Genomic DNA, 124123 nt, shown 5'->3' on the forward strand with positions numbered 1-124123 from the left:
GGACATAAAAGGCAATAAGAAGTTCTATAAATACATTAGAAGTAAGAGAAAAGCAAAGGACAGTGTAGGCCCATTACTTAATGGGGAAAGAGAGCAAATAATGGATGACACAGAGACAGCAGAATTATTTAATGCCTTTTCTGCTTTCCACATTTACTAAAAAGATTTATTACCAGATGCTTACCACAATTACTATTGACAATAAGGGGGAAGTAATGCAGATCAGAATAGGGAAATAACAGGTTAAAACTGTGGTTCTCAAACTTTTGTACTGGTGACCCCTTTCACATAGCAAGCCTCTGAGTGCAACCCCCCCTTATAAATTAAAAACATTTTTTATATATTTAACACCATTATAAATGCTGGAGCAAAGCGGGGTTTAAGGTGGAGGCTGACAGCTCGCAACCCCCCATGTAATAACCTCACAACCCCCTGAGGGGTCCCGCCCACCAGTTTGAGAACCCCTGGGTTAAAGAATATTTAGATAAGTTAGATGTATTCAAGTTGGCAGAGCCTGATGAAATTCACCCTACATAAGGAACTAGCTCAAGCAAACTCTGAACCATTAGTAATTCTCTTTAAGAACCACACAGAGCATGGTGAGGTCTCAGGGGACTGGAGGAAGTCAAACACACTACCTATATTTAACAAGAAAAGGGAGACCCAGAGATTAAAGAGCAGTCAGCCTAACTTCAGCAACTAAAAAGATACTGGAACAAATTATTAACCAATCAGTTTGTAGGCACCTACAGGATAATAAGGTGTGAAGCAATAGCCAACATGAATTTGTCAAGAACAAATCGTGCCAAAACATTGTAATTTCCTTCTTTGACAAGGTAACTGGCCTAGTGGATGGTGGGGAGGGACGGCTGATTTGATATATCTGGACTTTCATATGGCTTTTGACACAGTCCCATATGACGTTTTCATAAACAAACTAAGGAAATATGGTCTGGATAAAATTACTGTAAAGTGGGTGCACAACTGGTTGAAAAGCCATACTCCAAGAGTACTTATCCATGATTCCCATGAAAGCGAGAAGACATATCAAGTGGGGTCTTGCAGGGGTCAAGTGGGGTCTCAACCTGGGAGACGTTGCAAGTACTTTGGAGAACAGGGTTAGAATTCAAAATGACCTGAACAAATTGGAGAATTGGTCTGAGGGTTTCTATAAAGAGGATGGTGATCAATTGTTCTTCATGTCCACCAAGAGTAGGACAAGAAGTAATTGCTTAGTTTGCAGCAAGGGAGATTTAGGTTAGATATTAGAGAAAACTTTCTAACTCTGAGGATTGTTAAGCACTGGAACAGGTTACCAAGGGAGGTTGTGGAATCCCCATCATTGGAGGTTTTTGAGAGCAGGTGAGACAACACCTGTCCAGGATGGGCTAGTTATACTTAATCCTGCCTCAGTGTCGGAGGAGAGACTAGATGACCTCTTGAGATCCTTTCCAGCCCTACATTTCTGTAAAAGTAAGGAATAATAAAATAATAATTAATAATAATTCGGGTATTTTCTAATTTTTGAGGTCTTGACTTTGCAACCTTAATAACGTTTTTAATGTACTTTGTGTGTGTGTAATTTAACATATATATTGCAGTGGCTCCTAAAGGCCACAACCAGGTTGGTCCCCACTGCCGTTGGCACTGTGCAAACTCATAAGTGACAGTTCCAGCCTCAAAGAGCTTTCAGGCCAAAAGACAACGTAGATCTTCTCAATAAAAAGGCTGGTGTGCAGAGGACCATCAAGGGAAGGTTCTATAACACAAATGAAGCTAAAAGGTCTAAGCAGTTTAAAAATTTTACCTTGAGTGTAAGTGCATGTGAAAGTCTCTTTTGTGTGATCTATGTATCCAAGGAAAGGAAACAAAACCAAGACACACACACACACACGAGCATTGTAGATATAGATACAAGCCTATTTGTTCTATCAAGCAGAACTATATATCTACCAGAGCAAATGAACACCCCCATTATATCACCATTACATAAATACACACTTGTATACACAGGCACTGCACTCACATGGACCTTGTTGCATCAAGCACTACACTCTTTCAGTACAGCCACACACACAGCTTTGTGCCCGCGTGAGACACAGACAGGCACATTTGTATATACACACACACAGATCTGCACTGCTGGCCAGGTTAGAATTCTCTCTGTCAAGGTTCCTCCCCCACTCTGAACTCTAGGGTACAGATGTGGGGACCTGCATGAAAAACCTCCTAAGCTTATCTTTACCAGCTTAGGTCAAAACTTCCCCAAGGTACAAAATATTCCACCCTTTTTGTCCTTGGATTGGCCGCTACCACCACCAAACAAATACTGGTTACTGGGGAAGAGCTGTTTGGACGCGTCTTCGCCCCAAAATACTTCCCAAAACCTTGCACCCCACTTCCTGGACAAGGTTTGGTAAAAAGCCTCACCAATTTGCCTAGGTGACTACAGACCCAGACCCTTGGATCTTAAGAACGATGAACAATCCTCCCAACACTTGCACCCCCCCTTTCCAGGGAAATGTTGGATAAAAAGCCTCACCAATTTGCATAGGTGACCACAGACCCAAACCCTTGGATCTGAGAACAATGAAAAAGCATTCAGTTTTCTTACAAAAAGACTTTTAGTAGAAATAGAAGTAAATAGAAATAAAAAAAAAAATCCCCCCTGTAAAATCAGGATGGTAAATACCTTACAGGGTAATTAGATTCAAAACATAGAGAACCCCTCTAGGCAAAAACCTTAAGTTACAAAAAAGATACACAGACAGAAATAGTTATTCTATTCAGCACAATTCTTTTCTCAGCCATTTAAAGAAATCATAATCTAACACGTACCTAGCTAGATTACTTACTAAAAGTTCTAAGGCTTCATTCCTGGTCTATCCCCGGCAAAGACACAATATAGACAGACCCACAGACCCTTTGTTTCTCTCCCTCCTCCCAGCTTTTGAAAGTATCTTGTCTCCTCATTGGTCATTTTGGTCAGGTGCCAGCGAGGTTACCTTTAGCTTCTTAACCCTTTACAGGTGAGAGGAGATTTCCTCTGGCCAGGAGGGATTTTAAAGGGGTTTACCCTTCCCTTTATATTTATGACACTCTCTCTGAAGCCAGGCTGCCTTTGCAAGCTGCTGATGTCACAAAGGTGTCAACTGGCAACCAACGTGACTCGTAGATGTTCCCATTTGCAAGCAGCTCTTCTTTACTTTCAAGCACAAAGAGGGTGAGCTCTCTCTCTAAGCAGCCAAGTAGGCAATCTGCCAGGGAGCTGCATCAGTGAGGGATACAGAGAGCTTCCAAACAGCCTCACAGCTCAACTCCTCTTCGGTCTTACTGGAATGAGAAAACTGCTTGCACAGGGCCGATTCTTTGTAGCTCTGCAGGGCCTCTGCCCCAGCATTCTCTGAAGGGCTGAAGCAGTGTGGAGGAGCTATAGTAGATAAGGTGCCTTGTCATGTCCCCTCCTAACGGCCCCAAATCCCTGTGGCTGGTGCTTCTTTTTGGAATGGGAGTGAAGGCAAAGAGCCTGAACTGTCCAGCAAAGTGTACCTGTGAATACCTGGAAGTGAACTGCACAGGGCAGCAGCTGCAAGATTTCCCCATGACCATTCCACTGGACACAAGGCAGCTGATTCTGGCTACCAACAACATCTCCTACCTGCCATCGGTGGAGCTGAACTTCCTAAGTGACTTGGTCTATCTGGACTGCAGGGAGAATGCCATTAGTGAAGATCTGGATTTTGCCTTTATCAGTCTCAACAAGCTCATCTACCTAGACCTCAGCTTCAACAACCTCACCCGGGTCACCTTCACCACTTTCTCACAGCTCAGTAGCCTGGTGGTGTTGAAGATCTCGAACAACCCAAATCTGGTGGAGATTGAGAAGGATTCCTTTGCCAACAACACCTGGCTGAGGCACCTGGATGTGAGCCGGACTGGCTTGACATTCCTGGATACTAGCATTGTCAAGGATCTGCCCAATCTGAAGTCCCTGGGTCTAAGTGAAAACCTCTGGAACTGTAACTGCTCCTTCTTGGACTTCACCCTCTGGATGAAAGAGAGTGGCGTTCGCTTCCCAGGTGAGGACTTTGTGTGCCAGCCCAGGCACCCCAAGATTTGGCTGGAACTAAGCAGATGGTTCTGCTTTCTGTATCAGAATGTCACTGTTACTCTTTCACATTATGGGCCAGATTCGCAGTTGGTGTAAAGTAGCACAGGTCCATTGAAGTCAACTGAACTGTGCCAATTTACCTTAGCCATGGATTGGGCCCTCTGACCATAACAATACACACACCATCAAATCCATACAAGGGCACCCATTAATGCCTAGCTCATAGACTCATAGACTTTAAGGCCAGAAGGGACCATCATGATCATCTAGTCAGATGTCCTACACATCGCAGGCCACAGAACTTCACCCACCCATTCCTGTAATAGACCCCTAACTTCTGGCTGAGTTACTGAAGTCCTCAATTCATGATTGAAAGACTTCAAGTTACAGAGAATCCACTATTTACCCTAGTTTAAACCAACAAGTGACCCGTGCCCCATGCTGCAGAGGAAGGCAAAAAAAACCCCAGGGTCTCTCCAATCTGACTCGGGGGGAAATTCCTTCCTGACCCCAAATATGGCAATCAGTTAGACCCTGAGCACATGGTCAAGAGCCACTAACCAGACAGCTGGGAAAGAATTCTTTGTAGTAGCTCAGAGCCATCCCCATCTAGTGTCCCGTCTCTGGCCGGTGGGGATATTTGCTACTAGCAGTCACAGATGGGCCATGCCATTGTAGGCAGTTTCATCATACCATGTGCTCCATAAACTTATCAAGCTCAGTCTTTAAGCCAGGTAGGTTTTTTGCCCCCGCTGCTCCCCTTAGAAGACTGTTCCAGAACTTCACTCCTCTGATGGTTAGAACCTTCATTTAATTTAAAGCCTAAACTTGTTGATGGTCAGTTTATATCCTTTTGTTATTCTGTCCACATTAACCCTTAATTTAAATAACTCCTCTCCCCTCTGGTATTTATCCATCTATGTATTTATAGAGAGCGATTATATCTCCCCTCAGCTGCATACAAACAATGCGCGTGCACACGCACACACACACAAGCAACCACAAAATACTAAACTAACAATCAAGAACCATCTTTAAGTGATAAGAAACAAGGAGATTGCTAGACCTTTAAAATTCCTGCTCTCGCCTCAGCTGGTGCCACTGTAGTCTGTGATCAGTTCAAAGTGCCATGTGTCTGTCCTGCTGTATTACCCACAGGCAGCTCTGAGGCAAGCTCTGGATGGGGAAAGCCGCTCCTCTGAACTTCCGGATGTTTCTGGAGTTCCATTCTGTAGTGTAGTTTTTTGCTAGTGGTGTTAAATTTCTGCGTTTCTAATGGTAGATTCAAAAAACCCCTCTTAAGTGAAAATGCAAGAGGTACCATTATTCCAGTCCTGGGGCCTCACACACCATTCCCAGCCCACCTCGATTCTGACCTCTAGTACGCTGCTTTTCCTACCCAGGGCTCCCCATAGTTCTGCCAATGCATCCCCACCCTAACCTGTAAATCATCCTGATGTTCCATTTCTGGGTGTCTCTCCTTGAACATAAAAAGAAAAGGAGTACTTGTGGCACCTTAGAGACTAACCAATTTATTTGAGCATAAGCTTTCGTGAGCTACAGCTCACTTCATCGGATGCATACTGTGGAAAGTTTAGAAGATCTTTTTATATACACACAAAGCATGAAAAAATACCTCCTCCCACCCCACTCTCCTGCTGGTAATAGCGTATCTAAAGTGATCACTCTCCTTACAATGTGTATGATAATCAAGTTGGGCCATTTCCAGCACAAATCCAGGTTTTCTCAACCCCCCCCCACACACACACAAACTCACTCTCCTGCTTATCTATAACCAGCAGGACAGTGAGTTTGGGGGGGGGGGTGAGAAAACCTGGATTTGTGTTGGAAATGGCCCACCTTGATTATCATACACATTGTAAGAAGAGTGATCACTTTAGATACGCTATTACCAGCAGGAGAGTGGGGTGGGAGGAGGTATTTTTTCATGCTTTGTGTGTATATAATAAGATCTTCTAAACTTTCCACAGTATGCATCCGATGAAGTGAGCTGTAGCTCACGAAAGCTTATGCTCAAATAAATTGGTTAGTCTCTAAGGTGCCACAAGTACTCCTTTTCTTTTTGCGAATACAGACTAACACAGCTGTTACTCTGAAACCTCTCCTTGAACATAGACAGTCATTTGGGCCAACTATATGGCAATTTTGTTCTGTGCACCACAGGTGAAAATTTCATTGAGGCCAGGACTTCACTCTACTTTCATAGCCTGCCTATATTTTTGTTACATAAGCAGTACAGGCAATTACCTTTTTCCTAAGAGTAAGAGCTGTTCTGCTGGAGCAGTGGTAAACCACTTCTCTAATCACACTGACTATCACAGCACTTTTATCTCAGTCGTTTTTGCCCTGAATGCTGATACATTTTGTACAGCACTCAGTATTAAGGGCGTGATACAGAGCCCATACTGAACTCAGTGGGAGTCCTTTTATTAACTGCAGCAGGCTTTGGATCAGGCCCTACATTGAGGGGGATTGACCGAGTGTAAAATAGGACAAGTGTGATCATACTCAGGAAAAAGAAAAGGAGGACTTGTGGCACCTTAGAGACTAACAAATTTATTTGAGCATCAGTTTTCGTGAGCTACAGCTCACTTCATCGGATGCTATAGCTCACGAAAGCTTATGCTCAAATAAATTTGTTAGTCTCTAAGGTGCCACAAGTCCTCCTTTTCTTTTTGCAGATACAAACTAACATGGCTGCTACTCTGAAACGTACTCAGGAAAGTATCTCTTGTGCATTAGCTATTGTGGGGCTCCCATACGTTCTCTCTCATTCTCAAGGATGCCAGAGCAAATTGACTCAATTTACAACATGAAGTCCTGGATCAGGAAAGCACATGAGCATCTGCTCAAATCCCTTTGACTCCAGTGATACTTAAGCACACTCTTAAGTGCTGTTCTGAATAGTGATGCTTTCCTAAATTGGGACCTGAAAAATGATTTTTTTCTTAAGTCACCTGAAATGCCTAAATCCAGCTGTTTTTTTTTTTCTACCTCAGATTATGTAACTGGATTGTAGCTGTTGCTTATGCACAGGGTAGAAGAGTCTCCATTTCACTTTCCCAGAGTCGTTTTGGTCCCAAGAGTAAAACATGTTTGAAATGTATGCTGGCTTTTCCCAACTCCAAATGTACACAAGTCCCAGTCTTTAAAGAATTACACACAGCACAATGCTGAGAGGGGATTCTGACAATGGTAATTGTTTAAGGATCGGCTGAGCAAGACCCTCTGTAAAAACAAAGAAAGGAAGATTGGAGGCTGGTGTTATTCAGTGCAGAGTTAAGGTTATTTGAGTACCTGCTTTGGGGCAGGAAGCTCTTTTGTTTGCCTGTAAGTGCTACACATGCCTATGGAGCTGTGTAAAGAACTAATCATAGTAATAACACTGTAGATAGGAGAAAGTGCGCCGGAAACTTATACAGGAATGTAAGAAACCATGTGTATTATTACAGGCACCAAAACAAAAGAGGGTTACAGCAGATGACTGGGTGCACCAGTCTTGAAGCCCCATGCAACAGCTGTGGGAAACTGGGGGCTTTGGTTATTTGTGTTTAATAATAAGTGTGTTTTTCTTGCACGAGGTCAATCTCCATATTCACATCACAGATTTCATGTGCATGTTGGAGACATTCACATGGTGGGGCAGAGGGAGAAGGAGCAGCTTCTGTTAGGACTGAGGGGGAGAAGAGGGATTTTCCCTATCAGCATCACAGCTGCTAATCATGGGTACCAGAGAGGGATGAATAAACAGTTGACAGAAAGGGCAGAAGGCCTATGTGTCAGCTCTCATTCTCTTCCCTGTCAGGCTTTGCTACCTTCCAGCAACACTTTGTGTGTGAAACAGGCAGGAGGTTTTATGTTTCCCTGGGACTAGGGTGAGAACTGCAGTTAAACTTTAATGCTGCAGGTAAACATATCCAGGCAGAGTGCCTTTGACCAAGAGCACCTCTCTTTCCAGCTGGGAGGGAAATAAGAAGCTCCCTACTCATGTGAGCCACTGCCATAGATACAGATGAGATGGGACAGATAAGATGCATGTTCTATGCATCTAAACCCATCCCACCAGCGAAGGGGGACTCGAGGGAAGCTGCCGCTGATGGGCAATTCAGGCAGCCCAACTGTACTGCAAAACAATGCCCTAGCCAGGCCTGTTAAAAGCTTCTGATGCCTCATAAGGAAACAGAGCACCAACGTTTTATGCAGAGCTGTGTTTGGATCCACATGCAGAACTGAAGTTGCCCCAAGTTTGGGGGTGTTCAGGCTCATCCTGAATGTTATTCAGATACAGAGATAAAACCACACTGATTTTACCCTCCCCAGCATCCTTTATTACTAGGGACATTTGCGTGAAGATAAGTTATTTTTCTACGTTGCCTCCAGACTCCTATTTACTGTTGCTAAAGGCACACACAAGAGAGGATTTCTTCTGTGTTTCCCCTACAGATCCTGAGAACATCACCTGCTACAGCCCAGCAGCTCTACATGGCTGGTCAATGCCTGAGGTGGAGTCGAAGCTCCACTACACCTGTCTTCTCCATTTATACGATACGGACTATGCCTTCCTGGGTCTGATTGGCTTCTGTATATTCTCTGCAGGCACTGTGGCAGCCTGGTTGGCTGGGATGTGTGTAGTGCTATACGAATTCCACACAACAAAGGGGGGGAATGATGACGACGAAGATGAAGACGAAGAAGCAACTATCTAGAACTAGCCTCTGAAGTCCTGGTGAATAACTATGCTGGGATGCCACAGAGACTGATACTAGATGTCCCTTTCTCTTGGTCCCCCTGGGCTTTCCCTCTGTCTCCCTTTCCAGATGAGATTCTTGTGACCCAAAATATAACTGCAGGAATCCTTTTGCTGTAGTTTAACCCTCTTTTGGGGAATTTCTTCCTTCCTCCTTCTTTTCTCCAAAATTTCTTTCTCCGCCTGGGCTTGGGCCATTGACAAACTAATTGATGCCTGCCAAAAGTATGGTAAGTGCTCATCTATCAACCAGCCAGATAATTAGTACTTGTTATTTACGGAGTGCTCCAAAATAGCTAAGAACCTTACTGAATATGTAGGAAGCCATGAGCAAAGACATTCAAAAATAGGGGCCTAAAGTCAGGCTCCAAAATTCATATTTAGGCTTTTGAACTATGTGTCCTGGTTTTCAAAAATGTTGAGCATTCAGTTGCACCAATGGAGATCACTGGAAGTTGCTGGGAGCTAAATGCTTTTGAAAATCAGGTTATTTATTTAGGAGCCTAAATAGGGATTGAGGAACCCAACTTTAGGCTCCTATTATTGAAAATTTTGGCCATGGCTCCTGTCCCAGAAAGCTTGCAATCTAAGTATGATTTGTAAAAGATATACAAGTTAGTCCCCAAAAGATGCTGGAGATGAAGCAGCCAAGTGTTAACAGAAAGATCATCAGAGAGTGACCTCTAGCTGATATATATGTTTAACATCTCCTTAATATTGCACGCAGAAAGAGACAATTACCTGCTGAGAGCAGCTCAGCTTAGCTCTTAGTGGCTGAAACTAATAGCATGTCTCCTAGAATCTTACTTGAAAGATTAATGTAGATTGGTTTGGACATGAGCTGCTGAATAACAAACTGCCTGAAGGACAATAAATATATGATAATGATAAACGGCACTGTACTGAGTTGGGGAAGTCCAGTAGGGTGCTGCAGTGATCTGTTTGGTCTGCACTTCCTTAACAGCTTCATGAAAGAGACTAATTTAGGAGGAGCTGAAAATAACTATAAAGACAGAACTAACTCAAAGAGACCACGAGTGATTAAAAATGCAGATAGAAAATAATAATAGTTATAATAAAAAGATTAGTCTTGTGAAAATGAAACTAACACATATGGGGAGTATTATTCTTTGGATTGCAGCAGCACTTAAGGTGTCCAATCAGGGCCCCATTGGGTTAGGTGTTGTGCACGTATATAATTACACAGTCCCCATCTCAAAGAATTTACAGTGAAAGGGCTAGATTATAAATCCCTCATCCCTAGTGTGCAGTTACTCAAATAAGTATTGCCATTGACTTCAGGGGGACTACTTGTGTGAGTAATTGGTCACCAATATGAGTAGTAGGTTTACAGTCTGGCCTATACTGATCTGAAATCTAGATATTCAACAGGGGGGAGAAATCTAGAAAACAGAAATGTTGCTAGGATACTACAAATTAGACCTGAGTTTGCATTGAGAGTGGCTTATTTGAGTTTAGTTTAAACTGATTCCTAATTGACTTAAGCGAAACTGAAATAAGCCTTGTTTAAACCAAAATCAGAGTGTCCACGAAGGCTTTTGCACTGGTTTAACTAAACTAGTTTAAAATGATGCCTTACATTAAACCAATTCAGTTTTCTCATGTAAACAAGACCAAAGAGCCATATTGGTGTGATATTCCTCCCATTCAGACAAATGTTGCTTAGAAATCAAAGGTGCCCTACTTAATTGTGAAGAATTCCTGTAGACTTCACAAGGCCTGATAAATACAGTTTGGAAAATCAACCTTTTGCAGGCATCTCTTTAGCTACTGGGGACAAAGGCCCTGATCCCGCAAGCACTTCAACCATTCCAGCAAAGTTAAGCCTGTGCTTAACTTTAAGCATTTGAGTAGTCCTAAGTCATTGTTAAAGTTAAGCACAGGCAGAAGTATTTTGCTGGATCAGTGCTTTAAAGAAGAAGGCTTGAATCCCCACTCCACCTCAGCTTTCCCACCAGCATATTTCCCTTCATATTCAAGGATGAGGTGAGGAGCTGCTGGTGCAAGAGGCAGAAGAGTTATCTCTGCCAGGTTTCCCCCTGCAGAGAGTTCCTCTGGTTTCCACTGCTTGTGGCCTTAGAGGATGGGAGAATCCAGCCCCAAAACTCTAAATATTGTACCAGATGCTGGAATTTTTTCATATTGTATGGGAATGTTCAAAACTATTAGTTACATGTGACAGTATAGTCAGAAATTATAGGCATTGTGATACAAATCACCTCAGAGTTATGTATACAGAACATGACAGATGTAAAATGTATAGAAATAAGATCCTTAGTATCACAAGCACTGTTGATTGCCAAAAGAATCATCATCTTACAGTGAACAAGGAAAGCAACTCCACATGTGAAACTCTGGCCTCTTGATCTGATTCAAGCTGCATCTGTTGAGGAAAAAGGACAAAAATGAGAAAATTTTAGCAAGCATGGTCAAAATTCACACATTGTCTCACAGCAATTACGCTATGACCTGCACATAGATTGTAAAACCGACTCATGAGCCTATGGCTGGAATTAACACTCAACGATCTTAAATATAATTTCATAGAGGATACACCACAGTGTACTAAGAAAGCACTATACAGTATATATATATACTGTAACAGAATGAGCTGCTTCAAAGGGGCCATAAGATGATCCTCTTCCTCATGCTGAATAGTTACAGCGCGGGTACTCACACTAAATTCAGTGGAACTACTTGCAGAAGAAGATACAACTCAACATGAGTAAAGGTATCACAATCTGGCCCATGAGGTTAAACAGAAAATAGTCAGATAGTCTTAGATACTGTTAAAATTTTACTGTTCAGTTGATGTCTCCTATCTTAAAAATGAAAAGAGAAATTTAAACATATATCACAGACAAAGACAACTTATTAGGACTCACATACTCATTAGGCACCATATGTCAGTGTCATTCTACACTGCAAAAGAAACTCAGCTTAAACTGGTTTAAAGGATACACGACACCTAAAAAATGACAAATAAAATGATACTTTCTATAAATGTTCATGAAAATATAACAGGTCTGGGTTTCAATTTTCAAAAATGACTAGTGATTTTAGATACTGCAATTTTTGGGTGCCCAATCTGAGACACCTTTAAAGGGCCTGATTTTCAGACAAGGATAAGTACCTGCCTTTTGAACATCAGGCCTGTTCAGGGTATCTCAAGCTGGGGCTGGAAACCCAAAAATGGAGAAATTAGAAACCACTAGTCACTGGTTTCTTTAGCCACTTGTGATGGTTTTGTACAGTCATACTAGATTTCTGGTTGAAGGTCAAAGACATTTCAAATGGCATCAGAGGACTCCACATTCCATTTTACCCAGCCATTTCCCCCCCGTAGGATTCTATCCAAATACTCCTCTGATGAACTTTTATCAAAATCTTGGCAACCATCTTATTATGATAGCTAAAAATGTAATCGGTCACACGCAGAAGAGGAAAAACACCTGCTATTGATTAAGGAACGTATATTCTTACCATGGTCAAATTAACTCTTAGCTCGACAGACAGCTATATGGACTCTATAAGTGCATGACCTCCTCTGAGTATGTAGGAAAGAAGTCTCCCAATGCAGGAAGATCTAAAGGCTATGAACAAAAATTTCAAAAGTTTGCAAAGTAAAATTTGGTAGTTTGCAGGTTTCATACACACAGCATCTTCATGCATTGAATAGAAATATTTCCTGTTCCTAAAGGCTGCAATGTTTCAGTTGGGAGCACTCAAGGAACTATGGGTTCTATGCATGGTTCCCAGCACCAACAGAAAGTGGGCTCTCCAGTAGAACTTCCCCATGATTGCTCTCCTGGGGAAGGTGATGTAATCGGATGCCCTGCTGACTGTGACATTCAGGAAGTCCTCAAGGCAAACAGAGAAAGCAAATTGTGATATGTTGGACGTGTCCACTATGGTCATTTGTATGAGGGGGAGCTTGCGCAGCTCCTCCTTTTTAAAAAAAATGCACGGTCAGAGGAATAGCAGAGAGCCCGGAATGGAACAGTAGAGGCTGCTGTAGGTCTGCCATGTGAAACTAGGCAGAGCTGTTTGTGACCCTCAACCCAGAAATGCATAATGGCTCAAAGCAAGAAATCCCAACCCACTAAAATCCTTTAAATGGCATCCATAGTTCTTCATGGCTGTCCCTTCACTGCATACCTGCTTTTCATCACCTAAACCCTGATTTCCCAGCTAGGGTTACAGCTCCATAGTTCAGCTCAGCACCTAGAAAATTCTCCAGCAGGAGTACAGCACCTCTTAGATTGGCTACCAAGTGACAATAAACCCATTCCTTAGGTCCAGCCAGCAGAATTGCACAAAATTGTGTGAATGCCATCAACTCCACTCCTTCCTCAAGGGAGTCAGCCTCTGGTTTTATTTGGCCTCTGGCTGCTGGGATCTCACGGCCAACATGCTGCTGCTTTAAGCCAATATTATGAGACAAACCTTTCTGCTCTGAACCACCTCTAGTAGCCCACCTCAGTGAGTCCCAGCCAACCAGGAATGGCTTCTTTAAGTAGTCCATAATCATCAGTTAAGATGAATCCATTGCCCTGCAGGCTCCCTCATCAACTTAACGACCCACTGGTCTAAGATTCAGATGCCTCCGTCAGGGGATGACTCAGGGTCATCTTTTGGTTCTGTTTTAGTCAGCACCTCTTTCCCCAGGAGAAAGAATCATCTATCCTATCCATAAGAGGTCAAGTACATATGAGATGTCTTGAGGACTGGTACTGTGTGAGATTGCCTCAATGGTCGTGGAGGTCTGAATGAGTTATTTTGGGAGTCCCTGTGTTGGAGATTAAGAGGGGACTTTGTGAGTGGTGTTTGAGGGGATATTGTGGATGGGTGTCTCAGAGATTATAAAAGGTTCTTTGGGGGTGTCCTCGTGATTATATGGGGTTGCGTGGGGATTTCCCAGTGATGAAATGGGAGCAGGTGGGTGGGCGTATTGGTGATTAAAAAGGACACTGCAGGGGATAAAAAGAACAGGAGTGCTTGTGGCACCTTAGAGACTAACAAATTTATTTGAGCATAAGCTTTTGTGGGCTACAGCCCACTATAGCCCACGAAAGCTTATGCTCAAATAAATTTGTTAGTCTCTAAGGTGCCACAAGTACTCCTCGTTCTTTTTGCGGATACAGACTAACAGGGCTGCTACTCTGAAAACTGCAGGGGATAGTGTCATTGACTGAGGGGGTCTTTTGGAGGGAGCCAATGATTATAAAGGACTCTACGGAGTGAGGTTGTCACAGTTAGTACAGGGGAGTGTTCATATGGGGGGCTTTAGAGAGGTGGGTGTCACAATGGATATGAAGCTGGATATGAGTCAGCAGTGTGCCCTTGTTGCCAAGAAGGCTAATGGCATATTGGGTTGCATTAGTAGGAGCATTGTCAGCAGATCAAGGGAAGTGATTATTCCCCTCTATTGGGCACTGGTGAGGCCACATCTGGAGTATTGCGTCCAGTTTTGCGCCCCCCGCTACGGAAAGGATGTGGACAAACTGGAGAGTGTCCAGTGGAGGGCAACAAAAGTGATCAGGGGGCCGGGGCACAGGATTTACGAGGAGAGGCTGTGGGAACTGGGCTTGTTTAGTCTACAGAAGAGTGGCGGGGGGATTTGATAGCAGCCTTCAACTACCTGAAGGGGGGTTCCAAAGAGGCTGGAGCTCAGCTGTTCTCAGTGATAGCAGATGACAAAACAAGGAGCAATGATCTCACATTGCAGTGGGGGAGGTCTAGGTTGGATATTAGCAAAAAATATTTCACTAGGAGGGTGGTGGAGGTGGTGGAATCCCCATCCTTAGAGATTTTTAAGGCCCGGCTTGACAAAGCCCTGGCTGGGATGATTTAGTTGGGGTTGGTCCTGCTTTGAGCAGGGGGTTGGACTAGATGACCTCCTGAGGTCTCTTCCAACCCTAATCTTCTGATTCTAATGATTACATAGGGTGTTGTGTATGTGTGGTGTCACAGTGATTATGGGGGTGCTGTGTGTTGTCCCCCACCACCCCGGTCAGAGAGGGTGTTGTGGAGTGTCACAGTGATTATGGGGGCAGCGTGTGGACCCCCCAGTCAGAGGGGGTGTTGTAGGGTGTCCTGGTGATTATGGGGGTGCAGTGAGTCCCACTAGGCAGAGGGGGTGTTGTGGGTACCACAGTGATTATGGGGGCGGTGTGTGTCCCCCCGGTCAGAAGGGGTGTTACGGTGATTATGGGGGCGCTGTGAGGGTTCTGGGTAACGCGGGGTTGGGAGGCCGCAGCGCCTCGAGTCTCCCGACGGCGGGGCGGCCTGAGAGCCAGGGGGCGGGTGTGCGCGGCGCTGCGGGCCCGCCCTGGGGGCGGTGGCTCGGCGGGGCCCGGGGCGGGTCCGGACGCGGCTCTGCCTTAGACAGTCCCTGGCCAGCCCCGGGCTGCCCCTACTTCCCAGGATCGTGTCCGCGCGGCAAAGGCAGCGGGTGAGTTCGGGTGGCTCCTTCGCCAGCTGGGAGCCAACCTGGGGCCAGGCGCCTCGGCCTGCTGCGGGCAGCGCGGCCCGTGTGCCCGCCTCTGCGCCCCTGGGGGCTCGCAGGCATTGGACGGCAGCCCCCATCCCCCCCGGGGCAGCCCCTCTTCCCCCCGCCCCGGCTCTGCGCCCCCGGGCAGCCCTTCTTCCCCCCCCCTCCCCCCGCGGCTCTGCGCCCCGGGCAGCCCTTCTTCCCCCCCCCCCCCCCGCGGCTCTGCGCCCCGGGCAGCCCTTCTTCCCCCCCCCCCCCCGCGGCTCTGCGCCCCGGGCAGCCCTTCTTCCCCCCCCCCCCCCCGCGGCTCTGCGCCCCGGGCAGCCCTTCTTTCCCCCCCCCCCCGCGGCTCTGCGCCCCGGGCAGCCCTTCTCCCCCCCCCCCCCCGCGGCTCTGCCCCCGGGCAGCCCCTCTCTCCCCGGGTGGGAGGAGAGGCCTTGGGGCCCTTGCCCCTAACCTCTTTTTTTAGGCCAAGAGGCGGGGGGAGAGGGGACATGGATAATCTCCCAGCCCCTAGGAGCTCTAGACCTAGTAGCTGGGGTGTTGCGTAAAGTCAGAGTCATTCTCTTTTGGAGGTTAAAGTTGTCTTTGGCCCTTCGGTGCGCGTGGTGAGGCTGGGGCCTCTCCCAGGGGATGTTGCCGGTCCTCTTCCTCCTGGTTTAGCTGTGTCAGTGTCCCTCTGCCCCAGCTGCTGTTCCACTTAATGACACTCCCCAAGAGGTCTGTGTGTCGGCTCAGGCCCTGCACGCTGCTGCTTCCGGCTGGGCTTCCCCAGGCTGGCAGTTTCCCCTGCACTTCACCAGTGGGCAGCTTCGTTCATCCCTGGCTCCCTGTGAAGCCTGTGGGCTCTTCCTGCAGGCTGTACTGGTCCCTGCCTACCCGACAGCCACTTTTTGGTGACTTCCCTGTCTGCTCTGGGTCCTCCTGCCACAGCTCTGCTGGGCTCACTTGCCCCTGCGGCTTCCGAGGTGCTTGTCTCCCTGTTGCCTCTGTAGGGCCACTTCCTCCCATTTGACCTGCAAGCCAACCCCAAGCCCAGTGCTCACACAAACCAGTGCCTGGTCAGTTTCCTGTTCCACATCCCCAGAGCAATCTAGGGGTCACTTTTCTTTGGCACAGTGGATCACACAATACTCTACTAATTAGACTCTGGCCTGAGTTTCTGGGCCAGTCCTCTCCCATCAGGTAACTGGGGAAGGACACCCAATAGGGAGTCAGAAGATGTATTTAAAATCCCATCACTGAGTGGGGTTTCCATTATATTTCCTTTCACAGTACCAATATGGCACAGAAACAGTAGGAGGGGTTGCTCAAGGGTGGGGGAGAGAGATGTCACTTTCCTGTGCAAATGCTGCATCCTCTTGTCTGTCTCCTTTTGTCCCACTTGCTGCAATCAGAACCTTTTTCATTTCAGACCTGCCTGTGCTTTAATCTGAGGCATTGGTTATTGCAGAGATCTTGCAAGTGAAGGAGATGCTGCCAAAATTGATTAGCTCAAATTTGAACCTACCCTGAAATGTATACAACATAAGAAGAAAGGCCTGAAAGATTGTTAATCCCAGTATCTCTGTTGGATGAGCTACTTGCAAGAAACCCCCGAGAACTGGATTTGTTGTGGGTATTGCACATACTCTGAGTTCATCCAACTTCTTGTTCCTATGAACTAGAACATTGCTCACAAGGGAGTGGGGTATTCAGAGATATAAAAATGTCCATCGTGAGAATCAAAACAAAGCTAACTTTTCAGGTTTCCCAGCTAGGATGGTGTCAAGCATCAGAGGGGTAGCCGTGTTAGTCTGTATCCACAGAAACAGTGAGAGGTCCGGTGACACCTTAAAGGCTAATAGATTTAGCCTTTTTTACCCATAAGCTTTTGTGGGTAAAAAAACCACTTCTTCAGATGCATGGAGTGAAAATTACAGATCAGGCATAAATATATTGACACATGAAGAGAAGGGAGTTACCTTACAATTGGAGAACCAGTGCTGACGGGGGCCAATTCAATCAGGGTGGATGTGGTCCACTCCCAGTAACTGATGAGGAGGTGTCAATTTCAAGAGAGGGAAAATTGCTTTTGTAGTGAGCCTCCCAGTCCCAGTCCCTATTCAAGCCCAAATTTAATGATGTTGAATTTGCAAGTGAATTGTAGCTCTGCAGTTTCTCTTTGAAGTCTGGTTTTGAAGTTTTTTTGTTGAAGCTAAGATGGTGCGTATCCTTGTCTACACTGGCAATTTACAGCGCTGCAACTTTCTCGCTCAGGGGTGTGAAAAAACACCCTCCTGAGCCCAGCAAGTTTCAGCGCTGTAAAGTGCCAGCATAGACAGTGCCCCAGCGCTGGGAGCTGCGCCTCTTGTGGGGGGTGGGGTTTTTTTAGAGCGCTGCGCCGCGACCACACAAGGCACGGTAAAGCGCTGCCGCCTCAGCGCTTTAACATTGCAAGTGTAGACTAGCCCTAATTCCTGTATCTATTGCTCGACTTACAAGGCCATGCTGTGTCAAGATCTGCATGGTTCTAGGAGTACCTTGTCTGTATTGGCTTCAATTTGAGGGTCTGTCTACATAGCAAAAAACCAGGGCAGCAAGTCTTGGAGCCTTGGTCAGCTGACTTGGGCTCATGCTGTGGGGCTAAAAATAGCAGTGTAGACATTCCCATTTGGACTGAAGTCTGGAAGCCTGAGCTCTGAGAGCCTCCCCATCCTCATCACCAGGTTTCAGAGGCCAGCACCCAGCCCAAGTGGGAACATGTACACTGCTATTTTTAGTTCTGTAATGCGAGTCCCAGTCAGTTGACCCAGACTTGCTGCTGTGTTTGGTTTTGTTTGGTTTTTTTATAGTATAGACATACCCTAAATGAGGACCAAAACTGCATAAATGGAGCTTTCTTAAAGGTGACCTGCAAAGGACACTTACGAAACTGGACTTGTGCTTCCTTCCCCCCGCCCCTCCCCCACCTTTCTTTTTTGCGCCTTATGATATATGAAGAAGGCTTGAAAAATGTGTTAGGTTTTGTTTCTAAAATGTCCTGCTTTTTTTACCATAGAAATATCATTAATGTTGAGTGTGATCTACCATGGCTTTAGAGCAGAGGTGGGCAAACTATGGCCCACGGGCCACAGCAGGCCCTTGAGCTCCTGGAGGGGGAGGCTAGCCCGCAGCCACTCCCCGCTGTCCCCCCTCCCTTGCAGCCACAGCTCGCCGTGCTGCCAGCGCTCTGGGCGTCGGGGCTGCAAGCTCCTGCCGGGCAGCACGGCGGTGTGGCTGGCTCCGGCCGGGTGGCGCAGCTGCCAGACATGCTGCTCTGAGCGGCATGGTAAGGGGGCAGCGGTTAGATAAGGGGCAGGGGGTCCTGGGGAGCAGTCAGAGGGAAGGGAGCAGGAGGCAGTTGGATGGGGCAGAGGTTCTGGGGGTGGGAGGGGGCGCGGTCAGGGCATGGGGAACAGGGGAGTTGGATAGACATGGGAGTCCCAGGGGGCTTGTCAGGGGGCAGGGCTGTGAATAGGGGACGGAGCAGGGGGGGTTGGATGGGTCGGAGGTTCTGAGGGGGGCAGAAAGTGGGAGGGAGCGGACAGGGGGTGGGGGCCAGGCTCCCCTACCTGGCCCTCCATACAGTTTTGGAACCCCAATGTGACCCTCAGGCCAAAAAGTTTGCCCACCCCTGTTTTAGAGCATAGCTCCAGGACAGTTATTGAGCCCTAACACCTTAAAAGAATCTGTAGAGGTTCTGGCTATTACAAGCCTTCCTTCATTAAAAAGTGTTAGTCATTCAAGTTAAATAGGACTTAACAAAAACCAACCAACCAATGGCTTCTTAACCGTCTTGATTTCTTATTGCAATTACTCAGCTTTCACTCTCAACGATTGTGATTTCACCATTTCATTAGTTCTCCAGGCATCAAGTCTTCCAGCCTGGACAACTGACCCCTGAGCCTGTTTCTCTAATGTCCCTCAATCCAGACATTTTTAATGTGTTATTACCTGGAAGGAAAATGCCACAGTCAAATGCATGAGTCCTTCCCACCTGGAATGAAGGCTGTGCATGTAAGTGTTAATCGGGCATGGTAGGTGGCCATGTGTTGGAAGCTAGAGACTGTTGTGAGGCTGACAGCCTATGAGGGTTACATGAAGTGTAGATGGTAATACATGTGCACTGAGTTTGCTCTGGATACTTGTGGCCTTAACTAGTGATCTCTTTGGTTTGTAGTGATGGTGTTGAAAGGAAATGCTCTTGACTAACCTTATCTCCAGGCTAATGAAATGTTTAATGTGAATTCATTAACATTTGTAAAGTGCTGTGAGATTTTTACTGGGTTGGTCCTAGAGAAAGACAAAATATTTAACTGGTTGTAAAGCACCAATAGTAGCGCGCTGTGCGCTTTGCTGAGAAACGTGCAAACTTCAGGCTCTGTCTCAAAGAGTTTACAGTCTAGATAACTATTATGTGTTATCACTAATTACAATGTAGATTGAAAAAATGAGGAGTCCTTGTGGCACCTTAGAGACTAACAAATTTATTTGGGCATTAAGCTTTCGTGGGCTGGAACCCACTTGATCAGATGCATGGAGTGGAAAATACAGTAGCAGGTATATATGCACATAGTAGATGAAAAGGTGAGAGTTGCCTTACCAAGTGGGGGGCGGGGGGGGGGATCAGTCTAATGAGACAATTCAACTAACAATAGAATACCAAGGGAGAAAAAATCACTTTTGTAGTGGTAGTGAGGGTGAGCCATTTCAAACAGTTAACAAGAAGGTGTGAGTAACAGTATGGGGAAATTAGTTTTTGTAATGACTCATCCACTCCCAGTCTTTATTCAGGCCTAATTTGCTGGTGTCCAGTTTGCAAATTAATTCCAGTTCTGCAGTTTAACATTGGAGTCTGTTTTTTTGTTGAAGAATTGCCACTTTTAAGTCTGTTATTGAGTGACCAGGGAGAGTGAAGTGTTCTCCTACTGGTTTTTGAATGTTATAATTCCTGATGTCAGATTTGTGTCCGTTTATTCTTTTGCCTAGAGACTGTCTGGTTTGGCCAATGTACATGGCAGAGGGGCATTGCTGAGTGTGTTTCTTTATTCATTACTATTAGTTGCCTATTGAGCTGCTACAAGCTTTTGAGTCTTGGAATATGTAGTGGTCTGCATCCTCTTCAATCCTTTGAGCTCAAGTTGTCTCAAGTCTCTTAAGGTCTTGTCTGCTTGGGGAAATTGACTGGCCGTGGCTATTCTAGAATAACTATTCCGCTATAGTTCTTCTGGGATAACTCCCCGTGTAAACACTCTTATTCCAGAATAATTGCTGCATTTTAAATTCAAACTTTACCTTATTCTGGAAGAACATCTTTGTGTAGATAAGCCCTAAGTACCTGCAATTCAGGGGGAATGAATTCAGCCTTATGACCCACGTCATTCAGTTTATCACAGTCTTTGTGGTTGCGGTCAAAGGTTGCTGAAATACACTGTGTGTCTGCAGGTCATAAAAAATAAGACTCAAGTTGAGTCCTGTTGAATTCCTTTGCCTGGTTTTACTGTACTTGGGTGTGACTTCCTTGTAGTCTTGTACAAGCATATAATGTTTGTTCTAATACCAACTTTGATATAACCTGTGATTGTGTTGGCCTTTGCTACAACTGAACATGACAGTTTCTTCCAGCTAACCCAATCCTTAGTAGTTCTATGTCATGTGGTTGTAAAAGTTGTCAGTTGGCTCACTGCACTGTAACTGTGATTCTACTACTGCTAGGCTGATGATTGACTGTGCACAGAGGTAACTTATCAAAGTTTCCTTCAGTCCTGGCTCATTTAGCAGAATTGCTCCAGCAATGCTGAGTCAGGATGAAAAGCCAGTCTTGCAACATCTGTGGCAGTGTTACAGTGCCAAGGTCATTAAGACTCTCTTGTGACCTATGGACTTACGCCATTGTGAAGCAAAGGTAAGACTCCATGCATCAGGTGAAAGTGTCTCTATGTTGCTATCAGTATTCCCACACTTGTCTTCAGATGTTGTCTGCAGACTCTTCCTTGTAACACTTTCTTACTCCTTCTTCTTCCTTAGTCATTTCTTTCGACTATTTATCTGGTTAACATGCATTTAGTGAGCAATGGGCCTGTAACATATTCAGTGACACACTTGCAAGTAACTCTTGTTTATTTTTTTTCCTACTATCTTTGAAGTTTGGAAGCCTGTTTCCGTTTCCCTACCGTTTTTCATTTGATGATACTCTTAAATTACCATCTGCAGTTTTTAAAGTTAGTTACTTCTGATCTCATCTTCTTCATACTTGTTTTGATTTTGTTATGAAATAAAACTGACTTCCAGTGTCTTTTTGATATTGCAAAATTATAGATAAACAGATCCAGGCCCAAAGGCACTACAATTATCATCTAGCCTGGCCTTCTGCATAACACAGGTCCTAAAATTTCACCTAGTCATTCCTGAATTATTCTTTCCTACCACATAAGAGAACGGTATTGAGACCAGTAACTCGTGGATTTATCTAGATGTTCTTGGACATCTGGTCTTGACCTAAAGATTCAAAGTGAAGAGGAATTTACCCTTTCTCTTGGTAAGATGTTCCACTGATTAATTACCTTCTTCTGTAAAGGAATTGCTCAGTGCAAAAGAAACACATTTTACTTACAGTATTTCAGGCTGGGAAAGTGCTGCTATATTCAACTATATGCAAACAGGAGGGGGCACACTAAATAGGAAGTAAGGGAGGGGTGGAGCATAGCTCCAACCCATAATATTTTGAGTAACCCAGTTAATCCCTTGATGACCACTTTACTTACACCCTCACTGTTTGAAATGTTGCATCTCATTTCCAATTTGAATGTACATCTAACTTCAACTTCCAGTCATTGGAACTCGCTGGGCCTCTGCCTGCTAGAGTAAAGAGCTCTCTAGTATCTGATTTCTTCCTGTGCAGGGGTTTACAGCCCAGGATCAAGTTACTTTTTAACCTTCTCTTTGATAAGCTAAATCGATCTCTCAGTGTTCTCCAGAGCTAGAATCATAAATTTTTGTAGCTCTTCCCTGCACCGTCTCCAAGTTTCCAACATTTTTTTTTAAAGTGTGGACACCAGAACTGGACACAGTATTCCAGTAATGTTCTCACCAGTGTCCTATACAGACATAATATCACCCCCCCTGCTCCTATTCAGCATATCCCCTTGTTTATACATCCAGGTATCAGTTTAGCCCTTCTTAGCCACCCTATTGCTCTGAGAGCTCATACTCAGTTTGGTAGCTACAATGATCTCCATGTCCTTTTCAGAGTCAGTGCTTTCTTGTAAGTGTTACCTACATGCTTTGTTTTTAAATGTCTGCTTTTGCACTTGGCTATAAAAATGCATGTTGTTTGATTGCACCCAGTTTACAGATGTTCCAGACTGCTCTGTATTGGTGAACTGTTCTCATCAGTGTCTTACTACTAATCCTAATGTGGAGATGTTATGCCTTTATTCCTAGCAATTTCTGTTCTCCGTTTCCAATCTGTGTTTGGAGATAATCAGTGCAGAATGCTGTTGTATGTGTTTTTTAATAAAACCTGATTACCTGGACCATACCATTCAAACTTAAAAAAAAAATCTTTGTGCATTCCTGCTATGATTTTAAAGTATATTATTGACTTATAATGTTGTTAGCCTCTGGTCTGAATACTTGCAAGTGGGAACATACAAATGACCAGCTATGGGGCCCCAACCAACTTCCACCAAAGTCAATGGAAAGATTCAGAAACATTGTCTAGGGGGAGCCTTACAAAATATATATCCCACCAGGTCAGCTGAAGAGGTGTTAATGTAAACATGAGGCCCCTGCAGCCAGACCCATTTTTACCCATTCAGCAGGTTTTACACTGGTAAAAACAGCACAAACTTTTCTACACTAGGGCTTATGGTGGTGCTTAACATCAGTTCAGCTGAACCAGTGTTGGAACAAGCAGGAATTCTTCTGTAAAATTTACGAGCGTAGACATGGTCCCACTGGTTTCAGTGGGAGTCATTTGGCTTCACAAGGTCCTATGACCTAGTTAGCCATTTGGAAAGCTGAGCGGGCTTTAATCTTCCAATATAAGTTTTAACAGTTCCTTAGTTGGGGTGCTGCATTTGATTGTTGGACTCTGACCCTTTTCTAGTGAAGGGCCCTGTATGAATGAGTCTTAGTACAGAGCTGAAATTGAGATGGTAATTTTGACTTTACAGAAACGTGAAGGGATGCTGCCCCAAGATGGTGGGTCATGGTTTCATAGAAGGGGCCATTAAATCATTTAGTCTGACCTGAATATCACAGGCCTTAAACTACATCCAAATACCCCTGTGTTGAGCACAACAACAATAGTGAAACCAAAGCACTTCAGTCCATCAGGAGACTAAACTGTTGTGTGAAATGGGCAGAGAATAGGAGAAACTGAGGCATCACCTGTGCCCAATGCCCTTGCGATAGCAGGGAACTGATAAGGTGAAAGATCCAGATTATCCTAGCAGGTTTGAGAGGTGACACCCCTTTAAACAATATTCTTAATCAGTAACTTATCTGGGTGTTTCACTGAGCCAAAGCTGGTACAAAAATGGGGGCAGGGCTCCTCCAACACAGCCAATAAAGCACCCCTCAATTAACACAAGCCTCTGGAGTCTCTTCTAAGGGCTTGTCTACACTACCCACCGGATCGGCAGACAGCAGTCGATCCGGGGGGTGGATTTAGCGCATCTAGTATAGAAGCAATAAATCGAGTGCTCTCCTGTTGACTCCAGTACTCCTCCAGAACGAGGAGCGCAAGCGGAGTTGACGGGAGAGCGTCAGCTGTCGACTTACTGCAGTAAAGACACCACAGCAAATAGATCTAAGTACATCGATTTCAGCTACGCTATTCACGTAGCTGAAGTTGCGTATCTTAGATTGACCCCACGTGGTAGTGTAGACGAGCCCTAAGAGTGCTACATGCAGTATGGCCCTAGTGCCTGTGGAAGGAGAGGGCATTTCAGAAGTGCTCTGCCTATCTTCCACAGCTCCAGCCTTGCAGCCTCTGGGACAGGTAGTCATTCAGGCAGGCTGGTCTTACGCAGGGCAAGTCTTTTCAATACTAATCATAAGGCCTCGAATTTCACTTGCGGACTAAGCAGCCTCGGTGGAGCGTGGGTGTCCGCTTCCGTGGGTGAAAGCCTTTATGCAGTGGCGCTGTTGTGTTCCGCAGTAGTAGCGGCCTGTGAGACATTCTCAGGGTAGCCCCTGCCAGTGACCCAGGTGACAGGCAGAGATGAAATCTGTGGGTGGAGGGCAGTATCCCTCCTGAGTATCTGAGCAGAAAAATGCTGCTCCTGATCATCACTGGCAGTTGGTGTTATGAATTCAGCTTATAATAAAAAATGACCCTCAGTTTGCTGACCTGTTTGTGTTTGTGAAATGCTGATCATTTACGATAATCTAAATGAAGTGTAGTAACCGTTATAACAAGGGGTACTGCTCGTGCTCACAGCCTTAAATTTGCTTTAATTTTCAGTGTTCTCATGAATGCTTAAAATAATTACAAAAAGAAAAGGAGTACTTGTGGCACCTTTAGAGACTAACACATTTATTTGAGCATAAGCTTTCGTGAGCTACAGCTCATTTCATCGGATGCATTCAGACTGGCTATCAGACTGAATGCATCCGATGAAGTGAGCTGTAGCTCACGAAAGCTTATGCTCAAATAAATGTGTTAGTCTAAGGTGCCACAAGTACTCCTTTTCTTTTTGCGAATACAGACTAACACGGCTGCTACTCTGAAACCTAAAATAACTAAGTACCTGCAAGTTTTCATGTGCAAAGTCTACGCCATTGTCCTTGATAACCTCATTCCTTTCCATGCTGTTTATAATTATCCTTGTAAGTGTGAAACTAAACCTGCTCCCTTATGAATTTCTGTTCCATTGCTCATGAGTGCTGGCAGCATTGCCATGGTAGGCTGCAGGTGCCAGTTTCCTAAGGTAACATGTTCTTCCAGGACTGCTCTGGTTCTGTGTCAGTGAAGGATAGGAGGCCTCGCTGCCCAGTGGAGTCACCAGATGGAAAGGATCAGTTAGGTTTGACTTGACCCTGTAAAATGGAGAGAACCTTGTTCAAGTGGTGGAGAGAGGCAACTTGACTGGGAAAGCTCATTTGCAGGGCTAGGGGTTTGGTATCAGGAGACATGGTTTATGTATAACAGCTCTGCAAGGCCATCTCCTGATAGCCAGTGGACCTGCACGTGCAACTATTGGTAAATACCAGAGACTAGATGCTTCTGGAGACTTGCTGTCTGCTTGTGAATCTGAGCCCACTCCCTGGCACTGTTCTCTAGCTGCTGGGAGGAAGAACATTACTCAGCTTACCAGTGGCTAGCTGGGCTGAAGTATGGTTTCCACTTTTCACTCACATTGGTACATTTGTCAACTTTGCTCTGCCTCCCACTACCCCCACACTGTGTGCAGTGTCAGTGATCATTTGGCCACAGCTAGGGTTCGGATGAAAGGGCTTCTGGAAGGCAGTCTGCAGTGCTTTATGTCTAGGGTTAAACCTCCTGTAACATCTCCCCACTCAGGTCACCAGTATCTGTTGTCCTCTGGTGTGACACCGTCCCATTTAAGTCAATAGTCCTGACATTGACTTCAATGGAAGGAGGACAAGGGCCCTAATCTAGAATTTGGGACAGTTGCAACAGTAGAATTTACATATTTGCTATTAAGACTTATTCTAAACAATTAAGTGAATTTAGTGCTATTGAAAATGTGTCAGATAGACCCCTCAAGAGAGAGCTGTCCTATCACTGGTCTTGTCTACCCTAAAAGTTGTACTGCTCTAACTATACCAGTACAGTTAAAGCAGAACAACCACGCTCCATGTGGGTGCAGTTATAACGGTATAGCTATTCCTGTATGGGAAGGGAGGTGATGATACCAATACGTCACCTTTATACCAGTATAACTGAATCCACACTAGAGCTTTTACAAGTATAACTTTTTCAGTTAAAAGGTTCTGCTGATATAACTGAAGTGTATACCAGACCACAGTCACAGACCAGGCACAGGTACTGAGGCAAGCTTCTACCCATTGTCTCCTTGCATGCACCACCCAAGGTTGCCTCATCTTGATCTAAAGAACCACTTACGGGGCACTCTGACTCCAGGGCCCAATCCATCTGTGGCCCTTCTACTGAAAGTGCCAGTGAGGGGAGACAGTTATGATGGTGAAGGTTATGCTGTACATACTTGCCTAATATGAACTGGACGTAGAGACCCTGACTCATTTCACATAGTACTGTACTTAACTGCTTGGGCTGAATTTCAGCAAGCAGCCTAGAGGTGAAAGCTCCATAATTTGTCACTTCCCTCAGGCACCCAGGTCCCCATGCCGGAAGGACGTTGGTCAGTGTTCAGTAAACTTTTTATACCAATAGGGGTTAATAGTCTCTTGTGGATTCTCAGTCCTGTCCTGAGATTGTAACCGAATGCTCCTCTCTCAACAGTGTCAAGATGGTCGTTTTCTCCAAGGAATACGGCTACGTGGTCCTGACCGGTGTTGCCGGCTTTATCATGATAACGCACCTCGCTGTGAATGTGGCGAAGGCACGCAAGAAGTACAAGGTGGAGGTGAGTGGGTAGCGCAGGTGGTCCTGCCCTTGAGGCACCAAGAATGCCTCTACTGGCTATCTTGAAGGAGAGAGGCCCAGGCATCTCATTAGCTGGCTTAGTATGACAGAAGCACTGGTAATTAGGGGAAACACAAGACTTCGTGGACTATTTCCCATTCTGTGTGAGTTGTTTGGTGAACGGGAATCTGGTTTTGTCTAGATCCTAGTACATAAGGAACATTGCAGTAGGGGATATCATGAGAATACTGCACTTCTCCAGTGTTTGGCTCTTAGCCTTGTGCCTCACCATATCCTAGGAGCTCTCTGCAGAGGAGCATATCCATGGTGGTGGTGGTCCACTCAGCAAATGTTGTAACCCACTAGTCACTGTGTGTGTATTACATATACATCCCTGTCTGATGGGTCTGTTACAGTTCTTAGTTGGAGAGCCTGGTTCTTCACCTCAAGCTGTAGAGTCTCATGCTTATAGCTGTGGAGTCCCTGGTTCAGTCTCCAGTGTGTTGGCCAAGATAGCAGTAGTCACATTATCACTGACTTTGTGGGTTGTCTACACTTCAAACACTGTAGCGGTGCAGCTGCAGCACTTCACTGTAGCCACTGCCTATGCCAATGAGAGGGGTTCTCCCATCAGCATAGATAATCCACCTCCCCGAGAGGTGGCAGCTAGGTCAACAGAAGAATTCTTCCATTGACCTAGCGCTGTCTACACAGGGACATAAGTCATCCTAACTACGTCGCTCAGGAGTGTGGATTTTTCAAACACTTGAGTAACATAGTTGGGTCAATATAATTTTCTAGTATAGCCCAGTCCTAAATGGGAGAAGATAGTGAGGTGAAGTAGTTCAGAACTGTGCAGTGATTCCCCATTATTCCCTGGACCAGAGCCCTAGCTATGATGCCCCACCAGTGCTAGTTATTCTCTTATCCTTTGTACGATCCTCCTAGAGGGGTGCTTCCAATAACCCTCACAGTGGGTATTCTTACCCTTAAGATTTGAAATCAGTGGAAGTTATTGACTCAGCTCCAGTCTCTGCTTCTGTCTCCCAGTTGCAGCAGTCTCCTTCCAGCACCCACACAGATGCATTTGAAGGCTTTCCCCCCTCTTGGTCACTGTGCCAGATCTCCTGCTGCTGTTAGGCACCGTTGTTTCTTTCCCAGGAGAGGTGAGGTGTAGGACCTGGCAGCAATGGGCTGAGAGTTCAGGCTGGGGGAGATATGATGGGACTGGCTCTGCTGAGGTGTTCTAACCTCTGTCCTTAGGCACGGGCTGCTGTCTTCCTGCTACAACACCTTCTAGGTCTATTCACCCCCACCTCCAACCTAGGCAGCTGCGAAACCTAAGACTTTCCAGGACTCTAAAACTTAGAACATCGCACATAAACACAGGTTTTCCCCACCCTTATAGCCTGGCAATATGCCTCCATGAGTGTGTGTGGGTGGGGAGCTGGTGTTTCTGTGCTCTGATCTCCAGAGCTAGATCTGTGGAGCTAGCAGTGTGGCAGATCAGCTGCGTAGGACTGAATGGGGCTGTTGAAGGGTGTCTGAAACAGAGAAACTTAAGAGACCTGTGACAAGCAAATAACCATATCGTCCCTGCCCTATCTACTTATGCTTTTCCCTGCTACTAGGTGGGTAGATCTTGCCTTTGGGAAAAACCCAGTTTGGATTTGGGGCAGGAGAAAGTGAGATGATCTTAGAGGAGCATTTAAAAATAGAGGGAGAAGGGCTTATAAAATTCAAAGGAGATATTTAAGAGGAACAATAGCAAAGAGGACCCTTTGTAAACTAAACATCATCTCGGAATCCACCCTGGGAACTACTAACAGCTGCCACTGTGAGTCAGGACGTTGGCATGTGGAGCCTACTGTGCTTGGAAGCAGCTTTGGCACTTTGGGCATTTCCTCCAGGGTGTGATTCTAGAAACTTGAGAAAGGGTGGAGGAGCTGTATGGTATAGCCCTCAAACATCCCCAAGAGAGGGCCAGTCAGTGGGTGTGTACGAGGCTGCAGCAGCATCTGGCTGCTGGGTTTTATGTGCACCACTGCTGCTCTTTCCCCACACGTGAGTGCACAGAATGGGGTGTTCAGGGGGACTTGGATCAGAACATAAAAGGCCGGCTGTGATGTACTGTGTATGGGGAGCCCATCGTTCAGTGTGTTACACGCCTCTCAAGGCTGGTCCACAGAGGGAGAGTTCAGTGCAGTTCCCAGCTAGTGGAATTACCCCTCTTGTTCAAATGGGAAAGGCTCAACACTGCAGATTCTGGGTTCCACCCCTGCTGACAACGCATGATGGTGGTTTCTTCACGCAACTTGAGAGTCTCTGTTTAAGGTTATGGGCTAGCTTTGTGATGTGGCGTGACCATCCTCAGGGCTCCATGTGAGAATCTCCATTCATGCCCATTTGTTGTAGACTGAGTAGAAACAATGAGCAATAAATGCAGTGCTGGGAGATGGCAAGAGAGAGCTTGGCAGGATTAGAACCAATGTAGACACTCCCGGATTAAATTCCCACCCAGACAGCAAATGCGTGCACAGAGATCTAACCCCAGCTTGCTTCAGGAAGGTATCTGCAGCTGAGGGACCGCTCCTGCTTGAGGCTCAGATGTGCAGAGGAGATGGAGGAGGCAGTGAGCCTCCAGTCCTTATTCCCACCTGCGACGTTCTGCCCAGCTCTCCAGATGAGACGGTGTCCAGGATTTTTTCGGGCGGGAGGGAGGAGTGTTTGCTCTAGCCTCCATTCCAGCCTTCAGACTGGCTCCACAGAGCAGATGGGATTGCACAGAGAGGGTCTATCCAACTCCTGGCTGCTGCTGCCCGTTGCCTTTTGGAGGGGGTATAGAGAGAAGCAGCCAAGTATCCTCTCCCAGAAGTTCTATTTGACCAGAGCCAAAGGATGGTTTTAAAGTAGCCGCTGGGGGGACGGATCCTCCATTTTGTGTCACATCTAGTGGCATTTGCAAGATCACGGAGACATGAGGCCAGGGTTCACTTCGTGCCACTGTTCAGCCAATGCGCCCAGGAGTTTGAAGTGCAGCCTACAGCTCATTCTTGAAGGAGGGCAACATGACACAACTTGGACTCCAAACCCCCCAAGGCAGTCAGGTGGTCTTGCCAAACAAGCAGAGTTGAGATTCAGATCGCCCTGGGTGAGTGCTCTGGGAAATAATAGCCCCCGCAGGAAGCGGCGAGTGACGTTGTTGTGAGAGGCCACAGAGCTCCATGTGTTTGCTAACACTGTGTTGTCTTTAACAGTATCCAACCATGTATAGCACGGACCCTGAACATGGGCATCTCTTCAACTGCATCCAGCGCGCACACCAGAACACGTGAGTATCGTGGACAGTCCTGAGTGCTGACTTGAAGATTTAAGTTATTAAGCACTGACACCTGGAGTGTAGCATTTGCTTCTGCTAAACGCTTTGTCTGTGTCTGGATTGGGCTCTGAGAAAATGTAAGGCTCTGCTGCAGCGTAATGCTTAGTAGGTGAGACAAGCCCTCATCCAGGGGTTCGATTCCAGTCACGGTCTGGCCCCACCTAGGCAGGGACTACCATGTTATATCACAGCCCTGGCAGTTTGCCCATGTGGACAGATCCTAAGGCCCAGGAAGCTGTGTTACCAGTGGGGTATGTCGTGCCTTGCCTTTTGATGGTCTCATTTGTTCAGCTGCCTGATGAGTGCCCGACTCTCCCAGAGAATGAATTCACCAGCCCAGAGAGACCTGGCTCTCAAACGGAGCATGGCTGGTGTGTTCCCATTCCCCAGCTAGTAAACAGTGGCTTAGCATTTGGCAATGACTTTAAAAGGGAACTTCAGGCCTTGTAAGCAAATACGCTGCTGATCCTGGGCAGTGGCTCTGGGATCTTCAGGATTCCCAAGGGTTTGTGCATCCATTACTGCACACTGTGTGTGTAGACACCACTATGGTTGTCACAGCATTCTTGCAGAGGCAGCTAAAAGCTGGACTTGGAGGCCTCTTCTGAGTAGTCCAGTCCCTTGCTCTAGGTCTCTATGCAGGCTGAGGGTGTTCCCTAAAATATGGTGCCCAATTCTAAGAAGTGTGGGGGAAGGTGGGATGGGCAGGGATTGATCGTCTAGATATCCACAAAGATCTTTTTAAAAACAACCAAAACAAAAAACCTCTTAGAGCTTAGTCATAAGTGCAAATCTCTGTCTTCTATTTTCAGATTGGAAGTTTATCCCTCCTTCCTGTTCTTTCTAGCCGTGGGCGGAGTCTACCACCCGGTGAGTCATGTCCCTAGCCAGGTTTGAAATGATTGGATTAGAGACTGTTCCTACTCTCCCCTGCCTTCCTGTTGGCTGCAGGAGAATGTGCTAAGATCTCCCGAGGGGGCAAAGTCTGCCTGATCAATCTTTAGCATGCTCCACTCTAGCCCCATTGTGCATTGTACTTGCTCAGGAGGTGCTGGTGGGAGCCATCAATCACCTTGCACAGCTGAGAGACCGTGTTCTGTAAGACAGGTTCCTGATCTGTGTAGTGCATCCTACAGTAGGCTGCTGCCTCCCAACTTGAACCATGTACCTGTGCTGGGCCAACTGGGGCTGCTGCTGCCTCCTGCTTGCTTGGGTGCATTGTAACCCCTAGTGAGGCTCAGGCCCCTCCAGTCTTCATGGCACACTGCAGCATGCGCAGGATCGCTGGTCAAAACTGTTCTGTCAAAAAATATTTTTTTTTAAAGCCTTTATCTAAATGAAAATCTCCATGGAAAAATTTCCATTGAGAAACCAAAAATGTGGGGTTTTTTTTTTTTTTTCTCTCTGCTGCTAGCAAAAAGGGCTGGGGACAAGAAATAAAAAATCTTCAGGTTTGGGTTTTGCTTCCAAAATCCAGACGACTTTCATGAAAAACTTACCAAGATTTGAAACTTTTTGCAAAAACCAATTGCCGTCCTTTGCCAAGCGCTGGTGCGGAGGGACTGGAGGCAGCAGCACAGGCAGGTTCAACTGAGGTCCTAGTCCGGCAAACTGGAACCACAGAAACAGGAACTAAGCTGTTACGTGGAAATTTGCAGTGTCTGCAAATGGGGAAGTGCCACTCTTGTGTGTTTGTACTTGCTGAGATTTCTTGCAACGTAAGAGCGAGGGATAACTTCTACTCGGTTCCTATCTCTGGTCCACTCCAGAAAGTGGCAAAAAGCAAGCTTACAAAAACTGGTTGGTTTTGTTCAACATACCTGGTGGCTCAAGCCTGGAGCAGACGACAACTTGTGGCTGTAGGGACTAGGCATTTCTAATTACCATAGTCCCTTTAATGCTGTCAAGTTTGCACCAGGTAGTGCTCTCTCCACTGTGCTTAGGACACTGAATGAGGGGAAAGATCTGGAGTGAAGAAAACAGTTGGTGGATGGAAGAGTTTGGTTAACCAGCATCTGGTAAATTAGGGCTACACTATACTAGTGGCCATAGGTCTGGCTGGTCACTGGGGATGCTGGGAGGTGGACAGGAAGGAGGGCACATGCTTCAGACTGATGACACCAGGATCAATTCTAAGACATAATGTGACATCTGTGTCGGGGGGGGGGGGGGGGGGGAACGATGGGGGTGTATGTGACACTGATACATACCACATGCAGTATTCCATGGCATTGCCACACTGTGCTTCTCTGGGACACTGATTTCTGGTGCTGCTGACTGGGTGAGGACTCCACAGCTTAACGAGAGGGAATTATTAGAGATGCAGATTCCTTTTCTACACTGACTCCTTACCATGTTGATAGCCAGTGTTTATAAAGCAGAGTGCCTATTTGCGTGGCCAAAGGAGCATGGTAAGTTTTCCTCAGCTCCGAAATCCTTAACCTTTCCCGCTTTTCTCTAGCGTGTCGCTGTTGGGCTTGGCATCACCTGGATCATTGGGAGAGTCCTCTATGCCTATGGCTATTACACAGGAGGTGAGTCTTTTATACTGACAAAGGATGAGCCCCAGTTGAGAACCTGGGGTCTCCAGTGTTGACCATCTGGCCTCTTTAGTGGAAGGCTGCCCTGTGAGGCACGGGGGTGGGGGTATGAATAAGGCTTCCTGTACCACTGAAAGGAGGCTAGTGCCTTTGTCCCACATGTTGGGGTGACAAAGACTTGGCATTGTAGAGTCTGCATGCGCTTGTCCTTCTGTATAAGGAGCTCTATTCTGGGGATAGGATGAGCTAAATATGGCTACCCCCAGTGCCATGGTATCTATTGCTCCACCCTGAGACTGAACTATAGTTCCCAGTCCCTTGTTCACTTCTCCGAGTTTGCGAAGGCAGATTAGTCTCAAAGGTACAGTATCCTAATTAGAACTGCAACACATGTTCCCCCTTCCTAAGAAAAGAAACTCTGTCCACAGTGAGAAAGGACAGACTGATTTGTGTGTGTTGATACCTTCTCCCACCACACACAAGTGGCATTCTTTGACTTAAAGAGCAAGTCCTTTTAGTCCTGACCAACTATCTCTTCTTCCCTCAATCCATGATAGGCATGCTCTTCTGGACCAAATATGTACTATTTGTCTATAGCACCTAGCTAATATGGTGCTGGTGCTTCTATAAATACTTGGATGATGATAGGGAAAACAGATGATTCTTTCCTGTTCCCCAAAAAGCAGTGCAAGTACTGAACAGCAGAAGGACAACAGTCCTTTAAACCTCCATCTGTAGGACAACATTCAGGAAGCAGAAGAGCTAAAATTCCCTGTTGCTCATTTGCTGCTCACTTTCTCCAAAGTAGTTATTCACTCTGGGGTATTCTGTGTGGAGTGCTACAGCCTGGCAATCTAGCCCTGGAACCCAATCGGTCTTTGGGCAACTGGCTTGAGTGGCATGTCATAAAGTGATGGGGTTAAAGAATGGCAAAACATTTGTGTAAAACTAAATACAAAAGTTACAAGCCTCCACAGCAGTGACAGACTGCAGATTCAGATGGGAAATACAGCCTAAATCTGTATGTGAACGTCATTCCCTCATCCATTTACCTGCCAAGTTCTGTTACACCTGTGTGTAACTGATGATGCAGCTCCACAGGGTGTCAGTTACACCAGTTGGAGCAGGGGAAGCTTGCAATCCTGAATTCAGGATTTAGACCTTAGGGGATCCGTAGGGCTGAGCATGGCGGTTTCAGCCTGCAACAGTCTTACCTACTTGCTTTTAAATGTCCATGTTCCATAAAAGCTTTTTGGCTTCCCTTTCAAAAATGAACTAACTGGGCAGCTGAGAATGCAGTTTCTCTGCAGCAAGGTGAGCCCTGACCTGCACCCCCACTTCCAAGTGCTACCTTGTTAAATGTGTATTAAACCTCCTTGTAGCATGGGCTAGTGCTGAGAAGCATGGCACAGGATGGTGCTGCTGAGCTAGCTAAGTCTCTGCGCTCTCTCGTCTCTTTCTACAGATCCCAGAAAGCGAAACAGAGGGGCCATTGGTTCAGCTGCACTCCTCGGACTGGTGGGGAACACTTTGTACTCAGCCTTCCAGCACCTTGAGTGGGTCTCCAGTGAGTAGCCAGCCTCCATACCCCTTCGCAGCTTTCTGGAGAATCTCCACAGTGAAGAGTGTTGGGTTTTTTTTTTTTTTTTTTGGGGGGGGGGGGGGGAAGGGTGTTTTGGATAATAAAACTTAATTTCCAACTTAAACTAGTTTTTTTTCCCTAACTAAAATTCAAAGGAATTAATTGTTTTCATCTTGAAATCTTGGGTAAAAGTGCTTTTTATAGTAGTCCTGGGCAATAATACAGAGGGGGGGATTGGAAAAAAGCCTGTGCTATACATCCTGGGACATACAGAAGTCCTGTAAACTGGAACTTATGTATAATATTGGCCTAGCCTGGTGACCTGTCACATGAGAGATCAAACTGGGCCTCCTAGTCCATCTCCCTCCCTGTGCTAGGACTGTACAGACAGAATGCTCACTCCAAGCATCTGATCTCCAACAGCAAGTGACTCCTCTGGGTGGCTGAGTAGAAAAGGTTGGAGTTGTGTCCAGGTCCCAGCCAGGAAGATGTTTCTTCCTTTCCCTATCGTGAGCTGCAGGCACAGGAATCATCACTTGGTGCCCACAACGGTGTTGGCCTAGCATCACTACCCAGTTCTTGTTCCTGGTTGGGTTTTGGCCTCTGCTGCAGGCAGTGCTAACGGAACCAGATAAAAAGCAGGATCACTGACACTTATCACCATGATCTCATCTTGCTGACTACAGTTAAAGCAGCATTATAGCATTTAAGAGCACTGGAAAGGAACAAAGTAGCTCAAGTGGGAAATTCTAGCCCCTCTGCTCCAAGGGTGGCTTTTCCTGCCCTTCACCCAGCCCCTTGAATCCTGTGATCCTTTTTCTCAGAGAAGGAGCTGTTCCCTTGGTACCACTGCTGCAGTCTTTGCAAATGAGGCCTTGTCTGTGTTTTACCCTGCAGTCTGTATTTCAGGCAGATGAGGGTAACTTCTAAGTTACATCTTTTGAATAAGGTATGCAGATGAAGGAGGTGGTGAGGGCCAAGGCAGCTGTGCCCTGGGAAAAAGCACTAGCTCCATCCTTGTATCTAGGCTTCTCCTGTTTGGTATAATATTGCTAGCCTTCAGCTGCTCCTTGAAGTTTCTCTGCTGGAAAGGCCCTCTGTGCTTTGATTTCAGAGATGGAGGATGTACTGGATTATCTAGGGCAGGCAGTGCTGGGTGTTTCCCTCTGTCTTAAGCAGGAGGTGGAAACTACCACAGCTCAGTATTCTGTACTTAACTTTTGAACAACAGGCAAAACTTCAGTTATCCTTAATTTCACCCCTTTGTTCCTTATGCTGAATGCCTCCTTGGTGGTGGTCGTCCCTTTACCTACTCCTGTTTAGCTAAGCTAGCCATACACAGCTCTTTAATTCTTCCTCACTCAGTCCCTCTAAGGGTGGGTGCAGTCTGCTCTGAAGTGCTGCCAATGTTATACTAGCTTGCTGGTGTCCTAGAATTGAACACTATGCTAAGAGCATTGTATATCGCCACCTTTCTGGAGTAGCAGAAACCTACCTCTTGAAAGAGCCACAGGAGGCAGTTTTGCACTTGGCAGTGCCTTTCTGTACCCATCGTATCAGTTCCACTTCTGAGACTCCCTTTGATACTACACTTGATTTAAAAATCCTGCTGCCCTCTAAGTCCTTTATGTAGTGAGTGATCTAGGCAGTAGCTCTGCTGTAGGTGGGACTCAAGAGTTAGCTTTGCTAAACTCCAGGCTGGATGGCTTGAGCCTGCTAGATGCTTTAGTCCCTGCTCACACACTAGTCCTCTACCCCACACTTGAGAGTTGCAGCTCCCCTCTAAAAAACAGTCTTCTCCCACTGGCAGGTAGCACTTGGAGCTACAGCTCCAATTCTTCCATAAACAGAACTTTCAGATAAGGCCGTATACCAGAACTTTTATTTGACTGCTAAAATAAAGTAGCATAAAACAGTTTCTCCAAGTGCGTGTGTACACACAAAATAGCTTGCCTAATTGTTGGTGTCTTGGGGGATAACAATTTTCACTACACCAGCAACTACCCCTAGGTGATTCTAGAGTGGAGCACTAGCACTATTCCATAGCTGCAGGTGGATGCCATTATATACTGCTATCCCTCACTGCACAATGAGCTATATTTGGAAAAAGACCCATCCACATATAGAGATGGCCAAACGGTGTTCCAACACCCCACTCTATGCTGAAATAGCTTAGGATAAGGGCATTGCTGTTTAGGAGAAGTCAGTCAGGCTTCTACCAAAGCTCTCCTACAGCATAGTGTGCATGAAGGAAACCTAGGCCTACACAGACTATGGCATCACTGTAGGTTTTCTCCGTGCACAATGAGCTGTCAGAGCATGACCCAGTAGTTAACCAGAAACTGTTACACTAAACAGCTGCTATGTCTACTGGCACTTACTTCAGTAGCAACAGTTGCTGGTGATGAATCAAGGTCACTTAATCCAATTTTAGTCCTAGGCAGATTGTGGAGAATGGGACACTCAAACCCGAACCCCAACTCACATCCCATCCCCCCTCACAAATGCAAAGGATTGCAGCACACTGCCCCACCCCAGCTTCCCCCATTGGCACAGGACATTCAGAGCACTTATTACTGCCATCTAGAAGTTCTAGTAGAAATCTCTGGCTGAGTGGGACAGCCTGTTGCTCTCCTGTGAGGCCCATGCCATTAGAACACAGATTCCACATCACCCATCTCCACACAGACGGTTTTCAGCTGCGAGTAATACTCAATTCCTGCCTGGCCATTCTCTCTGCCGAACCCTGGAAGGAACAGACACCATATTCAGGAGTGAGATGGCAGTGCCAGTCATTGCCACCCACCTTCTTATGTTATTGCTCTGTCGGTAGTCATGTGGTCAGACTCAGCCATGCACACCTCTGGGGAAGGACGACCCTGCCTGCAGGCAGCAGTCCAGCATCACTAGCTTCTTGATATGGCATTTCAAGTTATCCCTAGACTGAGTAGCTGAGTCAACTCTGAGCTAGGAGCCATAGCAGGCGATGTAAATTCCCTTCCCTTGCTTTCTTGGTGTGTAAATATTGCAGCCACCTCACCAACCTCCCACCTTTAGTTTCTAACTGCAGCCCCAAGTGCTCAGAATAGCAACCAAGCTGCTGAGCAGCTTTTGGCTTCCTACAGATGTGACAGCCTCAGTTTTTGGGGTCTCAGCCTAGGATGACACCACTTGATTCTGCTATCACAGGAGTAGGGACATTGATTCCTATATGCTGGAGAGGTTTAAAAGGGAAGCTCTAGTAGGTTTTTCAGAGCTGGTGCCTTGCTCACCTGACATCTTGTATCCTCCAAAGGGCAACTCCACAGGGCTGACATTATAGTTGTTAATGAAGCATGTTCCAGCTTGGAGAGCAGCAACCACCCTGTGAGCCCGCTGGATATCCCTGTGGGAGAAGGACAAGGTTTAGTGCAAGCGTTCCCTTCCATACCAGTCCCCCAACCCTCTGCAGACAGCTCAAGTGGTAGGTATTAAGTCCCACTAGCTGCCTTTGCTCCCCCATGCCCAATAGCAGAGCTGTGCAGAAGTGCATGAGAATCTAGTTCACAGGCACTGGTTTTGACCATGAGGAGAGAGGCACCCAATCTGTGCCTGCCCAATGGATGTAGCAGCTAATTGCCAGGAAACCTAGGGTGGCACTTAATTTAGAGCTGTTAGCCACTAGTGGCTATCTTGTCCCCCACCACTACAAGGTAAAGCAGGCAAGAGCTGCCTTTGGACACTTGGTGTGTGCATGTCCCAAAATGAGGCAGAGTGTCTTCCTGTGGCAGGGAAGACAGGCAGGGCTGTGAAGGAGTTTGAGTGGCAGCTGGAGACAAGTTGTTATGAAAAGGGGAAACGGGGGGAGGGAAAACCACCAACAACTATCATTTACAAGTTCTGTACTCCCAGCATGGTGCATTGTTAGTCTTTTACACTACAAACTCCTAGGGAAGGAGCCATTTCCTAATCTATGTCTGCACAGGGAGACCCCTGTCCTACCTGGAATACAAATAGCAGCAGAGACTACATGTCCAGCACACAGAGGCAGGGACTTTTTGTTCCGGGTTTTGTACAGCACCAGAACAATAGGGTCCCGATCCATGACTGGGAGTCCTAGGTGCTATGATTATATATAAAAAAAATAAATAGTGCTCTGTCTTGATCTGAGCCATCTTGCTGCTCTCTGTGGCTGTTAGAAGAGAGCATCCCTGAAGCACAATTGCCACCAGGACTTGGTGTTCTAGTTTGGTAACATTCTTCCTCTATCCCTAGTCCATTTCAAAGGACTGAACACTGCCCCCCACCTGTACCTGGTAAAGACACCACCTGCCAGCCCAAAGGTGGTGTTATTGGCTCTCTCCAGGACCTCCTCCTCGGTGTCAAATGGTAGGATGGACATGACAGGCCCAAAGATCTCCTCTTTCACACATGTCATGTCATCTCTGCAGTCCCCTGAAAGTATTGCAGCACATGTGTATTTGCAGTGCTGAAATATGTATAACCCCAGCCCGACCACAACAATCCTTGACATAGCATCTTAATTGGCACGCCATTGGCCAAGTTGGGAAAGGTTTAGGGTAGAATGTGGGTGGGAGGGTGGCATGTCCTACCTCTCACATGCAGAGCAAGCAATAACTTTTACACTCATCCCCCTGACTAGTCATTCCACTGGGCTCCAATCCACAACTTGTGTGTTACTTCTCTGTCAAGGCTCCCATGCTCCATCCATTGGGTCCCTGTGTCTTATCAAAGCTCCTGAACCTATGAATCCATTGCCTTGCATTGCAACCTGAATCCATTATCTACATTACTTGTGGGAAATGTTGCAGTTCAGGATTGAAGGGCTAGGCAGAGCTATGTATGAGGCCAAACGAGGGTACTGCAAGTCAGGACTGAATGTACTGGCAGATTGGGGGGGGGGGGAGAGGGAGGGAAATGGTGGCATGCGCAAGCTTGCACATCATCTGCCTGTACCATGCCTCCAAGATCCTCCAACAACTAAGACAAGTAAAGATCATGTCCAGCCATGGCATTGACACATGACTTCTATCCTGGCTCTGCATTATGCAGGAAGTTGGCAGGCTACCTGCCCACAATTCAGAGCCCTCAGCTGCTGCTTCACATCCCAAATTCCCTCACATTCCCCTTTAAGGCTACCCACCGTTCATTCTTGTACCAGTATGTCCAGCTCTACCAGCCCTGGGGCTGAACAACTAAAGAGGGTTGCAGGAGCTTCAGGAGGGTATAACAAAGGTGGGCAAACTGGGCAGTGTGATAGATTAAATTTGATGTGGGTCAAGGGTATACACCGGACCCTCGCTAGAACGTGGGGTTCAGGATCCATGTGTGGTACCACATTAACACAGGGACCGCGTTATAACAGAGGCTGCGTTACCCTGGATCCCAAATATTTAAATTTGGGATCCACCGCCGCAACCGCGCTATAGCAATGCGTGCTCTAGCGAGGGTCCGCTGTATCTGCACTGCAATCGGAGGGGTGATTGCAGCACACAGACATACCTAAACTAGTTGTTTCAAGCTAGTTAGATCAAAACAATAGACGTGAAGCCATTGCAGCAGCGTGTATAAACTTCCCTACCCTGAATACATACTTGAACTGCTAGCACTTGCCGCTGCAGTGCTACTGTTATTCAAATGAGCTCAGTAAATGCTAGCTGTGGTTTGTCTACAAGTGCTGCAATCACAGCTCTGATTGCAGTGTTGAAACGCCCTAAGTTGCAAGGTAATGCACAGTATGGGACACATTTTCAACTTCTCATAATCCTTCCTGGGCTCTAAATGAACTCCAAAAAGGGACCTAGGCATTGTTGTGGACAGCTCAAAGACCTCTGCTGGATGCACTGCAGCACTTGAGTGTTAGGAAGCATAAGAAAATGCAGACAATATTGCTACACTGTATAAAAAGTCTGCCCTTGAACACCATGTAGTCGGCTATGTTGCAAAGGGTGACCAGAACTAAGTTAGGAAGGGTCTAAAAATATTAAGACGACTACAGAAGCTGGGAAGATTGCCTTTCAACTGAATAGTCTCAATGAAGAAGATGGGATGTGCTAAGAAGTACATCAAACAGTTCAGAGAAGGTAGATCAGGCGCTGCTTTCTCACATAACAAGGAAACTCCTTAATTTAAAAGTGATCAAAGAAAGTGCGTTTTTTAAACTAAAGCCCTGATAAGCCTGAGGAACCCACTGCTAGTAGATGAGATCAAGAGCCCCATAAGATTCAAGGAGAATTAGGGGGTTTTTTTGTGGGGTTTGTTTTAAGATCATCATCATCTACAGTTAGGGTTACCATATGCCTGTATTTTCCCAGACATGTCCAGCTTTTCGGTTCTTAAATCCCCGTCCGGGAGGAATTTTTAAATATCTAAAAACGTCCGGGATTTTGCCATTATTATTTTTCCCCAAGGAAGAGTCGATCATTCAAGAAAGAGCAAATGTTGATCACTCGAGAGAGTGCTCGCTTCCCTCCCCCCCCCCCCCCCCCCCCCCAAGCTCCCAGTGCTTGGCTTGCACCATGAAACAGCTGTTTCGCATGGCTGGGAGGGAGGGGGAGGAGGGGGAACGCGGCGTGCTCAGGGGAGGAAGTGGAGACTTTGGGGAAGGGGTTGGAATGGGGGTGGGGAACGGGTGGAGTTGGGGCAGCGCTGGGGGGGCACAGGCAAATGCCACCCCCCCCCATGGAGTGTCCCCTTTTTTGAATGTTCAAATATGGTAATCCTATCTACAGTCAAATTATCTGGAAAAAGCTTCTTAAAGGGATATCAACTTTCAGGACACAGAGCAAGCACCATCTACCCAGGATTAGGGAGAAATTTCCAACCCCTTTGGGCCAGTTCTCTTGCAGTTGTCCTTCCTGGGAGCATTAATACATCTTCCTCTGAAGCATCAGATTCTGGTCACTGTCAAAGATATTATACACCACTGATCTTACCCAGTATGTTCCTATGCCTCTAGAGTACCATGTGTTGGGTTCAGTTGTCTGAGCTATACAAACTATCTGAAAAGGGTTACACATTTCACAGGTTTCACTTTAGGCAGAGGGACCGACAGAGCTCGGGAACTTGTTAGCATTAAACCTATGCATATAAAATAGCTCCACTGAGCTGAAGAGGAATCATACCTAGCACGCAGGGTCGCATATAGTAGCCATTCTTCAGCTTGGGGTCATCAGGAACATACGGCTCCCCACCACACAGCACCTTTGCCCCCTGAAAATGAGCCAAACTAGAAGGTACACAGGTGTCAGAGAGCCAGCACACCGCCCTGATGTGCCTGCTGGCCAGCAGCAGCCTTAGAAGAGGCCTACGGTGGATGGAATTGGCCACAATCACAGGAATAATGAAGTCCAGGAGTCTGGGGGTTTAGGGGGAGGCAACAGTCAAATCAGCTTCAAAGAGAGCTGCCCAGTGAAGGCCCTGGACTGCTTGGGAGGCTAAAAGAGCAGGAGCTGTCACCCTGTGGCTATGTAGGGACCAGAGCAGGCAGTTCTCAGTGACAGGATTAGCCAATTCCCCAAGAGCAGGAAGCCTCCCTCCCTCTATACCCACAAAGTACAGGAGAACAGCAGCAGTTGTTTGGGAAAGCCAGGCTGGATTCCCAAGGTTATTTTGGTTCCTTCACCTCCAGAGCTCCTCCAAGAGCTTTAACACAAACTGAGATGCCTAAAGGCTCGAGTAGCATGCGACTGGCCGGACACATTATGGGGATGTTCATCCCACCCAGAAGGGAAAGGGGTCTGCTCTACTCTAGTAGCACCACTGCAGGCAGCAGAATGGAAGTTAGCAATCCGGCACCCCACCACCACCCTTGGCTTGCCCTTGCTCTAATTTTTTAAAGCACGTGATATCACCCAGCAATACATGCTTTTCGTGGGTGGACTGGAAAGGAAGGGGTTAAAGCAGATGTCTGCAGAAGGCACCCTGCTCTAGTTCTTTGTCCATCAAGTGGAAACTGCAGTTCACCGTGACCCAGCTGTCACTGGGGACAGCATTGACTCGAGTAATCAAGCTGGGACCTATTCCCCCCCCCCCCCCCCCAGTGTGGACAATTTATTGTGCGCTTTACTACACAAACCCATACCAAATAATTTTAGATACAGATTGAATTGCCTTTGAAAAAAATATATATATGTCCTTTATGGTTTATCTTTGCTACTGAACAGGAGCACCTGTATTCTAGCTCCAAAAATGATGAGCAAACAAAACACTTCTTGCTTCATCCTAGTTTGGGATTGTGCCATTTTCACTAGCAATCTTGTTTTCTTTTTGGAGATGAATTCAGGAATAATTCAATACATCTGTGTGCACGTGTGACCTTGGCCATAAGAAGATGCAGTTGCTGATGGGTCTCAAAATGTACATCTGCTTCTCCTGTAGCTTTCCCACTGGAATTATATTCCACGGTGATTTTTGAGAGTTTCAGTGGAGCAAAAAAAATGTACAATGTCTTGGGCGCTTGCTTGACAGGCTTTCATGTTTTCCCTGGCCAGTGTTTGCTATCAGCTAAGAACTGAAAACCCTTGAGTTTAGAGCCACTCAGAGCCTGAGCAGACAGCATCTGCTGCTGCCCATGCCACAAAGAGAAAGCCTGCCCAAGCAAGCAGATAAAGGAGAAAACTGTTTTCAGCTGTTTGTATTCGGAGCTGGCCAGGGTCCAAAGTTCAAGGCTCTGCCATTCTCCTGTTACAGATGATGATATTGCTAACATGGCTGGTGAAGCCAGGAGCTGCAGTCTCTTGTTAGTATGTCAGAAAGGGTAATGCAGAGCCCTAGACTTGGCCTGTGGCTAGAAGAATGCATTTCCCACTGCTTTGTTTGAAGAGCCCAGTAAACTGTAATTTGAATCTGCCCCGGTGATCTGTTACTGGCCTGGCATGTTAAACAAAGAGCTCTGCAGTTAAACTTTAAACCAGGACTGTCAGACTCATTCTGGGGAGAGAGACAAATTCAGCTTTTCATAGGGGCACCTAGTACAAGTTCAGGACAACAGTCTCCTCTCGACCCATAGCAGAGCTCCAACTGGGATCAATAGGAAGTTTGCACAAAGATCAAGGGTGAAATCTGGCCTGTATGTAATAACTTTGGACCAGCCCCTCAGCTGGTGCAAATTAGCATTCCTCCAGTGGAACTATGCCAGTTTACACCAGTTAATGATCTGGCCCTTAGTTGTTCATTTCATGGTCATGTTCAGCAGGAAAATATTCTTCACTTCAGAATGACCCTTACTTCCATTATTTGTCTCTCTTCCCTCCCTGTCTGTCCCCTACTTTCATCCCCCTGCATTTGGTTCTCTGCACCCTCGCAATTCTGCCCTCTTCAGGGTACACCCCACACCCCTTCCCAATTCCTGATGCTAAAATGATCAGCAGTTAAATAGTTAGTGCTGACATATGAACCTCATTAGACTTTAGCATGGCTAGACCAAAGGCATTAACAGGCATTGGGAAGTTCACCAGTCTCAAAGCTATTATATCCAGGCTGCTTGCAGACCAGGCACGCATCACTTCACTGGTTACGCTTGGGTCAAGTCTAGAAGGTTCTCATTACAAACACAAGACCTACCATTTTGTTTTTAAATGAAAGCTGAGATTCTACAGTATTCAAATATGCCCCATAAACAGATCAAGCAAGCCAGGTGTTTGCCACCTCTGCTTTACATGATACAATGTGCGCTATCCATCCTCATGACCCCATAGCCCTGCTGAGACACTAATATCTGAATGGTATGATATCTTACCACTCTGATTCAAGATTAAGCCATTGTGTAAGTTTGAATCCGGGGTCCCTTCTATATGTACCCTCTTGGCATGTGTAATTCAACCTCAGCAGGTAAAGGGCTTCACCCCAGAAAGGGTAGGGAGAACATGCTGCCTGGCTATTAAAACTAGCAGCAGAGGGAGATGGAAAGTCCCTTCCCCAACATGTGAGACTCTTTCCAGCAAGCCTCCTCAAATCCAAGAAAGCCAGATGCTCTTACCTGCTCCTTCGCCTGAGTAATGAACCCCAGGACTCGCTCCAGGTGGGGGCGGCTGATGAGGGCCCCCATCCTTGTGTCTTCCAGAAGTGGATCTCCAATTTTAATCTTCTGGGTGCGTTTCACCACTTCCTTTGTGAAGGCCTCCAGGATCTCCCTCTGCACAAACACTCGAGTGCCATTGCAGCAAACCTGGGACATCAGAATCAGCAGTATCTTATACAAGGCTCTTTAGGGGGAATATGTAACGTACTATAGTCCCCCACAGAACTCCCCACTGGCACGTTATCCTACCCACTGAAGCCGCACATGCACCAACCACTTGTTTCACTTGCAGCTGAATCCCATTTCTTGGAGGAAGTATAAGTGGCTATTAAGGGACCAATGTAGCTACCAAGTTTAACCCCCTCACGATCTTCCCTCAAACATACTGGGAGTGAGCTGAAGGACTTGAACTCCTTTCCCTATCACCAGCTCCATATGGGCCACTAGCATGATTGCTGTTTGCATGGCAGCCTGATTGATTAGAGAGGAGCTCAGAACAGCCTAGGGGACTTCCTTCCCAACTCTGGGGCTGTTTGGATACAGAAGTGAACTGCATTATGCAGCTCAGTCCATCCCCAGGGGCAATAAAGGCAAAGGGATTGATTGCTGTTCCCTCTCTCACAAAACACATCACATGCAAGTATTTTAGTGGTCTCGGTGCCACCAAGTGGTGAAAATATATACGGCCAGCAGCAGGGATAATCAGTTAGCTGTTCAAACCCCAAAGATGCTCCAAAGAGACACATAAGCATTTAGCTATTATGGCAATAGATGTTACAGGAAGCCCCAAAGTGCCCCAGGGGCTGGGCCCACAGGGGGTAAACATCTTGCAGGCTGGCATGGGGATGGGAGCATCATCAGCAAGCCAGAGAGAAAAGCCCCACACTGCTGATCTAGTCAGTAACGGAATCCAAAGAGACCACAGTAGGGAGGCAGAGCCATACATTCTGATCTCTGTGCTGCGGGCTTGATTCCAAGGGCCAAGATGCAGGAATAGCTGATCTTAGGGGCTGGTATCTTACACAGAAGAAGCTCCTGGAGCCACCACCTCCACTCCAGAGAATGATACTACCTGCTGGGGCAAGTGAGGAAGGAGCTAGAGGTAGCACACTAGGAGGCATTCAAACCCCAGTTTTGCCCTCTATTGTGATTCTCACTGGAGGCAGAATCCAGGAGACATCCCCTCAGACAGCAGGGTGTGTGCTAGAGCCCTGCTTAATCCTGCTCCCGCAGACCCCTGTCCCGCTGCAGGGTTCTACACTAGTCGGGTGCAGAGCTCCATTGTGTGCCCTTCCCCAAGCCTGTGCAAGAAACCTCATAAACAGGTTCCATCATGGGCACTGCTCCCCAGGGCACTTTCTCCTATCATGTACAAGGAGGGTGAATATAACTTGAGTGTTTTAGGACGTCAATCGCTGTAGTATCTGTGGGACTGGAGATGTGGAAGGGAGGGAGACATGAGAGTAGAGAGTAAGCAGGTAGCATTCACATCCCCTTGGAGCTACACACCTCGCCCTGTGTGAGGAAGTTGGCCATCAGGGCTCCATTCACGGCATTTTCCAGGATGCTGTCAGAGAATATGATGAGGGGGGACTTGCCCCCCAGCTCCAGGGTGACTGGTTTTATGCCTTTGGCCGACATCTCCATGATCTAATACAAACAAAGATAGAAGGGACAGGCTGCTGGGGGATTAACACGAACAGGACTGTGAGGGCCCAACCAGGTCCAGAAGGGCCACAGAAGACGGCAAATACATGCCCCCCATTCTAGAGATGGGGGGGGGGAGAAGGAGAGGAGAAATTCACCCCTGGCCCACACACATGCCCTTTGCAACAACAGAAGTCAGTCAAAGGTGGGGACTGCATTTTTTTTTATTTTAGTGGGGGTCACTCAGGACTGTTCCCATACTGCTGCCCCGTGATGGCATAAGAGACTTTTTATTGATTAAAACGTAGTTGAAACCTAAAGAGCTGTGCACGCTGAAAATTTACAGTTTTAAGGGTGTATAAATTTTAACATGTAATAGACTAATTGAGTACAAGGATCCAGATACACAGCACCAGTCAAGGGTGTACATAGGGCACATCATCTAGACTAGCAGGGCATGTGTGTGTGTGTGTCTGTGAAAATATCTACAATACCAGAAGCAGAGTGACCCGGTCTGTGCTGTGCTACTCTGCTCTTCAGGTAGTTTTGGGGCCTCACCTGCCTCAGGGAATGGACAAGGGCTCTGGTTTCTCAGCAAAGAGACTTTGTCAGGGACTGCAAGAGGTTGCGGGGGGGGGAGGGCGGGCAGCGGTATTTTTGTTTGCTTCTGAAAAGGCAGCAATTACAAGCTGAGGGGAATGAGCTAGATCTCCATCCCCACCACGGGAGATTGCCAGGATCAGTTAGCATCCCACACAAATGGAGGATCCCTGCTTGATGGTCCAGGGGGAAATGCTTGAGTTCTAGGCTCACATGGCCCCAGGATAAATCTTCCCCAGCTCCAAAGAACTAATTGTCTCACTGCGTGCACATGAGCAGAATTTGCTGTAGGTCAGGGTTTATTCCCCAAGATACCATTGCTAGGTAAGCAGCTGTCCAATAATGTGGAGTAGAAAATTACTAACAATGATTGCTACCCTCCTTCCCCTAGGGAAAAAGGGGTCTCTGCATATTAATTTATCTTGAGTTTGGGTTGATTGGAGGGAAACATATTAGTTTCCAGGAGTTCCCATGTGTTGTCTTTCTGCTAGTTCAAAACACATCCTGACCCAAGTTTACCCATTTAGGTACCTGGATTTATTCCCTGCTAGAGAACCCTCTCTTCACTAGACCATAACAGGCTGAAGATTTTAAGACTATCACAGCAGAGACTCTCCATAGATTTAATAGCTCCTCTCTAGAGACGAGAGGACCTTCAAGCCTCCCACCCCGCAAAAAAACCCCACAACTAGTACTCCAGGCAGGCCCTTATAGCATAAGTACAGCCTGACATTTCTGTGCCATATTTGAATAGCTGTAAGGCATGCCCCATGTGCCCAGCCATTCTCCAGGGCAGGCTGCTTGTGCACAGGCTTGTGGGAGGGTCTGCCTCTGCTGCATGTCCTCTGGTATTCATGCCATAATTAGAAGTCCCTTGCCCTCCCACCTAGCAGAGTGGTCTTTACCTTGATACCAGTTGGTACGCTCCCGGTGAAAGAGACTTTGGACACATCCTGGTGCTGGCACAGAAACTGGCCAGTGGCAGCTCCACCTTGCACCACGTTGAATAGCCCACTGGGCACACCGGCCTGGGTGAAGATCTCTGCCAGCATTACCACTGAGATGGGGGTGAGGGGAGATGGCTTGTAGATCATGGCGTTACCTAAGTGAATCCAGTATGGGGTGGGGGGGAGGGGGTAGAGGGGGTGTTAAAATCGAAGAGACTCTGGGGACAGGGAGGCAGGGGATTTCACATTCAAATATCTCACCCTCCAGGAGGGCAATGGATTTTGCAGAGACTGAAAACAGGAGAGCAATTGGAAGTTTTGCCCCTTTCAATCCCGACAAGGCACCCAGGCAGGGCAACGACAGCATTTACAAATGCAGTCTTTTCAGTAACTGATAAAATGGGGACACAAAGGGGAGCAAATGCAACTGAGGTCACACAGCAGCAGGAAGGTGCTAGTATGGTACCTGCTACCGGAACCAAGTCAGAAGGAGGAGCAGGGACACTGCTTTGCTGGTCCTACCTCTTTGCTCCCTCCTCTCTCTCATCTTCCACTGAAACTCTTACCTGTTTGGTGTGAAGCAACAGCAGCACCCCCTTCCTGTCATGCTCCCACCCCATAACTTATTTGCTAACTCTCCCTTGCCTTGTTCCCCTCCCAGACAGAAAAAGTTTCTCTGAGAAACAGACCTAAGACAAACAGATCCTTCTTCACCCTCTAATGGAGCTCTTAGTCCATGAATGCTTAACCCCTGACCCTCTTTCACCACACGATCACCCACATCGCAAAGAAATCTTGCGCAGACAGGGGGTTCTCATTACCACAAGCCAAGGCTGGGGCAGATTTCCAACAGGCAATCTGGAAGGGGTAGTTCCAGGCTCCGATCCCAACACATACCCCAAGCGCCTCTCTTCGGGTGTAAGCAAAGGATCCCCCAGGAAGCTGGATGTGCTGACCTTGGCGGGGATAAATACAGGTGCATGAGAACATATGGAGTTAGCTGAGCAAACTAACAAAGAACCTTCGAGTCTCCAGACAGCTTCAGATCTACTTCCCTGTCTCAGTGCCAAAGTGGGATCTAGCAAATCCCTCTATACTAACAGGTTTGCAAGTGCCCCAAGACCAGTAGCACCAAATGGGGTTTGCCCAAAGCGGTCTTAAGATTTTGACTCAAGGAAAAGCTCCACCTCTTAGTGAATTTGAGAGTGAAATCCCCACAATGCCAATGGAACTAGCAAAAGGACAGAGACTAAAGAAAAAATTTACTGCTGGCCCAGGGGGGTGTCTACAAGCCCACTGAAACCAGCTGCAATTGATTATGCCAACAGTGGCAGGAAGGTCTTGTGGTTAAGGCACTGGCCTGGGAGCCAGGCAATCTGGGTTCAATTTCCAGTTCTGTTACAGACTCCATGTGTGACTTTGAGCAAGTTACATCTTTCTGTGCCTCAGTTTCTCCATCTGTAAAAAGGAGAGAATAAGCCTTTTGTTTATTTATACTGTAAATTCTTCAGAGCAGGAACTCTCTCTCACTAAATGTATAAACAGCACCCTAGCACAATGGGGCCCTGATCTCAGCTGGGGCTTTCAGGTCTGGATAACAGTGAATTTGGTCCCTGAATATAAAAACAAAAAAGGAAATATAACTTCCATCTGTTAGCTGCTTTACTACAGCCTCACCCATTTATATTTAGAGCTGTGCTCCCACCCCCAGACTATGATAAAGCGTTTATCAGCAGAGCCATCCCTAAGAGGAGATGTTAAATCAGGGTCCAGTCTGCATTGTCTGGTGAAAGCTGAAAGTCGCAAGGCACTTCTAAAAAGAAGTCAGGGACATCATTGGAGGTGTAGCCAGTTACCTTTCTCCCATCACAATCAGCATCAGTGTCCCAAGACGATAAATGGACTCTTGCTACATGTAGAATGGCTGCCCTGTTTACCTGGTCACTGCTTTCCAGCCCAATTTAATCCCTAGGCACTCCTGCTGAGGTCAATGGAGTCACACAGGTTTTAAAGCAGGACAGAATTTGCACCCCATGTCTAACTCACCACTGCATAAAAAGTGTTGATGCACCTGGGATAGGAAACATGGTGTCTGAAACCAAAAGTCTACCCTATTCCAAATAGCCAGGGACTTTCTAGGGGTCCTAAGATTTAATCATCATCTGACTAAACAATCATTGAGGTATACGAATGACTCTCTCACAGCTGGGGAAAAGGAATGAGGCTCCAGTAACTAGTATAGCTCTCACCTGCTATAGCCCCTGCTAAACCTGCATAATACTCCAGGCACTGCCAAGATATGTCAATGTCCACTCTGGCTTCAAAGATGGATTTCCCATTACTGATGGTTTCCATGGTGGCAATTTCTTCCCTCCGTTCCTGTAAGAACGGCACAGTAACAGCATTAGACAGACTGTGGCACCACCCACAGCATGCTAGCTGCTTTCCAAACGCAGATGAAGACAATCTTTGCCATCAGTGATGACCCAACCTTCTCTACAAGAAGGAGTTTTCCACTTGCCATTTACCAGCTTGTCAATGTGTTGAGCTGGGTGTAGAGAAGTATCCTAGAAGTAACAAAGACCTGCTGGGGACCTGCCATAGGTCTACTCTTGCTTCACTTCCCTGTTTAGATTTATTGATCATTTCAATTTAGAAATGGGAGTAAACAAAACATTAAGGAAGTTCACAGATGATACCAAATTGGGAGGAACTGCAAAGAGCAGGGACAAGAAAAATCCAAAAGGGACCTAAAGAGGCTAGAACCATGGATTTAAAAATAAATACATTCTACTGGTAAATCTTTATCACCAGACTGCCCTGAACATGGCATTACGATTCCACTGTAGGGGTCAGACAGCAGGAGAAGCTGGACTATGAAGGAAAAAATAAGCACAAATCCCTCCAAAAATATAGCAGAGGCAAACCTAAAATGCAGACAAGTATACTTTTCAGTGTATGTATTCTTTCATTTGCCCTAGCAAGAGTCCCATTCTAATGCATTCCGGTTACAGGGTTACAGAAAATCCACACCCTTGAGCGACACAGTGTACTGATTTAACTCCCAGTGTAGAAAATGCTATGTCAATAGAGGGACAGAAGCTCCCCCACTGGCGTAGGCAGTGTCTTCACTGAACACTACAGGTTAGTGTAGTTAAGTGTACATAAGCTCTCAGTAGTTATGAGGATAAGGCAGTGTAACAGTTATCCAATTTAAGTTCCAAAAGCAAATGGAGATTGGGATAGTGCCCTGTACTTTCTGCAGGCACAGAAGTTCTGGACTTTGGGACGTTTCACTTCTAGCAAGCTTATGTGGATTTGTATAGGTCTGCTGCAAACAAAACTAAGTTTACTATAAGGATACAGAAACTACAGTAGTGGGGTAAGCAATCCAGAGACCTCAACTCAGGCATAAATTTGGCTTATATTCTTTGGGAAAGGGGAGGCGCAAGTGACAAGGGAGGTAGGCAGGCAGGCACTTTAGGGCTCTGAAGAGAAGAGAAGACTTAGATAGTGGTCACAATTCCACAAACAAAGCTACCTTGATGAGACTGGAGAAATCTCTCCGCTGATCAAATATGACTTTCAAAATGTACATTATTCATGCAATTTGAATAAATGGTACCGCATTAGTGGTCTTATCTAGTGCTGCAAGCACAGCCCAACAGCAAGCTGTGAAGGGTTAAAAGAACAGCTCAGGAGGAGGATCAAGGACAGGACCACATCATTCCAACACAAGAGAAAAGCTTTACCACATACCCGGATAATCCTGGCAGCCTCCAGCAGAACCCTGCTCCGCTCCATGCCCGATTTCTGGCTCCATATCTTAAAGGCAGCTTTGGCACTCTGCACAGCCAGATCCACCTCCTTCTCCCCAGAGAAGAGAAACTTGCCCATCACTCGACCTAAGAAAAAAAAGGTTTATATTTCAGAGCTTTCGTTCAGAGATTTTTGCCACTAACCTCGCTATTAGCAAGCGTTTATAGGAGTAGCACCAATGCGATCCATGATTTACAGTATCAGAAGAAGTGTTCATTCTGTCTCCTACTGCTTTTGCATGTATGCTAACAGATTTTAAGGCCATAAAGAATCATTGTGATCATCTAGTCTGACCTCCTGTCTAGAGGATTTCATCTAGTAATTCCTACACTGAGCCCAATAACTTGTGGTTGAACTACAGCATCTTTTAAAAAGACATCCAATCTCAATTTAAGATTTCATGTGATGAAGAATCCACCACAGCCCATGGTGAACTGTTTCAATGGTTAGTTAACTCTGCTGTTCAAATTTTGCTCCCTATTTCCAGTTAGAATTTGTCAAGCTTCGACTTCCACTTGTTGAATCTTATGTCTTTATCTGCAAGATTAAGGCACCTCCTCCCTGTGTTGATTCCGTAGGACTTGGGATAACCCAATAACACCCATTTCAAACATCCTCTCCCCAAAAGCCTTCTAATCCCAGCATTTTAAGACAGTTATAATTTTAATACATTTTGAACAGGTCATCTGCCAGTACCAGAAGTTGGTATTGGATCACCAAGGGCCAGATCCTGTAGAATTCTGCATGGATCTTCCATTAAAGTCAGTGGGCATTCTGCTTATGGCCTGGGTGCAGGGCTGGGCTGCAGAGGTTGGTACTGGTATGGACTGTGCCAGCTTCTGGTATTGACACTAATTCCAAGCATTATTTGCTAAAATACCAACAGACAGCCTGCCTCTGAATATGACCATTATGCTACTAGCACCAAGTGTTATCTGCTAGAACTATGATTTTTTCTGGGTGCCCTCCTTGAGACACCATAAAGGGATCCGACTTTTAGAGAATGGGTGCCCAATGCCTTATGAAAATCAGAACTGTTTAAGGGGTCTCAACCTGAGACACTTAAAAGTCACAAGACCCTTTTGAAAACCTTGGCATAATTCACTAGCGTGAAGGGTGGCCAGGGCAGAATGGAGAAGCAGCTACATGAAGATTTGAAATCCTTCAAGCATTTGAGGAGCAGCACCAAAGGCAATTCACACATAGGAAACGCAAGCACAAGCTTCTACTTAACTATCCTATGGGTTACTGGCTGGTGGGTCAGTGCTGAATTTCCATCAGAGGTAGACATTCGACCAAAATACTGGCTCTAAGGCAAATTCACACTTTTCTGAATGCCACTGCACAGCATCTACAGATATTCTCACAGACAATGCGACTGATGTGAAGAGTGGAGGTGCTGGCAGGAGAGAGTGGGATGCTGTATACTCAGAGGTGGCAAAGGGAAGATAACTAGATGTGTGCGCCCCACAAGGCGGTAGCAGTGCAGGGCACCTGGCTAGAGAGATGAGAAAAGTCCATGCTTTCCTGTCTACCTCATCACACCGGGGATTTGCCAAGTGCCTTTGCTGTTTCGCCCCATTCTGTTAAGTATGAAAGAGCACTGGGCTTAGTCTACATGAGGACTTGGGACCCAACTAGCCCCAGGGCTGATGCAACAGAATGGGAAATCCAGGCCACTTATCAGGTGCTGTGACAATATTTGCTGCACTAACTCTCTTTCTCCTGAGCCCTTATACCAGATAGCACTTCCTTTTTCTATCCCATGCAAGTCTAAATGGAAGAGAACCTGTTCCAGGGCTTTGGAGCTGCGCTCCGGCTCCACTCCAGGCAAAAACCTGCAGCACCACTGCTCCGGAGCGGCTCCACGGGCTCTGCTCCAAAGCCCTGTGTTAAAGAACATCATCTTTATGAGTAAGACAAGCTATGTAAGTACTACCCAAATTGAAGGCAGTGTTGTTGTAGCCGTGTTGGTCCAAAGATAATAGAGAGACAAGGTGGGTGAGGTAATATCTTTCACTGAACCAATTTCTGTTGCTGAAAGAAATCAGTAAAGAAAGCTGTTTAAGCGTGGAAGTTTGTCTCTTTCACCAACAGAATTTGGTTGAATAAAAGATATTATCTAACCCACTTTGTCTGGCCAAGTTGAAGGAACAATTACTTGGAGACATTGCAATGTGCTGGGCCTCGCAGTGGAGCCTGGGATTTCATCTGCTGTGTCTATCTAGTATTCCAATCCAGTTCATGGGGGCGCAGGTTGTTATATATCTTGAGGCAATTTCTACTGAGAATACAGCAGCTCCTCCTTGGCCCCAGGATCCCAGGCCCCACAGAAAGCAGTCAGTTACCTGTCGCTGGCTCATTCACCTCCTCACTGTGGCTTCCATCCATGGGCTGAATTCGGGCCCCTGCCCGGTAGTTGAGTGGTTGCTGCAAGTGGAAAGTGCCGGTTTTGCTGCTCATGGTGGCGAAGGGGAGGAAGGAGCAGAATCGAGGTAAAAGGGACAGGCTGCGCCGTGGGAGCATCCAGGGGGCAAGGCAACAGGAACAGGCTATAGAGAAAGAGAAACAGAGACAGGCGTCAGTCACCAAGTGCCCAGGCTCATTTCCAGGAACCACCAGCACCACCCCACACAAGAAGAAGGGCCCCTTGCATTGGAGGAAGAATTGGGGCAGGGGGTGCAAAATCCCCATAATCCCACCAGGGGAAGATACCCCACTGCTGGAGAGTGGGAGAAGGTATGAAATCCCCCATGACCCCCTGCAGAGGGGACCCTGGCCCCGGGGGGGGGGGGTGCGGGGGAGGGAGGGTAAGAGGTATGAAATCCCCCATAAGTCCCTGAATAGCAGACCCTGACACTGGGGTGAAGAGCAGGGAAGGGGTATGAAATCTCCTATAACACCCCTGCAGAAGGAACCCTAGCACGGGGGAGGGGTAAAGTATTAGGGTGATCAGACAGCAAATCTGAAAAATCGAGACAGAGGGTTTGGGATAATAGGAGCCTATGTAAGAAAAAGACCCCAAAATCGGGACATCTAGTCATCCTATATGGTATCCCCCATAGCTCTCCTAGGGAGGGGCCCAAACACGGGGGGGGGGGGCGGAGCGGAGGGGTATGAAATCCCCCATAACAGCCCGCGGGGCCCAGCGCCGAGGCGCACAAGTCCCGAGGGGAAGGACCCAAAGCTACCCGAGGCGCTGCAGGCGGAGGGGGCGACAGCCCCGCAGCTGAGAGAACGGAGCCGGGAGCTCGTGCAGCTGGCGGGACTCACCTCAGAAACAGCTCCGTGCAGCGGGACGACTCGACTTTACCCTGGCGCTGCCCCGCCCCGCCCCCTTTGTGCCTGGCCCCGCGAGCGGCAGCCTTGTTAATCGCCTCACTCCCTGCCACAAGCCTCGCGCTGGATGAGTGTGCGCATGGGCACGGGGGCCCCCCCTTCCCCCGCGGGTGACCACGAGTGATACGGGGCCGTGCTCGCTGTGTGATCCAGATTGAGCCTGGGGGGCGGGGTGGGTCAGACCCCCTCTCGCTCTCCCGCGGGGCTCGGCCCCCTCTCCCCACACACGTCGCGGGGAGCCCGCTGCCCCAGTATCCTGGCGCGGTCCTGCCTCAGAAAACCGCACACCTTCTGCACGCAGTTTAATCTACTCCACCCAACCCTACCCAAAACGCACCCAAACTCTGCCCCAAACCCACCCAAAATCTACCCAAATCCTACCTATGCAACCCTCCCCAAACACTGCCCCAAACCTGCCCAAACCCTCATTCCCAAACTTTCATTCCTTTTCCTTAGCTAATAAACCTTTACTTAGTTTACTACAGAATTTGCTACCAAATTTGTCTTTGGTGTGAGATCTGAGGTGCAAATCAACATGGGTGAGTGACAAGTCTCTTGGGACTGGGTGTATCCTGGAATATTTGTGATTTCTTATGTAAGTGGCCATTTATCACATAGTCCAGCTTGCCTAAGTGGCAAGATAGAGGAGTGTCTATCTGTGGCTCCATTATAAGAGTACTGTAGTACTTTGGGACTTCACTTTTGGTACTAGGTTGGCGAAATCTAATTATAGAACATACCACCAGTTTGCAGTGTCTGCTTTTGACAGTCTGAGCTGAGGTAGACACTCATGGTTGTGAGCCACTCCACCGTGTGACAGAATCCAAATTAGGATCCACTAAAATCCATCATAGCATCTGCATACTCTGAAAGTGACCTTAGAATTTGAGGAGAGGATCACATCCCAATTTGCTTTAACTACTTACTTTACATTTTATTTAAAACTTATTTTTAGCCTTCCAAAAAAATTCCCAGTGCAGGATTTGAAGTCATAGTCTTTCCAATTAAACAACTGGTGTTCGGAGCCGGACAGCAGAGCATCTCTGTTACAGACAAGCATCAACAGGTAGGCAGTGATAATTTCAGGGGTAAGAGGAGGGGCATGCAGCCAGTCCTGCAAGCAACCACTCTGTTGGTGTTATCACAGATGGGGGAAGCACGTGTGCAGATCTGTGCTAGCACCATGCCACAGATTGGTGGCCACACAATTACTGCATTTAGCCAATCTCCCAGGGAGTTGTGTGTCTGCAAAGGGTTAATGCAGCTTTGAGAAGCAAAAAGCATGCCAGTGAGGTTTGCAGGATTGGCAACCCCAAGTGTTCAAAGACACTGTACTGAGTCATTGCCAAAACAGTATGAGATTTTAAAAAATAATAATACAATTTGTTTTTTATTTGCCTTCAGGTTTTTGAAGCATTTCAGAGTCACATTTTAAAGCTTAACAACACTTTGAGCTAGAAACCTTTTTTTTGTAATGAAAAAGGTGTTTTTCCTATAATCACATGACTCCAAGTGCTGGGGTTTTAAAGAAAAACATCAAACAACATGAGATTTGGCAACACTGTAATAGAAAGGATCACACAAGGTGGGGGGAGTTTGTTACAATCACACAGTTGCACTACACAGAAAAGCTTCTGTTGTAGAACTGGCTATTTGCTGCACTGAGGTCACATTCCTAAAATGCCCAAGATTGTAGCCATCAACCCAGAACTGTCTCCCAGGAATATACTGCTGTGTAGGAAAAACTTCCCCCAAGGTTCCAGTGTATCTGCCAATTCCCCAGAGACTTGTTGAAACACTGAAGTTTGAGTGGATGATGCCAATGCTACGTTAGCCAATGCTGGGTATGCAGGAGCATCAGGAATGCTGATTTAAAATATAAGTAACTGCATATTGGGAAAAACCCAGCTAAGGGAGTTACATCCTATATACTTTCCTGTGTTCCCACCAGTATGCTTAGGCACTGGAGGTTCATTATGAACCAATTTGTTTAATTAAGAGCTGCAACAAGGGGAAAGAAACCAATTACAGTGAAATTATACAGACAACCCCAGAACATCATTGCCCTGAACAAAAGTGGAGAACAAGTATTTAATAATGGACTAGCAACAGACAGGTATAACATGATGATCTAATGGCTGGAAGTTGAAGGTAGACAAATAAAGACTGGAAATAAGGCATAAATGTTTAACAGTGAGAGTAATTAACCTTTGGAACAACTTACCAAGGGTCGTGGTGGATTCTCCATCACTGACAATTTTTAAAGCAAGATTGGATGTTTTTTCTAAAAGATCTGTTCTAGGAATTATTTTGGGGAAGATCTGTATCCTGTGTTATACAGGAGGTCAGACTAGATGAACATAATGGTCCCTTCTGATCTTGGAATCTATGAGAGAGCAGGGGGCAATAGAATCCATTTGCAAGGCAGTGCTTTCTGAAGGCTGCATTGGCATGCAATTCTCCAGCTGCCCACTGGTGGGCAGCTGAGGTATAACTGAACAATTCAGAACATTTAGAAGTGAAAAAATCAAAGGATTTCCAAAGTCACAATGCTCCCAACAAAGATTACTGGACTTCCTACAGGATGCCAAGGCAATTAAAGTGCTCGGGTGCTAAAGGTAGTTAAGCACTGCTATTTACCTTCTCACAATATTACACTACAAGGGCAAGGGAAAACTCAATGAAATCCAAAGGCAACATACAAAATTGATACTAGGAAATACTTTTTAACACAAAGCATAATTAATCTGGAACTCATTGCTACATCAATGTAGCAAAGAGTTTAGAATTTTTAAAAGGAGTAAATATTTATGTAATTTAAAAAAACAGCAGTTAGATAACAATACAACAGGACAAAACTATAGAAGGGATACAAAACCTGCTGTTTCAGGACATAACTATTAACTGACTAGGTTTAGGAATAAACTTCCCCTATAGGCAGGTTATTTCTTATTTGTCTATGACGGAGTTTCTTGCAAGTTTCTTCATAGCATCTAGTACTGGCCACCATTAGGGACAGGATAAAGGATAGACTGAGCTGGTATGGCAATTCCTATGTAAGATAAAAGAGGTATGGGTCAATGGTCTAAAGTTGAGATATATAGAGATGATTAATAGGCAGGAACCCTGAGTGCCCCCCCAGAGGTGAGGCATGGGAGAGTACACAGGGTCACATGCAATGCCCCCTCCCCCACATTTCTGCAGTGCGGAGCTGCCGTCTATGGTTCACTAACTCTGCAGCTGGATGCCACCTCCTGGGTCCTAGTGCTGGGTGCTCTGCATGTTTTCTGTACAATGGTGAGTGCATTGTACAGAAATGCACTCACCATTGTACAGAAAACATGCAGAGCACCCTGTGGTGGGCCAGGGTGGGGAAATGGGAGGGGGGGGAAGGCAGTGGGGAAGAAAGGGGGTGCGATAGGGCAGGGGGAGGGGATGTGGGGGTGGGAGGGGGGGTGGGGAAGGGGATGGGATGGGGATGGGAAATGGTGTGGGAGAAAAGGGAGCCCAGCATGCAGTGTCCTCTCAGCAGCAGGGGCTCCCCTGTTAAGCAGGCCCATCTCAACCCCCTACCCCCATCCCTGTAGAGCCTCACACCCCTTGCACCTGGACCACCCCGACAAACCCCCACACCTGGACCCCCACCCCACTGAGCCCCAAACAGCTGCACCCAGACCTCCATCCCACTCCTGTACCCCCATAGAGTCCCATTGCCCCTGCACACAGAACCCCCCAATGAGCCCCTGTGCATCCAGATCCCCCACTGAGTCACCCACACCCAGACTGCCCCACATAGAACCCTCTCACCCCACACCTGGATCCCCCCACACTAAGCCCCTCTGCACTTGGATCCTGCTGGGCTGAGCCTGCCTGGCCACATCTGGTACACCTGTGATGAGGGGCAGGGCCCTTACACTGTGTCAGGGTTTGGTGCAGCCTCACTGCCAAGTCCCTGTCCTGGGAGGGGGAAGCTTCAGGGTGATCTCTCAGCTCAGTGCAGCCAGTGGCCTGTGCTCTGCACAGCCATGCTGGAGCCTCCACATTAATTTACTGACAAATAAAATTTGCAAAATTTTAAAATAATTGTGTGCAGAATTATTAATTTTTTTTAGCATAGAATTCCCTCAGAAGTAAATGTGAGATTTTTTTCCTGTACTCAGTGGAATGACCTACTCGTAGTGCATTATTGAGCCATTAGTTATATAAGAGGTCCAGACAGGGTGTGGTGCCAGATAAATAAGGGAGACAAAGTTGGAACTCAAACTGTGTGGAAGCTGTTTTCTTTAACAGATCCTGCTTAAGACATAATTGATTCTATATCATGACTACCACTGAACCAAATTTCATGATTTTAGCTCAGTGGAAACAGGGGAATTAATGGCAGTCCATGACTGAGTCCATTATAAGTATTTATTCAAAATAAGTCCAATAGGACCTGATCGTGTAGTTTCCATACAGGCCAAATGAGCCCTGGAACTTCACCGGAACTTTGTCTATGTAACAACTGCAAGATGTGGCCTATAGTTTGCTCACTCTGCATCTACACAAGGAATTAACTCCTTTCTGTCTCTTAACAGATAAGGAAACAAATGCAACACATTGAACTATAATATAAATCTTAACTACAATTTCATACTTCCTCTAAACACATCCCACCACAAACCTAACCAGTTTCAATTCTGAATACTTGTTAATTTTGCTGAAGGTTTTGCATGACAGTGTGAGGGAACTTTGTGTGCTGCATATAGTTATTTTCTTGGAGACAAAAAAGTTTCTTGCAGAGATGCAGAATCTGGCATTATTGGCTGACAATCCTGTCTTCACAATATGACAAAAATACATCCCTTAATTTGGCATTTCTTTGTTTTTAAGGGCTTGTGTTGGGGGGGTGTGGCATTTAAGCAACCTTACCCAGTTTTAAACCAGGTTTATATATGCACAGGCACTCTCTGATAGGATTCAAGGGCCGGGTTTATTATTCAGAACTCTCCCATTATTTATTTAAAATAATCCAGTGAATATGCCCCATGTTGCCACATACAGGCAGTCTTGAATTTATCTCGAGCACATCATCTAACCAAGCACATATCACATTTAGTTCAGTTATTAGTGCACAGGTAGTATGGTGTAACATAAATGCCTCCAAAGACAGGTGCAGACTTCCATCCTCTGGAGTGGTTTAGAATTTATGAGGGTACATGTACAGTGATGATACTTCAGGCAATTCCACCTCTCAGCCATTCTAGAACTCTGTCTATAGTGACCCTGATAAAAAATAAATCTTGAAGCTAAACTTTTAAGTCCCCTCATAAACAAAGCGAGTTGGGCTCCAGCTAATAAGACTAAGCTAGGTAAATATCTGGCAATGTAGAAATAGCATAGGGAACTGAACCGAGAACATATGGCTGACTGGTAACAAGTTTAGAGGCCTTTAAGACATGCAAACCAATCACTCAGCTCTAGAAGTACAGTGAATAGCACAGCAGCATTCTATGTTTGGTACATGCTGTGTGTGTACATTGTAACCCTTAGATAGTAAAGGGTAGTTGCAGATGGTATCATTGGCATACAACAAACAAGAGATTATGTAACTGTTTAATCAAGGTAAGACTAAAGGCCCTGTTTGTTTTAAATTATGACTGCAATTGAACAGATTCCAGCTAAGCAGACAGCTAGAATGTGGGCACCGTAATGCTACATAAACCACTGCCAAGCTGAGCTCCTCAGGAGGAGGGGAAGGAATGTTCAGAAGCAGTTAGAGGTTGTTGGTGCTATGCAATATGGCACTGTGGCCTGGGTACTGCACCAATGAGGAAACAAACTCCAGCTTTAGATGTATTTTTCCTCCCATTCATAGACTGGAACTGAACATGCCTAGTTTCCCTATAGATGGGTTCCTAATACACAGAAGTCTCTAGCCCATTTGTCTAAGAGAACAGGGACACAATCAGTACTAGAGCATGATGATGCAGGACTTTCTAAAATCTGTTTATTTTACAGGTTCCCTATCATGGCTCCAAATAAGGTTTTATTATCTTTACAGTAGTTCTATAAAGCAAGACAGTTCCACTGTTCCTGCAATGGGATTAGGTGACTACATTTTAAATGCAAGGGGCCTAATCATTTATTGCACAGACACACAAAACACATCTCACGTTATCTGCCAAGAGTTTTGCTTCAATTGTGACAGGCTGCTTGTAGAACGCTCCAAATACAAAGATGCTTCCGTGAAGGCAGTACCCATCCCAAAGGCTGCTTCAAATGAATAAAAAGCCTGCTGTGGAATCCGCTCCTGTTACAAACCAAGGGCAGTCTGTCTTCGATATTGACATCAATGGGAGCTGCTGTGAAAGGTGCATGACTATACTTCAAGAAAATTTCCCAGCTTGAGGAGGGGGGCCGAGGAAGCCCCCTGCCTGCTTGGTGGCAGCCCGCGAAGGAGCCAGGCCAAGCATCTTCTGAATATTCTGTGAAAATGAAAAACAGAATGATGGGATGGTGGTATAGTGAGAAGGAAGCCAATACACAGGTGAAATCCTGGTTCCGTTTAGACCAGTGGCAAACCTCTCTTTAACTTGACCTCCAGGGGTTTCACAACTCAGTTTAGCCAATGTATATATGTGATATATCTGAAACCATACAAAAGGGCCAGGAAAAAATGCAGTCCATAGAGATTAAGTGATTGATATGCATAATGAACTGCAATTAGAGGTGGGCCTAAGCTCCAGAGTGTGTTTCATGATCAAGCTTCCCACAATTGGAGTGGGTTCCAGTGCAGGGCTGCAATTCAATTCTATCTTCACCTACATAAGTCATAAAGCCAATGGGCAGGTAATAGAGTTCTTGTTGCAGGCTGCAGCCTTTGCCTATTTTGTTTTCTTTAAATTAAGATGGTAACATTAGATATCTTTGCAATTCAACTACAATGCATATGTAGTAGCAGCTTCCTGTTCTCTGCTCACAGGCAGAAAATCTAGGAGCAGCACTCCGCTGTTTTCACACATTCCAAAAACCACCGTCAAGGGAGGCTGTAATTAGAGCCCGAGAATCTTCAAACAAGACAGGAAGGATCCCACACAATACAATCAGAATTGGGCTGCCCACCCGGCCACCAGAGGAATTGCTGAACTCCTGCCAAAAGTCTGAGTACAGAGCTGATTTCTGTGCTAATGATAGGTTTCAGAGTAGGAAACAGTGCTTTCTCTCCTGAGACACATGGTACACAGTATACCTACCTAGCAACAAAAATAAATTTGTGCAGATGACCTTCTCTCTGCCTTTATCCATTGGTTAGATTTTTGAACATCAGAACACAGTGTTTTAATGCAACATCACACTAGTGTTAATGGAACATTAAGATTAAAAAAAAAAAAAAAACCACAAAAACCAAGCACTTTCATAAGGAAAGTCATACTCATAGCAGAATGCTTAAAGATTAGTATTGTACTGAGATTTGTGTGAAGCTATGTTAAAAACAGCACAGTTCAATTAAACTACATTTATTTAGTTTCAACACTGGATCGTGTTAGAAGCATGATATAAGCAGAGGGCATCCTTCACTATAACCAATACCAGTGTTCTAAATGATGCAAGCTTAAATGGTGCTGGACGGACAAAATGGAAAATCTGAATATGCACGAAGCAAAAGAGGATAAACTACTAAACAGAATTTCTTCACCCTTGAATGCCTTCCTCAAAAAGATTGTCAACACATGCCAACTAGGAAATTTCCAGCTTCTACCTTTTAGAGTCATGAGATTTTTGTGCTTCGAAGTGGAATATACGGAGAACTTCCCCACTACTTTGACATTCACAGAGCAGAGAACCAAAAATTTTACACACAAAAGACAGCAGTCACATTTGGGCAGAGGGTAAGGAAAATTTCAGCCCAAATATAAATATGTAAGAGTTACAAGCTATTGAAAAGGGAAAGGAGGTTAAAGGGAAGTCACGGCAGTTTTATAGCATTTGCGGATGGCAAACATTCAACTTTTTACAGTTACACACAAATCTATGTTAAAAGAACATTAGAGTTGCAAAGTCAAGCACCCAGAAGTTAGGAAATGCCAGAATTAAGGTTGTCAGTGTAACCTCAATTTGGCCCCCTTGTGCATATGCATAATGACGACACAATCTTTAATTATAGGATCACATAGTATTTTTTCCAGCCTGCTCTGGGGATCAATCAGGGCTGTGTAGTGCACAAGACTATTGTCTACTTCATTTGTTGCAGAAGTTGGAAGGCACGTAGTGAATAAGGCAGGAAACTGAAGGAAGACAAGGACATTCTCATGGTTAAGACAGCTGAATGCTGCCCCACAGAACTGCACTCTATCTATGCCTCTATCACAGAGCTCGTGTGTGATGCTGCACAAGTCACTTAAACCAAGCTTTTTCACAAATAGCCACTAATTGTGTATGCCTCATTTACTGGGTAGGAATAAATGGCCAGTTTTCACAGTGGAGAGGGGTAAATAGCAAGGTCTCCCAAGGATCTGTGCTGTTCAACATATTCATAAATTATCTGGAAAAAGAAGTAAACAGAGAGGTGGCAAAGTTTGCAAACGATACAAAACTATTCAAGGTAGTGAAGTCCAAAGGTGACAGCAAAGAGATACCCAGTTTTGTGAGATCCCTTTGTAACTGGGCAACAAAATGGCAGAGGAAATATAATATTGATAAATGCAATGCATTGCACATTGGAAAACATCCCAACCATACATACAAAATTATGGTGTCTAAATTAGCTATCACCATTCAAGAAAGAGATGTTGGAGTAATTATGGACAGTTCTCTGAAAACATCTGCTTGATGTGCAGCGACAGTCAAAGCTAACAGAACGTTAGGAACCATTAGGAAAGGGATAGATAAGACAACAGAAAATATAAGCCACTATATAAATCCATGGTACGCCCACACCTTGAATGTTGCATGCAGTTCTGATCACACCATCTCAAGAAGGATATATTAGAACTGGAGAAAGTACAGAGAAGGGCAACAAAAAGGATTAGTTAGGAGTATGGAACAGCTTCCATCTGAGGACGGATTAAAAAAAAAACTGGGACTTCAGTTTAAAAGAGATGACTAAGGAGCATAAGATAGAGGTCTATACAATCATGAATGGTGTGCGGGGAAAAAAAGTGTTATTTACCCCTTCACTTAACATAAAAATCAGGGTTCACCCACAAAATTAATAGGCAGCAGGTTTAAAACAAACAAAAAGTAGTACTTCTTCACACAATGCACAGTCAACATGTGGAACTCGTTGCCAGATGTTGTGAAAGCCAAAAGGATAACTGGGTTAAAAAAAAAGAATTAGTTCCTGGGGTATAGGTCCATCAAAGGCTATTAGCAAAACTGGTCAGGGACACAACCCCATGCTTTGGGTGTTCCAAAGCCTCCAACTGACAGAAGCTGGAACTGGGCAAAAGGGGATGGATCACTTGAAAAATTGACCTGTTCTGTTCATTCATGCTGAAGGATCTAGCATCGGCCCCTGTTAGGAGACAGGATATTGGGCTAGATGGACCATTGGTCTGACCCAGTATGGCCGTTCTTATGATTTGCAGATACGTTGAGCACTCGTAGCTGCATCTGAAGTAACTGGGAGCTGTGCTCTGAACATATAAAGCCCTATAATGCTAAGTACTCTGCAAATCAGGTCCTCAACATCTCAAATTGTACACCTAAGATTAGCGAATACTTTTTATCTTAATCTCTCTGGGCCACAGTTATCCATCTGTAAAATGGGGCTAATACCCCCTCATCTCACAAGAGTGTTGTGAAAATAAGATCAGTAATGTTTATTAAGCACAAAGCTAGTGTAGTGTTGAGCATGACAGAAAAGCCCCTGAGGAGATTAACTGTTCTGTTTTCAGAGCAGGGTTTGACTAGTGAGAGTAACCAAGGCCTGGGGCCACCCATTGAATGATGAGAAGAAAACATAGTGAGTAGTTGCTAATGAAGTGAGCACTGTCCATCCTGTTCACTGAATGAGGCAGCATCCTGTGGAAAAAACTGTGTGTGGTCATGTGATTGAAGGCTGTATCATAATGCATATGCACAGGCAACCTTAATTCTGGCATTTCCTAACTTCTGAGTGCTTGGATTTGCAACTTTAATAACGTTCTTTTAACACAAAAACCTGTGTGTAATCTCCTGGGTTTTTAAAAAAGCAAACTGAAAAAACAAATTCTGTCATGTGGCATTATATTGATGCCCACATGGTTCATCAGCAAGGTTGGAATCTTTAGATCCAACCCACAGACCTCTGCCACTTGCACTGCCAGAAGTAACTAATAGCATGGAAAATTTCAGCCCAAAGGGTTAAAGTCTGACCAGCTTATCAATAACTAAAAATAGGGCCTTGTAACAGGAAATGTTGGTGAACTTAGAAAGGGAACAGCTATTCAAAAGGGACTCGATTGACCAGTAGGGGCTACTGCAGGATCAGGACTGAGGTGAGCTGACAGAGCAGAAGCACAGTCGTTCAAGACCAAAGTTACTATCGGAGCAATGGGGGAAGCTTGCACTGCATGCTCCTGACTTTTGTCGATGCCATCACTCAGCCCTGTACATTCTAGCTGGTCAGACAGATCTCACTGGTGGGAGGAGGGATTATGAGAGTAGAGGCAAACAGACACGTTGACCTGAGCCGACTATAACCAATCAGAATGCTACACACTCTCTGGCCAGCCTTTCCTCTCCCACAATTGTCAAGTTCTCTCTCCAGCTGACATGTAGCTAGCTAGCATTATGCTGATAAATGACTTTTGCAAGACAGTGATGTTAAAATTGCACAGAAGGTCCCAGACACTGATGCCAGGACTAAGTGTTATGGAGGCCTGCACCACGTTGCGTTCCCACAGCATAGCACACACTCTTCCTTTCTAAAGGAAGGACAACTCTGGGCAGCACACTGTTATCGATGGGAGCGGAAAAAAGCAGCAGCAGGGGAGCAAGAACATTTGTACTACACCAGTCCATCCCACCCCTTGTCTTTTCCTTTGAATCCTTTCCATCCCACAATCAGTGCAGAGCGAACAGATGTCATTTCTGCGCAAAACTTTTAAGTGCCCTAGGAGAAGAAAACTAATCAGAACTGACCTACTGCCCCACAGCAATCAGGACAGTTTGTGGGAAAGAAAGATGTGCTCCCTCTCCTGTCAGCAGGGGGAATCGTTGGCCCCCTCTACCACCAGGAGCACATCTTGAGTAGAGGAAGAGGACAGGTCTAAAATTCAAAGATGTGTGAAAAGGAAACTAAATATTGATAAGCCTCTGTGTAATAAAGGTTTATTACGCAACAAACAGGACAGGTGAAGGCTGTTAGAGCACTAACAGGAGGAGGGGCAGAGGATATAACTGACATTCCACATCACTCCCAATTCAGCAGCAGACTTCCCCAGCTGAAAGGCAGCAGCTCAATGGCCTGTAGAAAGCCTCTCTCAGCAGCAGCCCTCTCTCCAAACAGGAAGGCACAAGGAACCACTGACAGGATTTACGTGCAGGAGGAGATGGGAACAGCGCAGAGGAAGTTACTCACTGCAAATTGGATATTTCAGGAGATGCTGGCCCCAGGTCACAGGCAAAAAGCAGTCGAGCCAGGTCTTGAGGAGTTTCCTCAAGCCTCACATGCCTGAGGACTATCAGCCTAGGTGAAGAGTAGCTGTGCTACCACTTCCCACCCCATAAGCAATGCCTGTTTAATTGGTGCAGAGTGACCAAGTGCCACTGATTTAGTCCTCTCACTCCCACAAAGCAGACTGAGACACCCACACCCTGAACTAAATCTAGGCTCTGCCTCAATTTAATGAGTTCTAGGGATTCTCTCCCACACTCCTCCCCCCCAATGGACTCTGTGATCTTCCCTTGTTCTCCCACTATTTAATTCCAGGGCCCCACCTCTCTGCAGCTCTTCTCTTGGGCTATTGCCCGTATGGACTGTAGGGGGGCCCCTCCACCTCCATGGGGCCCAGTTTAAACTACAGCTTAGAGGTAAAGACTTGAGTGTGAAAGGAGCAGCTACCGCTTTTTATGTAATGCTGGGAGTACAAAGTACATCAGTTCTACAGAGAATAAAAAAAGTGTTAAACTAGAGAGGCTGCAGCATATGAAGCTGAAATATCCCTTCCAAGGCAATGGCACTACTACCCCCACCAGGCCATTAGCAGGGACAAGTAAAGGGTTGAAGGCTTGTTGGACTGAACAAGCTGAATACCTAGCATTGAAAACCCGAGTGTTTATGCCCAGCCATTCATTTTGTGCTGCTTCTAGTATGTTTCATCGCAGAAGGTGACAGCAGGAAATAGTCAAAACTGGAATTTACCATGGGATTTTTTATTTTAAAACATACAAAAAAGCCACTTGGGATTTTTCAGCCACTGAATTCCCCAAGTATCCAACTGGTGCAAAGCAGACATGCAGCAGCCAGCACAATCTGAGTTTCACTCTCACTGCTCGTGGCCTTTCAGGAGTGCAAAAGAAAGCCTATTGGTGTCAGAATAGAAAGGCATAGAGCCCCATTGTAACACAGATTGGTGGCACGGAGAGTTTCCCCAGGGTACTGCAAGGCACTGGCTATCTGGTGTGAGATTCACTGTAGAAACAACACAAAAGTTTCCCAGTGGGTGACACAGAAACCACAAAAACTAGACAAACCCCTCAACACACAACAGCACCTGCTGTTCTAGTTCCAGGCCAGGGAACGAGCACTGAACAAGACCTGCTGTGCTGAGAGCATTAATAAGGGGTCAGTGGACTTGATGGCTTTTGCTAGTTTGTTTGCCTTGTTCCTTCATGCAAGACTGGACACAGATCTGATTTAATGCAGGATCCTGCTGTGGAAGGAGGGAGAGAATCTGTCTGATCCATTAATATGCACTTATTTTGGGGTACAGGAGCTTTCATTCTATTATTGAGCCACTTCACCAAGCCCATCCTGACCCCTCTGTTAGAAGTTGGCACAAGAATCATTTCCTCTCCTGACCTGCTGTAAGGGTTTCTAAGTCCCTTGGCACCTCCAGAGGAAAAAGCAACAGAGATCTGCAGATCAAGGAGAAATAAGCAGCAAGCATTCAGGAAGTGAACCAAAGCAAGAGGAAAGATAAAAATAGAGAACCAGCTAAGTGCATCAGCATTAATCCAGCTTCCAGGGTCTATTAGCCTCTCCCCACTCCCTGGGGGAAATTCAACAAGCAGAACACACTTTCAGCAGCACTCAAGTCCCACCGGTCCTAACCAACACAGACTGACATTTCATCCAACCTAGTCATGTGCTAGCAGCAGCTCCACTGTCAGTTAAACAGCTGCTTCACTATTATTCCTGCTTCAGTGCACTGCAGCTGATAAAATGATGGCATCACTGTGGCAAGCTATTCCCAACCACGAAAACACTTCCCATTTTCAGGGCCAGCAGTTCCGCCTTGTAGCAGAAGGGCCTGTGTATGGGTCACAATCCACCATGGTGGTAAATTCTTAACAGTGTTCTCTAGCATGGCCTTGCATTTTGTCACACCAGACCCCCATTCTATAAATTACTCCACCCACTGGTGATTGGGAACAGAAAATACTCTGAAGGGAAAGCTATTCAGCCTTCAGAGAGAGTCATGTATTAATCAGGCAAGGGGGGAGGGAAGAGAATAAGGCACTTGAAAAAAATGCAGGTTTGACCCCAGACTTTCTTGCTTCCTCAGCAGATTTTTTGGACACGGATTGAGCCTTTTGGAGCAGCTTACATTAAGGCTACATCGTATCTGGGAATGAGCCTCCCAGCCTGCATTCACAGACTTGTGCTGGCAGGGCTCAGGCTAATGCTCTAAAAATAGTATGTAGATCATGCTTTGATGTTGCAGCTCAGGGTCTCAAGCCCACCCCCACTGGTTTCAGAGCCCAAGCCACAACATCTACACAGAACCATTTTCAGAGTGCTAGCCCAAGCCCCACTACCATGGGGGCTAGATGGCTTAGAATTTGGGCTAGATGGCTCACTTCCAGATGCAAAGTAGACATACCCTCAGAGTACACTCAAGGAGGAATGTTTTTCTTTCTGATAATGACTGTACAGTCAGGTTTTCAGTAAGGGCTTTTTCTTAGTAATCCTGGTGTTTTCTGAAGCCTGCAGTGAACTCAGTGAATCATGCAACTGGTCCCCTGCCAAAAATGATCCTGTCAATCCACAAAGTTACCTGGCGACAGGTAGCAGGGTGGAAGCTGTTTCCACGGGAATGTCCTGGAGCAATCCTGCTGACTTTAGTCAGGTCTCCCTCATGAGATAAGACCTCATACAAAGTGAGACTTTTCTGCACTACATTTCCTTTGACAGCTAAGCCTATGGGAACCAGTGGTCAATGTGAAAGCTTCAAACAAACCTAGGTCAAAGGCAGACTACATGTGCTAAATTGGTTATTGGGCACTTGCTACTTCTTACCAGGTGGCAGATCAATGCCTGCCCCATTCCCCCTCCATAGGGAGCAGCTCAGCACTCACCTGCCGGATAGACATGGTGCAGAGAATGTAGAGGAAGATGAAGGAGCAGTCAGTGTAATCCTCCCCAAGTAGGTTGCGATGGGACAGGCCCTGGATGTAGGAGAGGGGGATAAAAGGAAGTTTTGCCACCACTCGGCCATCAAATCTGGAAGAGAAGAGATCACTTAATGTGAGACGGCAACCAAGTACCCAGCCTAGAGAAGGGCTTCAGTCTGGGACAGTAATCGGGTCCCTGGATTGCAGAAAAACAGATTAAGTGTTTTAAATGAAACAGGCCTCCAAGAGGACAAAACCAGATGCAAGATCAAGTCAAAAGCCTAACAAAAAAAAAGTCATGTGGCCCCACCTTCACATGCACAATACTAGAAAGACTAATATATACACACACCCCATTCTCAAGGCCACGCACCACAGCGGCCTGCCATCCACTGAATGGACTGTGCAGGCCTCCCTTAGCAGATGCTGTGTAATGACAAGGGCTCCCTCCTGGAGGTCAGCCATCAATGATTACTGGTTGGATAAATTGCTGACCAAGGTTTGCGGGACACAGACTAGGAACTTTCTAAATCAATATCCTCAAGTACTGACACCTGCTATTTAAAACCAAGTCACGCATAGGTTTCTCTCAAAGCACTGTAACACTTGAGTCAAGAGACAATTACCAGCCTGTTGTAATACAGTTACTTTATGCAGACTCATGGATTTTTGTACTAGAGGTATGTGCTCAGCTTTCAGAAGACAAACTAAAGCCCAACTCTGTGGGGTTTTTTTGTTTTGTCCCCCCCAGATTTGCTACATTTATCAGTTACCAAAAGGAATGTGGGCAACCGTCATGGAGAGAATTCCTTTTTATATAATGCTCTTTCTCTGCATTCACTCTTCAGAAGCAGGGGACATTGTATATTCCCACAAGGTACCTATTCAACTCCAGGAGCTGGGAAGCATTCAGTACTACATTCCAGATATGGAGACATGGTGTGAATTTGGACAGACTGAAGAGATTCAGCTTCTGAAACCAGACAGCCAACACTACCCTTTGAAGCAGTGTGCGTATCATGCTGCATCAGTGTGTGCTCAGAGTTTGATGTTATTTTCTCCTTGAGTGCTCATTTTCTAACAGGTGTTTCTGGTTTCAAGAGCTCCTAAATGAGCATTCTTTCCTGTGGAGAGGCACTCACACAGAGCTATGGCTCTAACATGTGCCAACTTTGCTTACATCTCACAGGCAGTTTGGCAGAAGGGCTAGGAACGGATGTTTGTCTCCCTGTAACATCCCCGGTGTTTTAGGATTCTGCATTACTCCTGTTGTGGGAACATAGAGTACTTCAGAGGTGGTACCCTGAGGTACCCGCCTTCTCTTCTGGCAGGTAACCTAGGTTTTAAGGCACACTCTTGTAGGGAATTCTGTAAGGTTTGCTGTTTTGGCAGAGTTGCATGATTCAGGACTAATGGAGTAAGATGTTAGTGTCCGGAGAGAACCAAGGGGCACACCAGGTAACTTCTCTCGCTAGATACCCCTATCTGCCTGGATCCCAGTCTAGTATTCACCTGCAGATCGCCCTACCCCTAGCAGACATAGCTTTTCCATGGATCCCACCAACCTACAAAAAGATTACCCTGAATGGATAATCAGGATCCTCATGGTAGATCCTCAACCTGGCATTCTGCTTTTAGTGTTCAAGCCAGCCTTCCTGCACCTGTCCCTCCCATCCCTGTACTGTGTATTGCAGCTCCCATTTTCAACAGCAAGAAAGGGGCTCGTTACCGTTCTCTGTATATATGTGTTGCATGTACAAAGCCTCTCTGTAGGAGTCATTTGCATAGCTGTATGGCCATGGCTTTTAGGCAGTAGCTGACAGAAGGGATACATGGCCAACCTACATTCTATTGTCCAAAGGTAAACACAGCATGCTCACTCCAAACAACCCATAGTCCCTCTCCTCCCAAACTTTAGGCCTTGGCCTCTCCAGCATTTGGGGGAAAGAAGTGGGTGAATGAAGCAATACACTGACTCTTGTTCCAAGCACAAGCAATCCCCTTTCCTCCTTCCCAACCCTGAATCTAGAGCACCTCTGTAGGTGGCTAGTAGCCATGACTTCCCAGGAAGTGGCCTGAGGACCCCAGCTAAACAGTGATTGAACACTGTCCTCCTGAAACCAACATCTCTTCTTGATACCATGTCAAGAGAACAGCAATTGGTGAAGATGTCAACCAGCTCTCTCCCCCCTCCCCAAAGAGCCCCTTAGATTTCAGATGAGGGCATGGCACTGACAAGTCCCTGAAGCTGCCCTTCACACACAGGTACACTAGCCAGCCCATAAGACTGGAAGCATAGTCTTAGACACTTAGATTGCCGTTAAGCCAAAACTGTCAAACCTTTAGATTTTTCTTTAAGTGCCACAGACAATCTCTTGGACTGGCTAAAAGGGTTAGTCCTGTTTAAATAGTAACTGAGCTCTCTGGACATCTAGAATGTGCAACTTCACCTTCCTGCGATAGCTTTAGAAAATAGGGACAACAACATGGCATGATTTAGACTTTTTTTTTTTTTTTTTTAAGGAAGATAATTTTAAAAGTCAAGACTGAGTGAGGTCCAAGTTCTAATGGGCCCATGTGAGTACAGTACAGGGGAAGCTGGCCATAGCAGACTGTACTCCAGAGACTGAGAAGATGGCCACCAAGAATGAAACTTTCAGCACCACATCAAGAGACAGTAGGCTCAAAGTTTAATCACAAGCATCAGTAGGTTCTAGGGTGGGATGGTACATAGTTGTAAGAACCTTCAAAAGTAGTTTTAGCAGATGGACAAACATGGAACCATTGCACAGAGAGATCAGGGGTGGGGGGGAGGAGAGAGAGAGAGAATTGGGACCACAATCCAAGGCCCTCCTTAAAGCAAAGCACACAGAACGCAACTGCTTCTGCCAGGTGGATGCGGAACACTGGCCTTGTAGTGTAGTTTCCAACTACGTATAGGAGGAGCAGGGGATGGTTCCAGATGGTTGACTGCTTCTCTAATTGGGCTTGTTTGTCTGTACCTCCCAGGGACTTTTCCTTCCTTAGAGTTGGGGTCAGAACAACACTTACCCAGAATGAGCTGTTTGTAAGCATAACCTGGGCCCTTCAAAAGAAGCAGATCCCTGCTGAGTGCCTCAGTGAGGGGAATGGTACAAAGTGTGTATTTCTGCCTCTCTCCCTTCTTTGTCCAACATACTGAACTCCCAGTGGATGAGCAAGGGCTCCAGCCTCTAGCGTTCTTCAGCAATTAGGGAAAGAGGCACATACTTTGTCCTGCAAGCGCATTGCTGGAGAATTTGGGGCCAAAGTAGACACTATGGAAGGAAGAGTGCTTTGTTAAAGCTCTACAGCGGGGCAGCATAGACCCGTCTGCCTGCTGCTGTGAAGACAAAATGAAATGGCAGACTCTTCAGGGTGGAGGGACCCACCTTTTCATGCTAAGGAGTGACAGATCTGGTTCTGAACCTAAAGCTATACTATAACTGACCTTAGTACAACAAAACTGTCATTGGCAGAACATTTTTAAGTGCTGGCATCTATGCCCAGACCCTATTACAAAGGGCTAGGCTTCGCTTCACTTCACTTCACCAACAGCAGGAAGTGTCCCCCCTGGCCTCACAGAGCACCCACAATATAATAGGTACTGTCTAAACATAGTGAGATTTCCTAACCTGAAGAGCTCACATCTGAGACAAGCTGCATTCACCCTTCCCAAAGTACATCAGATATCCCCCTCATTGGCTCCTGATGCAGCCTTTAAGTTTCATGTAAGAATCATGGCAGAGTTGGGACTTGAGGAGGGACTGGAAAGTGGCTTCATGGTCCAATTCAGAGAGGGTATTCCATACAAAGGGCTGCACAGAAGAAACCACAACGATGGTTGTGGGAAAGGTGGACAAATAAGGAGCTGAGGCTGCCATTACTGGTGATGGGAAAGGTGACAACATGAGCAGATAAGCAGGGCGGGGTAGATTTGTGAATGACCAGTTAAGTTTGAGACATCCACAAATCTGGAGGCCAACCATGGGACTACTGTCACCATTGTTGTGGACAGAAATCCCCCAGCATTTTTGTTTGTTTGTTTTTGGGGGGTAGGGAGGACGAAGAGTTTTGTCGCTCCCCCAAGAAAATTCAAGCATTGCTCTAGTATTGCACTCTTAAAAACAAAATATTCTGACAGTATTATTTAGACATATAAATATATGAAAGTATAGCTTATGTAATTACCCTAGTCAATTCCAAAACCTTTTTTTCTTTAAGAATCTCGGCTTTTGGAAAATAACCAGCCAGTACTGCTTTAGAAAGCAAAGCAAAGATAGCCAATGCAGATGTGACACAGATCTGTGACAGACACAGATAGCCAATGCAGATGTGACAGAAAGGTCTGAAGACTGTGGAAGGCTGCCTGATCTCTGCAAAGCTATTCTGAATTAGCCAGACTTTCATCCTGGTCACATATTCCAGAACAGCAAGCATGCTCAGTTGTGGCTAAAGTGCAGCCTAGAGAATCCCTGCACGCAATGCTCCATGCTGAGCTGAGCAGAAGCAATGAGTGACCTGCAGATTCGCTGGCTTCACCTCTATATCAAAGATGAGGAGAGCTGCAGTTTGATCCATTTTATACAAATTAGATGCAGCTCTCAGTGGGATCCCATGAACATCAGTAGAATGAGTCCAAGTAAGCAAAGGAGAGAGGGGATGGGATACATTCACTTTGAAGGCTGGGGGGGAAGCAGCCAGAGAGAATTGATACTTACATGGAGTTGAACATGCCCATGAGGGCAGTAAAGCAAAAGCCAATTGCAAACATGGACTTCATTCGAACCTGCAACCAGAGAGGTCAGAGTCATTCATTATTGACAGCTAATACAGGGAGAAACAAACAGATTAAAAATAAAGGCAAGTCCCAGAGTTAGGGCTTGGGGGCTTTAATGCTGAATAATGGGTTTTGTGCAGCAGCATCAGAATCAGAAGAGAAGGGAATCTTTAAGCTCACTCTCTCAGCTTGTAGCAGAGGAGACCAAGCAGAAAATTCTTAGAAGGGTTGAACAACTACGAGTACTGGAACAGCCATGAGAGGGATCATGGGGGTGAAGAGCTTATGGAGGAAAGGGAGGTCTCAGGGCTGTCCTGTTAACCAAAAGGTGACCATGCATAAAGAAAGGGGAGTCCACGGGAACTGTGAGGCAGGAAGGGAAATAACAAACGGAGTGGGCTCACTAGGAAGAAGGGGTGAGTAAGTGGAAAGTCAGGAAAACTGCTTCTATTTTGGAAGCACTAGAGAGATTGCGGGGGCGGAGGGGAATGAGATCTAGCCCTTCACTAGTTTGGGCATTTCCCCTAATTTACAGCATTCTTACCATCGACAGGTCCCTATTGTTGTTCTTCAGCTTCTCCTCTTGCCTCTCTGTAAAGCAGGGAAGAGCACAGAGGTTATCCCAATCCAGACACCAGAAAGATTTCACTTTCAAGAAGTTTAAACCTTCCTTGCTATCCAAGCCAGTAATAGTTCCAAGACAGACTCCAGCTCTGTATGCCAGACAATACAGTGTGAAAACGGTACACAGCCAACTGTCCTTGAATCAAAACAACATGCAGCAGAACAAGTATATGAGGTTTGTCAACATTCAAAAGGCAATGCACAACTCAGACAATGGGCATGACGACATACAGACAGATATGTCAACTGGAAAACCAAACAGTGCTTGTAAAAATCAGGTAGTGCCAGTATATTGTATACTGGAAGCAGTGTTGTTCTCAGAATTTTATTTGTACATCGAATCTTATTACTGTAAGGCAGTGGTTTTCAAACTGCGGGTCGCGACCCAGTACTAGGTCACGGCAGCTCTGGTCAGCACGAGCAACCAGGCCATTAAAAGTCCCATCGGCAGTGCTACCCGGCTAAGGCAGGCTAGTCCCTACCTGTTCTGGCACCACGCTGCGCGCCGGAAGCACCCAGCAGCAGGTCCAGCGCCTAGGCACGGAGGGGTGGGGCCACAGGGCTCTGTGCACTGCCCCCGCCCCGAGCACCAGCTCCGCACTCTCACTGGCTGGGAACTGGCCAATGGGAGCTGGGGGAGGGGGTGCCTGTGGGCAAGAGCCATGCGGAGCTGCTTGCCCCTCTGCCCAGGAGCCAGACCTGCTGCTGGCCGCTACTGGGGCATAGTGTGGTCCACTGTACAAGGACAGGAGGAAGTCTGCCTTAGCACCCCTGCTGCGCCGCTGACCAGGAGCCGCCTGAGGTAAGCCCGCACCGCAGCCATGCACCCCAAACCCCTGCCCCAGCCCTGAACCCCCTCCAACTCAGAGCCCCTTCCTGCACCCCAAACCTCTTATCACCGGCCCCAGCCCAGAGCCCTGACCCTCTCCAGCACCCCAATCCCCGGCCCCAGCCCTGAGCACTCCCCAAACCCGGAGCCCCCTCCTGCATCCTAAACTCATCATCCCTGGCCCCTCCCCAAAGCCTGCACCCCCAGCCCAGAACCCTGACCCTCTCCTGCACCCCAATCCCCTGGCCCAGCCCTGAGCCCCCCCCAAACCTGTGGAAAGAAAGGGAAAGTCACCTCCAGCAGCTTTTCCTCACAGCCTCCCCCTCACTTTTGGAGCATCACACCTCCCCTCCCCAAATCTTACCTATTTTCTTTTTTTGCTGTCGGCCTGCTGATTCAGTTATCGTTTCCTTCTTCTTTTCCACTACAAAGGGCAAAGACAACATAGAATCACTTTCACACAAACAATGGAGAGTTATGCTACTAATCTCTTCTGTTTTCCTCTCCCTTATACCCAAAATCCTCATGCAGACTAGGGCAGGAGGAAGGAAGGAAGCAAGATACAGATATATGTCTATGATATATGTTCAATGTCTTATAACCTGCCAGAGCAGGACTGGCACAAATGTTTTCAAGACTAGGAATGTTTTCCAGGCCCTGATCCTAGATGAGGAAAAGAACAATTTCAATCCCTGTCAAAAGCCAGACTTTTAAAACCTGCCAAAGGAGCCCATTGCATTGTGAACCAAGGAGCTTGAGTATCATTTTGGTTTAAACAGCCCTTGCTGATTTGTCATTATGAATTCTAGACAGTACTTTCAATTCAACAAGTGTGATGAAATGAGCTTTATGGGAAACTCTGACCCTAGCTATCTGCAGTGGGAAGCAGAACACAGAAAGGCTTGTGTTCTGTTATATCCCTTCTTCACAGACAGGCATTCTCAGTGGAAGTGCTGCGCCAGCAGTCTGGCACAACCAGCTCCATTCTTGCTGGTCATCCAATTAGGGCTGAAACATTCCCAATATTTTGAAGTTAAAAATTAAGTAGCAAGTCTAAACTTAGTTATCAAAGCTACCAGAAAACCAAGTAAGACAACCAATTCAGACAGCAGATACTCCACAGATTGCTGCAAGCAAAGCCAACAGATAGTCACAAGTCAGAGTGCTGACCTGTTGATACTGTGATCCAGCAACTATGCTTTTCAATCTGCAAATGGAATCACCTCCATTAGCAGAGAAATTTGATTGACAGTCCCAGAAAATGAAAGCCAAGTTTTAGTTTCAGGTTTATATAGCCAATATCACAATATGAAAATGGGATGATAAATGTTAAAGTACGGTTATGATAAGATATGTGATATTGATTGCCTTTTTCCAACGGCACATCTGTACATCTACTTTACCAACAAACCCATTTTCACTCCTGTTGTTCCATAGTGTCAGCGCTGAAGACTTCTATCTCACATATTAGTATATCAGTTCAGTTTTAATGGCAGAACTTTTATTCCTGATGATGACCAAGACAGAAAGACTATAGCTAAATTTCCAGATCACAGGAGAATTTGTGGTGCTAACAGATAAAATTCTTATGACTCATAAACCAACCTTGCACAATTGCCAAAAAACGAACAGCCCAGGCACAAACCTACTCATCTGCTTTTACCACAATGCTGCTGATGAAAAGGTTAACGGTGAAATTTACTTATCCATAAACTAAATCACACACCTTAGGCAAGCAGGCCAGTAGGATTATGCAAGGGTGATGTAAACTGAGCAAGTTTGCTCAGAAAGGTCACTAGGAGTAAATAAAGTGGCACATCATCATTTTTATTCTTACTATAACCATGCTGCAGTCTTGCAACTTCTTCCATTGCAGATAATAATCAGACATCTATCCTGAAACTTTCAGGCTCACTGAGTTTTGAGACATAGCTGTGCCATACAACACAAGTATATTTTGTTGAGAGATTAAATTATAAACACTCCCCTAATCTAATAGCACTAGTTTATTCACTTTCAAGACCCATTTGTTTTCTGTAGCTGTGATAGAATGGCAAGGCTCTGGCAGAGTAGCCTAGTGATCTTATCCATGGTTTGGTTTTTTTTTTTGCTGTTTTATTGGCACATTGGTTGTTGCTGTGGGTACACTGACAAATGGTTGAAAGGTATGGCAGGAGTGGTCTATTTTATAGTTGTATATTTAAGAATTGTCAAAGGACAGATAAGTGCTCATTTTAAAAAGGGTATGTGGATAAACTGTGACTAATAAATGTTAATCAAATCTGAAATTGTAGCTAATATTTGTTATTCTCAGCTCTGCCACTCAAACTCTAACTCACAAGCATTAACATTAGCAATTATTATTGGTGTATGCACCTCACATCTGGCTCTTCATGGAAACACAAACCAGAGATAGGAGGAATTACAAAATAATCAGAGTAAAGTCTCTACAGCAATCATTAAACACCAGAGATTAATCTATACCAGCTCTTATAAATTCCACAGCACCCAAAGGAGTAGCACATTATCTCTAAACCAGGGGTGGGAAAACTATGGCCCACGGGCCACATCCAGTCCATCAGACCTTTTAATCTGGCCCTCAGCTCCCGCTGGGGAGCAGGGTCGGGGGCTTGCCCCGCTCCGGCAGTCCAGCCAGGCAGCGGGGTTGGGGGCTTGCCCTGCTCCACATGGCTTCCAGGAAGCAGCCGGCATGATGCCCCTCCGGCTCCTACGTAGTATGAGGAGGTGCGGCCAGGCTGCTCTGCGCTGCCCCGTCGCTCCTATTGGCCTGGCTATGCCTCTGCATAGGAGCTGGAGGGGTGACATGCTTCTGGGAGCTGCTTGAGGTAAGCGCCGCCCAGAGCCTGCACCTGAGCATCCCCTCTAATCCCCTGCCACAGCCCTGATCCCCCTCCCGCCCTCTGAACCCCTTGGTCCCAGCCCGGAGCACCCTCCTGCACCCCAAACCCCTCATCCCCAGCCCCACCCCAGAGCCTGCACCCCCAGCCAGAGCCCTCACCTCCCCCCAACCCCCTGCCCCAGCCTGGAGCCCCCTCCCGCACCATGAACTCCTCATTTCTGGCCCCACTCCAGAGCCTGCACCCCCAGCCGGAGCCCTCACCCCCTACCACACCCCTACCCCTAATTTTGTGAACATTCATGGCCCGCCATACAATTTCCATACCCTGATGTGGCCCTCAGGCCAAAAAGTTTGCCCACTCCTGCTCTAAACTCTCTGCTGCGGTTTCAGTTGGTTTCATATCTTATACTAGTAGGTTTTATCCTTAGCTACTCTGTGCTGTCTTATACTCCTGGAAAAAGTAAGGATTAGATGAATGGACGATAAGGTGAATAGGAAGCTGGCTAGATTGTCGGGCTCAATGGGTAGTGATCAATGGCTCGATGTCTAGCTGGCAGCCGGTATCAAGCGGAGTGCCCCAGGGGTCGGTCCTGGTGCTGGTTTTGTTCAACATCTTTATTAATGATCTCGATGATGGGATGGACTGCACCCTCAGCAAGTTCGCAGATGACATTAAGCTGCAGGGAGAGGTAGATACGCTGGAGGGTAGGGATAGGGTCCAGAGTGACCTAGACAAATTGGAGGATTGGACAAAAGAAATCTGATGAGCTTCAACAAGGACAAGTGCAGAGTCCTGCACTTAGGGCAGAAGAATCCCATGCAGTGCTACAGGCTGGCGACCGACTGGCTAACAAGCAGTTCTGCAGAAAAGGACCTGGGGATTACAGTGGATGAGAAGTTAGATATGAGTCAGCAGTATGCCCTTGTTGCCAAGAAGGCTAACAGCATATTGGGCTGCATTAGTAGGATCATTGCCAGCAGATTGAGAGAAGTGATTATTCCCCTCTATTTGGCACTGGTGAGGCCACATCTGGAGTACTGCGTCCAGTTTTGGGCCCCCCACTATAGAAAGGATGTGGACAAATTGGAGAGAGTCCAGCAGAGGGCAACGGAAATATGAGGGGGCTGGGGCTCATGACTTACGAGGAGAGGCTGAGGGAACTGGGCTTGTTTAATCTGCAGAAGAGAAGAGTGAGGGGGGATTTGATAGCAGCCTTCCACGACCTGAAGGGGAGTTCCAAAGAGGATGGAGCTTGGCTGTTCTCAGAAGATGACAGAACAAGGAGCAATGGTGCCAAGTTGCAGTGGGGATGGTCTAGGTTGGAAATTAGGAAACACTATTTCACTAGGACAGTGGTGAAGCACTGGAATGGGTTATCTAGGGAGGTGGTGGAATCTCCATCCTTAGAGATTTTTAAGGCCCAGTTTGACAAAGCCCTGGCTGGGATTGGTCCTGCTTTGAGCAGGGGTTTGGACTAGATGACCTCCTGAGGTCTCTTCCAATCCTAATCTCCTATTATTCTAACTTGTCTTCTCCTGAAGGCTCAGGAGAGAGGGAGACAGAAGCCAAGCCGATCTTCTGTTGAGCTGTCACTTGCTTAAAACCCTTACTTCACTTATTTCTATTGACGCTTTTGTGCGCCACTTTTACCTTATACCATAGATCTTCCAACTCTTTCTCCACCTCTCTGTCTTCTTCCCTCAATCTCCATCCCTCATTTCCTTTTCTCTTTTCACTGCATTGTACTCCCTCCCTCCTTCTCCAAGTCCTTTCAGGCTCATTTTATATAGAGAGGTTGTACTTAAACTGGTCCAATCAGTTTAAAAACCAATTCAAACTCATGCAACTTGTGTGTGTGTGTATATATAAGTTCTTTCTTCCGTCACTTGTTTTCTCCCACCACAAAAATCATCCTCCCTCATTCTCCTCTGGGACCTTTAATCTCACTCCTTATCTATTCCTCCCTAGTCTCTCATACCATTCATCCAACCACAATTCTTCCTCTTTTCAGTAACTCCTCCTGTTCTTCTCTCTCCTTCCTCCCCAGATCTGGGGTCCTTCTCAAAGAGCACAGGCAGGATCCCTGAGCTCACCTCAGTGCAGCTGGTGGAATCTATACACATAACCACTGGCTAACCATGCTAAGGAAAGAGAGGCTTACACCCATCTCTGCTCCCCCCGTTCTTCAGTAGAAGTTAGGTAGGCAGTGGAATTAACATCAGGACAGGTCTCAGTACTAACCCTTCTCCTTCCAGTTAAGGACAAAAAAGGATAAAGCTAGGAGCTGCCTCAGACCAGAATGGCAGTAGTCATGTTTAAAGCTCCCAAGTATTCTATGCAGGGTGGATAAAAATCAATGATTTAAAAAAAAAAAAATTAAATTTTAAATCGGTTTTTATTTAAATGTTTTAAAATAAATAATATATAGAGGTGAGAAATAACAGACCTCAACTCTATTGTCCCTCTGCAAATTTGTGTACAGACTCAATCCCTTACGTCTCTCTAAAAGTGCAAAGTTTCAGAAAGTTCAATGGATAGAAGATTGTTGCGGGTGGAATAGATCTGGACAAGGAGAAGAAGTCTGGAGATAAATGTGAGAATCGAGAGACATACGCTTGTTTTGTTAAAATATTCTATGTTTGCTGTTGAAGAAAAAAATCCAGAATACTTAATGTTGTTTTAATTAAATCAATGATTCTCAAACTTTTGTACTGGTGACCCCTTTCACACAGCAAACCTGAGTGCGACCCCACTTATAAATTAAAAAAACATTTTTACATATTTAACACCATTATAAATGCTGGATGAAAAGCGGGGTTTGGGGTGGAGGTTGACAGCTCGTGACCCCGCATGTAATAACCTTGTGAACCCTGAGGGGTCCTGACCCTCAGTTTGAGAACCCCTGAGTTAAATAAAACACTTCAAGTGTCTGTCTGGTGATGTTCTCCTCCTAATACAGCATGGCAAGAAAATCCTCCAAATATTAATGAATAACTTGTTGAATTGGCGATATTTATGAAGTCATTGGGAGGTGAACTATCTGCTTCAATTACCTTTGGTAAATGAATAATCAAACAACCACTCATTTTCTGATATAGCTGTAAAACTAATCTGAAAAGTTTTCAAAATAAAGCACTGTTTAAAAATGTATAGTGTGTACCTTCTAAAAATGAAACCTACTTCTATCTCTCAGTTGTGAAGGATATGTATTAAGGTTATAACAACCAACAAGAATGCACTTTTATGTAGAAAACCATGATTAAATTGAGTCTGCCTGACTAGTGATTTAAATCAAATCCACCCTGATTCTATGGTGAGGCAGGGACCCTCGGAAGCAAACAGAAGGCACCTCTTGCCAAGAGCAGACCCTACTTTGAAAAATCCTGGAGCAGAAAACAATGAGAAGACAAGAACAGCCATTTTATTTATAGTGTTTGAAAGGCAACACTTACATTTTTTGCTTTGTTTTTCCACTTCAGCTTTCAGTCTCTTGTATTTCTCGGTTCTGTAAACCAGCACCCATGTTATACCTGAAACAAGCATCAGATAAAATAAGGGGAGAATGACTTTCTATACAGCTCTATTGAAACTTCCCCAGGGCTGCTGCAGCATTTAGATTTGGGTACATTAACAAGGAGAAAGAAACCCAGAGAACAGCAACATACAGTAAGCAGAGGGCGGTCTTTGTCAAGGACGCATTAGATGCACTGAATGGCACAGACACCTCTGTGAGACGCAGACCTCATATCTCCCCTTACTTTTATTGCTGAAAGTTATTTACCTCAGAAATCTATAGAAATTGATACACACACAGCTGAGGCTGTAGAGTCATTTTCGCTCTGTCCAGCCACGATATGTATATAGTCCCCATCACCAGAGCCCTTAAAAATCTTTAATGCATTTCTCCTCACAACCTCCCGCAAAGGGCTATTGCCCCCATTGCACAGATAATGGCGAACTGAGACACGGAGTCACCCACGGTCGCTGTGGCAGAGCCAGGCCTGGCCCTTGGCCTCAGAGCTACCGCGCTCGGAGACCCAGGCTGGAGCCCCACGGTGGGCTCTTCGGGTGACCAGCTAGGAGCCCCTCCCCGCTGCGCCCCCGGAGCCCCACTCGCAGCCTGAACCGGGAAAGGGCTGGCTCGGAGGCTGCTCACCGGGTTACGCCTGGCAGGCGCCCCCTCCCTACTGGAACACGCCGGGGACCTAGGAGACCCGCCCGGCGGCCCGGCCACCCCAGCGCAGGCCAGGGCCCCGCTCACCCTCGGCCAGCAGCGCCGTGCACACCGAGATGAAGACGATGAGGACAGTGTCAGCGAACATAGTACTCATGGTGCCCCCACACCCGGAAGAGACTCCCGCGCGCGCGCACACGCGCACACACACACACACACACACACACACGACTAGACCGGAAGCTACAAAGGGTCCAACTAGCAGCCTAGCAACTGGCTCCAGTCTCCGGAAGTGATGTTGCTCAGGGTTTCGGCAACAAGGCGCCCCGCCGAGGGGAAATCCCGCCTACGAGTAAGGGGCGGGGCGAGGCGCGGCACAGGTGAGGCGAGCAGCCTGCCCATAGTGGTGGTAAACTCGCCTCGCGCCGGCGCCCCGTCGCTCAGCCCCTCAAGCTGGAAGCAGCCGCCCCGGGTGCCCCGGCTGGGCCCTGCCGCTCCCGCGCCTTCCCCTCGCGGGGCACTTTCTGCAGCCCGTGGATCAGAGGGCGCCGGGCCCCAGCGTGCCTAGCGCCAGGCTGCTCTGAGTGCCCGGCCGGGCCGCGGCCTCCTCCTCAGCCCATGGGATCGCGGAGCCGGGCCCAGCTCGCAGCGAGCCCCGCTTGGCGCCCGCGACGTGTTATCAGCGCCAGGCCCTGGCGAGTGTCGAGCTCCCCCTGTGGCCCCCGGCCCGGCGGAGTCTGATTGGAAGAGGGGCTCTGCTGTAGCTAAGCCCCGGGCCTCCCCAGAGCCTTGTCCTCCTGGAGGAGCCCGGCCCGCGAGCGCTGCTCAGCGTCCCGTGCTGATGCCATTGTTGGCGGGAGGGTGCTTCCCGGGACGGGACCCGCCCCGCCGGCAGGCAGCGCGGAGAGCTCCCGGACTGTCACAGGAGAGCCCAGTGCTGCCTTAGGTACGTGCATGGCCCCCCGTCAGCTGAGCGCCTCCCAGTGTCGCAAGTCTCACTTCATAGGTGGGGAACCCAGACGCACAGGGACTACGTGACTTGCACCAGGGAGCCCGTGCAAATCCGAAGTCTCCTGAGCATGGTGCAGGCCCTTGAACAATTGGCCCATGCTTCCTCCTCACGGACTGAATGCCTTATTAGTCCCCGGATCATCTTGGGTGAAAATCAGGGAATGTTTCCACCATGACGCAGTCTTAGAAATAGATGACAAATCCCCAGTGCATATTCCTTCAATGAGGGATTGTTGCCTACCTTACATTTTGTATTGGACAGTCTAATTTTAAGAACAGTGTGGCTTCCTGGACTTCTGTGGAGAGATTCCCCAAAAGTTTTCCAGCATAATTTTTCTTTTTCCTAATTTCATCCCATTACTTCTACATGTATCCCCCTTAGTTCTCACTTTGTGGCCATGGAATAACCTTTATTTCTTTATGTCTCTTCTTATAAACCAATCCCTCCAGCTCCCTAGTCATTCTTGTTGATTTATCTAAATTTCCTCCAGTTTTGTCAATATCTTTTTGGTAATTTGTTCTTCAAAAAAAAATACTCTATTTCAGGTATGGTCACATTAGAGCTGTACCTTACCTTGCTGTGAAATGATTACCCTGTGCATTTTAACTGGCCTTTCTACAGCTGTGTCATTTTGCATACCCATATCTAATTTGCTGTTTTATCTTCTATCTCTTTTCCAAGTTTTTTCTTCCTTTTAGATAGTGTTTTGGATTATTATTCCCCAGATGTTACTCTGCATTTTTTTTTAAATTGAATCTCATGTTGTTGGTTTATTTCTATATATTTATCCTCTTTAAAGGCCTGACCCAAAGGCCACTGAAGTCAATGTCAAGGTAGTTTAAGTGGGGTTTGATTCAGGCCTTAGGTTCCTTTTCATTATTTTCTCTCTGATCACTGGTATTCACAGTTCCTTCCACCTCAGTGTCATCTGTGACATCATTCTCTTTACTCTCTCCTCCAGATCATTAATGAGGGTATTAAATAAGACTGGACCCAACACTGACTTGTTAAAATCCTCCCCATAACTCAATACATTGCTATTACCCTTTGTTTATGGTCCTTCAGCCGGTTTTCAGTCCACAGGACAGAGTTCCTATTCAAGCCAATTTGAAGTAATTTCAAGAGTGATTCATAAGACAGTACCACTTTTAGTACCACTTTTCAAATATAGTGCATCTACTTCATCCACTTACTGGGCTAGATTGTGACTTGAACTATGGACTAGCACAGGGGCATGAGGGGGAGACTCCCCTTCCACCCTGCAGAAGCTATCTGGAGCTTAAGTGTGCAAAAGTAAACAGGTGCTGTGGTGCCCGTTTACTCATTCTTTGGAGTGAGTGGGCAGAGAAGAGTAGGGAATATTGGAGCCTTGAGTCTGCCTCCCCAAGTGCTGGCCAGCACATCTGAGCCAGTGAGGGATAAGGGATTGTTATAATATGCTGCTGGCATAGGCTATCAGTAGATTACTCCCCTTGTGCAAGAGAGGAACCAAGAGAAAGTAGTACTTCCAAGAGATGTCTTTGAGTCACCTTTCCTCCTGAGGCTGCTTCTGATCCTCACCAGGACTGTGTCTGAAAGTACAATCTAGCCCTTTGGGTCTGGAGGTTCCACCACCCTTATTCATGCTGTGTGATAGGCCCACTGAAATCACTTCTACTACTTGCACAGTCTGGTACTTCACACCATGAGTAAGGGTAGCAGAATCTGACCCTAAATAAGGCCATGTCTACATTATGGGTGTTTTAGTGGCCTATGGCTTGTCTACACTGGAAACACTACAGCAGCACAGCTCCAGTGCTTCAGTGTTGACACTAGCCCCTACACCAATGGGAGGGGTTCTCTCGTCAGCATAAGTAATCAACTTCCCTGAGAGGTGGTGCTGGGTTGACAGAATTCTTCTGTTGACCTAGTGTGGTCTTCACCAGGGGTTAGGTCAACTTAACTACATTGCTCAGGGTGTGGATTTTTCATATCTCTGAGGTACATAATTAGGTCAGTGTAACTTTTTAGCATAGACCAGGCCATACACAGGGATTTTTCCATTGCTGTAGGAACTCAACCTTCCTGAACGAAGGTAGGTAGGACAATGGAAGCATTCTTCCATCCACCTAACTGCATCTACAATGTGGGTTAGGTGCTGGGTTTTTCACATCCCTGAGCACTATAGTTATGTTGGCCTAAATTGTAAGTATAGACCAGGCCTAATACTGTTGTGGGCTGGGCAGAACGTCATTGAAACTGATGAATGTAGCAGCAGTCCTTCATTCAGAATAAATGTTTGAAACAATAGGGGCCTCAAACCAGAACATAGGCACACACACATGAGTCTGCTCAAGACTTAGCATGATGTGGGTGGAGGGTTCTTGTTGGGTATTGTTTGGTGGAGTTATGTGTGTGGGAGAGAGAAACAGAGAGAAGGCAGCAAGGAAGACACGGGTGGCCTGAACAAGCACAGTGTGTGGCCCTGAGAAAAGCCTAGAAAGAGCTTTAAAGGTGGGTGCTGCCAAAAAGAATCTTGAAGCTGTGAGCAAAGCTGTTGTTTGATTCCTGCCGTGTTCTGGGAAACCTGACTTTGTACATTCTTTGTAAATAAACAGGATTACATCAAAGAAATATCTCACCCCATCCTAGCGGAAAAAACCCGCAGGGCCCCAAACTTTGGCCAACCGCTGATGTCAAAAGGGGTAACAATACTATCAAAACAAAGGCATCGAAGTTTAGGCCAGATTGTGGCCCATCCTGCAAAAGGGAGTAAGGGAGCAAAAAGCACTCACTTGCTTCCCTGTACCAGCTTCCCATTCTCAAGGGGCTGCTATACCTTCTCTCTGCACATGTGGGCAGGAAGAGATGGGGAATAGGCAACCTTGGCATCACCGCTTAGTGTTGGGGGATGTATAGGTATAAAGCTGGGAAAGAGTATGATTCTCCCCCTCACCTGGAGCTGAGGGGACTAGTAGGCACATTTGGCCAAGATCTTCAAAGATAATTAGATGCCTAACTCCCATTGAAATAAATTGGAATCAAGTGGTTAAATACTTAGAGGATCTCGATTCTCGGCCATTTTCACTTCCGCAGTCACAAGCTGCTTCCTGATGTGCTTGTCAGGTAACACAATGCACTGGTCCATATGTGGGGCTTGTGCAAAGCCACACTTGACCCCTTTTGATTTGCAATATCTGTGCTTTAAAACTCCAGCTGTTTATTGACAATGTTCAGGTTTTTCCTTTCTTAACATCTGTTCCATTATTCTCATAGGAATAAACATTAAATGTAAGGGATCCTTTCATTTTTTGAACACTGCTATTACATTTGCTTTCATCTGTGATGGATATTGCAACTGCATGCAGTATCTTTGGGGACCATATTGTATTACAGCGTATGTATTACTGTGGGCCAGGGATTGTATACACCTACCGCAGATAGGTTACCATGGCTCCTTCAGGGACCGAAAACAGTAGGGGGTGTTAAGATGAATCACTCAGATTGTAACATCTCCAAAGCAGTAGCACCCCTTGGGGGTGGCTTGCATATATGGTTCAAACTGGGTTTTCTAGAGACCAACAGACAAAGAAGGGACTTTTAGTATGAAAAGGCTGCACTTAAACTGACTCAGGGCCTTCTTTCTGATCCAGCAAACGGACAGGGCCTTCTGTCCAATAGGGGCCCAAACCTTGTGGAAGGGTGGGAAAGACTTTGGCTGACTAGGGTCCCAGAAGACTGACAGGTGAGATTTGGTAAGCTTTTAGCATGTGTACAGGAAATTTTATTGCTTTTATATGTAGCACAAACTGGTACTTGAACTTGATTCACTTCCATTTTACCATTCTGGACTGTTTTTGAAAGTTGATGTAGTGTGCTGCCTATCATCTCCATTACAAAGAATTTAGTCCTAGATCCCCAAGGTATTTAGGCACCTAACTTTCGTTGATTTCAATGGGAGTTAGGTATCTAAATACCGTTGAGGATTTGGATCTTAGTTCTTGGGGAAAGACAAAATGTATGTATATTTTCTATTGAAAGAAGGAGCTCTTGTTATACTGGGCAGGTCTACACTTAAAACGCTGCAGCTACTACACCAACAGGACGGCTTCTCCCATCAGTGTAGTTGATCCACCTCCGCAAGAGGCGGTAGCTATGTCGATGGGAGAAGCCCTCCTGTCCACATAGTGTTGTCTACATCGGGGGTTAGGTAGGCATCATTGCATCACTTGGGTGTGAATTTTTCACACTCCTGAGTGACGTAGTTATACCATGTAAGTTTGTAGTGAAGACCTGGCCTTGCTTACACACACTTTTTTAAGACAGAGGGGTCTTAAGATATCGTTAAGAAAGATAACTTTAGGCTGGGATACAACCTTTATTGTGATATGCCATAGGTAATATTTCTGTATTTTGTAACAAACTTTGTGCTGGCTTGGCCTAGTTTTTCATAGTATCCTAACAAGACAGGATCCTATTTTTTTTATACATGGTTTTCTCAATTTCTTTTGTGTGCCAAAAAATCCCTGCTTTTAAGACAGAAATTGGACTGTGGATACTAATAGGTGAGGAAATTCAATGGTGGGCATCTGGGAGAGAACCTAAACTCTGACCTCAAAGAAGGTAGAATTTGAAATGTGTAATGGCCAGTGCAAAAAGTCATGGGCATGGTAGACATCTTGCTCTCTGTCTCCACACACAGATTGGTGCAGGTCTGTGTGGGCACAAGGAGAGCTAAATGACCTGAAGATACTAGACATAGTTACAGAGATGGCTACAATGGGGGAAATGGAGCTAAGGCTCAGATCCTCCAAGGTATTTAGGTGCCTAATTTCCACTGAAAGCAATGGATCTGGGCCTGAGTAATGCCCGGAGCACTGAAGTGCTCTGGCACTGTTATATTGTTTGTTACAAACTTGTAATGGTTCCTTGTGCCTGGCACTGTGCCCCCAATCATAGCTTTAAAGTTGGTATGGGGTCATGGGAATCCCATTGGAAATCACCCTTCCTGGACTCTGTCATTTGTTTCTCTGCCTATACCACTTCCTTTCTTGGGACTAGCAGTAGAGCACAACTGGTGCTGAGGTGGGACCCTCTGACATTACAAGAAACACTCTGCAGGGATGTGGGGACAGGAGAGATGGCACCAATGAACAGATGACTCCAGTTCCTCTCAATGCTTCCTTCTCTCAAAATTCATATCCTGAGTGGTCAGTGCTGGAATTTGGGTCCTGATCATGCTTAAGTTTATTCATGTGTGTAAAGTTAAGTACATACATTATGCACATAAGTGCTTGGATCAGGGCTGTGGGGGGATAGGGTGATGAACCTAGGATTGGTGACATTTGAGTTCCTATCATGAGCATTCCAGTAGAAGCTGATTTTGATCTCTGGAAATGGCCTGGGGAAATTCATACCTAAAGGGCTGCTCTCAACTGATTTAGGGCAGTAGGTAAAGAGAATGAATTCATCAAATGCATTCAGTGCAAACCCAGGGTGTCCTCCCTGGGCAGCCTCCCCTGGAAATGAAAGGGGCCCACCCCTGGGGTGAAGCGAGCAAAGTAGGATATTTGGAAGATTTGACGCTTCAGAGCCATGACACAACAGAACTCACGGTGCGGTCAATCTGGAGTAGAGGGCCTCAGTGCTAGAGAGGGTTAACGGAGCACAGGTGGTGTAGGAGGCGTTACCCGGACACGTTCCGCTTTGTCCTCCGTCCGCAGCAGCTGGAGGAGGCAGTGAGCGGAAGGCGGATGGATGCTGGGTCTGTGCGGCCCTGAGCCCCAGCCAGTTTGCAAACCCAAGCATCAGCCCGGGCGGCGGGAGCATGTGCAGCTGTAGCAGGCACCTGGCAGGGAGCCGCACGCTGGGGATGTGAACCAGGCGGGGAGGAAGGCCTTTCCTTGACTCATCAGATAAATCCAGCCCCCCAAGGCGACTGGTGAGCCAGAGACTGAGCGGCGGCAGCAGCATGGCAGGAGACAGCGAGCAGAGCCTGCAGGAGCACGAGCAGCCCGGCGGCGAAGAGCCCTTCCTGATCGGGGTCAGCGGCGGCACAGCCAGCGGCAAGGTGAGTGGGGGAGCGCGGAGCCGGGGGGGGACTGGTCCCCGCGTGGGTGCATGGGGAGCCGAGCGCAGCGGCTACATGGCCGGGTGGGTGCCATCCGAGACCCTGCTGGAGAGCCCCGGGCCTCCTCTGGGCTGCAAGAACACGTGTGCGCGGGGAAGGGGGGGGCGTGTTGTTGCCGCGATGGGGTGCGGCTCCTAGCGAGGCGTTGGGCGGGTGAGAGGCCGCCCGTGTCCCCTTCCTGCACCGGGATCGCTCCAGCGCGCTGCGGGGAGGCAGGGCGGCTGCTGACTGGTGGCGCGGCTTTGTAGCACGTTGTCTGGCCGCAGCCAGCTCGCCCGCCCTGGGGAGTGAGCTCGGCTCTGCGGCGTGGGTGCCTCCGCTCCCCGCAAAGCGGCTGCTTCCTGCCTTGTGTTCTCCCTCTGCCAGACACAAAGGCCTGATCCCCAAGCAGGTGGCACTCAACGGCTTCGGCGGGCTCCCTCCTGATTGACACCCCTGCCACTCAGCTCCGGCCCCAGGGGGAGCAGATGTCTGTGTGGCAGTTGTGCCGGGGTGCGGGGTCGTCACAGATGGGTCCTGCTGGCTCGTTTGTGCTCCTGTAAACATCTGTCTAAACGGTTATTCTGTTTCTAACTCCCGCAACCTCCTTCCTCCCCTTTCTGCCTTGGCGGTGACATTGCTCTGTGCCGGGGTGACTCAGTGCTGCATGGATGGCTAGGCTGAATGGGAGTCAGATAAGTGTCTTGTTCCCCAGTCCCTCCTGGGGCTGCCCAGCTTCCCCTCCTCCGACTCTGATCGCAGCTATGTGGAGGAGTCACTGGAGTTCCCTCAGCCTGCCTGGAAGCAGGCTAATAGGAGCTGTTATGAGAGAGCTTGAAAGTGGCAATCATGCCATTGTGTTAACTGCTCCTGCTGGAGATGCACCTGCACTCCTAGACTGGGGAGAAAGAAAATATAAACTAGAAGCACAGACAACTCTCTTATCAGAGGGTAGAGCTCAAAAATAGTAGCTGTTGAATATAACTTGAGTAGTATTTTTACCATGACTAAACTTGTCCACTTTTAATTAAGTGAGATAAGAGCAGCTGTTCCAAACTGATTCTTTCATTATTAATGAAGTTCCTCAGGCCCTCAGTTGTCTATATCCATGTGTACAAGCACCTCTAGAAAAGCTGGTTCTAGAATTTTATACCTGTCTCTTAGTGAAAGGAGCTTAGATCCTCACTTTCTTCTCCACACTAATATTAAACTTGTCACTGTAATCAGTAAGCAACTAACAGCTTTAAAGCAACACCAGTTTCATTCTGTCAACAGACCTCCCCTCTCCACCCCCCCATTTGACTCATGCTCTGGCCCTGTTTAGCGCAGTACAGGCCTGGAGCTGTAATTATTGCACACTAGTTTTTGTGTATGTGGCTCTGTCTGTGTACTTTCTCTGGTAACTTTAATGGCTTTACAATTGCACTTTCCTTTAAGGTATTTAATGTGTATGAAAGACTCCTACAAATAGCCAGTTTCACTGTTTCCCCTATATACAGACAATAACATGGACGGAGGAGGCAAAGGACAAATATTTGCCCCTCTCTAATCCCTTTCTGTTCTAGTAATCTGAAGTGTTGCTTAGAATGATAGTAACAGATTTTTTTTTTCAGGCAGATATGGTGTGTCTGATGGGCATGAGGGTGTTTTGTTGACCCAGATTGGTAGCAGGTGTTGGAGATGCTGACTCATAATGGCAAATGTGACTCTGTAACTCCATGCTGGATGTAAGGGAGTGTAGGAGAGTTCCTTTGGACACAGAACTGGGGCTGGGGAAAACTCTAGGAACTGCCAATAGGGAGATAGCTTGGGCTGAGGTTTATAGTGAGTTTGTTGTTTGAATTACCAGTAGAGGCAAACTAGTTGCTCTACGTACATTTTGTCTTTCTGTTCAGAGGGGAATGGAATTTCTTCCATCATATGGTGTCCATTTAAAAAATGTTCCAGGTGAACACGCTCATGTTCATAGGTGGGAATGCACCTGAAATCTTCCTTGTTATAGGGAGCACTAAATGCCTGGCTGTAGCTGGAGGAACACAGGGCTATGTGCACTCAGTTTTTTCTAAAGATGACTTAAAAAAAAATACACTAGGCCTTCACTACAGTGATAGGGGGTGGCCTTTATCTGTTCTCTTGCTTGTTGAAAACACACGTGCATGTTCCCCAGTGGAAAAAAATCCCATAGAAGGTGGAGGGGGGGTGTGTGGAAATCTGTCTGGGCACCAGTGCTGAATTGTTCTTACACTAAGTTTTTTTTCTGGTGACTCAAGTATTCTGGGCTCATGTGAGGCCTTTTGTGCGTGGGCCTAGCTCTGTATAGCTGTCTCAGTAACATTGTGTCTGTCGCTGCTGAAGTGCTATGTCTTGGAGCAGTCTATTGAATCCACAAGGTAAGGCCAGGGATTACAGTCCAATAGGGCACAGTTGTTCTCCGCTTCATAGTGAAACATGCTCAGCAACAGTAGTAGACTCTCCTGGAAAACAGGGAAGAGGTTCTTTATCAGCAGGGTGGTGTACTAAATGGCCTTTCCTTTCTCAGCTTTGATTTCCCCTCTGCAATGATTGCTTGCTGCCAAAAACACACCTACTGTGCAATGCTGCCCTTTAAAAGGAACTCAACAGATCAGTGCAAACTTCATAGCCAGCTTTCTTATAGTCCATTCTTAACTTGCTATGCTCAAGCAGAAGCAGCAGGAAGAGATTATTGGTGCTTATGCCTCTAGTATCTGGTGTATTATAGTTAATGTGGCTCATGATGCAGCAAAGCGAGAACATACTTGGTGGCAGAGGTAAGGCAAAGTGTGTATGCAGCTGACACAACAGGGATCTTCCCAGCTGGTTCCTGGCAAGGCCTCCAATTTTGGTGATATTCTTGATTGCTGTAATAGAGGGCAAATGGGTCATTGGAAGAACAAAGAACGCTGTACATCTATGGTGATATGCACCACACTGAGCCCAGGCAAGGGGTAAACTTTCCTGAATGTTCTGTGGCTAGCAGTATGGCTGACTATCAGTTCTTAAGGTCCACATGTGCTGGCCCTGGTTAGAAGCAGAGAGGATCTAGATGGTGAAAAAAAGACAGATGTATTTTCCTATTCCAAAGCTGCAAATCCATCTAACTCTCAGTGCCAACTGCAGACTGTTGTAACACACTCAGTTTGCAACACACCAGAGTGAAGATCACAGAGGATGTTTTCCTTGCAAAGACGCGCACGCAAAAAAAGCCCCTCGCTGTGCTGCTGTTGTTGAGTCAGAGATGGGTAAAAATTTCTCTAGACCAGCCGTTCTCACAACAAATTTTTTGGTGGCCTCAGATTGCCACCACCAACTCTTGCTGGTGGCCACCCTGACACTTTTTTTCCTAAAATACTTATTTGTTTTTCCTAAAGTTAATTAAATATTCATTATCAAGATCATTGTAATTTATTTATGTAGGGTTCTTTTTTGGACTCAATAATAAAAATAATGCTGTGAAAAGTGATATTTGTATGTTTAATATCACTTTTTACAGCAAGTCCTGGCAAGCTAAGACCTGGATGGAGGGGTAGGGGGTGAGGCGGCGGAGGCTAGGGAGGATGGATGGATGGAGGGGTGAAGCAGCAGAAGCCAGGGGTGATGGATCGGGGGGGCCCTGCCACCACATGGTCAGAGGATCAGCACCCTGGGTCAGTACCTACTGGAGCCCAGGCTTGGTGCCTGCAGTTGCATGGCTAGGGCCAGGGATTGGCGCTCAGGGCCAGGGACTGTCATCCAATGCCACGCAGCTGGATGTTGGCACCCAGAGGCAGCACCTGCTACTGTGCAACCCGAGCCGAGGGTCAGCACCCAGGGTCAGTGCTTGGGGTCTGTGCCAGCTGCTGCTGCACAGACAGGGCTAGGAGTCTGCTGGCCCAGGACACACCCACTGGAGCCTGCTGCTGCACGACCAGGACTGGAAGTCAGCGTCCAGGGCCAGCACCTGCCAAAGCCTGGGGTTGGTGCCTGCTGCTGTGTGGCTGGGGATCTGCACTCAGGGCTGGTGGCTGTGGATGGGTGCCCAGGGCCAGCACCTGCCAGAACCCAGGGTTGACATCCCAGGAGGTCAGCAGCCTGGGCTGGGGGTCGGGGCGCGCAGCCGGGGATTGGCTGCCGCCGTGTTTGGGGCTGGTGCTTGGAGCCTGTGCCTGCTGCCGCAGGGCTAGGGGTCAGCATCCGGAGACAGCACCCGCCAGAGCCTTAGTCCAATGCCGGGGATCTGCATCCAGGGCCGGCAGCCGCTGGAGCTCAAGGTCACCCGGAGTCAGTGACTAGGGCTGGGGGTCGGAGTGCACAGATGGGGTCAGCGCCAGCAAGTGGGATTAGGGGTTGGCACCACACAGCCAGAGCCAGGGATTGGCACCTGCTGCCGCACGGCTAGGGCTTGGAGTCTGAAGCCCCAGGGCTGGAGCCCTAGTCTTCAGCCAGGCTCCCTAAGTCCCTGCCACCCAACCACCCCAGGGCTGAAGTCTGAGCCCCATTAAGCCCTCTCCCCCTTGTGTGCCAGCCCCCCTCCCCGCCCCCCCCCCCCACCAGGTAGAGAACTCCCCTTGCTCCTTCAGCATTGTGTCCCACCTGCAGAGGTGAAAGTAAACTGGTCCAGTAAGAAAGTGGCTGCCAGTACACAGGTTACCATATCAGGAGGGCCGCTGATGGGGGCAGTGGGGGGCAAAAGGGGTAGCTGCCCTGCCCGGTGATTTAAAAGGGCCTGGGGCTCCCGACTACCACTACCGTTCCAGTGGTTGGAGCCCTGGGCAGTGCTGAAGGGCTGGCTGGGGGAGTCTGGCACCAGCTCCGTCCCTTCTGCCCGAGGCACTGCCCCTTCCAGGGGCCCAGAGCTGCGAGTCGTCGTCGTCGTCCCCCCCCCCCCCCCCCCCCCCACACACACACACCTTGCTCAGGACCCGTCTGCCCTGTGTACCAGTAAATCCGTTAAGTTACTTTCACCCCTGCCCACCTGTCTCTGGAAACGTGCAAAGTGGCACATCCAGGAGCAAGAGGGGGAGGGGCCGATGCTTTGCTGCCCCACCCCCCATCACCACCCAGGAAGCTGTCATGGCTGCAAGGAAACCCCCTGGTGGCCGCATTTGAGAAACGGTGCTCTAGACCAGGGATCTCAAACTCAAATCGCCACGAGGGCCACATGAGGACTAGTACATTGGCCCGAGGGCCGCATCACTGAAACCTTTTCATACAACGATACAAAAGTATAGCCAAAAATGAAGAGTAATATAGTATGCTATAAAAATCAATGTATTAACTTTTTTTAAAAACTGTATATTTTATTAAAACCCCTCTTTGTATTAAACACCTGTAACCATTCCTTATGTGGTCAGTAACACTGATGATGATCTATGCTAACAGTCTATCAACATAGCTGTAATGGCAGGAACTTTTTAAAGTAACTATTCATACAAAATACATTGCCACTTTTAACATTCTTCCCAACTTCTCACAGCAAAGAATCATACATGCTGAACTTCATACCTCAGACTGCTCATCTAGTCCATGAGGCCCTGCCTCTTCCCACCCCTTCTCTTCTCCCATTCCAACCCTATCCCCAACCCGGCCCCGCCTCTTCTCCACCTCGTCCCCTAAGCGTGCCGTGTCCCCGCTCCTCCTGGAAAGTCCTAAGTGCCGCCAAACAGCTGTTTGGCAGCGGGAAGCAATGGGAGGGAAGCGGAGGGCCGGGAACGTGGCCCATTCAGGGGGGCCGAGGAGGTGTTTGGGCATCTTATTCCAAGCTCGAGGAGAGCTTGGCTGCCAGTGGAGTCGGTGCCTATGGCGGACTGCAGGAAATAACTCTGTGGGCCGCGTGTTTGAGACCCCTGCTCTACACTAAGCAGCTGTGTTAGGCCATGGAAAGGGCAGTATAGAGAGAGCTTGTCTGTAGCTCACCACACCTGACTTTTAGCATGTGCTGCTCTTGGTGAGCTGGCATTCCTTTACAAAGTGAGCAGGCCTTCCCTAGAGGGTTGGGGAAGAGGGATTCTGTTAGCATTTAGTAAATGGATCCAGCTGATTATGGAAAATAAGAAAGGAGGGGGGGAATTCAAATAAAGAATAAATAAACTTAAAAGCCTCCTGGATTGTCTGCCTCTGAAGCCCATATGCAGGGCCAGCCTTAGGGAAAATAGTGCCCTGGGCAAACTTGTATTTTGGCCCCCCTGGCCCTCAGGCTCCCCACCTATTCCCCCTGGCTCTGAGCGCCCTTCCGCGGCCTCGCACTGTAGACCCGCCCGTAAGGTCGGCCCTTCCCACGTGTTGCAGAAGCCTTGTTGCTGGCATAAGTGGTAATAGGCACATGAGGAGGACTCAGACTGATGCCCATGACTAGAGCTGTCAAGGGAGCAGTACTAATGTGATGGCCTATCAGGCCACAATGCAGCTTCTTTATTAAGAGTCTGTTGTTGTCTAGTGAAATGCATTACTAGTAAGAGCTGGCTGGGATACAAAGCCTTCCCATTGTCAGAATCCAACCTATGCTGGGCCTAATCAAAGCGCATTACCGTCTGATGGCTGTCTAGTGGTCTGTAGGAAGTGGTGAAACTGGCTCCCTTGTTGGCAGTTCCACCAGAGAAGCACAGGATTAAATGGAGACTCTCTTTTTCATGCTCTCGTGCCCCCACCAAGTGATTTCCCAAGGTTCGTCTTAGTACTGTTTGACAGGCCTGTTAAACACTGCAACAACTCCACTTCCTCTTGGAACCAAAGAGCCCAATGAAAACTCCTGCTCTCCTTCCTCTCTCCTCAAGTAAAGGACTCCTGTCCACACATTTTGTTTTTGTTTTTTGACAAGGTTACTGGCCTAGTGCACCGGGGTGGGGGAGTGAACAGTAGATGTGATCTTGATTTGAGTAAGGCATTTGACGTAGTCCCACATGACATATTGTATTTCCCAACTCTGGCTTTGCAGGTGTCATGCAACCATAAAAAGACACGTAGATAGCTAATGAGAACATCAGTTACACTGGAGAAGATAAACCAACCTCTTCCTGGCATGGGTTAGGAAGAAACTTCTCGATGGGCATCTTATTCCACAGTTGTCCAGTATGGGCAGGCTTGGAAAAACTTACTGATACCTTGTAGCCCTAGGACTAAGCCTATGGCCTGGGTGAAAAGTACCTTTACCACCCACCCCTTCCAGATGCCATCTCTCTGCACCATAAAGGAACAAAGCAGGTGTACTGTTTGACAATGTTACTATTAAATGCAGTGCAAAAAACCCAAACACTTCTGTTACACCTGTTTTCAAAATTTCACTTGCTAGTAGGGATGATTAGCCTATGGGATATATATATTTGACTAATTCTACTATTCTAACAGGTTAATATGTTCTGAATAGTATCAGACCAGCTATAGAGCTGGTTAAATACCATGGATGAGTATGAATTGAATATATTTGATGGATGCAGGTAAAACTCATGAAATGAGCATTCCACTGGTCCTTAATAGTTGCCATTCCTGAATTCCTCCTTCTCCTCTTTATTATAGCCCATGTTAAATTTCTTTCTGAATTGCCTCAATATTAATTTCCTATTTCCTTTCCTCTGCTATATTTTCCCCCTTCTCCTCCTAACATTGCCCAACCTTGCACCTGTGCTGCAAACAGCTATGAAAGACTGCAAGAGGATGTGCAGTCAGCACTGTTTGGGCATGACGCCTCCTTCAGCTTTCTGGCTGCTGGAAGGAAGATGTTTCCACTATATAAACTTTGCCTTTTTTTGCCGCAGGAGGGGTAGGGCTTCCCCAGTGACTAGCTCTAGCACTTACCCTGCTGTTACTCAGAATTTTCTCCAAGACCTAGCAAAATGAAATTGATCAGTTTCTTGTCAGTTGGATTGCTACCACAGCACCTGAAAAAGAGTAGTAAAAGTGAAAAGGCCTTAAGTCAGTTTTCACTCTACTGCAGCTTGTGGAAGCTCTGAGCAGCAGCAGAAGCACTAGAGCTGTGTGCCTGCAGTCTTAGGAAGATATCACTGCTCTGACTTCACTCAGTTCATGGTTACAAAGCTTTTGTTTGTAACCGTGAAAAACTAGACTGGTATAGTACTTGATGATATTTAAGTGAAAGCTTAGATTCTGGAAGAAGTGAAGGTACTTCCCTGGGAAAGCATCCTATTCATTGTGGGTGGCTGGCTTTTTTCTTTAAACACCTGTGTGACATGTGCCCCTCTATTTGGTCATATCCTTTTTGAGAGAGCATGACTAAAACAGAACGCAGTATTCTAGGTGACAGTGTCACATTAGTTTATATAAAGGGAGTTACCTTATATGTATTACAGTAATACCTAGAGGCCCCAGCCTAGACTGGGGGGGGGCCCTTTATACTAGGTCCTGTACTTTTCGTGCTCCCCTGAAGATCTTGCAATCTAAATAGACCAGCTAGAGCCACGGGGAAGGGAAGTGACTTGTCCAGGGTCACGCACAGGTCAGTGGCAAGAATCGATCCTAGTTTTCTGGAGACTTAGCTCAGTGCCCTATTCACTGGACCACGCTGCTTCTCTAAAGGCATTTGTGACGTTGCACTCTGTATGATTATATTCACACTCATTGGCATATTTTCATAAAATGCAACTGGAATTGCTTCATGCAAAAGATCTCTTATAAGGTATCATTACAAAGCTAATCTACTGAGTGTGCTCATCCTATTTGTATAAATGTATCATTCTTGTATCTGAAACTAGAAATGTAAAATATAACTCTTAAGGTCCTATTGTAGTTACGCAAAGCGTGGGCCATTAATGGTGGTTTGGAATCTTGGTGGCTCCCATCAACCAAAACAATTGACTGTAAATGGCTCTGTTTGCTTGCAGGCCTTCCTGTAAATCAGGCTGGGAGGAATGAGGGCTTAAAGTCTTACAGTGATGTGTGATCATGTCACCCAAACTGGAATCCATCTTTAACCTGGTGCTTTTCCATTTAGAAGGAGGGGTGAGAACCCAGAGAGGGACAAAGGATTCCCACCTTATACAAAAGATATATAAGGAGGTGGGACAGAACAAAGTGGGCTGCAGTCATGAGAAATCCCCTAGCTACCACCTGAGCTAAAACAAAGACTGTACCAGGGAAAAGAATTGTGCCCAGACTAGGAAGGCGTCCAGTCTGTGATAGAAGCTTATTGACAGGTTTCAGAGTAACAGCCGTGTTAGTCTGTATTCGCAAAAAGAAAAGGAGTACTTGTGGCACCTTAGAGACTAACCAATTTATTTGAGCATGAGCTTTCGTGAGCTACAGCTCACTTCATCGGATGCATACTGTGGAAATTGCAGAAGACATTATTATATACACAGACACCATGAAACAATACCTCCTCCCACCCCACTCTCCTGCTGGTAATAGCTTATCTAAAGTGATCATCAAGTTGGGCCATTTCCAGCACAAATCCAGGTTTTCTCACCCTCCGCCCCCCCCACAGACAAACTCACTCTCTTGCTGGTAATAGCCCATCCAAAGTGACCACTCTCTTCACAATGTGTATGATAATCAAGGTGGGCCATTTCCTGCAGGAATCCAGGTTCTCTCACCCCCCTCCAAAAACCACACACACAAACTCACTCTCCTGCTGGTAATAGCCTATCCAAAGTGACCACTCTCCTTACAACGTGCATGAAAATCAAGGTGGGCCATTTCCAGCACAAATCCAGGTTTTCTCACCCTCCGCCACCCCCCCCCCCCACACACACACACACACAAACTCACTCAAACATCTCTGAGGGTGAGATTTCTTCTGTAATCGCTTTCTTACTGTATTACGTTTAGACTTGCGTGTTTTGTTTTTTGCTTGGTAATTCACTTTGTTCTTTCTGTTATTACTTGGAACCACTTAAATCCTACTTTTTGTATTTAATCACTTTTTACTTATCAATTAACCCAGAGTATGTATTAATATCTGCGGGGGGGGGGGGGGGGAACAGCTGTGCAAATCTCTCTGTGTTATAGAGGGTGAACAATTTGAGTTTACCCTGTATACACTTTAAACAGGGTAAAACAGATTTATTTGGGGTTTGGGCATCTGAGTGTTGGAGACAGGAACACTTCTTAAGCTGTTTTCAGTTAAGCCTGCAGCTTTTGGGGGACGTTGTTCAGACCTGGGTCTGGCTCAGTAGCAGGCTAGCGTGTCTGGCTCAAACCAGGCAGGGTACTGAACCCCCCAAGCTGGCAGGGGAAATGGGTGAGAAGTAGTCTCAGCACATCAGTTGGCAGTTCCCAGGGGGGGTTCTGTGATCCAACCTGTCACAGCATTATCCTATTTTCTATACCATTTGTTATTGAACCTACTACATTCTTTTACTGACAGCTGCTTCACATAGAGTTGTGTAATATGACACCCAAGTCTCATCCTGCAGCAATTACAGTTAATTTAGAGCCCAGCAGTATGTATGACTCCAGATTACTTCTTCCACTATGCATTACCTTGCATCTGTCAGCGCTGAATTTCCTCTACCGTCCTGCTGCCCATTCACCTAGCTTGGTTAGATGCTTCTGAATTTCTTCATAGTCTTCTCAGGTCTTGACTAACATATAACTTTGTCACCTCGAAGCTTTGCTACCTCACTGGTCATTTCCCTCTTCCAGACCACTAAAGGAGTTTTTATGTCTCTTCCTAATGGCGTTCTCTTGTGTATGGTACTGGGGATTTGTGCCCTTCATTTGAAGGGGATGCTTCCCAATGCTAGAGGAGTTTCTGTTCCTGTTGTGCAGGGGAACTTATGACCTCTGTGTCTCTAGTCTTTCCTCCTCCTCAGAATCTTCCTTTCAAGCCAGTGGCTGAAGTTTTCCCACCAGGGCACCATTGGTTTGTGTCTGTCAGAAGCAGCTTTGCAGAGAGGGACTGGATCTTTTCTCTACATAACCAGCTTTTTGGCAGGATGGGGTCCTATTTTTCAAGTATTTTAGACTCCTACTCTTTCTTCTCCCCCCTCTTACGCACTCTTTTTTTTGGGGGGGGGGGGTATGGGGAGAGGAAACACTATTGTATTTCAGGAACAGGTGAGGGTTTTAATGGGTGGGGCTGGAAAGATTTAACTCTTTCCCTGCTGTATTGGCTGAAATGCAACAAGCTCTTTATGGTGCTGGAGAACTGAGGAAGTGAACCTGAGCTGTCTCATTTCACTGTCCAAGCTAAATGAAGAAAGTGGCTGCATTAATGGGTGAAGGGAGAGTGTGTGTGTGTGTGTGTGAAACAAGATCCAGTTGTTAAACTACCTCAGATTGGTGACTATCCACAGGGAGAGAGATGTGGAACTCCTTTCCCAAGAGTCATTCTTTGAAAGCTAAACCCAAACCCCTGTGAAGCTTGGCTGTTTCTTTCCCCATTGCTGCTGTCACACAGGTAGTTCTACTTGATGACCAGTTTCAGAGTAGCAGCCGTGTTACTCTGTATTCGCAAAAAGAAAAGGAGGACTTGTGGCACCTTAGACACTAACAAATTTATTTGAGCATAAGCTTTCGTAAGCTACAGCTCACTTCATCGGATGCATTCAGTGGAAAATACAGTGGGGAGCTTATGCTCAAATAAATTTGTTAGTCTCTAAGGTGCCACAAGTACTCCTTTTCTTTTAAGGGTGAAGATCAGAGCATGTGCAAGCTGCATTTGCATTCCAACAGCCTGCTTCTATCAGGCACCAGAAGTGATGGCTGCACAGTGCGGGCCGGGGAGCCTACTCTATTTTTCTTAATGGATTTTAAGGGTTGTCAGAAACAATGGGGGAGGTATCCATGAGGATTTCCTGCTCTCTAGTCAGGAAAGATAGACACAGATGCTACCCTCCAGCTCCAACTATTGCAGCAAGGCCTCCAAAATGGCATGTGCCTCTCCCACATAACAGACCGATTCAGCTCCAAGACAGCCTGAGCGTCCAGCTGTGCAGAGCTCTGGTCCAACCCTGAACTTCAGGCTCTTGTGGATCAAAGCAAACCAAGACTTCCACGCATGAACGATGCTACAAAAGGAGGGAACTGGGACAGCTCAGAATGCAGTGGGGTGGAGCTGGAAGGAGCCACAAGTACTCCTTTTCTTTTTGCGAATACAGACTAACACGGCTGTTACTCTGAAACCACCCTTAAAAGGTCAGTTGAAGAGAAATGGGTGTGGGGGGGGCCCCGCATTCCACCCTCAATCTTCTAAACAATGATAAAGGTGAAGGCATGGCTATTTTGTCCCTCAGTCACGGGCCACACTTCACAACTAATGTTTAACTTTGTGCTGCTGAATGCAGGGGTGCCTTGTGAGCTGATTGCAAAGGGAGAGAATAATCCCACTAAAGGAAGAGATGGAGAGCATTTGACAGCATGTCCCCAGAACTCCTCCACTTCCAGTGCCAGAGCATAGCTGAACAGATGAATCCTCAAAGACTCCATTCCCTATGTGTCTTACCATGTTCTGTAGGGTCAGCAGGCCAGGCAAGAGCCAATTATTGCTTGAACACAGGCCAGAAGTTACCTCTCAGTGTTCCTTTGCCATGACATCAGTTCTCTCTCTCGCTTCCTGGAGTGGGGAGATTAACTGAGCCTGGAACTTTCTTCCTGTGTCTGTCTCCAGCTATGGGAATCTGATCTCCCCCCACCCGCATCAGTTGGGCAAATAGTCTCTGACTACAATGGAGCTACACTGACTGACACCAGCTCAGGCTCTGCCCCTGTGTAAGACAGAGAGGGCTAATTCACAAATGAAAAGGCCATGGGAAATTTGCAAGAAGAACCCTAAGGGCTTGCTGGCTGATGGCTCTGCCCATAGCACATTGCTGACTCCCGACAGTGATTCTCAGAGTTGGAATGTCAATATTGATGGGCAGCAATCTAGCTAGGAGAGATAGAACAGGAAGAGGAGGTGGTGATCTGTGTCAAGTGTTTATGAAAGCAGTGGGATACAGCTTGATAAGTCAGAGTGCGATGTTGAAATGGTGCTGGGGAAGGAGGCAAGGAATGGGAAAACAAGGGAGAGGTGATGGCAAGCAACTCATGATGGTTGGAGTCAGGAAACGCTCTGTCCTACTCTGTGTGTGTGTGTGTGTGTGTGTGTGTGTGTGTGTGTGTGAGATTATGTATAATCTAAGTGAATATCCATTGATAAGATCTACAGGAATTAAATATCCTGCTTCTGGGTGTCAGCTGCCTATTGCAGAGGTCAGGAAGGGATGCCACCTATAAATCGCAATTGGCCAACAGAATCATTAAGTGAGGTGGGAGTGGGTTGTATAGCTGCCTGTGTGCTCTCTCGACACCTACCCCAATTAAATTAGCTCCTCTCTTACTGGATGCTCTGTTTTTTGTTTCTTTTCTGAGCCTGAATTTCTTCACTTTTCATAATAAAAACACAAAACCCAAAGTTTCCCAAATGCTGCTGTTCTAGCTGAGGTCTGGGGAACTCCAGAAATTAGCTCGCTCTATATACGGGGAGGCTGAGCTTCAGACACTTAAGTGGTGACTCCTATCTTGGCTTCTTGCAACCTCTGCCGTGGGGGCGGGGGTGGCTGGACTAGTGAATTAGAGCTCTGCAGGCCAGAGTCTGGTGAGAAGGGTAGCTCTGCCAGCCCCTGGACTCTGATGAGGTGAGGGCTGAGCTGCCCACAGAACAGTTCAAACAGCCCACCTCTCTAGAACTGAACCACTTATAAGCTGTTTATCCATTCACTCTGTACAGCTCCTGTGGCTAGAGAGTCCTCCAAGCACTGGCCCATAGTGCACTGCTCATAGCAGAAGGGGTCCATCTGGACTTGGAGGGGGAATGGACATGGGGCTGTCAAATCTTCTCATCTGTTCTCCAACTGAAGGTCCTCCCCCACCCACCCCCACAAACTTTCCTCCCATTGGTCTCTGATAATGCCCCTGGCTCCAACTCCACCTCCTGAGCCAACAATCCAACTGTGGAACATCTGACTTAAGATTTGGGGGGGAGTTGTAGGCTGCAGCCTGGCCACGGGGCATTTTTAGGTGTGGATGTTAATGCTGAGAAGCTCCACTAATGCCCCTCTTTGCTGCTCTAACGCACTTGGAGCTGGCTATCCAACTGGCATTTCCAGCTGGCACTCCAGAGTGGAATTTCTGGCTCAGAGTGCATAGCTGGAAGCAGGGGCATATTTGTGACTTAAGGGTGGGAATGGAAATGTGGGGACGTGGATGGGAGGGAGGTCCATCTGGGGAGCAGAGAAGGGAATGTCGGCTGGCAAACTAGGAGGCTAGCTGAATCACTGGTGGGACGAGTGGAGCAATAGCTCCTGTTTGTTCCTCAGTTTCTGAGGCCCGCAAGCCAATGCAGTGTGTTTTGGTACATTGTGGAATAGGCACCCAGAATGCCTTGCTAACTAACTGCCTTAGGCAAGCACTAGTGTGGTTACATGGCTACCTAATCAGGTGAAGTTTGCCAGGCATCTGCCCGCTTTCTGTAACTAATCTAAGTTCAAAATGGTCAGGGCTCCAGTGAGGCAACCTGCTAGTGACACAGCTAAGTGCTGCTGTATGGGACTGAGACCACAATTTAAAGTTAAGGAGGACTTGTGGCACCTTAGAGACTAACAAATTTAGTTGAGCATGAGCTTTCGTGAGCTACAGCTCACTTCATCGGATGCATTCAGTGGAAAATACAGTGTGGAGATTTATATACATAGAGAACGTGAAACAAGAGGTGTTACCATACACACTGTAACAAGAGAGTGATCACTTAAGGTGAGCTATTACCAGCAGGAAAGCGGGGAGGGGGGGAACCTTTTGTAGTGATGATCAGGGTGGGCGATTTCCAGCAGTTGACAAGAATGTCTGAGGAACAGGGGCGGGGGGGGGAATAAACATGGGGAAATAGTTTTATTTGTGTAATGACCCGTCCACTCCCAGTCTCTGTTCAAGCCTAAGTTAATTGTATCCAGTTTGCAAATGAATTCCAATTCAGCAGTCTCTCGTTGGAGTCTGGTTTTGAAGTTTTTTTTGTTGAAGAATTGCAACTTTTAGGTCTGTAATCGAGTGACCAAAGAGATTGAAGTGTTCTCCGACTGGTTTTTGAATGTTATAATTCTTAACATCTGATTTGTGTCCATTTATTCTTTTACATAGAGACTGTCCAGTTTGGCCAATATACATGGCAAAGGGGCATTGCTGGCACATGATGGCATATATCACATTGGTAGATGTGCAGGTGAACGAGCCTCTGATAGTGTGGCTGATGTGATTAGGCCCTGTGATGGTGTCCCCTGATAGATATGTGGACACAGTTGGCAACGGGCTTTGTTGCAAGGATAGGTTCCTGGGTTAGTGGTTCTGTTGTGTGGTTGCTGGTGAGTATTTGCTTCAGGTTGGGGGACTGTCTGTAAGCAAGGACTGGCCTTTTCTCCCAAGATCTGTGAGAGTGATAGGTCGTCCTTCAGGATAGGTTGTAGGTCCTTGATGCGTTGGAGAGGTTTTAGTTGGGGGTTGAAGGTGATGGCTAGTGGCGTTCTGTTATTTTCTTTGTTTTGCCTGTCCTGTAGTAGGTGACTTCTGGGTACTCTTCTGGCTCTGTCAATCTGTTTCTTCACTTCAGCAGGTGGGTATTGTAGTTGTAAGAATGCTTGATAAACACTATGATAGTTTATGAAACCCATTATTTCATGTTCTCTATGTATATAAATCTTCCCACTGTATTTTCTACTGAATGAATCCGATGAAGTGAGCTGTAGCTCACGAAAGCTTATGCTCAGATAAACTGGTTAGTCTCTAAGGTGCCACAAGTCCTCCTTTTCTTTCCGTGAATACAGACTAACACGGCTGCTACTCTGAAACTTAAAGTTAGGGGCCGCCTTTTTTCCCCAGAGGTGCTTTGCTGCTGCAGCTCCCAGGGACTTCAGTGTATGTATGATGGGGTCCAGTGCAGCTCTCCTCTCTGTCCTGGTAGTTCAGTTTTAAATCTTCAAACCAGTTTGGAGTAAAGTTCCTCCTCTCTCACCCATACTCTGCCACCTCCTTACTTCCCTCTGTTCCGATGCTCCCGTGCCACTTGCCTCCCTGTTGAGTCAGTTGGGAAGCAGCGGTAGGGATGGAGCTGGGGAAGGCTTCCACCAGCCACGTGTCTGCTCCCCCAGCTGTTGGGACCCTCCCCAGACTAGCTTAATCTACCATCCAAACAACCTGAGCTTGGGCACCCAAAAGGGTGATTTCAGACATCTTTACAGAACAGGTTGGGATCCCCAGCAGCTTCTCCCTGAAACCCGTCCCCAGCTGCATGGCTCTTCATTCTGGTCTGCTCTCTCTGTTAGTGTGAAAGTGTGAGATGTCAGCCAGAGCCACAGACCAAGCTGCTCATTCAACAGTTCCCTTAGCCTCTGTGCCAAGAGGCACCCGGATGTGCTTTCTGCTGCTCCTCCAAGCCCTGCTTGCTGCTGCAGAACTCTCGGAGAAAGGCCCTCCTGTTTTCTGGCCAGTGCAGAATGAGCTACTTTCCACTGGGCTTTATTTAGGGTGTTAAAACAACTTCTGTACAGCTTTTTCTCCCCTCCAACTTCCCCAGTCAGAGCCTGATTTCTCCCCTCGCTGGCATAACAGAGTTCAGCAGACTTCTCTGTGTGAGCGAGGGGAGAATAGAGCTTGTTGGCTTCTGTCCCACAAACACCACTCCTGGAGCCAGTTTGAGTGCAGCTCCTGAGCCTCTACTGCTCCTTGTAGGCCTCCTCAGCTGCTCTTTAGTGAGGGCGGACCCTGAGTCACATTGGCTGTCACTGCTGCTAATGGGAACCCCATGGGTGACAGGGCAAGTGACCTGGATCAGGTTGGCTTCATGCTACTGCCTGTGGAAAGCTCAGAGCAGCCCCTGGAGCTACTCTCAGAATGGGGGACAAGATAGGCTGGAGCAAGAGTAGGATAGTGGAGACTTATGACAGCTAGGAGGTTTTGAGCTGGTTGGGAGAACAGGTCTGGGACACAGAGAGAGAGAGCCCCTTCTCCCTCCCAGCAGGTAGAAGGCACATGGGGAAGTGAGAGGGCAGGTGGCTTCACACCTATTAGCTAAATAAATGAGCAATAGGCCACAAAACAATACCCTTAGAAAAGGATCCAGGGGCAGCACTCAGATGGCTTTGGGATGTCTCAAGAGGACAGATGAGCTCTCTGCTCCTTGGCTAAGGAGCAAAGCATCAGATGAGGATGGGAATGTCTCTCGCCTGAGCCTGCAGCCTCCTGCTCCCCACCAACCAAGACCTCAGTCTGCAGGTCTCCTGCTCAGAGTAGTCTCCATTTGCATCAGACTCTCTTCTTTCATTTTCCCCCTTGCTACGTCGCCTGAAGTCCTCGGTCTGTGCCAGAATCGTCCAGCTACTGGGCCAGAACGAGGTGGATTATCGCCAGAAGCAGGTGGTGATACTGAGCCAAGACAGCTTCTATCGGGTCCTTACCTCTGAGCAGAAGTCCAAGGCACTCAAGGGCCAGTTCAACTTTGACCACCCAGGTGAATGGAGCCTGATCTTTGGGAGGAGGTGTTGGGCTGTGGTAGGGCTTCAGTTACACCTCTCCTGATCTGAGTCGTTCCTTTAATTCACTGGCACAGAACCTCTTGGTAATGCCGGGGACCCAGCTTCTTGCCCCACTGCATTAAAGTGGGGTGGACGGGTAGTGATGCAGTGCATTGGCTTGCTTGGGACCAGCTGCCATATCCTGATCAGGTTCCTAGTGCAATGATCCTGGGTCTTGTCCTTATCCCAAGAGGATGGTTGCACCATCCTATAACATTTATTTCCACTTCTGCATCTGATTTCATCCTGAAGATCCTAAAGTGCTCTGCAGACTATATGCAAACCGCACCACTGAAAAGCAGCCACCTGTGGGTTGACATGCTCAGCGCACTGCCCAGCCGGAGGGGAATACTCTGCCCAAGGAGAGTAGTGTTTAAAACATCTCCTCCTTAAAGGCTGGGATTTTAAGCCTTACCCCAACTGAGGTCACCTACTGAGCAGGATAACAAACTAGGACTAAACAAACTAGGTCTAAATACAAAGGAAGCCCAATTCCTGTTACTATAACAGAGACTTTTTCAACTGCTTAATGGGCTGGTGGGAAATTCCAGAACCGCCTCACCCAAAACTCAGCTGCCTTGGGCAGCGGGCTGCCTTGCTAACAGAGCCCTTTCTGTGAAGCTGTGGGAGGGAGCTGTTCAGGGATAAAAGGCTGCTCTAGTCTCTGAGGGGCTGGGGTTCAGGAGGAGATTCACTCTTTTTAGTCTTGGCTTTAAACAAAATCAGTACAAAGATTGTATTGATCTTCCAGGGCTGGATCCTCAGCTGGTGTAAAGCAGCATAGTCCCACTGATTTCAGTGGAGTTCTGCCTCTTTCCACCAGCGGGGGATCTAGCCCAATAGCGCTCAGACCTTGAGGCAGCATGCACCTGCCTCCGCTCCTCCATGTCTAGCTCAGCAGGGACTCTGTCTAGGTTGAAATACCATGATGTATGGGGGCAGAGGTTGGCAGGCAGCCTTCATAACAGCTTGTCTCTCCTCAGATGCCTTTGACAACGAGCTCATCGTCAAAACGCTCAAAGAGATCATGGAAGGGAAGACAGTCCAGATTCCTGTCTATGACTTTGTTTCCCATTCCAGGTAAGACACTACTCCTGCCTTGCTCTGCACCTGTTGCTCTGATTCAGGAGTGTGGGATGCAGCTCTGTCCATCCTCATTTGCAGCACCCTCCCTCCCTGACACTCCAGGCAATGATCTCTTGAGCACAAACTACCAATATGGGGTATTTCTGGAGAAGGTGTCTTTTATTTTGCCAGCTCTTGTATGCACTGTATATTGCCCAAATGCTTGAGCTGAATAGTCCACACCAAAAAGGTTACAAGGGTTACAAAGTCAAGCACTCAACCTGCATTGTGGCATTTTTTTTTATTTTTTATTTATCCACTCAACCTAAATTCTGTGTGTGTTACAGTACAATCACATGCTATTTCCCACAGGACCTCTGCTTCATAAAGTGCTCAGGGAATGCACCTAGGTTGCATAGTGAATGGGGCTGTCGTCTGCACGACACTTGCTTCCTTCACTGGAGAAACTGGAAGGGGTGTCTGTTCCTGTGGGTGGGTCCCTGAGCGTGGTTGATTAGTTTGACTCTTGCATACAGCAGCTGCCTGGAGGAAATGAGCATGCACATGGTGGCAGTGAGGGGGATGGTCTAGCCTGCTCCCTCCTTTCACCATATTTTAGGGAGGAGTGTCCATAACCTTTGGATTCCCTGGTTAAGCTTTGCCGTACTGGGATGGGGCAGAGTGGTGAAAGCTGAGTCACAGAGAGGTGACATCTCTCCCAGAGTTGGTGTCAGTGAGGCACAGAGCCAAGAAACCGTCATCCCCAACACTCCTCCCATCAGGGAAGCTCTTCCTCGTGCTGTGCATCTTGTTCTGACATGCCTTTCTCATGTGTGGCAGGAAGGAGGAGACAGTGACTGTGTACCCAGCTGATGTGGTCCTCTTTGAGGGCATCCTGGCCTTCTACACCCAGGAGGTCCGGGACCTCTTCCGGATGAAGCTATTTGTGGACACTGATGCAGACACCCGGCTGTCCCGCAGAGGTGAGGGTGCATCGCTAGCCAGGTAGAAAGATGCTACTTGGTGCATAACTGACTTGGGAGCTTGCTTTCTGTGAGACATTGCAGGCAAAGATTCTGAAGCAGGATTGGTCTGTTGGATTGATGGAGGATATCTTCTGTGACTCCTAACTAGACAGAAATGGCAAGGGCACTTGGCCTTCATGGTCCAGGGTATTAGATCAACCCCCAGGTGGCATCAGGAAGCTCTTGCCCTGTATCCCAAGTAGTATTAGGTTGTGTGGGTTTTATGCTTTCCGAAGCAACTGGCTTTGGCGAACATGAGTGACAGGATTCCAGACTAGATGTTCAGTTCTGTTGTGGCAGCTCCATTCAGTGCAGACAGCTGGAGTGCCAGTTGTCCGCCAGTCCTGGGGTGCCAAAAGCAGCGGTACAGCAAACTGGTTTAAAGACTAGTTCCAAGTCCATGTCTGTCGTGTAGGAGAGGGCATGGCAGGTGGGGATGGGCTGTGTAAGCTCAGGGAGTGACTGCAGGAAGGGAGAGTCTCTGCAGATACTTCTCGTGCTCTGGGTGGATAAGGGCCTGTCTCTAAGGGCCTACACTAACAGTCTCTCCTGATAATATGGTGGCTAATGCCACTGCATCCTGAAACTCCTCACATGCCTAGTGCTGGTTGGGAGCAGAGGGCTTGGGGGTCACTTCCAAAATTGCTTTGCTTGGGTGGGATATTTTCTGGGAGCTGAAGGGCCTGCCTGGCAGGATTCCCGTGGACAGTCGGCTCTGGCTATGAACGCTGGCCAAGAACTGACAGTGTGGCAGCCATTGCATGGCAGTTCAGGGTTGGGAATGGAGGCACGTAGAATTTGGGAAGCCAAGGGCTTATGACACTGGATTATCTTTCTTAGCTACCCGTAGAACTTGGGGAGTAATAGGCGTATTTAACACTAATGTATCTCCCTGGAGCCCTGTTGCCACTTCTGTCCCTAGACAGCCACTGCCACTCTGATAGTAATGCTAACGGCGAGAGCTGGCCTGCTGTGGAGGCTGGACTCTGATGGGGCAGTGGAACGACTGGGGTTGGGAGAGGTCATGTGTTTTCCAATTGGGATGAAGCAGGCAGGTCAGTTGGGTGCTCTGGTTACCATATTGCCAGTCTCTGGAGTTGAGGAAACTCCTTCCCCCCACCCCACCCAGAACCTGGCTCCAAGCACATACAGCACAACACCACATGGAGTTGCAGTACTGTGTGTGGTGGGCTGCTCCCACTGCAGTCAGCCCTCTTCGCTCTTAGCATCCTGGCTTAGTATCGACAGTCTGGGCTGACTCTGGATGGGTTACATTAAGAACAGCTATACTCTGTCAGACCAATGGTCCATCTAGCCCAGTATCCTGTCTTCCAGCAGTGGCCTGTTTCAGAGGGAATGGACAGGACAGGACAGGGCAATATTTGAGTGATCCATCCTCTGTCATCCACTCCAAGCTTCTGGCAGTCAGAGGCTAAGGACACCCAGAGCATCGCATTGCATCCCTGATCATCTTGGCTAATAACCATTGATGGATCATATCCTCCAGGAACTTCTCTAGTTCTTTTTTGAACCCCGTTATACTTTTTGGCCTTCACCACATTCCATGGCAATGAGTTCTACAGGTTGACCGTACATTGTTTGAAGACGTACTTCCTTATAATTGTCTCAAACCTGCTGCCTATTTCCATCATCGGTGACCCCTGGTTCTTGTGTTATGTGAAGGAGTAAATAACCCTTCCTTATTCACTTCTCCACACCAGTCATGATTTTATAGACTGCTATCCTATCTCGCCTTAGTAGTCTCTTTTCCAAGCTGAACAGTCCCAGTCTTTTTAATCGCTCCTCATATGGAAGATGTTCCATACTCCTAATGGTTTTTGTTGCCTTCTCTGTACCTTTTCCAATTCAATACATCTTTTTTGAGATGGGCAACCAGAACTGCATGTAGTATTCAAAGTGTGGGCGTACCAGAGATTAATATAGTGTTGCCATGATATTTACAGTCTTATTATCCATCCCTTTGCTCATGGTTCCTAATATTCGGTTATTTTTTTTTGACTGCTGCTGAATATTGAGTGGATGTTTTCAGAGAACTATCCACAATGACTCCGAGATCTTTCTTGAGTGGTAACAGCTAATTTAGATCCCAATATATTGGAAAGCTCTAATCCCAACTATACATACAATGTGCATATGCTTTTATCAACATTGAATTTCATCTGCCGTTTTGTCTCCCAGTTTTGTGAGTTCCCTTTTGTAACTCTTCGCAGTATGCTTTGGGCTTAACTATCTTGAGTAATTTTGTATTGTCTGTAAATTTTACCACCTCACTGTTTATCCCTTTTTCCACATCACTTATGAATATATTAAACAGCACTGGTCCCAGTAGAGGTCCCTGGAGGACTCTAACTTACCTCTTTCCAGTCTGAAAACTGACCATTGATTCCTATCTTGTAACCAGTTACTGCTCCATGAGAGGACCTCCCCTCTCATCCCATGACTGCTTACTTTGCTTATGAGTCTTTGGTGAGGGACCTTATCAAAGAGGAGTTGGGATAGTTGCCCCTTCAGAAGGGGATTTCCTTCAAACTGATCCAGACCAATGACTTGAAGAGCCCAATATGCACAACTCGCAACCTGAGTTTTATTGTACTAGGACTCCAGTCCCTTGGTACCGTTCCCAACCCTCTACCTTGGCAATGCTTGATGTGGGGCTGCTGGCCATAGGTTGTGGAGGTGAGCTCTGCTTGAACTGCTCCAGAAGCTGAGCAGGGCTCTTGCACAGCTCCTAGTCTTCTTGAAGGTCTTGATTGGAGCAAGCACTGCATGTAGGAAGCAGAAGACTGGCTACCACATGTGCACTCAGCGGAGGCTGGGCATTATAGAGCAAAAAAGGACCACGGGTAGCATGGGTCTGTGGCTGGTGGTGCAGGGTGGTGAAGAGGCCTGGTTTAGCATTAACTACAAAACACAAGTTGCTGTGTTGCAGCATGGCATTGGGGAAATGCAGACAAACTGGTACTGCTGTCACACTCATTGCTTCCTGGCCACCCTGGAGAAAATGCAAGAAAGTGAGTGTGTGTGTGTGTGAGAGACTGGACCTGGGCTGAAGACTTGATGCCACGTGTTGCATTTTGTAAGAGCTGACTGCCTGAGCCAGCTGCCGCGGGTGCTGTGTTGCAAATTTAAGGCCTTAAAACCAACTGTTTGCTAGGATACCTCTTCGCGTAGTGTAGGGAGGACTTTGGCACCACCGGGTCTATGAGAGATTATGGGATCTCATCTACTGGCAAATGCTGGTTGAGGGTGGTTTTTGGTGGTGGTTGTTGTGTGTGTTTGTTTTTTTTTTTTTTTTTTTTTTTTAAATGCACCTAAGGAATTTAGAGACACCTTTTAATAGGAGATGTCTTTAAATCCCCTGTTCTTAGAAGCTTGTATAAATTACAGTTTCCCAGAGGGTGTGAAAATGCCCCCAAACAATGATATTTTAAATAGTATTGTCTTAAGACTATATTTTGTTTGTAAAATTCATTGTACATTCACACTGTCATTCATGCTTTTTCTAAAGATGTCATGAGTTTTCTAAAGATGTGCTTTACACAGGGCCCTATCTATGCAGCCCTGGAAATCTCAGCCAAGGTGTCTGAGTATAGACAAAACAGGACACTAGTGCAGAACTCCATTAAGGGACTCTAGGGAAGGCCCACCCAGCATGAGTGGGTGTCTCTGTAGAATTCCAGAGATGTGTTCATCCTGTGTCTGAGATGGGATTTCAGTGCTGGCTGAGAAAGCTAGAGCCAAGATTCTCCAGGGTGCCTGCCACTGTCAAGCCAACGCCACTGTCTCGTCAGTAGGGGAGATGTTGTCATTGCTGATAAACGCTACTTTTTTTTACACCCATCTGTCTCTTCTGTGCTCAGCCCGCTGCTTCCATGTGACTCATTCAGGGAAGTCACAGTACAGTCACTGTGGGGATGGGAGGGAGAACTAGCAGGTTGTAAACCCTGCATACGGACCTTACAAAAGGAGTCTCCCTTACTCAGTGGTCATGATATTGGGGATCTAGGATTTGCCATCTGTCCAGTTGCATCTCCCACCTCTGCAGATGGCCTGCGTCTCATGTCCCAAGGGAAGGTGAAAATCACCTGCACTTGGCTGACAATACAGTGCTTTATATAGGTTCATTGTAAACCTGCCTGACCACTGTGGCAATCGGCTCATGCCCTGAAGCATGAGATTTGGTTACCTTTATCTTAGTACGTGATTTCTAATGTCATTGGTCTTAAAATTATCCAATCCCTTATTAAGATCCAGCTATAGTTCTTCCTGGTGCTAGGAACTGAGAAATGGCCCTCAGCCCAATGATAGCAACTGAGAAATGAACCCCCCTCCCAGCACCACCACCTCAATGAAAAAACTGAGCCAGCTGATTTGAAAAGACCTCTCTATTGATCGCTGAGGTGGGTGTGTCAGTGGGGCTTATAGGTCTTGGCTAATAGAGCCCTGGAAGCAAGAAATCTTAAGTGATGAACAGACAGCCCCTAAAGACAGCGATCCTCAAATCGGTGCTCAACTACCCTCTTCCAGCCCTTGCCATAGGTGAAGGTCAGTGACTGGGAACTGTTGTGTTCATTCTCTCTCCCCCCCACCCCCAGCTTCTAAAGCCCTGCAGTATGGTTGGCTGGAGACCAGCAGGCCCATCGGAGAGCAGCTCCCTCCCTGTTCAAGGGACCGGACTCCTTCCTTTTTTTGGGAGGATTGACCACCCAGAGGGTTTCCGTGTTCCCTTTCATAGGCATTGTGGAAAGCGCTAGTCACAGCCTTGTTTCTCTCCTTCCCTAACTAATGACCAAGAATGTACCCATCTCAACTAGTAATGGGATGTGGGGGGAGAGCCGATGGCCTGTGTTTCACAGAAAGCCAGAGCCGGTGACTAATGGTCCTTTCTGGTTGTAACCTCTGAACTGCAGAAACTAGGCAGGATGATGTAATGGGATCTGGCTACTGAGTCGTAGCCCACTCATAGGCATTACTGTAATTGAATGTTACTGTGGGAACCAGAGCCCAGAATCCTGGATTAGCACAGGCTGGAGCAGTAAACTTGGGACTTTGGTTTTTGTAAATTGCATCATGCTCTTTCTGCTAAGAGTGGTTCTGCTGCCAGATTGCAGAACTGGCCAGCTGCTCCAGATACTACCCTTTGCAATGAGGCTGATCATCTCCCATCAGTCAACAGGAGTCTCTCCAGGGACTCTGATGGAAGATGCATCAGGCCTGATCTGATCTTTGCCAGCCCTCCTTGGTCTCATGTATATATCAGGCTTTCTGGATGGGTGCAAATCCTGGGTCAGCAAAGCATATAGACCACTAGAAATAAGACTAGCCATAGCAGCAGGTAAAGCCCAATCCCTGGAGGGAGGAGCCTTGTGGAAACAGAATTGGAGCCTCCCCTGGCGTCTTGGACACTTTACCTACCTATTCTGAGGGTGCCGCACTTCCTCAGAGTATCACAGCTGACACTATAGTAAGTCTAAGGGTGCTGGACTCCCTGCAGCTGTAACCCGTATGCTGAAGTACCCGGCATGTGCGGCAGAAGTGCCTTCTCTCTCTTCTCCTCCCCCCTCCCCCCCCCAAGTCTGGGAGGCAGGAGCGGTGGGGGAGCACTTTTGGGGGCCCCACAGGCCCAGAGTGGCCCGGGGGATTAGTAGGGGGCCAGGAGCAGCCTGCTCCGTTTCCCTTGCCCTGGCCCCAGCTGTGTCGCTCAGGAAAGGGGGCTTGGGGGAAGGGGTTCTTCCCCCCGCACTCACTGGCAGCAGCAGGAAGCGGAGCAGCCCAGCCCCAGCCAGCTCGACTCCGACAGCTCCCAGGCGCCAGTGAGAGTGGGGGACTGTCTTTTTCCCCAACATCCCACACTCACCGGTGGCAGGAAGCGGAGCGCCGCAGCTGGGAGCTGGCGGAGTAGAGCGGGCTGGGACCGGGTTGCTCCACTTCCCACCACTGCCAGTGAGCTCGGGGTCGCTGGGGGAAGAGGTGGAATGGGGGCAGGCTGGGGGCAGAGCAGGGGGAAGGGTAAGAGGTGGGGTGAAGGGAGTTGTCCCTAGGGGGGGGCATGGGGCCCCCAACGACCCTGCCCCTTGCAGTGGGCGCAACCCGCGGGGGGGCCGGCCAAGGGATAGGGCTGGTCATGGGGCTGGAGCTGCCACGTATGCAGCACGCAGCTGCCTAGGGCACCATGAAATTTGGGGCAATTTGATGCCCCAAATTTCATGGTGCCCTATGCAGCTGCATATGCCTAAGGACGGCCCTGATTGAGGGGTATTCACAGATCGGTGTGAGGGGTCTGAGACTGGAATACCAGGGGGCTGCAGGTCAGGATTGAGGGGCATCAGCAGAGCTGTGGGGGGACCCCAGTAATGCAGTAGCATCAGGGCCGTAGGCTGGGACTGGTGTATTGAGAGAACTCTGGAGGCAGGACTGGAATGTTGTGAGTTGAAGTGCACTGATAGACATGGAAGGGGGGAACATGCACAGCCCCCTGCTCCATGTTATCTGGCTCAGGCCTGTAATATCAGCCCCCTGCTATCGGGAGCTCTTGCAACCAAATGGCATTAAACTGCGAGCCATCAAGCCTGCCTGCCTGAAGCGTGGCCGAAAGGGGCCTGTCTGGGAAACGGGGGCGGGGATGCATTGACCTATGCAATTGGCTCCTGACTGCCTTGTTTTTCTCTTAGTGTTACGGGACATCAGCGAGCGAGGCCGGGACCTTGAGCAGATCTTGTCTCAGTACATTACCTTCGTCAAACCAGCCTTTGAGGAATTCTGCTTGCCAGTGAGTGAGAAAAACAACCACCCCGCGAGCTGGCTGGGAGCTTCTCACTGGGGCCCGCCCTACCGTGCAGCCATGTCACTTTGCTCAGGACAGCACCAGCCTGGACAGTGTGCATCCTCTCCCTGCAGGCACAGATGGCCGCATGGCAGGACATGGTGTCTGTTGCTCTCAATGGTCACTTCCCTGTGGCTGGAATTTCCAGCTGGATACAGCAGCAGCAGGGGAAGTCCCTACTTGTGGGTGAAACTTGTGCATAGCCCCAGTGGATAACAGCTGTCCTGGGTGTGCTGGGAGACAGCTAGTGCTCACGCCTTCTGGTTGGCCCATAAGGAGGGGCAGGAGACTGAGCTCTGTGCTGCAGGTCTTGGCCTGGGGTTCACCCTTCTGGCTGGCTACAAAGCCAACAAAGAGCTTGCTGGGTGCCAGCTGTGGATTCCTGGAATCAGAAGTGAAGCGACTTCAGTGGAGATGGTTTTGGCTCCCAGGAAAGGCAGAGGGAGAGTGGAGGTGGGGGGCCTGGGAGGTGAACACAAGGAGCCCACATTGCCAGTCTGTGTGTGGTAGTATCTACAGGCCTGGAACAAAGATCAGGGCCCCCTTGCACTAGGCACTGGCCATGCGCCTAGTAAGAGACAGACCCTGCCCCACAGAGCACATCTAAGTACCACGGACCAGGAAGGATTTTTATCCCCTTCTTGCATGTGGGGGAAGTGAGACACTGAGGTGGAGTGACTTGCCCAAGGTCGCAAGTCAGTCAGGGCAGAGGTGGGAATAGAACCCAGAACTCCTGACTTAGTCAAGTGCCTTAACCATTCGACCACCCTCCTCCTTAACTGTTTTTTCTTTCCTATTCCCAGCACTGCACTTCCTTTTCCTCAAGCCAGGGAGGGAAAGGGTGGGACAGGGCCTTGCTTTGCTCCACTCAGAGAGCTGCATTAGTGTGTCCCTTCGGGATGCAAGGCCTGGTTAAGGACGCCCTGGGACAGTCCAGGGTTGGACCTTCCTTCCCGGCTATCTGCTGTCCCACACAGTCATCACTGGCTTCTGGGAGACGTGGAGTGGAGCAGACCTGTCATGAGAGCCAAGTCTAGCTCCCTCCTTGATAGGATCAGGGGAGGGTGTAGAGGCCCGGCAGGAAGGGTAGGTAGTCGGCTGCAGAAAGGAGGCAAGAAACTGTATTCTAGCCACCTTAGCGCACTCCTCTCCTGACCATGGATCCCCAGCAAAATTGCTACTGCTGCCCTTGTCTGCTTCCAGAATCGGCTGATGGTCCTGCAGGGAGAGGAGTGCACAACAGAGGTGGCAGCAACATCTCTTCTCCTCCTGCCCCAGTGATTCCTGCCTCTGTCTGATCTGCACCCCCTGCTCCAAGCTCATGGCTCAAGGGGCAGCTATTCTACTTGCATGCAGTGCAGGACAGACAACCTGGTGTAAGCGCTGGCAATCCTGGTACTGATCTCCTAACTAGCTCTGGGTCAGATGGGCTGGGGGGGAATCCCCATGACTGGAATCTGACAGATCCACAGCTATGCAATGTTCTTGTTGTCATGTCAGTCCCAGGATCATAGAGAGACAAGGTTGGGAAGGTAATGTCTTTTATTGGACCATCTTCTGTTGAGGAGACACAAAGTTTTGAGCCACAAAGAGCTCTTCAGGTGTGGGAAAGGTAGGGAGAGTGTCGCAACTAAACAGAAGAGCGAACAGGTTGTTTAGCATAAGCAGTTAGTGTACATTATCTGTTGGATCTTGTATGTAGCTGTTACGCTCAGAGTACCTTTCCCAGACCTGAAGAAGAAAGTGTGTGGCTCAAAAGCTTGTCTCCCTCACTAGCAGAAGTTGGTCCAATAAACAATATTACATTCCTCCACCTTGTCTTAGCGTTGCCAGTGTAAACTAGTCCTAAAGTGCTGCCGTGGCAGCGCTTTAACATTGCTTGTGTAGTCGCAGCAGAGCGCTAGGAGACAGGTCTCCCAGCGCTCTTTTTAAAACCACCTCCACAAGGGGCGTAGCTCCCAGCGCTGAAACTTGCTGCGCTCAAGGGGGTGTTTTTTCACACCCCTGAGCGAGAAAGTTGCAGCGCTGTAAAGTGCCAGTGTAGACCAGCCCTAAGAGCCAGAGCTAGGCCGTAATGGGCTCCCATAACTGCCATTATCTAAAGCCATGAATAATGTAGCAGTTTGCGGAGAGAGGCTATTCCCACAGCCTGGCCACCGCCCCTGGGAGCTCTCAGGGTCTGGCTGTGCAGGGCAGATTCTGCAGCAGCGACAACAATTAAATGCTTGGCCCAGTGCTCTGGTTTTGTGGCTGTCATAAACATACAGCTGAGGGTAGCATAAAGTCCCTCCTTTACTTGTAACGGGTTAAGAAGCTCAGATAACCTGGTTGGCACCTGACCAAAAGGACTAGTAAGGGAAGAAGATACTTTCAAATTTTTTTTGTTTTGTGCTCCTTGTTGTCTCTCCAAGACAAAGAGAGAGACCAAGCAAGTAATCCAGCTCCTACTGAATGATACATCTAAAATTACAGAAATAGTAAGTAATAGCAAGGAAATGCGTTAGAGTATCTTTTTTGTTTTTAGCTTGTGAATTTTCCCTGTGCTAAGAGGAATGTTTGTTTTTTGTAACTTTAAAGTTTTGCCGAGAGGGGAATCCTCTGTGTTTTAAATCTTACTACCCTGTAAAATGACCTTCCATCCTGATTTTACAGAGGTGCTTCTTTTATTTTTTTTCTTTATTATAAAGTTCTGTTTTTAAGAATCTGATTGGGTTTTTAGTGTCCCTAAAAACCCAAGGGTCTGGTCTGTGCTTATCTTGTTTACTCTCAAGCCTCCCCAGGAAAGGGGGGTGAAGGGGCTTGGGCGGGATATTTTGGAGAAACATGAACTCCAAATGGTCCTTTTCCTAAATCTTCGTCTAACTCACTTGGTGGTGGCAGCAATACCATCCAAGGACAAGGAAGAATTTGTGCCTTGGGGAAGTCTTTAACTAGAGTTCAGAGTGGGGAGGGAACCCTAGAGTTCAGAGTGGGGAGGGAACCCTGACAGTGGCTGATAGCAGTGCCGTGTGGGTGGCTTCACTGTGCTCCAGGCTAAATGCCAAGGCGGGGATGAAGCTGGCATTGGCCTTGTGGGGGAGGAAGGTGTGAGCCAGCAAACAGTGGGATGCTGCATCGTTAACCTTCCAGAAGGGTGGTGTAAGCAACACTGAAATCCCATCGAAACAAACTAGTTGGCAGCCTCTTCCCACAAACTCCCTGTGCAACTCAGTCTTGTCAACTCCTGTGACCCTTATTGTGAGTCTGGTGATCTTTGGTGGGATGTTTATCTTGAAGCACCAGCTTCCGGAGTCACGAGATTCTCACCTGATAACAATTTCTACTATTGAAACTTTGTAGCCTCCATCGTTGTGGAGAAAAGCATGAAAACGTGCTCAGAGCGTACCCTAAAGCTCAAACGAGAGGGCAAATGAAAAGAAGCCAGAGTGTGGTTTTGTGGTGGTGTTTTTTGTTTTTTTTTAAACGTCCCATGGTGGGGTGGCTGAGGTTGGGGGGGGGGGGGGTTTGGCACTGCTGGACTCTGGTATGAAATCTTCAGAGGTATAAATGAATGAAAATACTTCAGCACTCGGTCAGTTACACGCTCTGGTCTCTGTAACACTGCGCTCTCTTCTCACAGACCAAGAAGTATGCTGACGTGATCATCCCCAGGGGGGCAGATAATGAAGGTGAGCGGTGATGCTCCTCCTTAATGGACGGGGAGGCTTCATGTGGGAAAACTGACTAATGGGGCCATGGCTGCTCTTGGGCATGTGGACATGAATGGCTCCTGCGGGGCTGTGGTTAGATGGGAGCCAGTGTGGCTCCTAGCGAGGTGATGAGTCCCATATCTGGCTTTCAAGGTCAGTTACAGTCTGCAGACGTGGTTGAAGGAGGTGCTCTCCCATAGGAAACTCCTAGATGCTCCCTGTCGCTGTATGGGTGGGCTGGCAGGCTGCAGCTTAACGTGTGAACCGGAGTACAAGAGGCAATAACTCAGAGTAGCATGGGACCCCCTCTGTATCCTGCAGCATGAACCCCTTCTGGAGGAAGACCTGTTAAGGTGAAGGGGGCTTTTGGTAGGTCTAAAGTACATATGCTCGGATAGTCCCATTAGAGAGGAAGAGCCAGCTCCTCACTGCTGTGATCAGTGTCACTCCACTGACGGGTGGCTCCTCTCTGGCTGCGGGAGAGGATGAGGCGCTGCCTGCATGCGGGAAGCTATCACTCAGTGACTTGGCTGGTGTCACTGTTCCCTGCAGTGCTGACAGCCTGGCACTCCCGGGCATGTGCCCCACTGCATTGCAAAGGGAGCTGGGAGTGGCCCCATTTCTGTAGCTCGGGACTTATTTATACTGTACAATCTAACCCCATCTGTTTCCCGCACACCCAGTGGCCATAAACCTGATCGTGCAGCACATCCAGGACATTCTGAACGGAGGACACAGTAAACGCCAGATCAACAGCTGCCTGAACGGCTACACCAATCCATGCCAGAGGCAGCCTTCTGAGTCAAGTAGCCGGCCACACTGACCCCAGGCCTTGGGGTGAGGTTGGGGGTGGATGGTGGTTGGGCTCTGCTGCAGCTGATTTGTCCGTACTGTGTCCAGTCACCCCTCCTCCCCCGCCCCCAGCCTCCCGATATTTAAGTAACTAGATGGAGACACATGCCTTTAATTTTGTATCTTGGAAATGAGAGAGGAGCATCTGGATACCCATAATCCCAGATGCCGCTGGGGATGCCTACCGCTGGCTTCGCTCAGTAACCACTCCGGCACGGAACTGGCTATCAATACAGAATCGCTCTATTTTTGTGTAAAAAGAACACTGTAAAACTACTTGCCATAAGGTATTTGCCAGGCTTGGTATTGCTGAGGGCAGCTGGGACAAGGGAGCGGGGTGGGGAGGGAAGCACATGGGTGCTGCTGGTGTGGGGAACTGGTAAGTGTGGGAGGGGGAAACTGTACCAAAGGCTTCAAACTAGGTGACCAAGCTGCCTAGGAACCAGAAGCAGCCACCCCATGGCTGGGGCGCGTGGGTGGCAGGCTCGGTGTGGCGCATACTGTGATGTTTTTGCTGTTGGCCTGCGTGGCTGTGTGTGGCCACACAGCTGCTGTGCCTGTTCTGCAGGAGGGTGCTGGGTTTGGTTGGCAGGGAGGGGTGGAGTAGGGGAGAACAATGGCTGAAACCTCTGCTGCCCTTTCCTACTCTGCTTTCCCTCCCCTATCCCTGCGAGCTGCCTGCCTTGCCCAGGCTCCCCAGCACTCCTGCCTGTGTCACTCAGCACTGCCCCTCCCGCAGCTGACTTCCTGCTGGCTGTGGTTTTGGGGCTGGGGTGATTCATCCCACAAAGAACTGGCTGGGGGGGTGGGGAGGGGGTGGATTTTGAAGGGATGAAATTCTGGGCTTGGCTATTAACAGCCACTAGCCCATCTGATTCTTCCCACACATCTGGGTGTCAAGAGCACCTCGCCCCTGTCTGGCTACAAGTGACTGGGGGCTCTCCCCAGCTGCCTGGAGTTTGGTAGGGGGGGAGGCCTGGGGCCATGGGTGGGGCAATATGATAGATGTCAGTGTGCTCTAGCACCACCCCTTGGCCAGCTGCTGAAATAGCAAGAGCGCCAGGCGAGAGCTCGGCGGTGCCTGTTTAGTGTGTGGGGTTGGGGGTGGGAGGGAAACGTGCTTGCTGTCTGAAGGGGGCCTTGCCCCTCCGTGAGTGGGGTTTGAGCTGAAGCTCTGCTTACAGCATCTCTGAAGCTGCTCCCCAGCTGGTCTATGGGGAGAAGAAAGGGCAGTTGGGTTAGAAGCTACAGAGCAGCCCCTCCCAGAAAGCCCTGCAGCGTAATGCTATGCCAGGGCACTGCAGCGTTGGCACGGGGGGAGCGTGGCCTGTGAAGAGCCTAGTGCTGCTGGCACTCTGGGGCCACCCAAGAGCAAGCCTCTCTGAGACTGGAACCTCTGCCCCTAGAGAAGCCCGGCCCCATGCCCAAGTTCTACTTGAAGCTACCAGGGCAAACCACTGAGTGCCTTGGCTGGGATTTGGGCCAGAGGATCAGACTGTCTCCATGCTCTCCAGACTGCTACCTGCTTTCTTTACCAGCTGGTGGGATCTTCTCCCCGCTGGTGCTGGGCAAAGCAACCTCTTTTTTCAGGATCCTTGAATTAGCATTGGGCTTGCTGTTTGCTCAGAGCCCCCTGGGCACGTGCCCCCTCTATCCCCATTACTAGAGAAGCAAAGGGCTGAGCAGTCACTGCTATTGGGAGTATGGTAGAGGGCAGGTCTAGAGGGGCCATCCTGACTGGGCTGGGGTGTTAGCCCCCCAAATTACTTCAGAATTGGGTTGGTTGAGGATCTGAGCTGGATTGGACCTGGAGCAAGTTCTCTGCTCCTCTAGAAGGTGCTAAACCCACATGTGCCTGTGTTCAGGCCCCAGCCTGCCAGTATTGCCTTGGGAGACAGTATGCTGAAGCACTTGCTCTTTTCCCAGAGCTCTGCAGAGACCAAAGCCATGACAGTTCATTCCCAGGGGCAGGTGGCCGTGCTGGCTGTGAGTGACTGTGCCATGATGTGGTACAGACTATGGGACTTCATCAATTTAGTGCCACTGCCCAGTGCTGCAGCTGTCAGGCACAGCTGTGCTTGAGGGGCTATCACTGCAGTGATAAGGACCCCCCAAGAGCCCCCATGGGGGGGAGGGATGGTTCTTCATGGGGAAGGAGCAGCACTGGAAAGGGTCTCTTAAGAACTGAGGAATCCCGCAGTGCTAACCTTCTCATGTCCCATTGAGCTCTGTGCTGTGGCCTCTGCCCTCAAGCCTGCTGGTGCTTTGCTCTCCTTTTCCCTAAGCAGCTCCCTGCGTGGGACCGGGTGGCTTCCCAGGGGGCTCACTGTCTGCTTTATGAGCTGTGTTCAGAACTAGGCTCCTGTGCTTTGGGGTGAGCCTTCAAACCTCAAGCTTCTTCTGGCTCCTCTGTGGCCATCTGGAGTCCTGCAAGGCTGCTGCCTGGTCCTGTTCTTGGGCTAACTAATAAGGAATAACCTAGAGGCCTGGCTTCTTAGAGAAAAGAGTTGCTTATTCACCTTCTGCTGGCTCTTCCCTCCCTTCCAACTGAACAGGGATGAGAGAAGTAGCAGTGTGTGTTAGGCTCTCTGAGACCCCAAGGGGATAAAGAAGGGAATAGATGCCCCAAGTCAGCACTGCCAGGGGCAAAACCATTCCCTCTCCTATGGTGGGATGCGGAAGCCCTTCTCCCCTCCACCCTGTCCAGAAACCCCCCAACCAACTCCTGAGGCATGGCAATCTCCCTACTCCTGAGACCCAGTGATGCCTGGGTTGCCCCAGGAGGGCCAGAGGCCAGCCCTTAGGTGACAAGTGGCTGGAGCCCTACAGAGGGGGAGAGGTTTCCAGGGGCTGGAGGCTCCGCCTGAGTGGGGTGGCTTTCAAGACTGATGTACTGTTCTGCCCTTCCCTGAAAATAAAGATGAAATAACTGGATACTGGTGCTTCTTGTCTCCTCTGTTAAGGTGATTGCCAGCTGGGTGGTCCAGGCTTGGGCCTGCACTGCCTCTCCCTGTTTTCTGCTCTGTAGGGGAGAGCCTGCCCCTATGTCCCTGGAGCTAAAACCCCATCTGCAGGTGCTGTTCTATCTAAACTCTCATGCTGAAAAGTCATGGTTGTGGACTGACAGCTGGCTGACGCACTAGAGCAGGGTGTCCACCACCCAGCCTGGAGGGTGGATTTAATTAGCAGCTGTGAGGGATTCTGCAGAATCAGAGCTTTTGGGCTTGTCTATACTGGCAATTTACAGCGCTGCAACTTTCTCACTCAGTGTGAAAAAACACACCCCTTAGTGCAGCAAGTTTCAGCGCTGCAAAGCGCCAGTGTAGACAGTGTCCCAGCGCTGGCAGCCACGCCCCTTGTGGAGGTCTTTTTTTCTTTTTTTTT

The 124123-nt window shown here is 47.5% G+C and overlaps 5 protein-coding genes and 1 long non-coding RNA gene across 10 annotated transcripts; 3 read left to right on the forward strand and 3 right to left on the reverse strand.

Annotated features, from left to right (window-relative positions):
* Positions 1-3454: 3454 nt before the first annotated feature.
* Positions 3455-8838, forward strand: LRRC52 (leucine rich repeat containing 52). The gene is made up of 2 exons (XM_074962018.1): positions 3455-4079; positions 8576-8838. The coding sequence occupies exons 1-2, from the start codon at positions 3455-3457 to the stop codon at positions 8836-8838; spliced, it is 888 nt and encodes a 295-aa protein (XP_074818119.1).
* Positions 8839-15210: 6372 nt separating this feature from the next.
* On the forward strand, positions 15211-34563 carry MGST3 (microsomal glutathione S-transferase 3). Of its 2 annotated transcripts, none has more exons than XM_074960956.1 (6): positions 15211-15354; positions 26870-26993; positions 30250-30323; positions 31184-31241; positions 32833-32905; positions 34377-34562. In XM_074960956.1, the coding sequence occupies exons 2-6, from the start codon at positions 26877-26879 to the stop codon at positions 34484-34486; spliced, it is 432 nt and encodes a 143-aa protein (XP_074817057.1). In that variant the 5' UTR covers positions 15211-15354; positions 26870-26876; the 3' UTR covers positions 34487-34562. The 2 variants fall into 2 exon arrangements, with proteins under 2 accessions (XP_074817057.1, XP_074817056.1); XM_074960955.1 differs by lacking the exon at positions 15211-15354 and adding an exon at positions 21186-21319 and having other exon boundaries at positions 34377-34563.
* LOC141992187 (uncharacterized) lies at positions 20079-32473 on the reverse strand. Its single transcript, XR_012640544.1, has 3 exons — positions 31540-32473; positions 25173-25461; positions 20079-21462 (listed from the first exon to the last, which is right to left on the reverse strand). It is a non-coding gene; the product is annotated as an uncharacterized LOC141992187 (long non-coding RNA).
* A 1776-nt stretch (positions 34564-36339) lies between the features above and the next one.
* On the reverse strand, positions 36340-69493 carry ALDH9A1 (aldehyde dehydrogenase 9 family member A1). 3 transcript variants are annotated; one of them, XM_074960951.1, is made up of 12 exons: positions 69354-69493; positions 53876-54079; positions 51468-51613; positions 49958-50087; positions 48530-48664; positions 47667-47863; positions 46024-46164; positions 44473-44661; positions 41618-41705; positions 38786-38927; positions 37766-37878; positions 36340-37239 (listed from the first exon to the last, which is right to left on the reverse strand). In XM_074960951.1, the coding sequence occupies exons 2-12, from the start codon at positions 54051-54053 to the stop codon at positions 37145-37147; spliced, it is 1554 nt and encodes a 517-aa protein (XP_074817052.1). In that variant the 5' UTR covers positions 54054-54079; positions 69354-69493; the 3' UTR covers positions 36340-37144. The 3 variants fall into 3 exon arrangements, with proteins under 3 accessions (XP_074817052.1, XP_074817051.1, XP_074817050.1); XM_074960950.1 differs by lacking the exon at positions 69354-69493 and adding an exon at positions 54801-54945; XM_074960949.1 differs by lacking the exon at positions 69354-69493 and adding an exon at positions 54719-54811.
* On the reverse strand, positions 58729-82971 carry TMCO1 (transmembrane and coiled-coil domains 1). Its single transcript, XM_074960954.1, has 7 exons — positions 82763-82971; positions 81954-82031; positions 76005-76064; positions 74732-74778; positions 74129-74196; positions 69354-69498; positions 58729-61333 (listed from the first exon to the last, which is right to left on the reverse strand). The coding sequence occupies exons 1-7, from the start codon at positions 82830-82832 to the stop codon at positions 61235-61237; spliced, it is 567 nt and encodes a 188-aa protein (XP_074817055.1). The 5' UTR covers positions 82833-82971; the 3' UTR covers positions 58729-61234.
* Positions 82972-83047: 76 nt separating this feature from the next.
* Positions 83048-121037, forward strand: UCK2 (uridine-cytidine kinase 2). 2 transcript variants are annotated; one of them, XM_074960952.1, is made up of 9 exons: positions 83048-83621; positions 88731-88864; positions 89586-89736; positions 107041-107200; positions 108248-108344; positions 109170-109312; positions 116047-116144; positions 119818-119866; positions 120571-121037. In XM_074960952.1, the coding sequence occupies exons 2-9, from the start codon at positions 88824-88826 to the stop codon at positions 120708-120710; spliced, it is 879 nt and encodes a 292-aa protein (XP_074817053.1). In that variant the 5' UTR covers positions 83048-83621; positions 88731-88823; the 3' UTR covers positions 120711-121037. The 2 variants fall into 2 exon arrangements, with proteins under 2 accessions (XP_074817053.1, XP_074817054.1); XM_074960953.1 differs by lacking the exon at positions 88731-88864 and having other exon boundaries at positions 89390-89736.
* The last annotated feature ends 3086 nt before the right edge of the window (positions 121038-124123 follow it).

This window comes from Natator depressus, chromosome 8 (genome assembly GCF_965152275.1).
Source record: "Natator depressus isolate rNatDep1 chromosome 8, rNatDep2.hap1, whole genome shotgun sequence".
Classification (NCBI taxonomy): Eukaryota; Metazoa; Chordata; order Testudines; family Cheloniidae; genus Natator; species Natator depressus.

Bases quoted from the DNA above. Each gene is read 5' to 3' on its own strand.
- UCK2 (XM_074960952.1), top strand. From the start codon at position 88,824: ATGACTCCAGTTCCTCTCAATGCTTCCTTCTCTCAAAATTC. The intron at 107,201-108,247 runs GTGAATGGAGCC...GTCTCTCCTCAG, and splicing joins GTTCAACTTTGACCACCCAG to ATGCCTTTGACAACGAGCTC. The intron at 116,145-119,817 runs GTGAGTGAGAAA...CTCTTCTCACAG, and splicing joins TTGAGGAATTCTGCTTGCCA to ACCAAGAAGTATGCTGACGT.
- LRRC52 (XM_074962018.1), top strand. From the start codon at position 3,455: ATGTCCCCTCCTAACGGCCCCAAATCCCTGTGGCTGGTGCTTCTTTTT. The intron at 4,080-8,575 runs GTGAGGACTTTG...TTTCCCCTACAG, and splicing joins GAGTGGCGTTCGCTTCCCAG to ATCCTGAGAACATCACCTGC.
- ALDH9A1 (XM_074960951.1), bottom strand. From the start codon at position 54,053: ATGCTCCCACGGCGCAGCCTGTCCCTTTTACCTCGATTCTGCTCCTTC. The intron at 46,165-47,666 runs GTAAAGACCACT...TGTTTGTATTAG, and splicing joins GCGTACCAACTGGTATCAAG to ATCATGGAGATGTCGGCCAA. The intron at 37,240-37,765 runs GTGAGCAAGGCA...TGTTCCTTCCAG, and splicing joins TGGAGGATACAAGATGTCAG to GGTTCGGCAGAGAGAATGGC.
- TMCO1 (XM_074960954.1), bottom strand. From the start codon at position 82,832: ATGAGTACTATGTTCGCTGACACTGTCCTCATCGTCTTCATCTCGGTG. The intron at 74,779-76,004 runs GTAAGATTTGGG...CCTGCTTTACAG, and splicing joins ACAGCAAAAAAAGAAAATAG to AGAGGCAAGAGGAGAAGCTG. The intron at 74,197-74,731 runs GTAAGAATGCTG...CTCTGGTTGCAG, and splicing joins ACAATAGGGACCTGTCGATG to GTTCGAATGAAGTCCATGTT.
- MGST3 (XM_074960955.1), top strand. From the start codon at position 21,222: ATGAAAAGCCAGTCTTGCAACATCTGTGGCAGTGTTACAGTGCCAAGG. The intron at 21,320-26,869 runs GTAAGACTCCAT...CTCTCTCAACAG, and splicing joins TACGCCATTGTGAAGCAAAG to TGTCAAGATGGTCGTTTTCT. The intron at 26,994-30,249 runs GTGAGTGGGTAG...TGTCTTTAACAG, and splicing joins GCAAGAAGTACAAGGTGGAG to TATCCAACCATGTATAGCAC.